Here is a 143646-nt window from a genome sequence, read left to right as displayed (position 1 = left end):
ACATAGCTTAGCAGTTCGGGCTGGACTGTACCCATTGTAGTAAGGACTCCCTTAATACGTACATACATTGTTAAGTTAGCAAAACCGCGTTAGATGTTAGAAAGCCATCTTGCTGCTTTTGCACACGACACTGCGTCTACATGTTATTGTTTAAACACACTGCTGACTCGCGCTTTGCCTCACACTAAAGCAATCTGTTGTTACCATCCCGAGCTCTGCGCAGCGACCTTGGTCTGTACATGGTGTAACAAACAGTCTGGGTTGTTAGACAATGCATGTTTTCCACTCTAGGTTGATCGACCCACTATTTAGCCATAACACACAGACAGCTGCGAATACCTGAAAGTTGGTGCTTTTAATATTGCAGACATCATGTTTAATATTCAGACCGAAGACGAGCCTTCCTGCGAGAAGACTCCTGATGCTCCTGTGATGTGATTTCACTAAGCTGATCTTTGAGGTATGGGGTCCCCTATTCAAGCCTAAGAGACCTTCTATTAGCATAATAATAATATTAGCTTCTTAGTAAAGGGAAGGTGGTAGTATCCACTGTCATTAGAACATGATCACTCCTTTTATATTCTATGGTATTGTAACGATGCTGATGGTTTTAATTATAATCATTTGTCTGCTTGTATTAGCCAAAGTACTGCATCTGAGGACACGTGGTCTATAAAAATAAACACTTTTTATTTTCACTGTGTCTCCGTTTATTTTTGTTGTGGACTGATGTGAGAATAATATACGAACAGGTATTTCCGATTCCCACCATTCCAGAGAGTACACTGAGTAGCTTGTTCTGGGTTGTCTTTTCATTGGGATCGCCGAGCCAAATCTCGGATAACGAATGGGACACTTATGCTAGCCGGATACTGGGTTCTGGGTTCTGAGGTGAGTTTCTGGTACACCACAATTCACTGAGGTCCTGGGGTTCTACGCATAGTTCTGTGTATAAGCAGAATCCCTGCAACATGGCGCACCTAACGTTTGGTCTGTGAGTTGAAACACCTTAGTAGTGCTTATATTTGTCCACGGCACCCTCATTCTTGTTTCCGGATAACAAGTCTGACGGATTTAAACCTACCTATTTCTGTTGATATAGGTTTCTTCAAGCTTGATCATTAAAAAGGTTATTGAACCCTTGTGCTACTGATTGCTTTGAGTGTAGCTTGTCCTTATGGCGGTAGATATTGCGGCGCATAGCCGTGCAGCTCTGAAACGTCATTTGACGCAGTATGGGGTGCCGGACACTGGTATGAACGTCATCTTTGTGGTAGGAGCCGATGCGGCTCATCCTTATGAGTTGTTCTACTCTTGGGTGACGATTCCGGCAGTGAGTGAGGACGATAATACCTTTCATTCTTACACTGCCACTGCCGTGCCAGCGAACTATACACCGTATAGGACAGAGGAAATACCAATATCTGCTTGGCAGCATCTTATTTGGTTTAATGGCGCCCTTCCCCATGTGGTTATACCGCCGAGAATGGGCCCATTGTCAATTGCAGGGGCCACTTGGCCGGTACTAGCCGGTTTTACGCCTCATCCCCGTTACCTCACGGTGACGGTGGCTGAATTGCGTGTACTACACACTGCCCTTATTGCAGTATATAGGGCGTTAGTGCAGTACGTGTCGCGCAATATGCCGGCGGGGGCACCTTCTGTTGCGGGACAGCCTACTGACCATCACGTGGTGGTTATTAGTCCTGTTATGGTTAATTCTGTTATGGGCAAGCGCCCCCAAACTAGGGATGATTTCCCTTTTTGGCTTGCTGAAAAGTTTGACCAAATAGAAGCGGTATACCCGAATACGTCTCCTGTGGAGAAACACAGGATCCTTACCATTAGTTTGCCTAAAGACTTGGTCCCCGACATTGATGATTGTGTAAACTGGGGCAAGGTCTTTGCAGCGACGTACTCGCAGTGCTTTGGCACTCCGTCAATGTTGATGCTGCCCTCCGTTATTAAACGTGTTCAAGATAACCACGGTGCGGAGTCTGCGATAGAATTAGGAATGCGGCTCCTCGGACAGTTTGACCTGGTGGCTACCATGATAATGGGTAACCTTAAGGGTGATGCTATGCAGTTCCAAGTTCGTAATGAACTGAAGAAAGTTGCTGATGAGGATAAGCCGCGGGAATTTGCGAAAATAATCTCGTCTGCGTACAGAGATTTGGGTCGTAGCTCTTTAGGAGTTAAGCCTGTGATCAAAACTCCCGATATTAAGCAGCAAGGTAAGGCGGAAGCCTCTGGTAAGGATGACCGTCCAAACTTTCAGAAACAGAATTGGCGGTCAAAACAACAGGGAAAGCAGCAGCAGAAACAGGGCTCTCGGCCTGCCTCTCCCGTTCAGTCAGGTAGTGAACGCACTTATGATCTGCGTGATCGTGCTACTATTAAGTCTCCTGATAGATTTCAGGTTTCTGAACAACGTTCTCCTCGTTCTTCACAGGAAACATCGGCTTCACAGTCCGGTGGCGGAGGCGGTGGCAAAGATCGGAGTGCTCCACAAACACGTGACCAGCCCCGACAGACTGAGGGTAAAGGCAAGCAGGACGAATTTGCACGACAAAGACCCCCGTTTCAGAAGAAGAAAGTGGCTGCTCTGACGGCAAGGTATGCCTCAGATAGTGCGGACACAGCTTCGGAACCGGACATGGGTGCTGACGCTACTGGACAGCGCAGCGGAAATTACCATAGTCCGTCAAGCTCTGCGTCCATTTCTGGCGGCGACAGCAACTGATATATTGGTTACTGTTGAAACAGCTGACACCAGAGTGGCTCCCCCTGACAGACTTTATGAAATAGTCTTACTAATTGAGGGTGACATACAACGTACAATAAAAGGGATTTTTTGGGATAATCTGACTACCACCTATGATATCCTCCTAGCGGAGGCAGATTGGCCCCCAGCTTTCATTTTAGAAGCTCCTAGAGGGGAGGAGGTAATCCTCCCGTCCTTTGCACACACAGTGCCTAAGGACCAGGCTGAAGTGTACGCTGAGGAGTGGGCGCTGGCGCTTGCGCCGGCGGTGTATCGTACTCAGGTGGGATGGGACCGATTGTCCCCCTGCCATGAGATTCCATTGCGGTCTATGCCCCAGCCTCAACCTCAATATCCCGTGCGTCGTGAAGCTAGACCGCACGTCGCGGCAATCCTTGAACAATTGGAATATCAGGGTGTTATTGAGACTTGTGTGTCCCCTATGAATAACCCTTTATTCACTGTAACGAAGCCTGACGGATCGTACCGTTTAGTTTTGGATTACCGGCACCTAAATTCGCATTGCCGGATCTGCGCGGTACAAAATACACACAGCTCGGCTCTTGTCGACAGTCTCGTGCGTAAGAGATTTAAAACGACACTTGACATCTCCAATGGCTTTTTTAGCCATAACCTGTCCACACTGAGTAGCCAGTGGACGGCGTTTACTTCGGGCGGCAAACAAAAACAATTTACGAGATTAGCCATGGGCTACAAAAACAGCCCTGGCGTCTTTTCCGCTCGCGTGGTCTCTCTCTTAGAGAGAATTGACCCCGACGCATACTCCTATGTTGACGATATCTACCTCACGGATGATGAGCTGATGCCACATCTGTCTCGAGTCGACAATATTATTGTGAGTTTTGCGGACTATGGCTACAAATTTAATTTTGCGAAGTCTCACATCGCGGAATATACAGTGTTGTTTTTGGGCTACGAGCTCAACAATGAGGGTAAGGGATTGGCTCCTCACTTTCTGGAGAAGTGCGCATGCTTGCGCGCTCCTACAACGCTGAAAAAATTACAATCTCTGCTGGGCTTTCTGAATTTCGGACGTACGTATATTCCTGATTATGCCCAGCGTATCAAGCCGCTTTATGCCTTGGTACAACCTTCTTTTTCGAAGTCTAGCTGGCAGCTAGAACACTCTGCTATTCTACAGTCTTTACAGGCTGATCTTCTTGCTTCACAATACTTGCTGACGCGTGATAACCGCACTAACCTGGTAATAAGAATAGTACCAGGCGCCGTGGGTTTCACGTATTTGACGTTCAATGAGGGCGATACAGTCCCCATTGCGTATAAATCACACTTGTACACCTCTGCTGAATTACGTTTTTCCACGGTCGAGAAAGTTCTGACGGCAGTACAGATGGCGATCCTTAAGGAACGCGCACTGTCGCATGGAAAACAGATTCTGGTTGTAACACCGTATCCTGCCCTAGAGGCAGTGACTAAAGCAAGTGTACCAAATTCTAAAGCTTTGCATCCACGGTGGATACAATGGGCCACGACTCTGACATCACCAGATGTCACTTATATCTTTGACGCCTCTTTACAGACTCAGGAGTACTTGCAGTATGAATTCGTTCATCCTGCTCCTCTGTCTTTGCGCCCGCTCGAAGAATACCATTGTGTCATATACACTGACGGCTCCGCACAGCCCGCGATTGGATCGAAGCATGCTTATTCTGTGGCTTGCGCAATTGTCGTGGGTACATTCGTAAATGGTGAATTCCAATCTGATGCAGTGCATACGCAGTCATTGGGTGATTGTACCGCGCAATTGGCGGAGCTTCGGGCTCTGGTGCTTGCACTGGAGTTTGCTGATCCCCGAGTCACGACTCTTATAGTAAGTGACTCCTTTTATTGTGTCCAGTCCTACAATGACAACTTACACTTCTGGTCTCAAAACGATTATCGAGATACCAAAGGTAGCACAATTAAGCATAAACTGCTTTGGGTTCGAGTGGCAGACTTTAAAGACTGTCTCCCTCTTGTGAATGTTATTCACACTCTTGGTCACCAACGACTTGGTGTCCATGCTGTCGGTAACGGCTTGGCTGACGAGGCAGCAAAAACCGCAGTGGCTACATACTTAGTGGCAGCAGTTACAAGATCCAAAAGTAAGATTGATGATGACATCTTGGCAGCTATTGCTGCTACAGAGAAGGGAAGTGATTACCCCAAGGGTTTTCCTTCTCGTTATTTTTATCACTTAAGTCCTGATAACATCCCGTTAGTGAGGATTAACGACGTTGGTGACAGAATTATTCCCAACGCGGACTGCAGACCAGCTCTGATACTAGCAGCGCACGAGGGGTTGGCGTCAGCCCACGCCGGCGTGTCCGCTACTATATCTCTGTTACAACAACGTTACTGGTGGTTTGGTTTATATAAACAAGCGCGCGCTTATGTTCTTGATTGTGACATTTGCCAACAGATTAAACCTTCCTCTGTTGCGCGCCCACCACAAACACAGTTGTACATATCTAATAAACCATTTGGTTTATCTAGATCACTGCGGTCCTTTTTCTTCTGATACTGCGTACAAGTATATCTTGGTTGCAGTGGATTCGTGCACACGTTTTCTCTGGGTGCTGACTCACGGACTGTCATCAGGGATTTGCGTGTCTTTGTGGGAACTTTTGCGTGTGGTACCTTCCATTCTGATCAGGGCCCTGCGTTCGCCTCTAAGGCTTACAAGGAGGCTATGAGAAATTTGGGGGTCCAAGTCAAATTTTCGTCCCCCTACCGACCTGAGGGTAATAGTGTGGTGGAGCGAATGAACCGTGACTTAAAGCAATCTTTGACAGCACGTGTTTTAGGCACAGGCCGGAACTGGCTAGCCCATTTGTATAACGTCCAACGTGCACTTAATAATCTCCCTAGAAGGTCTCTGGGTGGGCGGACCCCGTACATGATGCTCTTCGGAATCAGAATGTTTGTCCCAGACCTTGATGGTCTAGACATGGCGGCGTCGACCGCACCCTTTGACGTAGATGATCACTGTGCTGTTTTGCAGACCCTACAAGAAGCCAGAGACAATCTTTCGAAGGAACACTTGCCCTCCACGTCTGAAGCTGAGGTTCAGATTCCGGTAGTCGGCTGGCTACCCCGAGTTGGAGACCTGGTCCGTGAGAAGGTGGAGAACAAGAAGGAGTTCGTCCCCTCTTATCGTGCACCTATTTCCAGTGCTTGGAGTGCAGGGTACAAGAACAGTCATTTTACCTCCACTTCCTGGTCGCAAAGAAAACAGGTACATCTCTATTGACAATGTCAAACTTCAGCGAGTGGCCGATACTTCTTAGTCTTACTCCAGCAGTTTCCTGCCAGACAATGCAAAGAAATTCAGTGTTGGTTCCTGCTTCTAACACCTTGTCTGATGTTGCCATCGAGATGCAGTCAGTTACTGATCCCTTGTTAATACCGCCGGCTGGTGGTCTGCCCGAAGAGACTGAGTATGCTTATCCTACAAATGGTCACTCGCCTGTTTTACAATCTACGGCGGTTGGCCAGTCACGTTTCTCCTTTGACACTAACTCATTGCCTCATACTTCCCCTTCGAACATTGCTATTTTTGATAGCTGGTTCAAAAGACATTTTTTGATTCCCCCTTGGACATATATCTGGCTGGTGCTTATAAGTATTTTTTTGTTTATGTCCATTGGATTTGTAATAGTATTTTTCCGTCTGGTAAATGGACACTATCTTAAAGAAAGATCTACAATTAGACTTATCAATGGAACTTTGGCCCCCCACTCATCGTCCCACATCATGAGAAGAGACCAGACTTTTGTGAATATTACTGCCTGGCCCGTTTTGGATGGAATTGCGTGGGATGCTGTTAAATTCCAAATTCATGGTCCTACAGAGGTCATCAATGTACCTAATGTATTTCGTGTTTCTATGGGTGATGTGGTTAAGCAGAACATTCGTTCTGATGATTGGGATGTTCATGCCATTGAAGCACTGTTTTCTGATTTGAAATATTATGCCGCTTTTGATGCAGAAGATTTATATGAGAATGCGGCTAACTATGCAGAACAGTATTGTTTTCAGCATTATGGCAATCACTTCCTGCATAAAGCGAACACTTTTCATAATTTTGTAAATTTTACCCAATGGGAACACTGTCCCACCCCCTCTTTCGGCAGTTCACCTACATTAGTTGATAAGTATACTTATTTTACTGATTTCAGTGTTTCCGACCCGGCATCCTTTTATTTTCGAGTGCTGCCTGAGTCTGCCTCGAAGGTGAGACTGACACACACCAAATTACTCTATTCTAAGTCCTTTATGGATGAGTTGTCAATCAAAGGTTATGATCTGTGGAAGGCTACTATTGATCTTAAATCGGTTTGGGGTTCCAAACCGTGGCAGGTTCAGGGAACTGAGGCTTTACATCGTGCCTGTCTTGTACCAAATCATATGTTGTTTTTAAATTCAACCATCTTCCAGACCACCTGTTTCGGATTGGCCACTTCTAAAAAACTAAATTCCCCTTCTGTTCCAGATCTGGGCGCTTACCCAAATTGGTATAACCACACAGATCTGTCCCTTCCTGCTTTGCAGTCATTGGTTTCTAATACGTCTTTCAATATTTCGAAATTTAGTAGTGAAGGATGGTTAATTTGGCAAAGCAGTTCCGATACCTGTCAACATCGTTTTCTAGGTCTGAAACCGGGGTATACGCAGCAACGCGTAGATCCTCAGTTTGAATCCTCTCATACAGTAACTACCTACTCTGTAGGGAAATTATGTCAGTCCTGGCTGCGACATTCCACCTTGGCATCTGTCAAAGTTCATTTATCTAGATTACATGACAAAATAGATTTGAATGATTTTGGTAAAGGTCCTGTGGGTGGCAGATCCAAAAGGTGGGCGTATGCTATTTACAACGAAGTATGGAAATTGTCGCAAATTGAGGCGGCTTCCAGATTGAGGGCTATTGATCAAGCGAATATGGAAAAGGTATTAGCCGTCATAGATAATAGCATTAACACTCTTTCTTTCAGAATTTATACATTGGACAATATTGTTTCTTCAATTGTTGATATTGTACATGATGATATGTCTGTATTGTACCATGGTCAAAACCAGTTGCGTTCTGTTATGCAATTTGCATGGACTTTACAAACGTTAAAGGCAGGAAAGGTCCCCTGGGACTATCTGAATACGACATCATTATTCCTTCCCTTTAACCTTACTGTAAAGCAGCAGTTCATGTCCATGAAAGATGCTACATATTCATTGTTACACATTGAAAAGTTGGAGCCGTTACCTTTCTCTGTGGCGGAATTGAATTCAGCCGTGTGGTTAGTACATGGGTTGATCACGCTGCCTTTCGCGCTTTTTAAGTTTACGTCATGCATGAAACACTATGCCCTGGGTAGATATGAACAGTTGGGTACCGCGTTCCTGCATGAGGTTTGGTCTCTCCCTTTTACGTATAGATGTACAAGAGACGGTACAGAGGTTTACCTAAAGGGTGAGGAGTGTACCTCGACACCTGATCATTCTGTAGTGTGTAGGCACATTCAGTTACACGGTGCATGCAATGTACAAGCCCCGAATTTGGCCTGCGTCCTCAAAGGTATCCCAGTGCCAGTGATTACACCATCTTTCACGCTGCTTGCAAACGGTAGTTATTTGATTTTGAATAATGAAGCTTGCTGCGGGATGTTAGTGGGAATCCCATACATAGTAACTGTATCGCAGAGAGTAGTCTGCTGCAAAATGTTCTATTTCCTCCCCCGCATGGGCGGCTGGATGTTTCCATCTGGCCTTCGATTCCGACCTTGAAAGCAGAGTTCAACAAGATGAGCAGAATAAGAGCTCTATTGTCCCAAAAGGAGGTGCCATTGACTTCCTCCCGAGAAACATTTGTCCTTCACGTGGCAAATACGCGCACTGAGGTACAGGCGCTTTTGAATACTGACCTCCCCCTGCATTTTGGAGCTTTGATCCAAACAATTTTCAATGCCTCGTCCACAACCGGCCTGGCTCATTTTTTTAAACTTGTAGGCTCCGGCCTCGTGAACTCCTTCCAAACTATTTTTGGTGTGATTCAGGCATTTTTTCATTCTATTTTCTCGAGCGTCTTTGGAGGTGTTCCGCTGATTCTGGCGCTGGTGGCAGGCGTGCTACTTTTACTTTTCATACTGCGGAATGGCTGCGCTTTCTGTGCCTCACGACAACCTGCCCCGTCTACATCTTTTTCGTGACAGGATGCTTGAATATTATGGTGTCCTGCCATTGGCGACTTTGAGCCTGGCATATGGATTATCCTTCCGGTATTCCTACTTCACCTGCGTGCAACCTGTCTTTCACTGCCTAGATTGTCCCTTTGAATGGCCTCTGGATTTGTGCTTATCCAACACGGTGTCTACGGACCCGGATTATGATCGACTGATGAGGCCCTTAGTGTCTCACGAGTTCCCCTGTTCTGGTGTTCGGATTATGGCCTGTGGTGCGGCGCATGGAATCCTGGGTAATTGGGACATCGCAAGGGCGGCATATGACTTCTTGGATATGAGTTATTTGGAAGTACACGCTGGTTGCCCTCGGATGGTGCTAGAGGCTCCGCTGATTGAAGAACATGTATGTTCCTTTTCTTTGATTAACTGGATGGCTGAAACCTTTAGTGGCCGTGCCAACGATTTTCTGCTGGAAGCTGTTGCTACGTATGCTGCATACACGTTCATGGATTGAGTGAACTGTCATCCACTATCTTTTTTCTACCATGTCTTGAACATTGCCTGTGACTTTGGATTGCTGGCTACGGCAGCATTTTTCGTTTTTTTTTTTTCTTTTTTTCCCGTTCTTTTTTTTTGACTTTCGAACTTTCTCTAAAACAAAATTTGATTTCAATTTGCATACGCCTTGTTCTGCTCTGTCGAATTTGAACTCTGCGTTCTCTCATTTCTTCCCTACTGGTTAGTGCTTCGATCAAGGGGGCATGTAGTAAGGACTCCCTTAATACGTACATACATTGTTAAGTTAGCATAACCGCGTTAGATGTTAGAAAGCCATCTTGCTGCTTTTGCACACGACACTGCGTCTACATGTTATTGTTTAAACACACTGCTGACTCGCGCTTTGCCTCACACGAAAGCAATCTGTTGTTACCATCCCGAGCTCTGCGCAGCGACCTTGGTCTGTACATGGTGTAACAAACAGTCTGGGTTGTTAGACAATGCATGTTTTCCACTCTAGGTTGATCGACCCACTATTTAGCCATAACACACAGACAGCTGCGAATACCTGAAAGTTGGTGCTTTTAATATTGCAGACATCATGTTTAATATTCAGACCGAAGACGAGCCTTCCTGCGAGAAGACTCCTGATGCTCCTGTGATGTGATTTCACTAAGCTGATCTTTGAGGTATGGGGTCCCCTATTCAAGCCTAAGAGACCTTCTATTAGCATAATAATAATATTAGCTTCTTAGTAAAGGGAAGGTGGTAGTATCCACTGTCATTAGAACATGATCACTCCTTTTATATTCTATGGTATTGTAACGATGCTGATGGTTTTAATTATAATCATTTGTCTGCTTGTATTAGCCAAAGTACTGCATCTGAGGACACGTGGTCTATAAAAATAAACACTTTTTATTTTCACCGTGTCTCCGTTTATTTTTGTTGTGGACTGATGTGAGAATAATATACGAACAGGTATTTCCGATTCCCACCATTCCTGAGAGTACACTGAGTAGCTTGTTCTGGGTTGTCTTTTCATTGGGATCGCCGAGCCAAATCTCGGATAACGAATGGGACACTTATGCTAGCCGGATACTGGGTTCTGGGTTCTGAGGTGAGTTTCTGGTACACCACAATTCACTGAGGTCCTGGGGTTCTACGCATAGTTCTGTGTATAAGCAGAATCCCTGCAACACCATGAGGCACAGGGTGAAGACTGATTTGCATATAGCTGTGTCTGAACTAGGGTGGCAAAGTGAGGTAAAGAATGATGATGGATTCAACCCAGATCTGTGACTGGGGGTGAGGGCTTGAAAAGTTTCAGCACTCCGTCCATCATCTCCTTGTGTTTGCATTGTTCGCCCTAAGTGTGCAGGGTATGCCCAGACGTGGGTCCCTTGCTCACTTTGCCACTGGATTCAAGCTAGCCTGGCTGATGAGGGCTATTATCCAGAGACCGGTCCGAGGATGCTTGTTTCCGGTCCAGGGAACACATAGCTTGGCAGTTTGGGCTGGACTGTTCCCATGAGGCACAGGGTGAACACTGATTTGCATATAGCTGACTCTGAACAAGGGTGGCAAAGTGAGCTGAAGAATGATGATGGACTCAACCCTGATCTGTGACGGGGGGGGTATTTGAAAAGTTTCAGCACTCCGTCCATCATCTCCTTGTGTTTGCTTTGTCCACCCTAAGTTGGCAGGGTATGCCCTGAGGTGGGTCCCTTGGTTTCTTTGCCACTGGATTCAAGCTAGCCTGGCTGATGAGGGCTGTTAGCCTTAAACCGGTCCCACGATGCCTGTTTCCAGTCCAAGGAAGACATAGCTTAGCAGTTGGGGCTGGACTGTTCCCATGAGGCACAGGCTGAAGACTGCTTTGCACATAGCTGTGTCTGAACTGGAGTGGCAAAGTGCGGTAAAGAATGATGATGGATTCAACCCAGAGCTGTGACTGGGGGTGAGTGTTTGAAAAGTTTGGCCACTCCGTCCATCATCTGCTTGTGTTTGCTTTGTTCGCCCTAAGTTGGCAGGGTATGCCCAGACGTGGGTCTGTTGCTCACTTTGCCACTGGATTTAAGCTAGCCTGGCTGATGAGGGCTATTAGCCCAAAACTGGTCCCAGGATGCTTGTTTCCAGTCCAGGGAAGACATAGCTTAGCAGTTCGGGCTGGACTGTTCCCATGAGGCACAGGGTGAAGACTGGTTTGCATATAGTTGTCTCTGAACTAGGCTGGCAAAGTGCGGTAAAGAATGATGATGGATTCAATGCAGAGCTGTGACTGTGGGTGAGTGTTTGAAAAGTTTGGGCACTCCGTCCATCATCTCCTTGTGTTTGCTTTGTTCGCCCTAAGTTGGCAGGGTATGCCCAGACGTGGGTCCCTTGCTCACTTTGCCACTGGATTCAAGCTAGCCTGGCTGATGAGGGCTGTTAGCCCGAAACCTGTAACAGGATGCTTGTTTCCGGTCCAAGGAAGACATAGCTTAGCAGTTCGCGATGAACTGTTCCCATGAGGCACAGGGTGAAGACTGATTTGCATATAGCTGTGTCTGAACTAGGTTGGCAAAGTGAGGTAAAGAATGATGATGGATTCAACCCAGATCTGTGACTGTGGGTGAGGGATTGAAAAGTTGTAGCACTCCGTTATTGATCTCCTTGTCTTTGCTTTGTTCGAATAAAGTTGGCAGGGTATGCCCAGACGTGGGTCCCTTGCTCACTTTGCCACTGGATTAAAGCTAGCCTGGCTGATGAGGGCTGTTAGCCTTAAACCGGTCCCACGATGCCTGTTTCCAGTCCAAGGAACACATAGCTTAGCAGTTCGGGCTGGACTGTTCCCATGAGGCACAGGGTGAAGACTGATTTGCACATAGCTGTGTCTGAACTGGAGTGGCAAAGTGAGCTAAAGAATAATGATGGATTCAACCCAGATCTGTGACTGGGGGTGAGTGTTTGAAAAGTTTGGCCACTCCGTCCATCATCTGCTTGTGTTTGCTTTGTTCGCCCTAAGTTGGCAGGGTATGCCCAGACGTGGGTCCCTTGCTCACTTTGCCACTGGATTTAAGCTAGCCTGGCTGATGAGGGCTATTAGCCCAAAACCGGTCCCAGGATGCTTGTTTCCAGTCCAGGGAAGACATAGCTTAGCAGTTCGGGCTGGACTGTTCCCATGAGGCACAGGGTGAAGACTGATTTGCATATAGTTGTCTCTGAACTATGCTGGCAAAGTGCGGTAAAGAATGATGATGGATTCAACCCAGAGCAGTGACTGGGGGTGAGTGTTTGAAAAGTTTGGGCACACCGTCCATCATCTGCTTGTGTTTGCTTTGCTCGCACTAAGTTGGCAGGCTATGCCCAGAGGTGGGTCCCTTGCTCACTTTCCAGCTGGAGTTAAGATAGTCTGGTTGATGAGGGCTATTAGCCCGAAAGTGGTCCCAGGATGCTTGTTTCCGGTGCAAGTAAGACATAGCTTAGCAGTTCGGGCTGGACTGTTCCCATGAGGCACACGGTCAAGACTGATTTGCATATAGATGTGTCTGAATTAGGGTGGCAATTGTGAGGTAAAGAATGATGATGGATTCAACCCAGATCTGTAACTGGGGGTGAATGTTTGAAAAGGTTCAGCACTCCGTCCATCATCTGCTTGTGTTTGCTTTGCTCGCCCTCAGTTGGCAGGGAATGCCCAGAGGTGGGTCCCTTGCTCACTTTGCCATTAGATTCAAGCTAGACTGGCTGATGAGGGTTATTAGCCTGAGACCGGTCCGAGGATGCTTGTTTCTGGTCCAAGGAAGACATAGCTTGGCAGTTCGGGCTGGACTGTTCCCATGAGGCACAGGATGAAGACTCATTTGCACATAGCTGTGTCTGAACTGGGGTGGCAATGTGAGCTAAAGAATGATCATGGATTCAACCCAGATCTGTGACTGGGGATGAGTGTTTGAAAAGTTTGGGCACTTCGTCCATCATCTCCTTGTGTTTGCTTTGTTCGCCCTAAGTTGGCAGTGTATGCCCAGGCGTGGGTCACTTGCTCACTTTGCCACTGGATTTAAGCTAGCCTGGCTGATGAGGGCTGTTAGCCCAAATCCGGTCCCAGGATACTTGTTTCCGGTCCAGGGAAGACATAGTTTAGCAGTTCGGGCTGGACTTTTCCCATGAGGCACAGGGTGAAGACTGATTTGCATATAGCTGTGTCTGAACTGAGGTGGCAAAGTGAGGTAAAGAATGATGATGGATTCAACCCAGATCTGTGACTGGGGGTGAGTGTTTGAAAAGTTTGGACACTCCGTCCATCATCTGCTTGTGTTTGCTTTGTTCGCCCTAAGTAGGCAGGGTATGCCCAGACGTGGGTCCCTTGCTCACTTTGCCACTGGATTCAAGCTAGCCTGGCTGATGAGGGCTGTTAGCCGGAAACCTGTCCCAGAATACTTGTTTCCGGTCCAAGGAAGACATAGCTTAGCAGTTCGGGCTGAACTGTTCCCATGAGGCACAGGGTGAAGACTGATTTGCACACATAGCTGTGTCTGAACTGGGGTGGCAAAGTGAGCTAAAGAATGATGATGGATTCAACCCAGATCTGTGACTGGGGGTGAGTGTTTAAAACGTTTGGGCACTCCGTCCATCATCTCCTTGTGTTTGCTTCGTTCGCCCTAAGTTGGCAGGGTGTGCCCAAACATGGGTCCCTTCCTCACTTTGCCACTGGATTCAAGCTAGCCTGGCTGATGAGGGCTGTTAGCCCAAAACCGGTCCCAGGATGCTTGTTTCCGGTCCAGGGAAGACATAACTTAGCAGTTCGGGCTGGACTGTTCCCAAGAGGCAGAGTGTCAAGACTGATTTGCATATAGCTGTGTCTGAACTGGGGTGGCAAAGTGAGCTAAAGAATGATGATTGATTTAACCCAGATCTGTGACTGGGGGTGAGTGTTTGAAAAGTTTGGCCACTCCGTCCATCATCTGCTTGTGTTTGCTTTGTTCGCCCTAAGTTGGCAGGGTATGCCCAGACGTGGGTACCTTGCTCACTTTGCCACTGGATTTAAACTAGCCTGGCTGATGAGGGCTATTAGCCCAAAACCGGTCCCAGGATGCTTGTTTCCAGTCCAGGGAAGACATAGCTTAGCAGTTCGGGCTAGACTGTTTCCATGAGGCATAGGGTGAAGACTGATTTGCATATAGTTGTCTCTGAACTAGGGTGGCAAAGTGAGCTAAAGAATGATGATGGATTCAGCCCAGATCTGTGACTGGGGGTGAGTATTTGAAAAGTTTGGGCACTCCGTCCATCATCTCATTGTGTTTTCTTCGTTCGCCCTAAGTTGGCAGGGTATGCCCAGACGTGGGTCCCTTGCTCACTTTGCCACTGGATTCAAGCTAGCCTGGCTGATGAGGACAATTAGCACAAAACCAGTCCCAGGATGCTTGTTTCCGGTCCAGGGAAGACATAGCTTAGCAGTTCAGGCTGGACTGTTCCCATGAGGCACAGGGTGAAGACTGATTTGCATACAGCTGTCTCTGAAATAGGGTGGCAAAGTGTGCTAAAGAATGATGATGGATTTAACCCAGATCTGTGACTGCGGGTGATTGTTTGAAAAGTTTCAGCACTCCGTTATTCATCTCCTTGTCTTTGCTTTGTTCGAATAAAGTTGACAGGGTATGCCCAGACGTGGGTCCCTTGCTCACTTTGCCACTGGATTGAAGTTAGCCTGGCTGATGAGGGCTGTTAGCCCAAAACCGGTCCCAGAATGCTTGTTTCCTGTCCAGGGAATACATAGCTTAGCAGTTCGGGCTGGACTGTTCCCATGAGGCACAGGGTGAAGACCTATTTGCATATAGCTGTGTCTGAACTGGGGTGGCAAAGTGAGCTAAAGAATGATGATGGATTCAACCCAGATCTGTGACTGGGGGTGAGAGCTTGAAAAGTTTCAGCCGGCCGTCCATCATCTCCTTGTGTTTGCTTTGTTCGCCCTAAGTTGGCAGGGTATGCCCAGACGTGGGTCCCTTGCTCACTTTGCCACTGGATTCAAGCTAGCCTGGCCGTTGAGGGCTATTAGCCCAAAACCGGTCCCAGGATGCTTGTTTCTGTTCCAGGGAAGACATAGCTTAGCAGTTTGGGCTGGACTGTTCCCATGAGGCACAGGGTGAAGAATGATTTGCATATAGTTGTCTCTGAACTAGGGTGGCAAAGTGCGGTAAAGAATGATGATGGATTCAACCCAGATCTGTTACTGGGGGTGAGTGTTTGAAAAGTTTGGGCACTTTGTCCATCATCTCCTTGTGTTTGCTTTGTTCGCCCTAAGTTGGCAAGGTATGCTCAGACGTAGGTCCCTTGCTCACTTTGCCACTGGATTCAAGCTAGCCTGGCTGATGAGGGCTGTTAGCCCGAAACCTGTACCAGGATGCTTGTTTCCAGTCCAGGGAAGACATAGCTTAGCAGTTCGGGCTGGACTGTTCCCATGAGGCACAGGGTGAAGACTGATTTGCACATAGCTGTGTCTGAACTGGGGTGGCAAAGTGAGCTAAAGAATGATGATGGATTCAACCCAGATCTGTGACTGCGGGTGATTGTTTGAAAAGTTTTAGCACTCCGTTTTTCATCTCCTTGTCTTTGCTTTGTTCCAATGAAGTTGGCAGGGTATGCCCAGACGTGGGTCCCTTGCTCACTTTGTCACTGGATTCAAGCTAGCCTGGTTGATGAGGGCTATTAGCCCAAAAGTGGTCCTAGGATGCTTGTTTCCGGTGCAGGGAAGACATAGCTTAGCAGTTCGGGCTGGACTGTTCCCATGAGGCACAGGGTGAAGACTGATTTGCATATAGCTGTGTCTGAACTAGGGTGGCAAAGTGGGGTAAAGAATGATGATGGATTCAACCCAGATCTGTGACTGGGGGTGAGGGCTTGAAAAGTTTCAGCACTCCGTCCATCATCTCCTTGTGTTTGCATTGTTCGCCCTAAGTTGGCAGGGTATGCCCAGACGTGGGTCCCTTGCCACTGGATTCAAGCTAGCCTGGCTGATGAGGGCTATTAGCCAGAGACCGGTCCGAGGATGTTTGTTTCCGGTCCAGGGAACACATAGCTTGGCAGTTTGGGCTGGACTGTTCCCATGAGGAACAGGGTGAACACTGATTTGCATATAGCTGTCTCTGAACAAGGGTGGCAAAGTGAGCTGAAGAATGATGATGGACTCAACCCTGATCTGTGACGGGGGGTGTTTGAAAAGTTTCAGCACTCCGTCCATCTTCTCCTTGTGTTTGCTTTGTCCACCCTAAGTTGGCAGGGTATGCCCTGAGGTGGGTCCCTTGGTTTCTTTGCTACTGGATTAAAGCTAGCCTGGCTGATGAGGGCTGTTAGCCTTAAACCGGTCCCACGATGCCTGTTTCCAGTCCAAGGAACACATAGCTTAGCAGTTCGGGCTGGACTGTTCCCATGAGGCACAGGGTGAAGACTGATTTGCACATAGCTGTGTCTGAACTGGAGTGGCAAAGTGAGCTAAAGAATAATGATGGATTCAACCCAGATCTGTGACTGGGGGTGAGTGTTTGAAAAGTTTGGCCACTCCGTCCATCATCTGCTTGTGTTTGCTTTGTTCGCCCTAAGTTGGCAGGGTATGCCCAGACGTGGGTCCCTTGCTCACTTTGCCACTGGATTTAAGCTAGCCTGGCTGATGAGGGCTATTAGCCCAAAACCGGTCCCAGGATGCTTGTTTCCAGTCCAGGGAAGACATAGCTTAGCAGTTCGGGCTGGACTGATCCCATGAGGCACAGGGTGAAGACTGATTTGCATATAGTTGTCTCTGAACTATGTTGGCAAAGTGCGGTAAAGAATGATGATGGATTCAACCCAGAGCAGTGACTGGGGGTGAGTGTTTGAAAAGTTTGGGCACACCGTCCATCATCTGCTTGTGTTTGCTTTGCTCGCACTAAGTTGGCAAAGTATGCCCAGAGGTGGGTCCCTTGCTCACTTTCCCACTGGATTTAAGATAGCCTGGTTGATGAGGGCTATTAGCCCGAAAGTGGTCCCAGGATGCTTGTTTCCGGTGCAAGGAAGACATAGCTTAGCAGTTCGGGCTGGACTGTTCCCATGAGGCACACGGTCAAGACTGATTTGCATATAGATGTGTCTGAATTAGGGTGGCAATTGTGAGGTAAAGAATGATGATGAATTCAACCCAGATCTGTGACTGGGGGTGAGGAGTTGAAAAGTTTTAGCACTCCGTACATCATCTCTTTGTGTTTGCTTTGTTCGCCCTAAGTTGGCAGGGTATGGACAGAGGTGGGTCCCTTGATCACTTTGCCACTGGATTCAAGCTAGCCTTGCTGATTAGGGCAATTAGTCTGAAAGCGGTCCCAGTATGCTTGTTTTCGGTCCAGGGAAGACATAGCTTTGCAGTTCGGGCTGGACTGTTCCCATGAGGCAAACGGTCATGACTAATTTGCATATAGCTGTGTCTGAACTAGGGTGGCAAAGTGAGGTAAAGAATGATGATGGATTCAACACAGATCTGTGACTGGGGTGAGTGTTTGAAAAGTTTCAGCACTCCGTCCATCATCTCCTTGTGTTTGCTTTGTTCGCCCTAAGTTGGCAGGGTGTGCCCAGACGTGGGTCCCTTGTTCACTTTGCCACTGGATTCAAGCTAGCCTAGCTGATGAGGGCTGTTAGCATAAAAATTGGTCCCAGGATGCTTGTTTCCCGTCCAGGGAAGACATAGCTTAGCAGTTCGGGTTGGACTGTTCCCATGAGGCACAGGGTGAAGACTGATTTGCATATAGCTGTGTATGAAATGGGGAGGGAAAGTGAGCTAAAGAATGATGATGGATTCAACCCAGATCTGTGACGGGGAGAGTGTTTGAAAAGTTTGGGCACTCCGTCCATCCTCTGCTTGTGTTTGTTTTGCTCGCCCTAAGTTGGCAGGGTATGCCCAGACGTGGGTCCCTTGCTCACTTTGCCACTGGATTCAAGCTAGCCTGGCTGATGAGGGCTATTAGCCCGAGACCGGTCCGATGATGCTTGTTTCCGTTCCAGGGAATACATAGCTTGGCAGTTCGGGCTGGACTGTTCCCATGAGGCACAGGGTGAAGACTGATTTGCACATAGCTGTGTCTGAACTGGGGTGGCAAAGTGAGCTAAAAAATGATGATGGATTTAACCCAGATCCGTGACTGCGGGTGAGTGTTTGAAAAGTTTCAGCACTCCGTTATTCATCTCCTTGTCTTTGCTTTGTTCGAATAAAGTGGGCAGGGTATGCCCAGACGTGGGTCCCTGGCTCACTTTGCCACTGGATTCAAGCTAGCCTGGCTGATGAGGGCTGTTAGCCCGAAACCTGTCCCATTATGCTTTTTTCCGGTCCAAGGAAGACATAGCTTAGCAGTTCGGGTTGGACTGTTCCCATGAGGCACAGGGTCCAGACTGATTTCCATAAAGCTGTGTCTGAACTGGGGTGGCAAAGTGAGGTAAAGAATGATGATGGATTCAACCCAAATCTGTGACTGGGTGTGAGTGTTTGACAAGTTTTAGCACTCCGTCCATCATCTCCTTGTTTTTGCTTTGCTTGCCCTATGTTGGCAGGGTATGCCCAGAGGTAGGTCCCTTGCTCACATTGCCACTGGATTCAATTTAGCCTGGCTGATGAGGGCTGTTAGCCCGAAACCGGTCCAAGGATGCTTGTTTCCGGTACAGGGAAGACATAGCTTAGCAGTTCGGGCTGGACTATTCCCATGAGGCACAGGGTGAATACTGATTTGCATATAGCTGTGTCTGAACTGGGGAGGCAAAGTGAGCTAAAGAAGGATGATGGATTCATCCCAGATCTGTGACTGGGGGTGAGTGTTTGAAAAGTTTCAGCACTCCGTCCATCATCTCCTTGTGTTTGCAAATTTCGCCCTAAGTTGGCAAGGTATGCTCAGACGTAGGTCCCTTGCTCACTTTGCCACTGGATTCAAGCTAGCCTGGCTGATGAGGGCTGTTAGCCCGAAACCTGTCCCAGGATGCTTGTTTCCGGTCCAAGGAAGACATAGCTTAGCAGTTCGGGTTGGACTGTTCCCATGAGGCACAGGGTGAAGACTGATTTGCACATAGCTGTGTCTGAACTGGGGTGGCAAAGTGAGCTAAAGAATGATGATGGATTCAACCCAGATCTGTGACTGCGGGTGATTGTTTGAAAAGTTTTACAACTCCGTTTTTCATCTCCTTGTCTTTGCTTTGTTCCAATGAAGGTGGCAGGGTATGCCCAGACGTGGGTCCCTTGCTCACTTTGTCACTGGATTCAAGCTAGCCTGGTTGATGAGGGCTATTAGCCCAAAAGTGGTCCTAGGATGCTTGTTTCCGGTGCAGGGAAGACATAGCTTAGCAGTTCGGGCTGGACTGTTCCCATGAGGCACAGGGTGAAGACTGATTTGCATATAGCTGTGTCTGAACTAGGGTGGCAAAGTGGGGTAAAGAATGATGATGGATTCAACCCAGATCTGTGACTGTGGGTGAGGGCTTGAAAAGTTTCAGCACTCCGTCCATCATCTCCTTGTGTTTGCATTGTTCGCCCTAAGTTGGCAGGGTATGCCCAGACGTGGGTCCCTTGCTCACTTTGCCACTGGATTCAAGCTAGCCTGGCTGATGAGGGCTATTAGCCAGAGACCGGTCCGAGGATGTTTGTTTCCGGTCCAGGGAACACATAGCTTGGCAGTTTGGGCTGGACTGTTCCCATGAGGAACAGGGTGAACACTGATTTGCATATAGCTGTCTCTGAACAAGGGTGGCAAAGTGAGCTGAAGAATGATGATGGACTCAACCCTGATCTGTGACGGGGGTGTTTGAAAAGTTTCAGCACTCCGTCCATCTTCTCCTTGTGTTTGCTTTGTCCACCCTAAGTTGGCAGGGTATGCCCTGAGGTGGGTCCCTTGGTTTCTTTGCTACTGGATTAAAGCTAGCCTGGCTGATGAGGGCTGTTAGCCTTAAACCGGTCCCACGATGCCTGTTTCCAGTCCAAGGAACACAAAGCTTAGCAGTTCGGGCTGGACTGTTCCCATGAGGCACAGGGTGAAGACTGATTTGCACATAGCTGTGTCTGAACTGGAGTGGCAAAGTGAGCTAAAGAATAATGATGGATTCAACCCAGATCTGTGACTGGGGGTGAGTGTTTGAAAAGTTTGGCCACTCCGTCCATCATCTGCTTGTGTTTGCTTTGTTCGCCCTAAGTTGGCAGGGTATGCCCAGACGTGGGTCCCTTGCTCACTTTGCCACTGGATTTAAGCTAGCCTGGCTGATGAGGGCTATTAGCCCAAAACCGGTCCCAGGATGCTTGTTTCCAGTCCAGGGAAGACATAGCTTAGCAGTTCGGGCTGGACTGTTCCCATGAGGCACAGGGTGAAGACTGATTTGCTTATAGTTGTCTCTGAACTATGCTGGCAAAGTGCGGTAAAGAATGATGATGGATTCAACCCAGAGCAGTGACTGGGGGTGAGTGTTTGAAAAGTTTGGGCACACCGTCCATCATCTGCTTGTGTTTGCTTTGCTCGCACTAAGTTGGCAAAGTATGCCCAGAGGTGGGTCCCTTGCTCACTTTCCCACTGGATTTAAGATAGCCTGGTTGATGAGGGCTATTAGCCCGAAAGTGGTCCAAGGATGCTTGTTTCCGGTGCAAGGAAGACATAGCTTAGCAGTTCGGGCTGGACTGTTCCCATGAGGCACACGGTCAAGACTGATTTGCATATAGATGTGTCTGAATTAGGGTGGCAATTGTGAGGTAAAGAATGATGATGGATTCAACCCAGATCTGTGACTGGGGGTGAGGAGTTGAAAAGTTTTAGCACTCCGTACATCATCTCTTTGTGTTTGCTTTGTTCGCCCTAAGTTGGAAAGGGTATGGACAGAGGTGGGTCCCTTGTTTACTTTGCCACTGGATTCAAGCTAGCCTTGCTGATTAGGGCAATTAGTCTGAAAGCGGTCCCAGTATGCTTGTTTTCGGTCCAGGGAAGACATAGCTTTGCAGTTCGGGCTGGACTGTTCCCATGAGGCAAACGGTCATGACTGATTTGCATATAGCTGTGTCTGAACTAGGGTGGCAAAGTGTGGTAAAGAATGATGATGGATTCAACACAGATCTGTGACTGGGGTGAGTGTTTGAAAAGTTTCAGAACTCCGTCCATCATCTCCTTGTGTTTGCTTTGTTCGCCCTAAGTTGGCAGGGTGTGCCCAGACGTGGGTCCCTTGCTCACTTTGCCACTGGATTCAAGCTAGCCTAGCTGATGAGGGCTGTTAGCATAAAAATTGGTCCCAGGATGCTTGTTTCCCGTCCAGGGAAGACATAGCTTAGCAGTTCGGGTTGGACTGTTCCCATGAGGCACAGGGTGAAGACTGATTTGCATATAGCTGTGTATGAAATGGGGTGGGAAAGTGAGCTAAAGAATGATGATGGATTCAACCCAGATCTGTGATGGGGAGAGTGTTTGAAAAGTTTGGGCACTCCGTCCATCCTCTGCTTGTGTTTGCTTTGCTCGCCCTAAGTTGGCAGGGTATGCCCAGACGTGGGTCCCTTGCTCACTTTGCCACTGGATACAAGCTAGCCTGGCTGATGAGGGCTGTTAGCCCGAGACCGGTCCGATGATGCTTGTTTCCGTTCCAGGGAATACATAGCTTGGCAGTTCGGGCTGGACTGTTCCCATGAGGCACAGGGTGAAGACGGACTTGCACATAGCTGTGTCTGAACTGGGGTGGAGAAGTGAGCTAAAGTATTATGAGGGATTCAACTCAGATAACTGGGGGTGAATGTTTGAAAAGTTTCAGCACTCCGTCCATCATGCCATTGTGTTTGCTTTGTTCACCCTAAGTTGGCAGGGTATGCCCAGACGTGGGTCACTTGCTCACTTTGCCACTGGATTCAAGCTAACCTGGCTGATGGGGGCTATTAGCCCGAAACTGGTCCCAGGATGCTTGTTTCTGATCATGGGAAGACATAGCTTAGCAGTTCGGACTGGACTGTTCCCATGAGTCACAGGGTCAAGAATGATTTGCATATAGTTGTGTCTGAACTGGGGTGGCAAAGTAAGCTAAAGAATGATGAGGGATTCAACCCAGATCTGTGCCTGGGTTTGAGAGCTTGAAAAGTTTCAGCACTCCGTCCATCATCTCCTTGTGTTTGCTTTGTTCGGCCTAAGTTAGCAGGGTATGACCAGAAGTGGGTCCCTAGCTCACTTTGCCACTGGATTCAAGCTGGCCTGGCTGATGAGGGCTGTTAACCCGAAACCGGTCCCAGGTTGCTTGTTTCCGGTCCAGGGAAGTCTAAGCTTAGCAGTTTGGGCTGGACTGTTCCCATGAGGCACAGGGTCAAGACTGATTTGCATATAGCTGTGTCTGAACTGGGGTGGCAAAGTGAGCTAAAGAATGATGAGGAATTCAACCCAGATGACTGGGGCTGAGTGTTTGAAAAGTTTCAGCACTCCGTCCATCTTCCCCTTGTTTTGCTTTGTTCGCCCTAAGTTGGCAGGGTATGCCCAGACGTGGGTCACTTGCTCACTTTGCCACTGGATTCAAGCTAACCTGGCTGATGAGGGCTGTCAGCCCGAAACAAGTCCCAGGATGCTTGTTTCCGGTCATGGGAAGACATAGCTATGCAGTTTGGGCTGGACTGTTCCCATGAGGCACAGCGTGAAGACTGATTTGCATATAGTTGTGTCTGAACTGGGGTGGCAAAGTGAGCTAAAGAATGATGATGGATTCCACCCAGATCTGTGACTGGGGGTGAGTGTTTGAAAAGTTTCAGCCCTCCGTCAATCATCTCCTTGTGATTGCTTTGTTTGCCCTAAGTTGGCAGGGTATGCCCAGACATGGGTCCGTTGCTCATTTTGCCACTGGATACAAACTAGCCTGACTGATGAGGGCTGTTAGCCCGAAACCGGTCCCAGGATGCTTGTTTTCAGTCCAAGGAAGACATAGCTTAGCAGTTCAGCTGTACTGTTCCCATGAGGCACAGGATCAAGACTGATTTGCATATAGCTGTGTCTGAACTGGGGTGGCAAAGTGAGCTAAAGAATGATGATGGATTCATCCCAGATCTGTCACAGGTGGTGAATGTTTCAAAAGTTTCAGCATTCCGCCCATCATCTACTTGTTTTTGCTTTGTTTGCCCTAAGTTGGCAGGGTATGCCCAGAAGTGAGTCCTTGCTCACTTTGCCACTGGATTCAAGCTAGCCTGGCGGATGAGGGCTGTTTGCCGAAACCGGTCCCAGGATGCTGGTTTCTGGTCCAGGGAAGACATAGCTTAGCAGTTCGGGCTGGACTGTTCCCATGAAGCACAGGGTGAAGACAAATTCGCAAATAGCTGTGTCTGAACTAGGGTGGCAAGGTGAGCTAAAGAATGATGTTGGATTCAACCCAAATCTGTGATGGCGGTGAGTGTTTGAAAAGTTTCAGCACTCCGTCCATTATCTCCTTGTGTTTGCTTTGATCGCCATAAGTTGGCAGGGAATGCCCAGACGTGGGTCCCTTGTTCACTTTGCCACTGGATTCAAGCTAGCCTGGCTGATGAGGGATGTTAGCCCGAAATCGGTCCCAGGATGTTTGTTTGCGGTCCAGGGAAGACGTAGCTTAGCAGTTCGGGCTGGACAGTTCCCATGAGACACAGGGTCAAGACTGATTTGCATATATCTGTGTCTGAACTGGGGTGGTAAAGTGAGCTAAAGAATGATGAGGGATTCAACCCTGATCTGTGACTGGGGTTGAGAGTTTGAAAAGTTTCAGCACTTCGTCCATCATCTCCCTGTGTTTGCTTTGTTCGCCCTAAGTTGGCAGGGTATGACCAGACGTGGGTCCCTAGCTCACTTTGCCACTGGATTCAAGCTAGCCTGGCTGATGAGGGCTGTTAGCCCGAAACCGGTCCGAGGTTGCTTGTTTCTGGTCCAGGGAAGACATAGCTTACCAGTTCGGGCTGAACTGTTCCCATGAGGCACAGGGTCAAGACTGATTTGCATATAGCTGTGTCTGAACTGGGGTGGCAAAGTGAGCTAAGGAATGATGAGGAATTCAACCCAGATGACTGGGGGTGAGTGTTTGAAAAGTTTCAGCACTCCGTCCATCATCCCCTTGTGTTTGCTTTGTTCGCCCTAAGTTGGCAGGGTATGCCCAGACGTGGGTCACTTGCTCACTTTGCCACTGGATTCAAGCTAACATGGCTGACGTGGGCTGTTAGCCCGAAACCGGTCCCAGGATGCTTGTTTCCGGTCATGGGAAGACATAGCTTTACAGTTCGGGCTGGACTGTTCCCATGAGGCATAGTGTGAAGACAGATTTGCATATAGCTGTGTCTGAACTGGGGTGGCAAAGTGAGCTAAAGAATGATGATGGATTCAACCCAGATCTGTGACTGGGGATGAGTGTTTGAAAAGTTTCAGACCTCCGTCAATCATCTCCTTGTGATTGCTTTGTTCGCCCTAAGTTGGCAGGGAATGCCCAGACTTGGGTTCCGTTGCTCACTTTGCCACTGGATTCAAGATAGCCTGACTGATGAGGAATGCTTGTTTCCGGTCCAGGGAAGACATAGATTAGCAGTTCGGGCTGGACTGTTCCCATGAGGCACAGGATCAAGACTGATTTCCATATGGCTGTGTCTGAACTGGGGTGGCAAAGTGAGCTAAAGAATGATGATGGATTCAACCCAGATCTGTGACGGGGGTGAGTGTTTGAAAAGTTTCAGCACTCCGTCCATCATCTCCTTGTGTTTGCTTTGTTCGCCCTAAGTTGGCAGGGTATGACCAGAAGTGGGCCTCTAACTCACTTTGCCACTGGATTCAAGCTAACCTGGCAGATGAGGGCAGTTAGCCTGAAACCGGTCCCAGGTTGCTTGTTTCCGGTCCAGGGAAGACTTAGCTTAGCAGTTCGGGCTGGACTGTTCCCATGAGGCACAGCTTCAAGACTGATTTGCGCATAGCTGTGTCTGAACTGGGGTGGCAAAGTGAGCTAAAGAATGATGAGGGATTCAACCCAGATGACTGGGGGTGAGTGATTGAAAAGTTTCAGCACTCCGTCCATCATTCCCTTATGTTTGCTTTGTTCGCCCTAAGTTGGCAGGGTATGCCCAGACATGGGTCACTTGCTCACTTTGCCACTGGATTCAAGCTAACCTGGCAGATGAGGGCTGTTAGCCCAAAACAAGTCCCAGGATGCTTGTTTCCGGTCCAGGGAAGACATAGCTTTGCAGTTCGGGCTGGACAGTTCCCATGAGGCACAGTGTGAAGACTGATTTGCATATAGCTGTGTCTGAACTGGGGTGGCAAAGTGAGCTATAGAATGATGATGGATTCAACCCAGATCTGTGACTGGGGGTGAGTGTTTGAAAAGTTTCAGCCCTCCGTCAATCATCTCCTTGTGATTGCTTTGTTCGCCTTAAGTTGGCAGGGTATGCCCAGAGGTGGGTCCCTTGCTCACTTTGTCACTGGATTCAAGCTAACCTGGCTGATCAGGGATGCTAGCCCAAAGCCGGTGCCAGGATGCTTGTTTCAGGTCCAGGGAAGACATAGCTTAGCAGTTCGGGCTGGACTGTTCCCATGAGGCACAGGGTGAAGACTGATTTGCATATAGCTGTGTCTGAACTGGGGTGGCAAAGTGAGGTAAAGAATGATGATGGATTCAACCCAGATCTGTGACTGGGGGTGAGTGTTTGAAAAGATTCAGCACTCTGTTCATCATCTCTTTGTGTTTGCTTTGTTCGCCCCAAGTTGGCAGGATATACCTAGACGTGGGTCCCTTTCTCACTTTGGCACTGGATTCAAGCTAGCCTGGCTGATGAGGGCTGTTAGCCCGAAACTGGTCCCAGGATGCTTGTTTCCGGTCCAGGGAAGACATAGCTTAGCAGTTCGGGCTGGACTGTTCCCATGAGGCACAGGGTGAAGACTGATTTGCATATAGCTGTGTCTGAACTGTGGTGGCAAAGTGAGGTAAAGAATGATGATGGATTCAACCCAGATCTGTGACTGGGGATGAGTGTTTGAAAAGTTTCAGCACTCTGTTCATTATGTCTTCGTGTTTGCTCTGTTCACCCTAAGTTGGCAGGGTATACCCAGACGTAGGTCCCTTGCTCACTTTGCCACTGGACTCAAGCTGGCCTGGCTGATGAGGGCTGTTAGCCCGAAACTGGTCCCAGGATGCTTGTTTCCAGTCCAGGGAAGACATAGCGTTGCAGTTTGGGCTGGACTGTTCCCATGTGGCACAGGGTGAAGACTGATTTGCATATAGCTGTGTCTGAACTGGGGTGGCAATGTGAGCTAAAGAATGATGATGGATTCAACCCAGATGTGTGACTGGGGGTGTGTGGCTGAAAAGTTTCAGCACTCTGTCCATCATCTTGTGTTTGCTTTGTTCGCCCTAAGTTGACAGGGTATGCCCAGGCGTGGGTCCCTTTCTCACTCTGCCACTGGATTCAAGCTAGCCTGACTGATGAGGACTGTTAGCCTGAAACTGGTCCCAGGATGCTTGTTTCCGGTCTAGAGAAGACAAAGCTTAGCAGTTTGGGCTGGACTGTTCCCATGAGGCACAGGGTGAAGACTGATTTGCATATAGCTGTGTCTGAACTGGGGTGGGAAAGTGAGCTAAAGAATGATGATGGATTCAACCCAGATCTGTGACTGGGGGTCAGTGTTTGAATAGTTTCAGCCCTCTGTCCATCATCTCCTTGTGTTTGCTTTGTTTGTCCTAAGTTGGCAGGGTATGCCCAGACGTGGGTCCCTAACTCACTTTGCCACTGGATTCAAGCTAGCCTGGCTGATGAGGGCTGTTAGCCAGAAATCGGTCCAGGATGCTTGTATTTGGTCCAGAGAAGAAATTGCTTAGCAGTTCAAGATGGACTGTTCCCATGAGGCACAGGGTCAAAACTGATTTGCATACAGCTGTGTCTGAACTGGGGTGGCAATGTGAGCTAAAGAATGACGAGGGATTCAACTCAGATCTGTGAGTGGGGTGAGTGTTTGAAAAGTTTCAGTACTCCGTCCATCATCTACTTGTGTTTGGTTGTTCGCCCTTAGTTGGCAGGGTATGCCCAGACGTGGGTCCCTTGCTCACTTTGCCACTGGATTCAAGCTAGCCTGGCTGATGAGGGCTGTTAGCCCGAAACCAGTCATAGGATGTTTGTTTCTGGTCCTGGGAAGACATAGCTTAGGAGTTCAGGCTGGACTGTTCCCACGAGGCACAGGGTCAAGACTGATTTGCATATAACTGTGTCTGAACTGGGGTGTCAAAGTGAGCTATAGAATGATGATGGATTCAACCCAGATCTGTGACTGGGGGTGAGTGTTTGAAAAGTTTCAGCCTTCCGTCAATCATCTCCTTGTGATTGCTTTGTTCACCCTAAGTTGGCAGGGTATGCCCAGAGGTGGGTCCCTTGCTCACTTTGTCACTGGATTCAAGCTAACCTGGCTGAGCAGGGATGCTAGCCCAAAGCCGGTGCCAGGATGCTTGTTTCAGGTCCAGGGAAGACATAGCTTAGCAGTTTGGGCTGGACTGTTCCCATGAGGCACAGGGTGAAGACTGATTTGCATATAGCTGTGTCTGAACTGGGGTGGCAAAGTGAGGTAAAGAATGATGATGGATTCAACCCAGATCTGTGACTGGGGGTGAGTGTTTGAAAAGTTTCAGCACTCTGTTCATTATCTCTTTGTGTTTGCTTTGTTCGCCCCAAGTTGGCAGGATATACCTAGACGTGGGTCCCTTTCTCACTTTGCCACTGGATTCAAGCTAGCCTGGCTGATGAGGGCTGTTAGCCCGAAACTGGTCCCAGGATGCTTGTTTCCGGTCCAGGGAAGACATAGCTTAGCAGTTCGGGCTGGACTGTTCCCATGAGGCACAGGGTGAAGACTGATTTGCATATAGCTGTGTCTGAACTGGGGTGGGAAAGTGAGCTAAAGAATGATGATGGATTCAACCCAGATCTGTGACTGGGGGTCAGTGTTTGAAAAGTTTCAGCACTCTGTTCATTATGTCTTCGTGTTTGCTCTGTTCACCCTAAGTTGGCAGGGTATACCCAGACGTAGGTCCCTTGCTCACTTTGCCACTGGACTCAAGCTGGCCTGGCTGATGAGGGCTGTTAGCCCGAAACCGGTCCCAGGATGCTTGTTTCCAGTCCAGGGAAGACATAGCGTAGCAGTTTGGGCTGGACTGTTCCCATGAGGCACAGGGTGAAGACTGATTTGCATATAGCTGTGTCTGAACTGGGGTGGCAATGTGAGCTAAAGACTGATGATGGATTCAACCCAGATGTGTGACTGGGGGTGAGTGGTTGAAAAGTTTCAGCACTCTGTCCATCATCTTGTGTTTGCTTTGTTTGCCCTAAGTTGACAGGGTATGCCCAGGCGTGGGTCCCTTTCTCACTCTGCCACTGGATTCAAGCTAGCCTGACTGATGAGGACTGTTAGCCTGAAACTGGTCCCAGGATGCTTGTTTCCGGTCCAGAGAAGACAAAGCTTAGCAGTTTGGGCTGGACTGTTCCCATGAGGCACAGGGTGAAGACTGATTTGCATATAGCTGTGTCTCAACTGGGGAGGCAAAGTGAGATAAAGAATGATGATGGATTCAACCCAGATCTGTGACTGGGGGTCAGTGTTTGAAAAGTTTCAGCCCTCTGTCCATCATCTCCTTGTGTTTGCTTTGTTTGCCCTAAGTTGGCAGGGTATGCCCAGACGTGGGTCCCTAACTCACTTTGTCACTGGATTCAAGCTAGCCTGGCTGATGAGGGCTGTTAGCCAGAAATCGGTCCAGGATGCTTGTTTTCGGTCCAGAGAAAAAATTGCTTAGCAGTTCAAGATGGACTGTTCCCATGAGACACAGGGTCAAAACTGATTTGCATACAGCTGTGTCTGAACTGGGGTGGCAATGTGAGCTAAAGAATGACGAGGGATTCAACTCAGATCTGTGACTGGGGTGAGTGTTTGAAAAGTTTCAGTACTCCGTCCATCATCTACTTGTGTTTGCTTTGTTCGCCCTAAGTTGGCAGGGTATGCCCAGATGTGGGTCCCTTGCTCACTTTGCCACTGGATTCAAGCTAGCCTGGCTGATGAGGGCAGTTCCCCGAAACCGGTCCCAGGATGTTTGTTTCCGGTCCTGGGAAGACATAGCTTAGGAGTTCAGGCTGGACTGTTCCCACAAGGCACAGGGTCAAGACTGTTTTGCATATAGTCGTGTCTGAACTGGGTGGCAAAGTGAGCTAAAGAATGATGATGGATTCAACCCAGATCTGTGACTGAGGTTGATTGATTGAAAAGTTTTAGCACTCCATCCATCATCCCCTTGTGTTTGCTTTGTTCACCCTAAGTTGGCAGGGTATGACCAGACGTGGGTCTTTAACTCACTTTGCCACTGGATTAAAACTAGCCTGGCTGATTAGGTCTGCTAGCCAGAAACTGGTCCCAGCATGGTCGTTTTCGGTCCAGGGAAGACATAGCTTAGCAGTTCGGGCTGGACTGTTCCCATGAGGCACAGGTTCAAGACTGATTTGCGTATAGCTGTGTCTGAACTGGGGTGGCAAACTGAGCTAAAGAATGTTGAGGGATTCAACCCAGATGACTGGGGGTGAGTGTTTGAAAAGTTTCAGCACTCCGTCCATCATTCCCTTATGTTTGCTTTGTTCGCCCTAAGTTGGCAGGGTATGCCCAGACATGGGTCACTTGCTCACTTTGCCACTGGATTCAAGCTAACCTGGCAGATGAGGGCTGTTACCCCGAAACAAGTCCCAGGATGCTTGTTTCCGGTCCAGGGAAGACATAGCTTTGCAGTTCGGGCTGGACAGTTCCCATGAGGCAAAGTGTGAAGACTGATTTGCATATAGCTGTGTCTGAACTGGGGTGTCAAAGTGAGCTATAGAATGATGATGGATTCAACCCAGATCTGTGACTGGGGGTGAGTGTTTGAAAAGTTTCAGCCCTCCGTCCATCATCTCCTTGTGATTGCTTTGTTCGCCCTAAGTTGGCAGGGTATGCCCAGAGGTGGGTCCCTTGCTCACTTTGTCACTGGATTCAAGCTAACCAGGCTGATCAGGGATGCTAGCCCAAAGCCGGTGCCAGGATGCTTGTTTCAGGTCCAGGGAACACATAGCTTAGCAGTTTGGGCTGGACTGTTCCCATGAGGCACAGGGTGAAGACTGATTTGCATATAGCTGTGTCTGAACTGGGGTGGCAAAGTGAGGTAAAGAATGATGATGGATTCAACTCAGATCTGTGACTAGGGGTGAGTGTTTGAAAAGTTTCAGCACTCTGTTCATCATCTCTTTGTGTTTGCTTTGTTCGCCCTAAGTTGGCAGGGTATGCCCAGACGTGGGTCTCTAACTCACTTTGCCACTGGATTCAAGCTAGCCTGGCTGCTGAGGGCTGTTAGCCAGAAGCCAGTCCCAGGATGCTTGTTATTGGTCCAGGGAAGACATAGCTTAGCAGTTCGGACTGAACTGTTCCCATGAGGCACAGCGTGAAGACTGATTTGCATATAGTTGTGTCTGAACTGGGGTGGCAAAGTGAGCTAAAGAATGATGATGGATTCAACCCAGATCTGTGACTGAGGTTGAGTGATTGAAAAGTTTTAGCACTCCATCCATCATCCGCTTGTGTTTGCTTTGTTCACCCTAAGTTGGCAGGGTATGACCAGACGTGGGTCCTTAACTCACTTTGCCACTGGATTAAAACTAGCCTGGCTGATTCGGTCTGCTAGCCAGAAACTGGTCCCAGCTTGGTCATTTTCGTTCCAGGGAAGACATAGCTTAGCAGTTCGGGCTGGACTGTTCCCATGAGGCACAGGGTCAAGACTGATTTGCATATAGCTGTGTCTGAACTGGGGTGGCAAAGTGAGCTAAAGAATGACGAGGTATTCAACCCGGATGTCTGACTGGGGGTGATTGTTTGAAAAGTTTCAGCACTCTGTCCATCATCTACTTGTGTTTGGTTGTTCGCCCTAAGTTGGCAGGGTATGCCCAGACGTGGGTCCCTTGCTCACTTTGCCACTGGATTCAAGCTAGCCTGGCTGATGAGGGCTGTTAGCCCGAAACCGGTCACAGGATGCTTGTTTCTGGTCCAGGGCAGACATAGCTTAGCAGTTTGGGCTGGACTGTTCCCATGAGGTACAGGGTGTAGACTGATATCCATATAGCTGTGTCTGAACTGGGGTGGAAAAGTGAGGTAAAGAATGATGATGGATTCAACTCAGATCTGTGACTAGGGGTGAGTGTTTGAAAAGTTTCAGCACTCCGTCCATCATCTCCTTGTGTTTGCTTTGTTCGCCCTAAGTTGGCAGGGTATGCCCAGACGTGGGTCTCTAACTCACTTTGCCACTAGATTAAAGCTAGCCTGGCTGATGAGGGCTGTTAGCCCGAGACCGGTCCCAGGTTGCTTTTTCCGGTCCAGGGAAGACATAGCTTAGCAGTTCGGGCTGGACTGTTCCCATGAGGCACAAGGTCAAGACTGATTTGAATGCAGCTGTGTCTGATCTGGGGTGGCAAAGTGAGCTAAAGTATTATGAGGGATTCAACTCAGATGACTGGGGGTGAGTGTTTGAAAAGTTTCAGCACTCCGTCCATCATGCCATTGTGTTTGCTTTGTTCACCCTAAGTTGGCAGGGTATGCCCAGACGTGGGTCACTTGCTCACTTTGCCACTGGATTCAAGCTAACCTGGCTGATGGGGGCTATTAGCCCGAAACCGGTCCCAGGATGCTTGTTTCTGGTCATGGGAAGACATAGCTTAGCAGTTCCGACTGGACTGTTCCCATGAGTCACAGGGTCAAGACTTATTTGCAAATAGTTGTGTCTGAACTGGGGTGGCAAAGTAAGCTAAAGAATGATGAGGGATTCAACCCAGATCTGTGACTGGGTTTGAGAGTGCGAAAAGTTTCAGCACTCCGTCCATCATCTCCTTGTGTTTGCTTTGTTCGGCCTAAGTTAGCAGGGTATGACCAGAAGTGGGTCCCTAGCTCACTTTGCCACTGGATTCAAGCTGGCCTGGCTGATGAAGGCTGTTAACCCGAAACCGGTCCCAGGTTGCTTGTTTACGGTCCAGGGAAGTCTTAGCTTATCAGTTTGGGCTGGACTGTTCCCATGAGGCACAGGGTCAAGACTGATTTGCATATAGCTGTGTCTGAACTGGGGTGGCAAAGTGAGCTAAAGAATGATGAGGAATTCAACCCAGATGACTGGGGCTGAGTGTTTGAAAAGTTTCAGCACTCCGTCCATCTTCCCCTTGTGTTTGCTTTGTTCGCCCTAAGTTGGCAGGGTATGCCCAGACGTGGGTCACCTGCTCACTTTGCCACTGGATTCAAGCTAACCTGGCTGATGAGGGCTGTCAGCCCGAAACAAGTCCCAGGATGCTTCTTTCCGGTCATGGGAAGACATAGCTATGCAGTTTGGACTGGACTGTTCCCATGAGGCACAGCGCGAAGACTGATTTGCATATAGTTGTGTCTGAACTTGGGTGGCAAAGTGAGCTAAAGAATGATGATGGATTCCACCCAGATCTGTGACTGGGGGTGAGTGTTTGAAAAGTTTCAGCCCTCCGTCAATCATCTCCTTGTGATTGCTTTGTTTGCCCTAACTTGGCAGGGAATGCCCAGACGTGGGTCCGTCGCTCATTTTGCCACTGCATTCAAACTAGCCTGACTGATGAGGGTTGTTAGCCCGAAACCGGTCCCAGGATGCTTGTTTTCAGTCCAAGGAAGACATAGCTTAGCAGTTCAGCTGTACTGTTCCCATGAGGCACAGGATCAAGACTGATTTGCATGTAGCTGTGTCTGAACTGGGGTGGCAAAGTGAGCTAAAGAATGATGATGGATTCATCCCAGATCTGTCACAGGTGGTGAATGTTTCAAAAGTTTCAGCATTCCGCCCATCATCTACTTGTGTTTGCTTTGTTTGCCCTAAGTTGGCAGGGTATGCCCAGAAGTGGGTCCTTGCTCACTTTGCCACTGGATTCAAGCTAGCCTGGCGGATGAGGGCTGTTTGCCTGAAACCGGTCCCAGGATGCTTGTTTCTGGTCCAGGGAAGACATAGCTTAGCAGTTCGGGCTGGACTGTTCCCATGAGGCACAGGGTGAAGACTGATTCGCAAATAGCTGTGTCTGAACTGGGGTGGCAAGGTGAGCTAAAGAATGATGTTGGATTCAACCCAAATCTGTGATGGGGTTGAGTGTTTGAAAAGTTTCAGCACTCCGTCCATTATCTCCTTGTGTTTGCTTTGATCGCCATAAGCTGGCAGGGAATGCCCAGACGTGGGTCCCTTGTTTATTTTGCCACTGGATTCAAGCTAAACCTGGCTGATGAGGGGTGTTAGCCCGAAACCGGTCCCAGGAAGCTTGTTTCCGATCCAGGGAAGAAATAGCTTAGCAGTTCGGGCTCGACTGTTCCCATGAGGCACAGGGTGAACACTGATTTCCATATAGCTGTGTCTGAACTGGGGTGGGAAAGTGAGGTAAAGAATGGTGATGGATTCAACCGAGATCTGTGACTTGGGGTGAGTGTTTGAAAAGTTCCAGCACTCCGTCCATCACCTCCTTGTGTTTGCTTTGTTTGCCCTAAGTTGGCAGGGTATGCTCAGACGTGGATCCCTGGCTCACTTTGCCACTGGATGCAAGCTAGCCTGGCTGACGAGGGATGTTAGCCCGAAATCTGTCCCAGGATGTTTGTTTTTGGTCCAGGGAAGACGTAGCTTAGCAGTTCGGGCTGGACTGTTCCCATGAGGCACAGGGTCAAGACTGATTTGCATATATCTGTGTCTGAACTGGGGTGGTAAAGTGAGCTAAAGAATGATGAGGGATTCAACCCTGATCTGTGACTGGGGTTGAGAGTTTGAAAAGTTTCAGCACTCCATCCATCATCTCCTTGTGTTTGCTTTGTTTGCCCTAAGTTGGCAGGGTATGACCAGACGTGGGTCCCTAGCTCACTTTGGCACTGGATTCAAGCTAGCCTGGCTGATGAGGGCTGTTAGCCCGAAACTGGTGCGAGGTTGCTTGTTTCTGGTCCAGGGAAGACATAGCTTACCAGTTCGGGCTGGACTGTTCCCATGAGGCACAGGGTCAAGACTGATTTGCATATAGCTGTGTCTGAACTGGGGTGGCAAAGTGAGCTAAGGAATGATGAGGAATTCAACCCAGATGACTGGGGGTGAGTGTTTGAAAAGTTTCAGCACTCCGTCCATCATCCTCTTGTGATGGCTTTGTTCGCCCTAAGTTGGCAGAGTATGCCCAGACGTGGGTCACTTGCTCACTTTGCCACTGGATTCAAGCTAACCTGGCTGACGTAGGCTGTTAGCCCGAAACCGGTCCCAGGATGCTTGTTTCCTGTCATGGAAAGACATAGCTTTACAGTTCGGGCTGGACTGTTCCCATGAGGCATAGTGTGAAGACAGATTTGCATATAGCTGTGTCTGAACTGGGGGGGCAAAGTGAGCTAAAGAATGATGATGGATTCAACCCAGATCTGTGACTGGGGATGAGTGTTTGAAAAGTTTCAGACCTCCGTCAATCATCTCCTTGTGATTGCTTTACTCGCCCTAAGTTGCCAGGGAATGCCCAGACTTGGGTTCCGTTGCGCACTTTGCCACTGGAGTCAAGATAGCTTGACTGATGAGGAATGCTTGTTTCCGGTCCAGGGAAGACATAGATTAGCAGTTCGGGCTGGACTGTTCCCATGAGGCACAGGATCAAGACTGATTTCCATATGGCTGTGTCTGAACTGGGGTGGCAAAGTGAGCTAAAGAATGATGATGGATTCAACCCAGATCTTTGACGGGGGTGAGTGTTTGAAAAGTTTCAGCACTCCGTCCCTCATCTCCTTGTGTTTGCTTTGTTCGCCCTAAGTTGGCAGGGTATGACCAGACGTGGGCCTCTAACTCACTTTGCCACTGGATTCAAGCTAACCTGGCAGATGAGGGCTGTTAGCCCGAAACCGGTCCCAGGTTGCTTGTTTCCGGTTCAGGGAAGACTTAGCTTAGCAGTTCGAGCTGGACTGTTCCCATGAGGCACAGGTTCAAGACTGATTTGCGCATAGCTGTGTCTGAATTGGGGTGGCAAAGTGAGCTAAAGAATGTTGAGGGATTCAACCCAGATGACTGGGGGTGAGTGTTTGAAAAGTTTCAGCACTCCGTCCATCATTCCCTTATGTTTGCTTTGTTCGCCCTAAGTTGGCAGGGTATGCCCAGACATGGGTCACTTACTCACTTTGCCACTGGATTCAAGCTAACCTGGCAGATGAGGGCTGTTACCCCAAAACAAGTCCCAGGATGCTTGTTTCCGGTCCAGGGAAGACATAGCTTTGCAGTTCGGGCTGGACAGTTCCCATGAGGCAAAGTGTGAAGACTGATTTGCATATAGATCTGTCTGAACTGGGGTGTCAAAGTGAGCTATAGAATGATGATGGATTCAACCCAGATCTGTGACTGGGGGTGAGTGTTTGAAAAGTTTCAGCCCTCCGTCCATCATCTACTTGTGATTGCTTTGTTCGCCCTAAGTTGGCAGGGTATGCCCAGAGGTGGGTCCCTTGCTCACTTTGTCACTGGATTCAAGCTAACCAGGCTGATCAGGGATGCTAGCCCAAAGCCGGTGCCAGGATGCTTGTTTCAGGTCCAGGGAACACATAGCTTAGCAGTTTGGGCTGGACTGTTCCCATGAGGCACAGGGTGAAGACTGATTTGCATATAGCTGTGTCTGAACTGGGGTGGCAAAGTGAGGTAAAGAATGATGATGGATTCAACCCAGATCTGTGACTGGGGGTGAGTGTTTGAAAAGTTTCAGCACTCTGTTCATCATCTCTTTGTGTTTGCTTTGTTCGCCCCAAGTTGGCAGGGTATACCTAGACGGGTCCCTTGCTCACTTTGCCACTGGATTCAAGCTAGCCTGGCTGATGAGGGCTGTTAGCCCGAAACCGGTCACAGGATGCTTGTTTCTGGTCCAGGGAAGACATAGCTTAGCAGTTTGGGCTAAGGGCCCTCATCAGCCAGGCTAGCTTGAATCCAGTGGAAAAGTGAGCAAGGGACCCACCCACGTCTGGGCATACCCTGCCAACTTAGGGCAAACAAAGCAGACACAAGTAGATGATGGGCGGAATGCTGAAACTTTTGAAACATTCACCCCCTGTGACAGATCTGGGATGAATCCATCATCATTCTTTAGCTTACTTTGCCACCCCAGTTCAGACACAGCTATATGCAAATCAGTCTTGATCCTGTGCCTCATGGGAACAGTACAGCTGAACTGCTAAGCTATGTCTTCCTTGGACTGAAAACAAGCATCCTGGGACCGGTTTCAGGCTAACAGCCCTCATCAGTCAGGCTAGTTTGAATTCAGTGGCAAAATGAGCAACGGACCAACTTCTGGGCATACCCTGCCAACTTAGGGCAAACAAAGCAATCACAAGGAGATGATTGACGGAGGGCTGATACTTTTCAAACACTCACCCCCAGTCACAGATCTGGGTGGAATCCATCATCGTTCTTTAGCTCACCTTGCCACCCCAGTTCAGAAACAGCTATTTGCGAATCTGTCTTCACCCTGTGCCTCATGGGAACAGTCCAGCCCGAACTGCTAAGCTATGTCTTCCCTGGACCAGAAACACGCATCCTGGGACCGGATTTGGGCTAAGGGCCCTCATCAGCCAGGCTAGCTTGAATCCAGTGGCAAAGTGAGCAAGGACCCACTTCTGGGCATACCCTGCCAACTTAGGGCAAACAAAGCAAACACAAGTAGATGATGGGCGGAATGCTGAAACTTTTGAAACATTCACCCCCTGTGACAGATCTGGGATGAATCCATCATCATTCTTTAGCTTACTTTGCCACCCCAGTTCAGACACAGCTATATGCAAATCAGTCTTGTTCCTGTGCCTCATGGGAACAGTACAGCTGAACTGCTAAGCTATGTCTTCCTTGGACTGAAAACAAGCATCCTGGGACCGGTTTCCGGCTAACAGCCCTCATCAGTCAGGCTAGTTTGAATTCAGTGGCAAAATGAGCAACGGACCAACTTCTGGGCATACCCTGCCAACTTAGGGCAAACAAAGCAATCACAAGGAGATGATTGACGGAGGGCTGATACTTTTCAAACACTCACCCCCAGTCACAGAAAAATTTCAGCACTCCGTCCATCATTCCCTTCTGTTTGCTTTGTTCGCCCTAAGTTGGCAGGGTATGCCCAGACATGGGTCACTTGCTCACTTTGCCAGTGGATTCAAGCTAACCTGGCAGATGAGTGCTGTTAGCCCGAAACAAGTCCCAGGATGCTTGTTTTTGGTCCAGGGAAGACATAGCTTTGCAGTTCGGGCTGGACAGTTCCCATGAGGCACAGTGTGAAGACTGATTTGCATATAGCTGTGTCTGAACTGGGGTGTCAAAGTGAGCTATAGAATGATGATGGATTCCACCCAGATCTGTGACTGGGGGTGAGTGTTTGAAAAGTATCAGCCCTCCGTCAATCATCTCCTTGTGATTGCTTTGTTTGCCCTAAGTTGGCAGGGTATGCCCAGAAGTTGGTCCGTTGCTCATTTTGCCACTGAATTCAAACTAGCCTGACTGATGAGGGCTGTTAGCCGGAAACCGGTCCCAGGATGCTTGTTTTCAGTCCAAGGAAGACATAGCTTAGCAGTTCAGCTGTACTGTTCCCATGAGGCACAGGAACAAGACTGATTTGCATATAGCTGTGTCTGAACTGGGGTGGCAAAGTAAGCTAAAGAATGATGATGGATTCATCCCAGATCTGTCACAGGGGGTGAATGTTTCAAAAGTTTCAGCATTCCGCCCATCATCTACTTGTGTTTGCTTTGTTTGCCCTAAGTTGGCAGGGTATGCCCAGAAGTGGGTCCTTGCTCACTTTGCCACTGGATTCAAGCTAGCCTGGCTGATGAGGGCCCTTAGCCCAAATCCGGTCCCAGGATGCGTGTTTCTGGTCCAGGGAAGACATAGCTTAGCAGTTCGGGCTGGACTGTTCCCATGAGGCACAGGGTGAAGACAGATTCGCAAATAGCTGTTTCTGAACTGGGGTGGCAAGGTGAGCTAAAGAACGATGATGGATTCCACCCAGATCTGTGACTGGGGGTGAGTGTTTGAAAAGTATCAGCCCTCCGTCAATCATCTCCTTGTGATTGCTTTGTTTGCCCTAAGTTGGCAGGGTATGCCCAGAAGTTGGTCCGTTGCTCATTTTGCCACTGAATTCAAACTAGCCTGACTGATGAGGGCTGTTAGCCTGAAACCGGTCCCAGGATGCTTGTTTTCAGTCCAAGGAAGACATAGCTTAGCAGTTCAGCTGTACTGTTCCCATGAGGCACAGGATCAAGACTGATTTGCATATAGCTGTGTCTGAACTGGGGTGGCAAAGTAAGCTAAAGAATGATGATGGATTCATCCCAGATCTGTCACAGGGGGTGAATGTTTCAAAAGTTTCAGCATTCCGCCCATCATCTACTTGTGTCTGCTTTGTTTGCCCTAAGTTGGCAGGGTATGCCCAGACGTGGGTGGGTCCCTTGCTCACTTTTCCACTGGATTCAAGCTAGCCTGGCTGATGAGGGCCCTTAGCCCAAATCCGGTCCCAGGATGCTTGTTTCTGGTCCAGGGAAGACATAGCTTAGCAGTTCGGGCTGGACTGTTCCCATGAGGCACAGGGTGAAGACTGATTCGCAAATAGCTGTTTCTGAACTGGGGTGGCAAGGTGAGCTAAAGAATGATGATGGATTCAACCCAGATCTGTGATGGGGTGAGTGTTTGAAAAGTTTCAGTACTCCGTCCATCACCTCCTTGTGTTTGCTTTGTTCGCCCTAAGTTGGCAGGGTATGCTCAGACGTGGATCCCTGGCTCACTTTGCCACTGGATTCAAGCTAGCCTGGCTGATGAGGGATGTTAGCCCGAAATCAGTCCCAAGATGTTTGTTTCCGGTCCAGGGAAGACATAGCTTAGCAGTTCGGGCTGGACTGTTCCCATTGGGCACAGGGTCAAGACTGATTTGCATATATCTGTGTCTGTACTGGGGTGGCAAAGTGAGCTAAAGAATGATGAGGGATTCAACCCTGATCTGTGACTGGGGTTGAGAGTTTGAAAAGTTTCAACACTCCGTCTATCATCTCCTTGTGTTTGCTTTGTTCGCCCTAAGTTGGCAGGGTATGACCAGACGTGGGTCCCTAGCTCACTTTGCCACTGGATTCAAGGTAGCCTGGCTGATGAGGGCTGTTGGCCCGAAACCGGTCCGAGGTTGCTTGTTTCTGGTCCAGGGAAGACATAGCTTACCAGTTCGGGCTGGACTGTTCCCATGAGGCACAGGGTCAAGACTGATTTGCAAATAGCTGTGTCTGAACAGGGGTGGCAAAGAGAGCTAACAATGGAGAGGAATTCAACCCAGATGACTGGGGGTGAGTGTTTGAAAAGTTTCAGCACTCCGTCCATCATCCCCTTGTGTTTGCTTTGTTCGCCCTAAGTTGACAGGGTATGCCCAGACGTGGGTCACTTGCTCACTTTGCCACTGGATTCAAGCTAACCTGGCTGACGTGGGCTGTTAGCCCGAAACCGGTCCCAGGATGCTTGTTTCCAGTCATGGGAAGACATAGCTTTACAGTTCGGGCTGGACTGTTCCCATGAGGCATAGTGTGAAGACAGATTTGCATATAGCTGTGTCTGAACTGGAGTGGCAAAGTGAGCTAAAGAATGATGATGGATTCAACCCAGATCTGTGACTGGGGATGAGTGTTTGAAAAGTTTCAGACCTCCGTCAATCATCTCCTTGTGATTGCTTTGTTCGCCCTAAGTTGGCAGGGAATGCCCAGACTTGGGTTCCGTTGCTCACTTTGCCACTGGATTCAAATAGCCTGACTGATGAGGAATGCTTGTTTCCGGTCCAGGGAAGACATTGATTAGCAGTTCGGGCTGGACTGTTCCCATGAGGCACAGGATCAAGACTGATTTGCATCTAGCTATGTCTGAACTGGGGTGGCAAAGTGAGCTAAAGAATGATGATGGATTCAACCCAGATCTGTGACGGGGGTGAGTGTTTAAAAAGTTTCAGCACTCCGTCCATCATCTCATTGTGTTTGCTTTGTTCGCCCTAAGTTGGCAGGGTATGACCAGACGTGGGCCTCTAACTCACTTTGCCACTGGATTCAAGCTAGCCTGGCTGATGAGGGCTGTTAGCCCGAAACCGGTCACAGGTTGCTTGTTTCCGGTCCAGGGAAGACTTAGCTTAGCAGTTCGGGCTGGACTGTTCCATGAGGCACAGGTTCAAGACTGATTTGCGCATAGCTGTGTCTGAACTGGGGTGGCAAAGTGAGCTAAAGAATGATGAGGGATTCAACCCAGATGACTGGGGGTGAGTGTTTGAAAAATTTCAGCACTCCGTCCATCATTCCCTTCTGTTTGCTTTGTTCGCCCTAAGTTGGCAGGGTATGCCCAGACATGGGTCACTTGCTCACTTTGCCAGTGGATTCAAGCTAACCTGGCAGATGAGTGCTGTTAGCCCGAAACAAGTCCCAGGATGCTTGTTTTTGGTCCAGGGAAGACATAGCTTTGCAGTTCGGGCTGGACAGTTCCCATGAGGCACAGTGTGAAGACTGATTTGCATATAGCTGTGTCTGAACTGGGGTGTCAAAGTGAGCTATAGAATGATGATGGATTCAACCCAGATCTGTGACTGGGGGTGAGTGTTTGAAAAGTTTCAGCACTCTGTTCATCATCTCTTTGTGTTTGCTTTGTTCGCCCCAAGTTGGCAGGGTATACCTAGACGTGGGTCCCTTTCTCACTTTGCCACTGGATTCAAGCTAGCCTGGCTGATGAGGGCTGTTAGCCCGAAACTGGTCCCAGGATGCTTGTTTCCGGTCCAGGGAAGACATAGCTTAGCAGTTCGGGCTGGATTGTTCCCATGAGGCACAGGGTGAAGACTGATTTGCATATAGCTGTGTCTGAACTGTGGTGGCAAAGTGAGGTAAATAATGATGATGGATTCAACCCAGATCTGTGACTGGGGATGAGTGTTTGAAAAGTTTCAGCACTCTGTTCATTATGTCTTCGTGTTTGCTCTGTTCACCCTAAGTTGGCAGGGTATACCCAGACGTAGGTCCCTTGCTCACTTTGCCACTGGACTCAAGCTGGCCTGGCCGATGAGGGCTGTTAGCCCGAAGCCGGTCCCAGGACGCTTGTTTCCAGTCCAGGGAAGACATAGCGTAGCAGTTTGGGCTGGGCTGTTCCCATGAGGCACAGGGTGAAGACTGATTTGCATATAGCTGTGTCTGAACTGGGGTGGCAATGTGAGCTAAAGAATGATGAGAGATTCAACCCAGATGTGTGACTGGGGGTGAGGGGTTGAAAAGTTTCAGCACTCTGTCCATCATTTTGTGTTTGCTTTGTTCGCCCTAAGTTGACAGGGTATGCCCAGGCATGGGTCCCTTTCTCACTCTGCCACTGGATTCAAGCTAGCCTGACTGATGAGGGCTGTTAGCCTGAAACTGGTCCCAGGATGCTTGTTTCCGGTCCAGAGAAGACAAAGCTTAGCAGTTTGGGCTGGACTGTTTCCATGAGGCACAGGGTGAAGACTGATTTGCATATAGCTGTGTCTGAACTGGGGAGGCAAAGTGAGCTAAAGAATGATGATGGATTCAACCCAGATCTGTGACTGGGGGTCAGTGTTTGAAAAGTTTCAGCCCTCCATCCATCATCTCCTTGTGTTTGCTTTGTTTGCCCTAAGTTGGCAGGGTATGCCCAGACGTGGGTCCCTAACTCAGTTTGCCACTGGATTCAAACTAGCCTGGCTGATGAGGGCTGTTAGCCAGAAATCGGTACCATGATGCTTGTTTTCGATCCAGAGAAGAAATTGCTTAGCAGTTCAAGATGGACTGTTCCCATGAGGCACAGGGTCAAAACTGATTTGCATACAGCTGTGTCTGAACTGGGGTGGCAATGTGAGCTAAAGAATGACGAGGGATTCAACTCAGATCTGTGACTGGGGTGAGTGTTTGAAAAGTTTCAGTACTCCGTCCATCATCTACTTGTGTTTGCTTTGTTCGCCCTAAGTTGGCAGGGTATGCCCAGACGTGGGTCCCTTTCTCACTTTGCCACTGGATTCAAGCTAGCCTGGCTGATGAGGGCAGTTCCCCGAAACCGGTCCCAGGATGTTTGTTTCCGGTCCTGGGAAGACATAGCTTAGGAGTTCAGGCTGGACTGTTCCCACGAGGCACAGGGTCAACACTGTTTTGCATATAGTCGTGTCTGAACTGGGGTGGCAAAGTAAGCTAAAGAATGATGATGGATTCAACCCAGATCTGTGACTGGGGGTGAGTGTTTGAAAAGTTTGGGCACTCTGTCCATCATCTTCTTGTGTTTGCTTTGCTCGCGCTTAGTTGGCAAGGTATGTCTAGAGGTGGGTCCCTTGCTCAGTTTGGCACTGGATTCAAGCTAACCTGGCTGATGAGGGCTGTTAGCCCGAAACCGGTCCCAGGACACTTGTCAGTCCAGGGAAGACATAGCTTAGCAGTTCGGGCTGGACTGTTTCCATGAGGCACAGGATCAAGACTGATTTGTATATAGCTGTCTCTGAACTGGGGTGGCAAAGTGAGCTAAAGAATGATGAGGGATTCAACCCAGATATGTGACTGGGGGTGAGTGTTTGAAAAGTTTGGGCACTCTGTCCATCATCTGCTTGAGTTTGCTTTGCTTGCCCTAAGTTGGCAGGGTATGCCCAGAGGTGGGTGCCTTGCTCACCTTGCCACTGGATTGAAGCTAGCCTGGCTGATGAGGGCTGTTAGCCCAAAACCAGTCCCAGGATGCTTGTTTCTCGTCCAGGGAAGACATAGCTTAACAGTTCGGGCTGGACTGTTCCCATGAGGCACAGGGTGAAGACTGATTTGCACATAGCTGTGTCTGAACAGGGGTGACAAAGTGAGGTAAAGAATGATAATGGATTCAAATCAGATTTGTGACTGGGGGTGAGCGTTTGGAAAGTTTCAGCACTCCGTCCATCATTTCCTTGTTTGATTTGTCCACCCTAAGTTGGCAGGGTATGCCCAGACGTGGGTCCCTTGCTCACTTTGCCACTGGATTCAAGCTAGCCCGGCTGATGAGGGCTGTTAGCCAGAAGCCAGTCCCAGGATGCTTGTTTTTGGTCCAGGGAAGACATAGCTTAGCAGTTCGGACTGGACGGTTCCCATGAGGCACAGGGTCAAGGCTGATTTGCATATAGCTGTGTCTGATCTGGGGTGGCGATGTGAGCTAAAGAATAACGAGGGATTCAACCCAGATCTGTGACTGGGGGTCAGTGTTTGAAAAGTTTAAGCACTTCGTCCATCATCCCCTTGTGTTTGCTTTGTTCGCCCTAAGTTTCCAGGGTATGCCCAGACGTGGGTCCCTAACTCACTTTGCCACTGGATTCAAGATAACCTGGCTGATGAGGACTGTTAGCCAGAAACCAGTCCCAGGATGCTTGTTTTCGGTCCAGGGAAGACATAGCTTAGCATTTAGGGCTGGACTGTTCCCATGAGGCACAGGGTCGAGACTGATTTGCATTTAGCTGTGTCTGAACTGGGGTGGGAAAGTGAGGTAATGAATGATGATGGATTCAACCCAGATCTGTGACTTGGGGTGAGTGTTTGAAAAGTTTCAGCACTCCGCACATCATCTCCTTGTGTTTGCTTTGTTCGCACTAAGTTGGCAGGGTTGGCCCAGACGTGGTACTCTTGCTCAGTTTGCCACTGGATTCCAGCTAGCCTGGCTGATGAGGGCTGTTTGCCCAAAACCGGTCCCAGGATGCTTGTTTCCGGTCCAGGGAAGACATAGATTAGCAGTTCGGGCTGGACTGTTCCCATGAGGCACAGGATCAAGACTGATTTGCATATAGCTGTGTCTGAACTGGGTTGGCAAAGTGAGCTAAAGAATGATGATGGATTCAACCCAGATGACTGGGGGTGAGTGTTTTGCTTTGTTCGCCCTTAGTTGACAGGGTATGCCCAGAGGTGGGTCCCTTGATCACTTTGCGACTGGATTCAAGCTAGGCTGGCTGATGAGGTCTGTTAGCCCGAAATTGGTCCCAGGATGCTTGTTTCCGGTCCAGGGAAGACATAGCTTAGCAGTTCGGGCTGGACTGTTCCCATGAGGCACAGGGTGAAGACTGATTTGCATATGGCTGTGTCTGAACTGGGGTAGCAAAGTGAGCTAAAGAATGATGATAGATTCAACCCAGATCTGTGACTTGGGGTGAGTGTTTGAAAAGCTTCAGCACTGCGTCCATCATCTCCTTGTGTTTCCTTTGTTCGCCCTAAGCTGGCAGGGTATGCCCAGACGTGGGTCCCTTGCTCACTTTGCAACTGGATTCAAGATAGCCTGGCTGATGAGGGCTATTAGCCAGAAACCAGTCCCAGGATGCTTGTTTCTGGTCCAGGGAAGACATAGCTTGGCAGTTCGGGCTGGACTGCTCCCATGAGGCACAGGGTGAAGACTGATTTGCATATAGCTGTCTCTGAACTGGGGTGGCAAAGTAAGCTAAAGAATGATGATTGATTCAACCCAGATCTGTGACTGGGGGTGAGTGTTTGAAAGGTTTGGGCACTCTGTTCATCATCTTCTTGTGTTTGCTTTGCTCGCGCTAAGTTGGCAAGGTATGTCCAGAGGTGAGTCCCTTGCTCACTTTGGCACTGGATTCAAGCTAACCTGGCTGATGAGGGCTGTTAGCCCGAAACCGGTCCCAGGATGCTTGTCAGTCCAGGGAAGACTTAGCTTAGCAGTTCGGGCTGGACTGTTCCCATGAGGCACAGGATCAAGACTGATTTGCATATAGCTGTCTCTGAACTGGGGTGGCAAAGTGAGCTAAAGAATGATGAGGGATTCAACCCAGATCTGTGACTGGGGGTGAGTGTTTGAAAAGTTTGGGCACTCTGTTCATCATCTGCTTGTGTTTGCTTTGCTTGCCCTAAGTTGGCAGGGTATGCCCAGAGGTGGGTGCCTTGCTCACCTTGCCACTGGATTGAAGCTAGCCTGGCTGATGAGGGCTGATAGCCCAAAACCAGTCCCAGGATGCTTGTTTCTCGTCAAGGGAAGACATAGCTTAACAGTTCGGGCTGGACTGTTCCCATGAGGCACAGGGTGAAGACTGATTTGCACATAGCTGTGTCTGAACAGGGGTGACAAAGTGAGGTAAAAAATGATAATGGATTCAAATCAGATTTGTGACTGGGGTGAGCGTTTGGAAAGTTTCAGCACTCCGTCCATCATTTCCTTGTGTTTGATTTGTCCACCCTAAGTTGGCAGGGTATGCCCAGACGTGGGTCCCTTGCTCACTTTTGCCACTGGATTCAACCTAGCCTGGCTCATGAGGGCTGTTAGTCCGAAACCGGTCCCAGGATGCTTGTTTCCGGCCCAGGGAAGATATAGCTTAGCAGTTTGGGCTGGACTGTTCCCATGAGGCACAGGGTGAAGATTGATTTCCATATAGCTGTGTCGGAACTGGGATGGGAAAGTGAGGAAAAGAATGATGATGGATTCAACCCAGATCTGTGACTGGGGGTGAGTGTTTGAAATGTTTCAGCACTCCGTCCATCTTCTCCTTGTGTTTGCTTTGTTCACCCTAAGTTGGCAGGGTATACCCAGACGTTGGTCACTTGCTCACTTTGCCACTGGATTCAGGCTAGCCTGGTTGATGAGGGCTAATAGCCCTAAACCGGTCCCAGGATGCTAGTTTCCGGTCCAGAGAAGAAAGAGCTTAGCTGTTCGGGCTGGACTGTTCCCATGAGGTACAGGGTGAAGACTGATTTGCACATAGCTGTGTCTTAACTATGGTGGCAAAGTGAGCTAAAGAATGATGATGGATTCAACCCAGATCTGTGACTGGGGGTGAGTGTTTGAAAAGTTTCAGCACTCCGTCCATCATCTCCTTGTGTTTGCTTTGCTTGCTCTAAGTTGACAGGGTATGCCCAGACGTGGGTCTCTTGCTCACTTTGCCACTCGATTCAAGCTAGCCTGGCTGATGAGGGCTATGAGCCCTAAACCCGTCCCTGGATGCTTGTTTCCGGTCCAGGGAAAACATAGCTTAGCTGTGCGGGCTGGACTGTTCCCGTGAGGCACAGGGTGAATACTGATTTGCTCATAGCTGTGTCTGAACTGGGGTGGCAATGTGAGGTAAAGAATGATGATGGATTCAACCCAGATCTGTGACTGGGGCTGAGCGTTTGAAAAGTTTCAGCACTTCGTCAATCATCTTTTTGTGTTTGATTTGTTCACCCTAAGTTGGCAGGGTATGCCCACACATGGGTCCCTAACACACTTTGCCACTGGATTCAAGCGAGCCTGGCTGATGAGGGCTGTTAACCAGAAACCGGTCCCAGGATGCTTGTTTTCGGACCAAGGAAGACATAGCTTAGCAGTTTGGACTGGACTGTTCCCATGAGGCACAGGGTCAAGACTGATTTGCATACGCTGTGTCTGAACTGGGGTGGCAAAGTGAGCTAAAGAATGACGAGGGATTCAACCCAGATCTGTGACTGGGGGTGAGTGTTTGAAAAGTTTCAGCACTCCGTCCATCATCTCCTTGTGTTTGCTTTGCTCACTCTTAGTTGGCAGGGTATGCCCAGACGTGGGTGCCTCGTTCACTTTGCCACTGGATTCAAGCTAGCCTAGCTGATGAGGGCTGTGAGCCCTAAATCGGTCCCAGGATGCTTGTTTCCGGTCCAGGGAAGACATAGCTTAGCAGTTCGGGCTGCATTGTTCCCATGAGGCACAGGGTGAAGACTGATTTGCATATAGCTGTGTCTGAACAAGGGTGGCAAAGTGAGCTAAAGAATGATGATGGATTCATCCCAGATCTGTGACTGGGGGTGTGTGTTTGAAAAGTTTCAGCACTCCGTCCATCATCTCCTTGTGTTTGCTTTGCTTGCTCTAAGTTGACAGGTTATGCCCGACGTGGGTCCCTTGCTCACTTTGCCACTAGATTCAAGCTAGCCTGGCTGATGAGGGCTATGAGCCCTGGATGCTTGTTTCCAGTCCAGGGAAAACATAGCTTAGCTGTTCGGGCTGGACTGTTCCCATGAGGCACAGGGTAAATACTGATTTGCTCATAGCTGTGTCTGAACTGGTGTGGCAAAGTGAGGTAAAGAATGATGATGGATTCAACCCAGATCTGTGACTGGGGCTGAGCGTTTGAAAAGTTTCAGTACTTCGTCCATCATCTTCTTGTGTTTGAATTGTTCACCCTAAGTTGGCAGGGTATGCCCACACATGGGTCCCTAACACACTTTGCCACTGGATTCAAGTTAGCCAGGCTGATGAGGGCTGTTAACCAGAAACCGGTCCCAGGATGCTTGTTTTAGGACCAGGGAAGACATAGCTTAGCACTTTGGACTGGACTGTTCCCATGAGGCACAGGGTCAAGACTGATTTGCATACGCTGTGTCTGAACTGGGGTGGCAAAGTGAGCTACAGAATGACGAGGGATTCAACCCAGATCTGTGACTGGGGGTGAGTGTTTGAAAAGTTTCAGCACTCCGTCCATCATCTCCTTGTGTTTGCTTTGCTTGCTCTAAGTTGAAAGGGTATGCCCGACGTGGGTCCCTTGCTCACTTTGCCACTGGATTCAAGCTAGCCTGGCTGATAAGAGCTGTTAGCCCTAAACGGGTCCCAGGATGCTTGTTTCCGGTCCAGGGAAGACATAGCTTAGCTGTTCAGGCTGGACTGTTCCCATTAGGCACAGGGTGAAGACTGAATTGCACATAGCTGTGTCTGAAGTGGGGTGGTAAGGTAATGTAAAGAATGATGATGGATACAACCCAGATCTGTGACTGGGGGTGAGTGTTTGAAAAGTTTCAGCACTCCGTCCATCATCTCCTTTTGTTTGATTTGTTCGCCCTAAGTTGGCAGGCTATGCCCAGACGTGGGTCCCTTGCTCACTTTGCCACTGGATTCAAGCTAGCCTCGCTGATGAGGGCTGTTAGCCTGAAACCGGTCCCAGGATGCTTGTTTCCGGTCTACGGAAGACATAGCTTAGCAGTTTGGACTGGACTGTTCCCATTAGGCACAGGGTCAAGACTGATTTGCATATAGCTGTGTCTGAACTGGGGTAGCAGTGAGCTAAAGAATGATGAGGGATTCAACTCAGATGACTGGGGGTAGTGTTTGAAAAGTTTCAGCACTCCGTCCATCATCTCCTTGTGTTTGCTTTGCTTGCTCTAAGTTGACAAGTTATGCCCGACATGGGTCCCTTGCTCACTTTGCCACTAGATTCAAGCTAGCCTGGCTGATGAGGGCTATGAGCCCTGGATGCTTGTTTCCAGTCCAGGGAAAACATAGCTTAGCTGTTCGGGCTGGACTGTTCCCATGAGGCAAAGGGTGAATACTGATTTGCTCATAGCTGTGTCTGAACTGGCGTGGCAAAGTGAGGTAAAGAATGATGATGGATTCAACCCAGATCTGTGACTGGGGCTGAGCGTTTGAAAAGTTTCAGTACTTCGTCAATCATCTTCTTGTGTTTGAATTGTTCACCCTAAGTTGGCAGGGTATGCCCACACATGGGTCCCTAACACACTTTGCCACTGGATTCAAGTTAGCCAGGCTGATGAGGGCTGTTAACCAGAAACTGGTCCCAGGATGCTTGTTTTCGGACCAGGGAAGACATAGCTTAGCAGTTTGGACTGGACTGTTCCCATGAGGCACAGGGTCAAGACTGATTTGCATATGCTGTGTCTGAACTGGGGTGGCAAAGTGAGCTAAAGAATGATGAGGGATTCAACCCAGATCTGTGACTGGGGGTGAGTGTTTGAAAGGTTTCAGCACTCCGTCCATCGTCTGCTTGTGTTTGCTTTGCTTGCTCTAAGGTGACAGGGTATGCCCGACATGGGTCCCTTGCTCACTTTGCCACTGGATTCAAGCTAGCCTGGCTGATAAGAGCTGTTAGCCCTAAACGGGTCCCAGGATGCTTGTTTCCGGTCCAGGGAAGACATAGCTTAGCTGTTCAGGCTGGACTGTTCCCATTAGGCACAGGGTGAAGACTGAATTGCACATAGCTGTGTCTGAAGTGGGGTGGTAAGGTGATGTAAAGAATGATGATGGATTCAACCCAGATCTGTGACTGGGGGTGAGCGTTTGAAAAGTTTCAGCACTCCGTCCATCATCTCCTTTTGTTTGATTTGTTCGCCCTAAGTTGGCAGGGTATGCCCAGACGTGGGTCCCTTTCTCACTTTGCCACTGGATTCAAGCTAGCCTGGCTGATGAGTGCTGTTAGCCCGAAACGGGTCACAGAATGCTTTTTTCCGGTCCAGGGAAGACATAGCTTAGCAGTTTGGGCTGGACTGTATACATGAGGCACAGGGTGAAGACTGATTTGCACATAGCTGTGTCTGAATTGGGGTGGTAAAGTGAGCTAAAGAATGATGATTGATTCAACCCAGAACTGTGATGGGATGAGTGTTTGAAAAGTTACAGCACTCCGTCCATCATCTCCTTGTGTTTGCTTTGTTTGCCCTAAGTTGGCAGGGTATGCCCAGACGTGGGTCCCTTGCTCACTTTGCCACTGGATTCAAGCTAGCCTGGCTGATGAGGGCTGTTAGCCCGAAACCGGTCCCAGGATGTTTGTTTCCGGTCCAGGGAAGACATAGCTTAGCAGTTCAGGCTGCATTGTTCCCATGAGGCACAGGGTGAAGACTAATTTGCATATAGCTGTGTCTGAACTATGGTGGCAAAGTGAGCTAAAGAATGATGATGGATTCAACCCAGATCTGTGACTGGGGGTGAGTGTTTGAAAAGTTTCAGCACTCCGTCCATCATCTCCTTGTGTTTGCTTTGCTTGCTCTAAGTTGACAAGTTATGCCCGACATGGGTCCCTTGCTCACTTTGCCACTAGATTCAAGCTAGCGTGGCTGATGAGGGCTATGAGCCCTGGATGCTTGTTTCCAGTCAAGGGAAAACATAGCTTAGCTGTTTGGGCTGGACTGTTCCCATGAGGCACAGGGTGAATACTGATTTGCTCATAGCTGTGTCTGAACTGGCGTGGCAAAGTGAGGTAAAGAATGATGATGGATTCAACCCAGATCTGTGACTGGGGCTGAGCGTTTGAAAAGTTTCAGTACTTCGTCAATCATCTTCTTGTGTTTGAATTGTTCACCCTAAGTTGGCAGGGTATGCCCACACATGGGTCCCTAACACACTTTGCCACTGGATTCAAGTTAGCCAGGCTGATGAGGGCTGTTAACCAGAAACCAGTCCCAGGATGCTTGTTTTCGGACCAGGGAAGACATAGCTTAGCAGTTTGGACTGGACTGTTCCCATGAGGCACAGGGTCAAGACTGATTTGCATACGCTGTGTCTGAACTGGGGTGGCAAAGTGAGCTAAAGAATGATGAGGGATTCAACCCAGATCTGTGACTGGGGGTGAGTGTTTGAAAGGTTTCAGCACTCCGTCCATCGTCTGCTTGTGTTTGCTTTGCTTGCTCTAAGGTGACAGGGTATGCCCGACGTGGGTCCCTTGCTCACTTTGCCACTGGATTCAAGCTAGCCTGGCTGATAAGAGCTGTTAGCCCTAAACGGGTCCCAGGATGCTTGTTTCCGGTCCAGGGAAGACATAGCTTAGCTGTTCAGGCTGGACTGTTCCCATTAGGCACAGGGTGAAGACTGAATTGCACATAGCTGTGTCTGAAGTGGGGTGGTAAGGTGATGTAAAGAATGATGATGGATTCAACCCAGATCTGTGACTGGGGGTGAGCGTTTGAAAAGTTTCAGCACTCCGTCCATCATTTCCTTTTGTTTGATTTGTTCGCCTTAAGTTGGCAGGGTATGCCCAGACGTGGGTCCCTTGCTCACTTTGCCACTGGATTCAAGCTAGCCTCGCTGATGAGGGCTGTTAGCCTGAAACCTGTCCCAGGATGCTTGTTTCCGGTCTAGGGAAGACATAGCTTAGCAGTTTGGACTGGACTGTTCCCATTAGGCACAGGGTCAAGACTGATTTGCATATAGCTGTGTCTGAACTGGGGTAGCAGTGAGCTAAAGAATGATGAGGGATTCAACTCAGATGACTGGGGGGAGTGTTTGAAAAGTTTCAGCACTCCGTCCATCATCTCCTTGTGTTTGCTTTGTTTGACCTAAGTTTGCAGGGCATGCCCAGACTTGGGTCCCTTGCTCACTTTGCCACTGGATTCAAGCTAGCCTGGCTGATGAGGGCTTTTAGGCTGAAACCGGTCCCAGGAGGCTTATTTCCGGTCCAGGGAAGGCATAGCTTTGCAGTTCGGGCTGGACTGTTTCCATGAGGCACAGGGTCAAGACTGATTTGCATATAGCTGTGTCTGAACTGGGGTGGCAAAGTGAGGTAAAGAATGATGATGGATTCAACCCAGATCTGTGACTAGGGGTGAGTGTTTCAAAAGTTTCAGCACTCCGTCCATCATCTTCTTGTTTTTGATTTATAACCCTAAGTTGGCAGGGTATGCCCAGATGTGGATCCCTTTCTCACTTTGCCACTGGATTCAAGCTAGCCTGGCTGATGAGTGCTGTTAGCTCGAAACGGGTCACCGAATGCTTTTTTCCAGTCTAGGGAAGACATAGCTTAGCAGTTCGGGTTGGACTGTATACATGAGGCACAGGGAGAAGACTGATTTGCACATAGCTGTGTCTGAATTGGGGTGGTAAAGTGAGCTAAAGAATGATGATGGATTCAACCCAGAACTGTGATGGGGTGAGTGTTTGAAAAGTTTCAGCACTCCGTCCATCATCTACTTGTGTTTGCTTTGTTCGCCCTAAGTTGGCAGGGTATGCCCAGACGTGGGTCCCTTGTTCACTTTGCCATTGGTTTCAAGCTAGCCCGGCTGATGAGAGCTGTTAGCCCTAAACCGGTCCCCAGGGTGCTTGTTTCCGGTCCATGGAAGACATAGCTTAGCAGTTCGGGCTGGACTGTTCCCATGAGGCACAGGGTAAAGACTAATTTGCATATAGCTGTGTCTGAACTGGGGTGGCAAAGTGAGGCTAAGAATTATGAGGGATTCAACGAAGATGACTGGGGGGGAGAGTTCGAAAAGATTCAGCACTCCGTCCATCATATCTTTGTGTTTGCTTTGCTTGCCCTAAGTTTGCAGGGTATGCCCAGACGTGGGTCTCTTGCTCACTTTGCCACTGGATTGAAGCTAGCCTAGCTGATTAGTGCTGTTAGCCCGAAACCGGTCCCAGGATGCTTGTTTCCGGGCAGGGAAGGCACAGCTTTGCAGTTCGGGCTGGACTGTTCCCATGAGGCACAGAGTGAAGATTGATTTGCATATAGCTGTGTCGGAACTGGGATGGGAAAGTGAGGTAAAGAATGATGATGGATTCAACCCAGATCTGTGACTGGGGCTGAGCGTTTGAAAAGTTTCAGTACTTCGTCAATCATCTTCTTGTGTTTGAATTGTTCACCCTAAGTTGGCAGGGTATGCCCACACATGGGTCCCTAACACACTTTGCCACTGGATTCAAGTTAGCCAGGCTGATGAGGGCTGTTAACCAGAAACCAGTCCCAGGATGCTTGTTTTCGGACCAGGGAAGACATAGCTTAGCAGTTTGGACTGGACTGTTCCCATGAGGCACAGGGTCAAGACTGATTTGCATACGCTGTGTCTGAACTGGGGTGGCAAAGTGAGCTAAAGAATGATGAGGGATTCAACCCAGATCTGTGACTGGGGGTGAGTGTTTGAAAGGTTTCAGCACTCCGTCCATCGTCTGCTTGTGTTTGCTTTGCTTGCTCTAAGGTGACAGGGTATGCCCGACGTGGGTCCCTTGCTCACTTTGCCACTGGATTCAAGCTAGCCTGGCTGATAAGAGCTGTTAGCCCTAAACGGGTCCCAGGATGCTTGTTTCCGGTCCAGGGAAGACATAGCTTAGCTGTTCAGGCTGGACTGTTCCCATTAGGCACAGGGTGAAGACTGAATTGCACATAGCTGTGTCTGAAGTGGGGTGGTAAGGTGATGTAAAGAATGATGATGGATTCAACCCAGATCTGTGACTGGGGGTGAGCGTTTGAAAAGTTTCAGCACTCCGTCCATCATTTCCTTTTGTTTGATTTGTTCGCCTTAAGTTGGCAGGGTATGCCCAGACGTGGGTCCCTTGCTCACTTTGCCACTGGATTCAAGCTAGCCTCGCTGATGAGGGCTGTTAGCCTGAAACCTGTCCCAGGATGCTTGTTTCCGGTCTAGGGAAGACATAGCTTAGCAGTTTGGACTGGACTGTTCCCATTAGGCACAGGGTCAAGACTGATTTGCATATAGCTGTGTCTGAACTGGGGTAGCAGTGAGCTAAAGAATGATGAGGGATTCAACTCAGATGACTGGGGGGAGTGTTTGAAAAGTTTCAGCACTCCGTCCATCATCTCCTTGTGTTTGCTTTGTTTGACCTAAGTTTGCAGGGCATGCCCAGACTTGGGTCCCTTGCTCACTTTGCCACTGGATTCAAGCTAGCCTGGCTGATGAGGGCTTTTAGGCTGAAACCGGTCCCAGGAGGCTTATTTCCGGTCCAGGGAAGGCATAGCTTTGCAGTTCGGGCTGGACTGTTTCCATGAGGCACAGGGTCAAGACTGATTTGCATATAGCTGTGTCTGAACTGGGGTGGCAAAGTGAGGTAAAGAATGATGATGGATTCAACCCAGATCTGTGACTAGGGGTGAGTGTTTCAAAAGTTTCAGCACTCCGTCCATCATCTTCTTGTTTTTGATTTATAACCCTAAGTTGGCAGGGTATGCCCAGATGTGGATCCCTTTCTCACTTTGCCACTGGATTCAAGCTAGCCTGGCTGATGAGTGCTGTTAGCTCGAAACGGGTCACCGAATGCTTTTTTCCAGTCTAGGGAAGACATAGCTTAGCAGTTCGGGTTGGACTGTATACATGAGGCACAGGGAGAAGACTGATTTGCACATAGCTGTGTCTGAATTGGGGTGGTAAAGTGAGCTAAAGAATGATGATGGATTCAACCCAGAACTGTGATGGGGTGAGTGTTTGAAAAGTTTCAGCACTCCGTCCATCATCTCCTTGTGTTTGCTTTGTTCGCCAAAAGTTGGCAGGGTATGCCCAGACGTGGGTCCCTTGTTCACTTTGCCATTGGTTTCAAGCTAGCCCGGCTGATGAGAGCTGTTAGCCCTAAACCGGTCCCCAGGGTGCTTGTTTCCGGTCCATGGAAGACATAGCTTAGCAGTTCGGGCTGGACTGTTCCCATGAGGCACAGGGTAAAGACTAATTTGCATATAGCTGTGTCTGAACTGGGGTGGCAAAGTGAGGCTAAGAATTATGAGGGATTCAACGAAGATGACTGGGGGGGAGAGTTCGAAAAGATTCAGCACTCCGTCCATCATATCTTTGTGTTTGCTTTGCTTGCCCTAAGTTTGCAGGGTATGCCCAGACGTGGGTCTCTTGCTCACTTTGCCACTGGATTGAAGCTAGCCTAGCTGATTAGTGCTGTTAGCCCGAAACCGGTCCCAGGATGCTTGTTTCCGGGCAGGGAAGGCACAGCTTTGCAGTTCGGGCTGGACTGTTCCCATGAGGCACAGAGTGAAGATTGATTTGCATATAGCTGTGTCGGAACTGGGATGGGAAAGTGAGGTAAAGAATGATGATGGATTCAACCCAGATCTGTGACTGGGGGTGAGTGTTTGAAATGTTTCAGCACTCCGTCCATCATCTCCTTGTGTTTGCTTTGTTCGCCCTAAGTTGGCAGGGTATACCCAGACGTGGGTCCCTTGCTCACTTTGCCACTGGATTCAGGCTAGCCTGGTTGATGAGGGCTAATAGCCCTAAACCGGTCCCAGGATGCTAGTTTCCGGTCCAGAGAAGAAAGAGCTTAGCTGTTCGGGCTGGACTGTTCCCATGAGGCACAGGGTGAAGACTGATTTGCACATAGCTGTGTCTGAACTATGGTGGTAAAGTGAGCTAAAGAATGATGATGGATTCAACCCAGATCTGTGACTGGGGGTGAGTGTTTGAAAAGTTTCAGCACTCCGTCCATCATCTCCTTGTGTTTTCTTTGCTTGCTCTAAGTTGACAGGGTATGCCCGACGTGGGTCTCTCGCTCACTTTTCCACTAGATTCAAGCTAGCCTGGCTGATGAGGGCTATGAGGCCTAAACCCGTCCCTGGATGCTTGTTTCCAGTCCAGGGAAAACATAGCTTAGCTGTTCGGGCTGGACTGTTCCCATGAGGCACAGGGTGCATACTGATTTGCTCATAGCTGTGTCTGAACTGGGGTGGCAAGGTGAGGTAAAGAATGATGATGGATTCAACCCAGATCTGTGACTGGGGCTGAGCTTTTGAAAAGTTTCAGCACTTCGTCCATCATCTTCTTGTGTATGATTTGTTCACCCTAAGTTGGCAGGGTAGGCCCACACATGGGTCCCTAACACACTTTGCCACTGGATTCAAGCTAGCCTGGCTGATGAGGGCTGTTAACCAGAAACCCATCCCAGGATGCTTGTTTTCGGACCAAGGAAGACATAGCTTAGCAGTTTGGACTGGACTGTTCCCGTGAGGCACAGGGTCAAGACTGATTTGCATACGCTGTGTCTGAACTGGGGTGGCAAAGTGAGCTAAAGAATGACGAGGGATTCAACCCAGATCTGTGACTGGGGGTGAGTGTTTGAAAAGTTTCAGCACTCCGTCCATCATCTCCTTGTGTTTGCTTTGCTTGCTCTAAGTTGAAAGGGTATGCCCGACGTGGGTCCCTTGCTCACTTTGCCACTGGATTCAAGCTAGCCTGGCTGATAAGAGCTGTTAGCCCTAAACGGGTCCCAGGATGCTTGTTTCCGGTCCAGGGAAGACATAGCTTAGCTGTTCAGGCTGGACTGTTCCCATTAGGCACAGGGTGAAGACTGAATTGCACATAGCTGTGTCTGAAGTGGGGTGGTAAGGTAATGTAAAGAATGATGATGGATACAACCCAGATCTGTGACTGGGGGTGAGTGTTTGAAAAGTTTCAGCACTCCGTCCATCATCTCCTTTTGTTTGATTTGTTCGCCCTAAGTTGGCAGGCTATGCCCAGACGTGGGTCCCTTGCTCACTTTGCCACTGGATTCAAGCTAGCCTCGCTGATGAGGGCTGTTAGCCTGAAACCGGTCCCAGGATGCTTGTTTCCGGTCTAGGGAAGACATAGCTTAGCAGTTTGGACTGGACTGTTCCCATTAGGCACAGGGTCAAGACTGATTTGCATATAGCTGTGTCTGAACTGGGGTAGCAGTGAGCTAAAGAATGATGAGGGATTCAACTCAGATGACTGGGGGTAGTGTTTGAAAAGTTTCAGCACTCCGTCCATCATCTCCTTGTGTTTGCTTTGCTTGCTCTAAGTTGACAAGTTATGCCCGACATGGGTCCCTTGCTCACTTTGCCACTAGATTCAAGCTAGCCTGGCTGATGAGGGCTATGAGCCCTGGATGCTTGTTTCCAGTCCAGGGAAAACATAGCTTAGCTGTTCGGGCTGGACTGTTCCCATGAGGCAAAGGGTGAATACTGATTTGCTCATAGCTGTGTCTGAACTGGCGTGGCAAAGTGAGGTAAAGAATGATGATGGATTCAACCCAGATCTGTGACTGGGGCTGAGCGTTTGAAAAGTTTCAGTACTTCGTCAATCATCTTCTTGTGTTTGAATTGTTCACCCTAAGTTGGCAGGGTATGCCCACACATGGGTCCCTAACACACTTTGCCACTGGATTCAAGTTAGCCAGGCTGATGAGGGCTGTTAACCAGAAACTGGTCCCAGGATGCTTGTTTTCGGACCAGGGAAGACATAGCTTAGCAGTTTGGACTGGACTGTTCCCATGAGGCACAGGGTCAAGACTGATTTGCATATGCTGTGTCTGAACTGGGGTGGCAAAGTGAGCTAAAGAATGATGAGGGATTCAACCCAGATCTGTGACTGGGGGTGAGTGTTTGAAAGGTTTCAGCACTCCGTCCATCGTCTGCTTGTGTTTGCTTTGCTTGCTCTAAGGTGACAGGGTATGCCCGACGTGGGTCCCTTGCTCACTTTGCCACTGGATTCAAGCTAGCCTGGCTGATAAGAGCTGTTAGCCCTAAACGGGTCCCAGGATTCTTGTTTCCGGTCCAGGGAAGACATAGCTTAGCTGTTCAGGCTGGACTGTTCCCATTAGGCACAGGGTGAAGACTGAATTGCACATAGCTGTGTCTGAAGTGGGGTGGTAAGGTGATGTAAAGAATGATGATGGATTCAACCCAGATCTGTGACTGGGGGTGAGCGTTTGAAAAGTTTCAGCACTCCGTCCATCATCTCCTTTTGTTTGATTTGTTCGCCCTAAGTTGGCAGGGTATGCCCAGACGTGGGTCCCTTTCTCACTTTGCCACTGGATTCAAGCTAGCCCGGCTGATGAGTGCTGTTAGCCCGAAACGGGTCACAGAATGCTTTTTTCCGGTCCAGGGAAGACATAGCTTAGCAGTTTGGGCTGGACTGTATACATGAGGCACAGGGTGAAGACTGATTTGCACATAGCTGTGTCTGAATTGGGGTGGTAAAGTGAGCTAAAGAATGATGATTGATTCAACCCAGAACTGTGATGGGATGAGTGTTTGAAAAGTTACAGCACTCCGTCCATCATCTCCTTGTGTTTGCTTTGTTTGCCCTAAGTTGGCAGGGTATGCCCAGACGTGGGTCCCTTGCTCACTTTGCCACTGGATTCAAGCTAGCCTGGCTGATGAGGGCTGTTAGCCCGAAACCGGTCCCAGGATGTTTGTTTCCGGTCCAGGGAAGACATAGCTTAGCAGTTCAGGCTGCATTGTTCCCATGAGGCACAGCGTGAAGACTAATTTGCATATAGCTGTGTCTGAACTATGGTGGCAAAGTGAGCTAAAGAATGATGATGGATTCAACCCAGATCTGTGACTGGGGGTGAGTGTTTGAAAAGTTTCAGCACTCCGTCCATCATCTCCTTGTGTTTGCTTTGCTTGCTCTAAGTTGACAAGTTATGCCCGACATGGGTCCCTTGCTCACTTTGCCACTAGATTCAAGCTAGCGTGGCTGATGAGGGCTATGAGCCCTGGATGCTTGTTTCCAGTCAAGGGAAAACATAGCTTAGCTGTTTGGGCTGGACTGTTCCCATGAGGCACAGGGTGAATACTGATTTGCTCATAGCTGTGTCTGAACTGGCGTGGCAAAGTGAGGTAAAGAATGATGATGGATTCAACCCAGATCTGTGACTGGGGCTGAGCGTTTGAAAAGTTTCAGTACTTCGTCAATCATCTTCTTGTGTTTGAATTGTTCACCCTAAGTTGGCAGGGTATGCCCACACATGGGTCCCTAACACACTTTGCCACTGGATTCAAGTTAGCCAGGCTGATGAGGGCTGTTAACCAGAAACCAGTCCCAGGATGCTTGTTTTCGGACCAGGGAAGACATAGCTTAGCAGTTTGGACTGGACTGTTCCCATGAGGCACAGGGTCAAGACTGATTTGCATACGCTGTGTCTGAACTGGGGTGGCAAAGTGAGCTAAAGAATGATGAGGGATTCAACCCAGATCTGTGACTGGGGGTGAGTGTTTGAAAGGTTTCAGCACTCCGTCCATCGTCTGCTTGTGTTTGCTTTGCTTGCTCTAAGGTGACAGGGTATGCCCGACGTGGGTCCCTTGCTCACTTTGCCACTGGATTCAAGCTAGCCTGGCTGATAAGAGCTGTTAGCCCTAAACGGGTCCCAGGATGCTTGTTTCCGGTCCAGGGAAGACATAGCATAGCTGTTCAGGCTGGACTGTTCCCATTAGGCACAGGGTGAAGACTGAATTGCACATAGCTGTGTCTGAAGTGGGGTGGTAAGGTGATGTAAAGAATGATGATGGATTCAACCCAGATCTGTGACTGGGGGTGAGCGTTTGAAAAGTTTCAGCACTCCGTCCATCATTTCCTTTTGTTTGATTTGTTCGCCTTAAGTTGGCAGGGTATGCCCAGACGTGGGTCCCTTGCTCACTTTGCCACTGGATTCAAGCTAGCCTCGCTGATGAGGGCTGTTAGCCTGAAACCTGTCCCAGGATGCTTGTTTCCGGTCTAGGGAAGACATAGCTTAGCAGTTTGGACTGGACTGTTCCCATTAGGCACAGGGTCAAGACTGATTTGCATATAGCTGTGTCTGAACTGGGGTAGCAGTGAGCTAAAGAATGATGAGGGATTCAACTCAGATGACTGGGGGGAGTGTTTGAAAAGTTTCAGCACTCCGTCCATCATCTCCTTGTGTTTGCTTTGTTTGACCTAAGTTTGCAGGGCATGCCCAGACTTGGGTCCCTTGCTCACTTTGCCACTGGATTCAAGCTAGCCTGGCTGATGAGGGCTTTTAGGCTGAAACCGGTCCCAGGAGGCTTATTTCCGGTCCAGGGAAGGCATAGCTTTGCAGTTCGGGCTGGACTGTTTCCATGAGGCACAGGGTCAAGACTGATTTGCATATAGCTGTGTCTGAACTGGGGTGGCAAAGTGAGGTAAAGAATGATGATGGATTCAACCCAGATCTGTGACTAGGGGTGAGTGTTTCAAAAGTTTCAGCACTCCGTCCATCATCTTCTTGTTTTTGATTTATAACCCTAAGTTGGCAGGGTATGCCCAGATGTGGATCCCTTTCTCACTTTGCCACTGGATTCAAGCTAGCCTGGCTGATGAGTGCTGTTAGCCCGAAACGGGTCACAGAATGCTTTTTTCCAGTCTAGGGAAGACATAGCTTAGCAGTTCGGGTTGGACTGTATACATGAGGCACAGGGAGAAGACTGATTTGCACATAGCTGTGTCTGAATTGGGGTGGTAAAGTGAGCTAAAGAATGATGATGGATTCAACCCAGAACTGTGATGGGGTGAGTGTTTGAAAAGTTTCAGCACTCCGTCCATCATCTCCTTGTGTTTGCTTTGTTCGCCCTAAGTTGGCAGGGTATGCCCAGACGTGGGTCCCTTGTTCACTTTGCCATTGGTTTCAAGCTAGCCCGGCTGATGAGAGCTGTTAGCCCTAAACCGGTCCCCAGGGTGCTTGTTTCCGGTCCATGGAAGACATAGCTTAGCAGTTCGGGCTGGACTGTTCCCATGAGGCACAGGGTAAAGACTAATTTGCATATAGCTGTGTCTGAACTGGGGTGGCAAAGTGAGGCTAAGAATTATGAGGGATTCAACGAAGATGACTGGGGGGGAGAGTTCGAAAAGATTCAGCACTCCGTCCATCATATCTTTGTGTTTGCTTTGCTTGCCCTAAGTTTGCAGGGTATGCCCAGACGTGGGTCTCTTGCTCACTTTGCCACTGGATTGAAGCTAGCCTAGCTGATTAGTGCTGTTAGCCCGAAACCGGTCCCAGGATGCTTGTTTCCGGGCAGGGAAGGCACAGCTTTGCAGTTCGGGCTGGACTGTTCCCATGAGGCACAGAGTGAAGATTGATTTGCATATAGCTGTGTCGGAACTGGGATGGGAAAGTGAGGTAAAGAATGATGATGGATTCAACCCAGATCTGTGACTGGGGGTGAGTGTTCGAAATGTTTCAGCACTCCGTCCATCATCTCCTTGTGTTTGCTTTGTTCGCCCTAAGTTGGCAGGGTATACCCAGACGTGGGTCCCTTGCTCACTTTGCCACTGGATTCAGGCTAGCCTGGTTGATGAGGGCTAATAGCCCTAAACCGGTCCCAGGATGCTAGTTTCCGGTCCAGAGAAGAAAGAGCTTAGCTGTTCGGGCTGGACTGTTCCCATGAGGCACAGGGTGAAGACTGATTTGCACATAGCTGTGTCTGAACTATGGTGGTAAAGTGAGCTAAAGAATGATGATGGATTCAACCCAGATCTGTGACTGGGGGTGAGTGTTTGAAAAGTTTCAGCACTCCGTCCATCATCTCCTTGTGTTTTCTTTGCTTGCTCTAAGTTGACAGGGTATGCCCGACGTGGGTCTCTCGCTCACTTTTCCACTAGATTCAAGCTAGCCTGGCTGATGAGGGCTATGAGGCCTAAACCCGTCCCTGGATGCTTGTTTCCAGTCCAGGGAAAACATAGCTTAGCTGTTCGGGCTGGACTGTTCCCATGAGGCACAGGGTGCATACTGATTTGCTCATAGCTGTGTCTGAACTGGGGTGGCAAGGTGAGGTAAAGAATGATGATGGATTCAACCCAGATCTGTGACTGGGGCTGAGCTTTTGAAAAGTTTCAGCACTTCGTCCATCATCTTCTTGTGTATGATTTGTTCACCCTAAGTTGGCAGGGTAGGCCCACACATGGGTCCCTAACACACTTTGCCACTGGATTCAAGCTAGCCTGGCTGATGAGGGCTGTTAACCAGAAACCCATCCCAGGATGCTTGTTTTCGGACCAAGGAAGACATAGCTTAGCAGTTTGGACTGGACTGTTCCCGTGAGGCACAGGGTCAAGACTGATTTGCATACGCTGTGTCTGAACTGGGGTGGCAAAGTGAGCTAAAGAATGACGAGGGATTCAACCCAGATCTGTGACTGGGGGTGAGTGTTTGAAAAGTTTCAGCACTCCGTCCATCATCTCTTTGTGTTTGCTTTGCTCGCTCTAAGTTGGCATGGTATGCCCAGACGTGGGTACCTTGCTCACTTTGCCATTAGATTCAAGCTAGCCTGGCTGATGAGGGCTATGAGCCCCATCCCGGTCCCTGGATGCTTGTTACCGGTCCAGGGAAAACATAGCTTAGCTGTTCAGGTTGGAGTGTTCCCATGAGGCACCGGGTGAATACTGATGTGCTCATAGCTGTGTCTGAACTGGGGTGGCAAGGTGAGGTAAAGAATGATGATGGATTCAACCCAGATCTGTGACAGGGGGTTGAGCGTTTGAAAAGTTTCAGCACTCCGTCCATCATCTTCTTGTGTTTGATTTGTTCACCCTAAGTTGGCAGGGTATGCCCACACATGGGTCCCTAACACACTTTGCCACTGGATTCAAGCTAGGCTGGCTGATGAGGGCTGTTAACCAGAAACTGGTCCCAGGATGCTTCTTTTGGGTCCAGGGAAGACATAGCTTAGCAGTTTGGACTGGACTGTTCCTATGAGGCACAGGGTCAAGACTGATTTGCATATGCTGTGTCTGAACTGGGGTGGCAAATTGAGCTAAAGAATGACGAGGGATTCAACCCAGATCTGTGACTGGGGGTGACTGTTTGAAAAGTTTCAGCACTCCGTCCATCATCTCCTTGTGTTTGCTTTGTTCGCCCTAAGTTGGCAGGGTATGCCCACACGTGGGTCCCTTTCTCACTTTGCCACTGGATTCAAGCTAGCCTGGCTGATGAGTGCTGTTAGCCCGAAACGGGTCACAGAATGCTTTTTTCCGGTCTAGGGAAGACATAGCTTAGCAGTTCGGGCTGGACTGTATACATGAGGCACAGGGAGAAGACTGATTTGCACATAGCTGTGTCTGAATTGGGGTGGTAAAGTGAGCTAAAGAATGATGATGGATTCAACCCAGAACTGTGATGGGGTGAGTGTTTGAAAAGTTTCAGCACTCCGTCCATCATCTCCTTGTGTTTGCTTTGTTCGCCCTAAGTTGGCAGGGTATGCCCAGACGTGGGTCCCTTGTTCACTTTGCCATTGGTTTCAAGCTAGCCCGGCTGATGAGAGCTGTTAGCCCTAAACCGGTCCCCAGGGTGCTTGTTTCCGGTCCATGGAAGACATAGCTTAGCAGTTCGGGCTGGACTGTTCCCATGAGGCACAGGGTAAAGACTAATTTGCATATAGCTGTGTCTGAACTGGGGTGGCAAAGTGAGGCAAAGAATTATGAGGGATTCAACGAAGATGACTGGGGGGGAGAGTTCGAAAAGATTCAGCACTCCGTCCATCATATCTTTGTGTTTGCTTTGCTTGCCCTAAGTTTGCAGGGTATGCCCAGACGTGGGTCTCTTGCTCACTTTGCCACTGGATTGAAGCTAGCCTAGCTGATTAGTGCTGTTAGCCCGAAACCGGTCCCAGGATGCTTGTTTCCGGGCAGGGAAGGCACAGCTTTGCAGTTCAGGCTGGACTGTTCCCATGAGGCACAGAGTGAAGATTGATTTGCATATAGCTGTGTCGGAACTGGGATGGGAAAGTGAGGTAAAGAATGATGATGGATTCAACCCAGATCTGTGACTGGGGGTGAGTGTTTGAAATGTTTCAGCACTCCGTCCATCATCTCCTTGTGTTTGCTTTGTTCGCCCTAAGTTGGCAGGGTATACCCAGACGTGGGTCCCTTGCTCACTTTGCCACTGGATTCAAGCTAGCCTGGTTGATGAGGGCTAATAGCCCTAAACCGGTCCCAGGATGCTAGTTTCCGGTCCAGAGAAGAAAGAGCTTAGCTGTTCGGGCTGGACTGTTCCCATGAGGCACAGGGTGAAGACTGATTTGCACATAGCTGTGTCTGAACTATGGTGGTAAAGTGAGCTAAAGAATGATGATGGATTCAACCCAGATCTGTGACTGGGGGTGAGTGTTTGAAAAGTTTCAGCACTCCGTCCATCATCTCCTTGTGTTTTCTTTGCTTGCTCTAAGTTAACAGGGTATGCCCGACGTGGGTCTCTCGCCCACTTTTCCACTAGATTCAAGCTAGCCTGGCTGATGAGGGCTATGAGGCCTAAACCCGTCCCTGGATGCTTGTTTCCAGTCCAGGGAAAACATAGCTTAGCTGTTCGGGCTGGACTGTTCCCATGAGGCACAGGGTGAATACTGATTTGCTCATAGCTGTGTCTGAACTGGGGTGGCAAGGTGAGGTAAAGAATGATGATGGATTCAACCCAGATCTGTGACTGGGGCTAAGCTTTTGAAAAGTTTCAGCACTTCGTCCATCATCTTCTTGTGTATGATTTGTTCACCCTAAGTTGGCAGGGTAGGCCCACACATGGGTCCCTAACACACTTTGCCACTGGATTCAAGCTAGCCTGGCTGATGAGGGCTGTTAACCAGAAACCCATCCCAGGATGCTTGTTTTCGGACCAAGGAAGACATAGCTTAGCAGTTTGGACTGGACTGTTCCCGTGAGGCACAGGGTCAAGACTGATTTGCATACGCTGTGTCTGAACTGGGGTGGCAAAGTGAGCTAAAGGATGACGAGGGATTCAACCCAGATCTGTGACTGGGGGTGAGTGTTTGAAAAGTTTCAGCACTCCGTCCATCATCTCTTTGTGTTTGCTTTGCTCGCTCTAAGTTGGCATGGTATGCCCAGACGTGGGTACCTTGCTCACTTTGCCATTAGATTCAAGCTAGCCTGGCTGATGAGGGCTATGAGCCCTAACCCGGTCCCTGGATGCTTGTTACCGGTCCAGGGAAAACATAGCTTAGCTGTTCAGGTTGGAGTGTTCCCATGAGGCACCGGGTGAATACTGATGTGCTCATAGCTGTGTCTGAACTGGGGTGGCAAGGTGAGGTAAAGAATGATGATGGATTCAACCCAGATCTGTGACAGGGGGTTGAGCGTTTGAAAAGTTTCAGCACTCCGTCCATCATCTTCTTGTGTTTGATTTGTTCACCCTAAGTTGGCAGGGTATGCCCACACATGGGTCCCTAACACACTTTGCCACTGGATTCAAGCTAGGCTGGCTGATGAGGGCTGTTAACCAGAAACTGGTCCCAGGATGCTTCTTTTGGGTCCAGGGAAGACATAGCTTAGCAGTTTGGAATGGACTGTTCCTATGAGGCACAGGGTCAAGACTGATTTGCATATGCTGTGTCTGAACTGGGGTGGCAAATTGAGCTAAAGAATGACGAGGGATTCAACCCAGATCTGTGACTGGGGGTGACTGTTTGAAAAGTTTCAGCACTCCGTCCATCATCTCCTTGTGTTTGCTTTGTTCGCCCTAAGTTGGCAGGGTATGCCCACACGTGGGTCCCTTGCTCACTTTGCCACTGGATTCAAGCTAGCCTGGCTGATGAGGGCTGTTAGCCCGAAACCGGTCCCAGGATGTTTGTTTCCGGTCCAGGGAAGACATAGCTTAGCAGTTCAGGCTGCATTGTTCCCATGAGGCACAGGGTGAAGACTGATTTGCACATAGCTGTGTCTGAACTATGGTGGCAAAGTGAGCTAAAGAATGATGATGGATTCAACCCAGATCTGTGACTGGGGGTGAGTGTTTGAAAAGTTTCAGCACTCCGTCCATCATCTCCTTGTGTTTGCTTTGCTTGCTCTAAGTTGGCAGGGTATGCCCGACGTGGGTCCCTTGCTCACTTTGCCACTACATTCAAGCTAGCCTGGCTGATGAGGGCTATGAGCCCTAAACCCATCCCTGGATGCTTGTTTCCTGTCCAGGGAAGACATATCTTAGCAGTTCGGGCTGGACTGTTCCCATGATGCTCAGTGGGAAGATTGATTTGCATATAGCTGTGTCTGAACTGGGGTGGCAAAGTGAACTAAAGAATGATGATGGATTCAACCCAGATCTGTGACGTGGTGAGTGTTTGAAAAGTTTCAGCACTCCGTCCATTATCTCCTTGTGTTTGCTTTGCTTGCTCTAAGTTGACAGGGTATGCCCGACGTGGGTCCCTTGCTCACTTTGCCACTGGATTCAAGATAGCCTGGCTGATGAGGGCTGTTATCCCAAAACTGGTCCCAGGATGCTTGTTTCCTGTCCGGGGAAGACATAGCTTAGCAGTTCGGGCTGGACTGTTCCCATGATGCTCAGGGGGAAGACTGATTTGCATATAGCTGTGTCTGAACTGGGGTGGCAAAGTGAACTAAAGAATGATGATGGATTCAACCCAGATCTGTGACGGGGTGAGTGTTTGTAAAGTTTCAGCACTCCGTCCATCATCTCCTTGTGTTTGCTTTGCTGGACCTAAGTTGGAAGGGTATGCCCAGACATGGGTCCCTTGCTCACTTTGCCACTGGATTGAAGCTAGCCTGGCTGATGAGGGCCCTTAGCCCGAATTCAGTCCCAGGATGCTTGTTTCCGGTCCAGGGAAGACATAGCTTAGCAGCTTGGGCTGGACTGTTCCCATGAGGCACAGGGTGAATACTGATTTGCTCATAGCTGTGTCTGAACTGGGGTGGCAAGGTGATGTAAAGAATGATGATGGATTCAACCCAGATCTGTGACTGGGGGTGAGCATTTGAAAAGTTTCAGCACTCCGTCCATCATCTCCTTTTGTTTGATTTGTTCGCCCTAAGTTGGCAGGGTATGCCCAGACGTGGGTCCCTTGCTCACTTTGCCACTGGATTCAAGCTAGCCTGGCTGATGAGGGCTGTTTGCCCGAAGCCGGTCCCAGGATACTTGTTTCCGGTCCAGGGACGACATAACTTAGCAGTTCGGGCTGGACTGTTTCCGTGAGGCGCAGGGTGAAGACTGAATTGCATATAGCTGTGTCTGAATTGGGGTGTTAAAGTGAGCTAAATAATGATGATGGATTCAACCCAGATCTGTGACTGGGGGTGAGTTTTTGAAATGTTTAGGCACTCTTCCCATCATCTGCTTGTGTTTGCTTTGCTCGCCCTAAGTTGGCAGGGTATGCCCAGAGGTGGGTCCCTTGCTCACTTTGCCACTGGATTGAAGCTAGCCTAGCTGATGAGGACTGTTAGTCCAAAACCAGTCCCAGGATACTTGTTTCTGGTCCAGGAAAGACATAGCTTAGCAGTTCGGGCCGGACTGTTCCCATGAGGCACAGGGTGAAGACTGATTTGCATTTAGCTGTGTCTGAACTGGGGTGGCAAAGCGAGGTAAAAAACTGATGATGGATACAACCCAGATCTGTGACTGGGGGTGAATGTTTCAAAAGTTTCAACACTCCGTCCATCATCTCCTTGTTTTTGCTTTATCGCACTAAGTTGGCAGGGTATGCCCAGACGTTGATCTCTTGCTCACTTTGCCACTGGATTCAAGCTAGCACGGCTGATGAGGGCAGTTAGCCCGAAACGGGTCCCAGAATGCTTACTTCCGGTCCAGGGAAGACATAGCTTAGCAGTTCAAGCTGGACTGTTCCCATGAGGCACAGGGTCAAGACTGATTTGCATATACCTGTGTCTGAACTGGGGTGTCAAAGTGAGCTAAAGAATGATGATGGATTCAACCCAGATCTGTCACTGGGGGTGAATGTTTGAAAAGGTTCAGCACTCCGTCCATCATCTACTTGTGTTTGCTTTGTTCGCCCTAAGTTGGCAGGGTATGCCCAGACGTGGGTCCCTTGCTCACTTTGCCAGTGGATTCAAGCTAGCCTGGCTGATGAGGGCCCTTAGCCCAAATCCGGTCCCAGGATACTTGTTTCCGGTCCAGGGAAGTGTGGTAAATAATTTAATTACCGGGACTTAATTTGATACGGAAACATAATAAAAATAGCTCAGTAAATAAGAGGCAGGATCCGTGGTATTAGAGGTTCTAAATGGGCTTTATTCCAATGGTCGATTATAATCGGTTGCTCCAGGTTCCATCACCACGAAGGTTCAGGAAGTGAAGTACATACGTTATTGACAATCAATTACTTTTATACAATAGGCATTACAGTGAGGCCAATACAAGAGGCGTAACAATTGATAGTGGTGATAATATATTCATATGTAGCAAAAATGGGCGTAACTGGGAGTGATGAAAGAACGTCATCAGATGTGATGTCATAAGAGGGTGGTTACATGAAAGAATTTCGCAATGTCAGCAGAAATATTTGGCAGATATGCGCGCGCAGCAGTATGACGTGTGATTGACGTGCAACTAGGGGGTGAAGGGGACTTGATATTTAGCTCTACATGTGGCGACAGAAGTCTGGAGGGTCAAGTCAACCTAATCCCAAATCATATCTAACATCCTATGTTTAAAGAACTATGTTATCCAAAAGAGAGGTCTCTTAGAGTAGAATCTAATTCTATACTGACTATACTGACGGTTAGTGCGTGTACAAGCGTCTAAGTGTCTACACTAGATGCGAGGGCGGAATCTTCCATAGTAACAGGGCTATGAATTACTTGTATGAAGACAGAGAAGTCGGGCCTTTGCTTGGTAGCTGGAAGAATGTTTACTTAAGCTACTAGACAGGAATGCATTGGGCAGGGAGCGGAGCAGATAATTTTCGAAGGTGAAATACAGTTCTTGGCAGGCAGCAAGCTGATGTCAGGCTTCGTGAGCCGCGCAGAGAATGAGACAAAGTTCATGGTCACAGATGCAGGCTCGGACTGGAGCTTCAAAGACAGAAAGCAAGAAGAGTTCGATGACAGAATCAGGGCCTACTTGCCTGGACTGTAAAAATGGCATAAGTGAACCATATAAAGGCAGTGGCCTTTCGTACTTAGGAATGGAATATCCGGCCCATTCATGGCGGATCAACAGAGGACATGTTAACGGTGGACGCACATGTATTTGCGTCTTCATAACTGGAACTGGAGGGAACATACATGTACTTGTAACATGCACATAGAACCGTTGGGGTCCAAGATAGGGGACATAACTGACCAGAAAAATCCATATTTCCACATTCCCTCCTTGTCCCCTACTTGCCCGTCAAGAGATATCAATCTTCATTAATCCATTGATCTGTTCATATAGCATCATTTGTTCTTCTTTCTTCTTCCGGGATCTTGAATGAAAATCTTGATGTGGAATGCACGATGTGGCACACAGACCACAAATCGCTGGTCCACATTGCAGGCATAAGCAGCAACTGAATAATATGAGAAGGCCAATACCTAGGAAGGATAGAACTCTCCATCCCCAGGCTGATATCACGCTCCAAAACCAACCGGACCAAGTCCAGGTGCCTGGATTCTGGTGTATCTGGCTTACAATCTTATGAAGGCGGGTTATGGCCTTATATACAGATGGCGAATTTTCTGGTATGAATATGCAACAGCTTGATCCGATGACCCTACAAGCTCCGCCCCTATCGGCCAGGATGACGTCAAGGACAAGACGATTTTGAAGCACAACAATCCGCATAGCAGACTGCTCTTCTGTTAAATTGCCTAAGGCGGAAATAGTTTCGTTCACTACTGCTTCAAGGGTTCTAGTCAATCTACGTATCAGCATACTATTAGTAACGGTACCTATATAGGGAAAGAGACCTTTATTGAAATCTGTGTATTTTTCCCATGCCGTTTCAGTGTAATCGACTATTGGGAGATCTCTCCTTTCTCTATTGTGTACTAAATGAGTATTTCTGTGATAATCAGGAGGAGCTAGGAAAACAGGTGGCAAAAGGAATCCAATGTAGCAGGTACCATCCCAATCTAGAGGCAAACGTACATATGCCGTCTGACCACATATAAAATAGGAATGGCGGGAAGCTCTAAATGTAGACTTGCCTTGATCACTAAATTCTACTACAGTGGTGCATCTACTATGGCCCATATGTATGGAACCATTCTTTCTTACACATAATTCACCTTTTACTGGAAATATTGACATAGCGGGCAAAATTGGAGTAGCTTCGGATTCGACATTTAGGATCATAAGATTAAGCGTAAAATTACCTAATCCATATACTTCATTTTCTAGATCAGTTCCTGTTCTTTTGGGAAGTCCCTCCTTGTTAGGATAGCAGACCTTAAGTAAAACTAAATTCAAATGTCCCCATACCCAGTTATCTTGATAAACTGCAGAATTCGAATCCAGAGAATTAATTAGGCTAAACCATGCTCCACAGGAGCCGTTGTGTGTGAACGGGTATGGAAAAAGAGGTAGAATTCCTTTATAGTTCTGATGGGGAGGGAGTCGGCCACATATCCAACAATTTGTAGCATTGCTAACCTGATGGGAATGATGTAACATACTAATAAAAGTGTTATTGCGCAGCGCAAATCTGTATGACAATTCAAGCGGAGGTAATTCACTAAAAGAATGTTCAGCAGTAACATTGTAAACATGTCTAGAAATAGGATAATATATGTGCAACAATATACTTGCAGTAATTATTAAAAGACTTGAGAAAAACAAAATTAATAACGTCACTATGCAATGACTACGCAGTGATTTACAGTACGCCTGTCGTTTCAACATTTTTCGGGTGCTTTCTCTATTCAGGTCCAAGGGATACATGTCAGAGACAATTCAACCGCTTCACCTTGGAGAGGACTTAAACAATCAAATTGCTCGACTGATTGGGCCTGAGCTTTAATTTATAAAGTTCGGAGTCACTTTTTTCCACAAAAGGAAGTTTTGAGTCAATGGGTGAAGACACACAAGGTGTACTATTCACATCTGATTTCAATCCATGAAATTTCTTGATATGACTTGAATGAATCCATCCTTTTCTGCCTTCGATCTTCACGGCTGTTCTTGTTGTGAGCAACACCAGCTGAGGTGACCTCCACCTAGGTTCCAGCTGCGTCTTTCGATCAAAGTTCCTCACGAGGACTAAGTCTCCCGGAACCACGTCATGGGGTTTCACCTCAGTGTTGTCAGGAAAAGCTGCAGCTACCTGTGAACGACAAGATTGTAGTGCAGACATCAAGGAAGCCAAGTAATCTGTCAGCATGTTACAGTCAATATCAGTTATTTTGCGTGGTATAGGCGTCCCCCACATATTTGGTGGTCTGCCGAAGATCACTTCATACGGGGATAGCCCTGTTCGAGAGTGTGCTACCATTCTTGTGTAAAAGAGTGCAACTGGTAATGCTACTACCCAGTCGACACCTTTTTCTCTGCATATTTTGGATAATCTTATTTTCAGAGTCTGATTATGTCTTTCTACGAGACCCGCTGCTTCGGGGTGTCGGACACAGTGGAATTTCCACTGATAGCCTAACAAAAGTGAAACGTGTTTCATTAATTCGGATGAGAACGGCTGGCCGTTATCTGAGTGAACAACACGTGGTAAACCGTATCGTGGGAAGAATTCTCGAACCAACTGTTTGGCAGTAGTCGGGGCAGTGTAATCTGAAACCGGGTATGCCTCCGTCCAACGGGAAAGAGCACACACAACTACGAGAACATATTTGAATCCTCTGCATCGTTCCATCTGGATATAATCCATCTGGAGGACTTCAAAAGGGTGATCAGGAGGCTGAAATCCACCCTGTTCTACGGGAACGCTTTTTCCTGGGTTGAACTGGCAACAGATCAGACAGGTACGAACCTTTTGTTTGGCTGCAGCTCGTAAATGCTTGTTGAACCAAATATGTTGAATGCTGTCTAGCATAGCTTTCTCTCCTAGATGCGCTGGACTATGGATAGTGTTAATAATGACTTGGACCATTGAATCAGGAAGGAACCACACAGACTTTTCCTTCATCAACCATCCTTGATCCGTTTGGATCCCTCCTAATTCCGTCCATTTCTTTATTTCTTCTGGTGTAGCATGTGTCTGTATATCAATTACGTCAAGAGTAGGATCTTTAACCGTCATACAATGTGTTGGCGTCGGGACTATTGTCTTTGTCATATCGGATGTTTGAGTTTGAGCAGTCTGTTTAGCTGTTCTATCAGCTAGATCATTGCCTTGAGAAATGATATCAGTAACTTTCGTATGTGCTTTGCATTTCATAATCGATATTGCAATGGGTAAATGTATTGCATCTAATAAGGCATGAATGAGGGGTCCGTGCTGAATGTGGGCACCGTGAGAAGTTAAATAACCTCTCTCTCGCCACAGCACGCCGAAGTCATGTACGACTCCGAATGCATAACGTGAATCAGTGTATATGTTGACTTTTTTATTTGTGGCTCGAATACAGGCTTGTGTCAGAGCGACGAGCTCTGCTGCTTGAGCGGACAAGGTATTTATGCAATTTGTTTCAATGATTTCAGTATCTGTTGTGACTGCGTAAGCGGCCACTAACTCTCCTGTACTTGTTCTCATACATGAACCATCTACATACAACGTCAGGTCTGGGTCTGACAATGGGACATCTGTCAAGTCTTGTCTGGGTTTCGTTGTGATTGTAATAACATCAATACAGTCATGGGCTAGTGGGTCTGTTCCATTTACAGGTAAAAGTGTGGCAGGATTCAATGTGTTACAACGTCTGATTTCTATATGTGGCTGAAACAGTGTTAGTTCATACCCTGTAAGTCTTGCTATAGTCAAATGTTGTGTTTGCGTTCGATTCACAAGAACCTCCACTGCATGTGGTACTTGTACTGTCAATGGATGTCCTAACACTATGGCATCGCTTTGTCTGATTGCTAAAGCTGTCGCTGCCACTGATTTTAGGCACGCAGGCAGAGCCTGAGCTACGGGATCTAATGTACTAGAAAAATAAGCACATGGTTTGTGTGATCCTGCTTGTTCCTGTGTGAGTACTGACAAGGCAGTACCTTCGCGTTCTGTAATAAAGAGTGTAAACTGTTTACTGTAACATGGTGTTGCTAAAACAGGTGCTTGGCATAGAGCTTTCTTTAAGCTTTCAAAAACTTGTGTATGTTCCTGAGTCCAAGGGAGAACAGTCGATGTGGCTGCCTCCTGTGTTGTCAACTGAATGAGTGGTTTTGCTAGAAATGCATACTGAGGGATCCACTGTCTACAATATGAAGTGAGGCCTATAAAAGCCCGCACCTCCTTTTGTGTCTTGGGTATTGGCATGTTAGCTATTAACTGAATGCGGTCTGGTGTAAGCTGCCTTCCCTCCTTGGACAGCGAGTGACCAAGGTAAATAACTCGCTGGACACAGAATTGCAGCTTAGAAGGGGACACCTTGTGCCCCTTTTCGGCTAGAAATTGTAAAACTGTCAGTGATGCTTTTTCACATTCAGGTTCGCTTCGGGCGGTGATCAGCAGATCATCGACATATTGAAGCAAGGCAGTGTTAACTGGCATGTGGATGCTGTCGAGTTCTCGTTTCAGTGCTTGGCTATAGATGCTGGGGCTTTCTGTAAATCCTTGAGGTGCGCGTGAGAATTTGAAGCTACGTCCATTTAAACTAAATCCGAACAAATATTGGCTTTCCGGATCTATTGGGACGCTGAAAAAGGCATTTTTGAGATCAATTACAGTAAAGAATGTTGCTTCGGAATCAATAGCTGTCAGTAATGATGAGATATCGGGGACCACAGGGAATTGTGGCACAATACACTTATTTAATTCGCGCAGATCAACAACCAATCGATATACTGGCGGGGCCTTCGGATCTGTTCGTTTGAGAATCGGAATTATCGGTGAATTACATATATTGGAGTCGGTTTCTACAACCACTCCTTGGGCAATGAGTTCGTCAATGATTTGCAGTAAAGCCACTACAGCATCTGGTGGTAACTTGTATTGTCGCATTCGTGGTAGTACCACTCCTGCCTTTAGTGTGACTCGATATGGTGTAATATTCATACAACCAACATCAGTAGGGCCTTGTGCCCATAAATGTGTAGGTAAAGTCTGCAATCGGGGATCCATGTCTCTAGACACATAATGACCTTTAAAATCACGTAAAAACAATCTTACTCCTTCCGGAGAACAACATATTATAGCTCCTAGAGCCTTCAGTGTTTTTATTCCTAACAGGTTTTCTGGACATGATTTAGTAAGCAATAAATCTGTAGTTCGGGTCAAAGGTCCTATCGTAAGTGGAAGAGGTTGTGACACTTCATTAACAATAGGTTTTCCTGAAAAACCAAGGGAAATATTCTGTGAGCCTGAGAGGGGTGCCCCTGGAACTTCACTACGTTTTATGGTTGTTCGACTTGCCCCTGTATCGAGTAAAAATTTCCTGTCTTGGCCTAATAATTCACTATGTACATAAGGTCCTTCTTGATCTACAGGGATCTCGATAAGGGGTAAGTCAACTTCCCTCTCTAGGCTGGTTCATGCGTATCGTTGATAATCAGGATAGTCATACTGTGCGGTCTGGTACAGTTGTCGTGTCGTGGTTTGCGTGGCAGCAACAGGCAGCGCTGGTGCAGCTGGCACAAACTGTATAGTCTGTTGTGGAGCTGGCATGGACTGTGCATGCTGCAAGGCTCCTTGTTCATTCTGATCCTGTCTAAGTGGCCGTGGTCTTTCTTTTGTAATGCCCGTGGCGATATTACGCTTCAGGACTGGACAATCGTGTACATGATGACCTAGTTGTTTACAATAGTTGCATGTCCCTTTTACAGGTCCCGCTAAATCGCCAGAATGTGTCGTACCCTTTTTATGTCCTTCAACTGGAACTGTCTGGGAGACTAGCATTTTCATTTTCGTGTCTTTCATGCGTCTTTGTTCATGATCTTGTTCCTCTCTAATTCTATTGTGATGATACTGTAACATTTGTAACATTTGTGATGGAGTGTTACCTTGCCAGGTACTCTCGAATTTTAATACTCTGTTCTTCACTTGGGGCAAGGAATTTTCAACTAATTTTGTCACAAACAGATGTGGGTATGATTCGCTACTTGCTTTTATACCACTATTTATACCAAAACATTTTTCAAATCGTGCATAGAAATCACTAGTGTCTTCATCTTGCTTTTGTTTACAGGCTGAGATTGCACCCCAGTCTTCCTTTTTCGTGGTTAATAAACGTGGCAGTACCTGTACTAGTAGACCTGGTAGTGCTTTAGTTTTGTCCCCAAGCCCCGAACCTGGACCTCGGGCCTTTTCTTCTGCTTCTAATGCTGTCCAATCTATCTTTTGGTCTCCTACCTCCCACTCTTTTTCCTTGAGTTTTTCATAAATGCCAGCAGGCATCAATACCTTTAATATTGTCATAATGTCGGGATAGGTATACTCTCCCATGAGTAACATGTCTTTAATTTCTCGGTGGAAACCCGCTGGGTCTTTGTCATGACTGGGTACCACTTTCTTCATTTCCAACAATTCTATTTTCGATATGGGCGTATATACATATACACGTTTAAACTCATTGTCCTCGCCCTTTATTGGGTGCACTTCTCGTAAGGGATTCTGTCTGTCCATGTAATACGTGGTTCTTTCCTTGATGGGCAGTGAGACATGTTCTGGGCATATAAAAAGAATGTACTGCTTTCTTGATTCTAGTATTTCTTTAATTAGCTTAGTACCTGAACCTCTCCATCTATTCGTGAGTAATTCGGTCAATATATCAGGTAAGGGACCAGGATCTGAATGTTGGCTTTTATATAGTATAAGAAGTTGTTGAATCATATAAATCCCAGCTAAACGCTGTTCATCTGGGGTGAGATTCAAAAATGTGTGTGCTACTGTGTCATCACTATACTTCCCGGGACTGTCAACCCAATGGACAGCTGACCTGGCTAATTCTTGTTCATCCATAGAATCGAGAAAATGATAACCCCTTCGTTCTCGGAGTAATTTATCTGCTGCTTGGAATGAATGCTCGTTAGACCTTATATTTATTATTGGTGTTTGAAATTTCCTGTTATTTTCTAGACACATCGGACGTATCGGGTCAGTAAGACATCTAGTACTATTACAAGATCTTCTTCTACCTACATAGGCTATAGTTTCTGACTGTCCTGTGGGCAGTCCTGATGCTTCTTCCTCGCTTTGTTCGAACTGGTCTACCGCTAATCTTTCTTCGTGTAGGCGTTCTATTTCTTTACGGATCTTTCGGCACATGGCTATTATACAGTTTTGCTTATCATGTCTCCCTTCTGATATATTCTGGCTCCATCTGGTAAGAATCTGCATTGCTTCCGGGTCTACCCCCGGTCGGTCTTGATTTCTGATCACACAATTTATGAGGAAACGCAACAGTTCCCCCTGTATTTCCACTTTCTGGTATTCCATAGCTCTGTTAATACACTCAGAATCTCGCCCGGTTTGGACAAAATGATATATATTATCTAGATGTGCAGTCATTCCTGGTAATTTCCCTAAATACACTGCGGCTCGTCTGATACGTAATGATGCTAGGGTCATTTCGTCCTCTTTTCCGGGCACAGGGTCATATCTACAATCTATAAGAAGTTCCTTAAGCGTACGGGCATTTATGAGTTTGGGGGTACGTGAATGTGCTGACTCTTGAAAAGTAAGTTTATTTATTCTAGGTGGCGTAGAAAAGATATTGGTAGCACCTCCGGTAGCCCCATCTGGGGTATCGGGTGTGAAAGGATTCGTTGAACGTGATACAGCAACTATAGGCGTGGATACAGCTATAGAAGTAGCTGTAGGAACAGATGCAGAAACAGATGTGCTTGCCGGAACTTGTGTCAGAACTTGTTGCTGTAGCGATACGGGTACTGGATCTTGGCGTTGAACCTCCCTGGCAGGCGGTCTATGTGGGGCGGGATGAGCATACTCGGGAGCTGCGTCATCTAAATATGAGGAAAGAAAAACATCTTCTGCGGTTCTAGGATGCCCCTTAGGATGTACCTTTATTGGAAATAATAGGGTTGGCAAGTCTTTTGGTATCCCTGGGGTAGCCTTAGGTAATCCTTCGGCCAGAAGGGGATACATACCATTCATAAGGGCATTTCTTTGTCTGTCTACTTGTTCTGATTTCACTCGTGCACCTTCTTCAATTAACAGATTTTCTCGGACTTCATTGGAATTCTCTTTACTCTTCTCTTCCTGTCTACGTGCTTTTTCTGTACGTCTATATGATTCTTTACGCCATAATTCAATGGCGTCTTTCTGTGATTGTCTAGCTTTCTTTTTCCATAATTCTTCCTCTACTTTCACGATGCACTCTGCATCCCAGGTCCCCGCTGCGGGCCACCTCTGACTTTCTGGTAATTCCTTAGTGTAGTCTACCCATAGATCAAGAAATAATATGGCGTCTAGGCCATGTTTATGATACATGAAGTACCCTGGAGTGTCCCTAGGAGGAATAGGAACAGCTTCTTCGAGTACCCCTTTTCTAGTTGTGATCTGTCTTAATTTCGAAAAGAGTGGCATATTGAGAACTGATCTGATACTTGATCTTGAACAAACTTAATACAGTAATCACAATAATGAACAGTCATTCATACCACAATATGCAGAACGTACTAAAAACATTTAACATTTAACATTTAACTGAGCAACAATAATGATGACGATCTAAAGAAAACTTAATCACTAAACATAATACTCGACTTGAACTGAAATATTCTGAATTTATATACTTGATATACTAGATATACTGCTAAACAGTACAGATACACTGCTGAAACAGTGCAGACCGGGTTTGTGTACCCAAACCCGTCTGGACCGGCACAACTTATGTGCACGCCAGAACGCCTCCCCAGTAATGGTACTCACCGGGTAGCTCGGAACGGAAGGCCTCGGAACGGATCTGAACTGAACTTGAACCGGACTGGACTCGATTTGAACACTTCGGAAACCGGACTTGACTTGGGACTTCGGAAACTGGTGGGCCTCTGTATACCTCGGATCTTGCTCTTTCAGCTAGGCTCTGGTCGGGATACTTCGCACTTCTCACCGCCTCGTCTGGGTGTTGATCGCAGCCTCAGTCGCCCCCGCTTGACCGGAGGGAGACACAGGAAATCCTGCTGGTACGCGTTATTGTCCGTCCAGCTGTGGCAGGAGACCGGGCCTGCAACGCACCGCCGGCGCGTGAGATGAGAAAGTGTCCCTGTTCGGGCGCCATTCATGTGGTAAATAATTTAATTACCGGGACTTAATTTGATACGGAAACATAATAAAAATAGCTCAGTAAATAAGAGGCAGGATCCGTGGTATTAGAGGTTCTAAATGGGCTTTATTCCAATGGTCGATTATAATCGGTTGCTCCAGGTTCCATCACCACGAAGGTTCAGGAAGTGAAGTACATACGTTATTGACAATCAATTACTTTTATACAATAGGCATTACAGTGAGGCCAATACAAGAGGCGTAACAATTGATAGTGGTGATAATATATTCATATGTAGCAAAAATAGGCGTAACTGGGAGTGATGAAAGAACGTCATCAGATGTGATGTCATAAGAGGGTGGTTACATGAAAGAATTTCGCAATGTCAGCAGAAATATTTGGCAGATATGCGCGCGCAGCAGTATGACGTGTGATTGACGTGCAACTAGGGGGTGAAGGGGACTTGATATTTAGCTCTACATGTGGCGACAGAAGTCTGGAGGGTCAAGTCAACCTAATCCCAAATCATATCTAACATCCTATGTTTAAAGAACTATGTTATCCAAAAGAGAGGTCTCTTAGAGTAGAATCTTATTCTATACTGACTATACTGACGGTTAGTGCGTGTACAAGCGTCTAAGTGTCTACACTAGATGCGAGGGCGGAATCTTCCATAGTAACAGGGCTATGAATTACTTGTATGAAGACAGAGAAGTCGGGCCTTTGCTTGGTAGCTGGAAGAATGTTTACTTAAGCTACTAGACAGGAATGCATTGGGCAGGGAGCGGAGCAGATAATTTTCGAAGGTGAAATACAGTTCTTGGCAGGCAGCAAGCTGATGTCAGGCTTCGTGAGCCGCGCAGAGAATGAGACAAAGTTCATGGTCACAGATGCAGGCTCGGACTGGAGCTTCAAAGACAGAAAGCAAGAAGAGTTCGATGACAGAATCAGGGCCTACTTGCCTGGACTGTAAAAATGGCATAAGTGAACCATATAAAGGCAGTGGCCTTTCGTACTTAGGAATGGAATATCCGGCCCATTCATGGCGGATCAACAGAGGACATGTTAACGGTGGACGCACATGTATTTGCGTCTTCATAACTGGAACTGGAGGGAACATACATGTACTTGTAACATGCACATAGAACCGTTGGGGTCCAAGATAGGGGACATAACTGACCAGAAAAATCCATATTTCCACAGAAGACATATCTTAGCAGTTCGGGCTGGACTGTTCCCATGAGGCACAGGGTGAAGACTGATTTGCATATAGCTGTGTCTGAATTGGGGTGGTAAAGTGAGCTAAAGAATGATGATGGACTCAACCCAGATCTGTGACTGGGGTGAGTGTTTGAAAAGTTTGGGCACTCCGACCATCATCTGCTTGTGCTTGCTTAGCTTGCCCTAAGTTGTCAGGGTATGCCCATTAGTGGGTCCCTTGCTCATTTTGCCAATGGATTCAAGCTAGCCTGGCTGATGAGGGCTATTAGCCCAAAACCTGTCCCAGGATGCTTGTTTTCGGTCCAGGGAAGACATAGCTTAGCAGTTCGGGCTGGACTGTTCCCATGAGGCACAGGGTGAAGACTGATTTGCAAATAGCTGTGTCTAAACTGGGGTGGCAAAGTGAGCTACAGAATGATGATGGATTCAACCCATGTCTGTGACTGGGGGTGAGTGTTTGAAAAGTTTCAGCACTCCGTCCATCATCTACTTGTGTTTGCTTTGTTCGATCTAAGTTGGCAGGGTATGCCCAGACGTGGGTCCCTTGCTCACTTTGTCATGAGGCACAGGGTCAAGACTGATTTGCATACGCTGTGTCTGAACTGGGGTGGCAAAGTGAGATAAAGAATGACGAGGGATTCAACCCAGATCTGTGACTGGGGGTGACTGTTTGAATAGTTTCATCACACTGTCCATTATCTTCTTGTGTTTGCTTTGTTCGCCCTAAGTTGGCAGAGTATGCCCAGACGCGGCTCAATTTGCCACTGGATTCAAGCTAGACTCGCTGATGAGGGCTGCTAGCCCGAAACCGGCCCCAGGATGCTTGTTTCCGGTCCAAGGAAGACATACCTTAGCTGTTCGGGCTGGACTGTTCCCATGAGGTACAGGGTGAAGACTGATTTGCATATAGCTGTGTCTGAAGTGGGGTAGCAAAGTGAGGTAAAGAATGATGATGGATTCAACCCAGATCTGTGACTGGGTGTGTGTGTTTGAAAAGTTTGGGAACTCCGTCATTCATCTGCTTCTGTATGCTTTGCTCGCCCTAAGTTGGCAAGGTATGCCCAGAGGTGGGTCCCTTACTCACTTTACCACTGGATTCAAACAATCCTGGCTGATGAGGGCTGTTAGCCGGAAACCGGTCCCAGGATGCTTGTTTCAGGTCCAAGGAAGACATAGATTTCCAGTTTGGGCTGGGCTGTACCCATGAGGCACAGAGTGAAGACTGATTTGCATATAGCTGTGTCTGAACTGGGGTGGCAAAGTGAGCTAAAGAATGATTATGGATTCAACCCAGATCTGTGACTGGGGGTGAGTGTTTGAAAAGTTTCAGCCCTCCGTCCATCATCTCCTTGTGTTTGCTTTGTTCGCCCTAAGTTGGAATGGTATGCCCAGATGTGGGTCCCTTGCTTACTTTGCAACTGGATTCAAGTTAGCCTGACTGATGAGAGCTGTTAGCCCGAATCCGGTCCCATGACGCTTGTTTTCAGTCCAGTGAAGACATAGATTTCCAGTTTAGGCTGTACTGTTCCCATGAGGTACAGGGTCAAGACTGATTTGCATATAGCTGTCTCTGAACTGGGGTGGCAAAGTGAGCCAAAGAATGATGAGGGATTCAACCCAGATGACTTGGGGGGGAGAGTTTGAAAAGTTTCAGCACTCTGTCCATCATCTCCTTGTGTTTGCTTTTGTCGCCCTAAGTTGGCTTGGTATGCCCAGACGTTGGTCCCCAGCTCACTTTGCCAATGGATTCATGCTAGACTGGCTGATGAGGGCTGATAGCCCGAAACCCGTCCCAGGATGCTTGTTTCCGGTCCTGGGTAGACATAGCTTAGCAGTTCGGGCTGGACTGTTCCCATGAGGCACAAGGTCAAGACTGATTTGCATATAGCTGTGTCTGAACTGGGGTGGCAAAGTGAGCCAAAGAATGATGAGGGATTCAACGCAGATGACCTGGGGGGAGAGTTTGAAAGGTTTACAGCACTTCGTCCATCATCTCCTTGTGTTTGCTTTGTTTGCCCTAAGTTTGCAGGGTATGCCCAGACGTGGGTCCCTTGCTCACTTTGCCACTGGATTCAAGCTAGCCTGGCTGATGAGGGCTGTTTGCCAGAAACCGGTCCCAGGATGCTTATTTCCGGTCCAGGGAAGGCACAGCTTTGCAGTTCGGGCTGGACTGTTCCCATGAGGCACAGGGTCAAGACTGATTTGCATATAGCTGTGTCTGAGCTGGGGTGGCAAAGTGAGGTAAAGAATGATGATGGATACAACCCAGATCTGTGACTGGGGGTGACTGTTTGAAAAGTTTCAGCACTTCGTCCATCATCTCCTGGTGTTTGCTTTGTTCGCCCTAAGTTGGCAGGGTATGCCCAGACGTGGGTCAATTGCTCACTTTGCCACTGGATTCAAGCTAGCCTGGCTGATGAGGGCTGTTTGCCCGAAAGCCGGTCCCATATTGTCTGTTTCCGGTCCAGGGAAGACATAGCTTAGCAGTTCTGGCTGCATTGTTCCCATGAGGCACAGGGTGAAGACTGATTTGCATATAGCTGTGTCTGAACTAGGGTGGCAAAGCGAGCTAAAGAATGATGATGGATTCAACCCAGATCTCTGACTGGTGGTGAGTGTTTAAAAAGTTTCAACACTCTGTCCATCATCTCCTTGTGTTTGCTTTGCTCACTCTAAGTTGGCAGGGTATGCCCAGATGTGGGTCCTTGATCACTTTGCCACTGGATTCAAGATAGCCTGGCTGATGAAGGCTGTTAGCCCGAAACGGGTCCCAGAATGCTTACTTCCGGTCCAGGGAAGACATAGCTTAGCAATTCAAGCTGGACTGTTCCCATGAGGCACAGGGTCAAGACTGATTTGCATATACCTGTGTCTGAACTGGGGTGTCAAAGTGAGCTAAAGAATGATGATGGATTCAACCCAGATCTGTCACTGGGGGTGAATGTTTGAAAAGGTTCAGCACTCCATCCATCATCTACTTGTGTTTGCTTTGTTCGCCCTAAGTTGGCAGGGCATGCCCAGACGTGGGTCCCTTGCTCACTTTGCCACTGGATTCAAGCTAGCCTGGCTGATGAGGGCCCTTAGCCCAAATCCGGTCCCAGGATGCTTGTTTCCGGTCCAGGGAAGACATATCTTAGCAGTTTGGGCTGGACTGTTCCCATGAGACACAGGGTGAAGACTGATTTGCATACAGCTGTGTCTGAATTTGGGTGGTAAAGTGAGCTAAAGAATGATGATGGACTCAACCCAGATCTGTGACTGGGGTGAGTGTTTGAAAAGTTTGGGCACTCCGACCATCATCTGCTTCTGCTTGCTTAGCTTGCCCTATGTTGGCAGGGTATGCCCATTAGTGTGTCCCTTGCTCATTTTGCCAATGGATTCAAGCTAGCCTGGCCGATGAGGGCTATTAGCCCAAAACCTGTCCCAGGATGCTTGTTTTCGGTCCAGGGAAGACATAGCTTAGCAGTTCGGCCTGGACTGTTCCCATGAGGCACAAGGTCAAGACTGATTTGCATATAGCTGTGTCTGAACTGGGGTGGCAAAGTGAGCTACAGAATGATGATGGATACAACCCAGATCTGTGACTGGGGGTGAATGTTTGAAAAGTTTCAGCACTTCGTCCATCATCTCCTTGTGTTTGCTTTGTTCGCCCTAAGTTGGCAGCGTATGCCCAGACGTGGGTCCATTGCTCACTTTGCCACTGGATTCAAGCTAGCCTGGCTGATGAGGGCTGTTTGCCCGAAAAGCCGGTCCCATATTGTCTGTTTCCGGTCCAGGGAAGACATAGCTTAGCAGTTCTGGCTGCATTGTTCCCATGAGGCACAGGGTGAAGACCGATTTGCATATAGCTGTGTCTGAACTAGGGTGGCAAAGCGAGCTAAAGAATGATGATGGATTCATCCCAGATCTCTGACTGGTGGTGAGTGTTTAAAAAGTTTCAGCACTCCGTCCATCATCTCCTTGTGTTTGCTTTGCTCACTCTAAGTTGGCAGGGTATGCCCAGATGTGGGTCCTTGATCACTTTGCCACTGGATTCAAGATAGCCTGGCTGATGAAGGCTGTTAGCCCTAAACCGGTCCCAGGATGCTTGTTTCCGGTCCAGGGAAGACATACCTTAGCTGTTCGGGCTGGACTGTTCCCATGAGGCACAGGGTCAAGACTGATTTGCATATGCTGTGTCTGAACTGGGGTGGCAAAGTGAGATAAAGAATGACGAGGGATTCAACCCAGATCTGTGACTGGGGGTGACTGTTTGAATAGTTTCATCACTCCGTCCATTATCTTCTTGTGTTTGCTTTGTTCGCCCTAAGTTGGCAGGGTATGCCCAGATGTGGGTCCCTTGCTCAATTTGCCACTGGATTCAAGCTAGCCTCGCTGATGAGGGCTGCTAGCCCGAAACCGGCCCCAGGATGCTTGTTTCCGGTCCAGGGAAGACATAGCTTAGCAGTTTGGGCTGGACTGTTCCCTTGAGGTACAGGTTGAAGACTGATTTGCATATAGCTGTGTCTGAAGTGGGGTGGCAAAGTGAGGTAAAGAATGATGATGGATTCAACCCAGATCTGTGACTGGGTGTGTGTGTTTGAAAAGTTGGGGAACTCCGTCATTCATCTGCTTCTGTATGCTTTGCTCACCCTAAGTTGGCAGGGTATGCCCAGAGGTGGATCCCTTACTCACTTAACCACTGGATTCAAGCTATCCTGGCTGATGAGGGCTGTTAGCCAGAAACCGGTCCCAGGATGCTTGTTTGCGGTCCAGGGAAGACATAGATTAGCAGTTCAGGCTGGACTGCTCCCATGAGGCACAGGGTGAAGATTGATCTGCATATAGCTGTGTCTGAACTGGGGTGGCAAAGTGAGCTAAAGAATGATGATAGATTCAACCCAGATCTGTCACTGGGGGTGAATGTTTGAAAAGTTTCAGCTATCCGTCCATCATCTCCTTGTGTTTGCTTTGCTTGACCTAAGTTGGAAGGGTATGCCCAGACGTGGGTCCCATGCTCACTTTGCCACTGGATTCAAGCTACCCTGGCTGATGAGGCCTGCTACCCCGAAACCAGCCCCAGGAGGCTTGTTTCCGGTCCAGGGAAGACATAGCTTAGCAGTTCGGGCTGGACTGCTCCCATGAGGCACAGGGTGATGACTGATTTGCATATAGCTGTGTCTGAACTGGGGTGGCAAAGTGAGCTAAAGAATGATGATGGACTCAACCCAGATCTGTGACTGGGGGTGAGTGTTTGAAAAGTTTGGGCACTCCGACCATCATCTGCTTGTGCTTGCTTAGCTTGCCCTAAGTTGGCAGGGTATGCCCAGACGTGGGTCCCTTGCTCACTTTGCCACTGGATTCAAGCTAGCCTGGCTGATGAGGGCCCTTAGCCTGAATCCGGTCCCAGGATGCTTGTTTCCGGTCCAGGGAAGACATATCTTAGCAGTTCAGGCTGGACTGTTCCCATGAGGCACAGGGTGAAGACTGATTTGCATATAGCTGTGTCTGAATTGGGTTTGTAATGTGAGCTAAAGAATGATGATGGACTCAACCCAGATCTGTGACTGGGGTGAGTGTTTGAAAAGTTTTTAGCACTCCGACCATCATCTGCTTGTGCTTGCTTAGCTTGCCCTAAGTTGGCAGGGAATGCCCATTAGTGGGTCCCTTGCTCACTTTGCCAATGGATTCAAGCTAACCTGGCTGATTAGGGCTATTAGCCCAAAACCTGTCCCAGGATTCTTGTTTTCGGTCCAGGGAAGACATAGCTTAGCAGTTCGGGCTGGACTGTTCCCATGAGGCACAGGGTGAAGACTGATTTGCAAATAGCTGTGTCTGAACTAGGGTGGCAAAGCGAGCTAAAGAATGATGATGGATTCAACCCAGATCTCTGACTGGTGGTGAGTGTTGAAAAAGTTTCAGCACTCCGTCCATCATCTCCTTGTGTTTGCTTTGCTCACTTTAAGTTGGCAGGGTATGCCCAGATGTGGGTCCTTGATCACTTTGCCACTGGATTCAAGATAGCCTTGCTGATGAAGGCTGTTAGCCCTAAACCGGTCCCAGGATGCTTGTTTCCGGTCCAGGGAAGACATACCTTAGCTGTTCGGGCTGGACTGTTCCCATGAGGCACAGGGTCAAGACTGATTTGCATACGCTGTGTCTGAACTGGGGTGGCAAAGTGAGATAAAGAATGACGAGGGATTCAACCCAGATCTGTGACTGGGGGTGAGTGTTTGAAAAGTTTCAGCACTCCGTCCATCATCTCCTTGTGTTTGCTTTGTTCGATCTAAGTTGGCAGGGTATGCCCAGACATGGGTCCCTTGCTCACTTTGCCACTGGATTCAAGCTAGCCTGGCTGATGAGGGCTGTTAGCCCGAAAGCCGGTCCGATATTGTATGTTTCCGGTCCAGGGAAGACATAGCTTAGCAGTTCTGGCTGCATTGTTCCCATGAGGCACAGGGTGAAGACTGATTTGCATATAGCTGTGTCTGAACTAGGGTGGCAAAGCGAGCTAAAGAATGATGATGGATTCAACCCAGATCTCTGACTGGTGGTGAGTGTTGAAAAACTTTCAGCACTCCGTACATCATCTCCTTGTGTTTGCTTTGCTCACTTTAAGTTGGCAGGGTATGCCCAGATGTGGGTCCTTGATCACTTTGCCACTGGATTCAAGATAGCCTGGCTGATGAAGGCTGTTAGCCCTAAACCGGTCCCAGGATGCTTGTTTCCGGTCCAGGGAAGACATACCTTAGCTGTTCGGGCTGGACTGTTCCCATGAGGCACAGGGTCAAGACTGATTTGCATACGCTGTGTCTGAACTGGGGTGGCAAAGTGAGATAAAGAATGACGAGGGCTTCAACCCAGATCTCTGACTGGGGGTGACTGTTTGAATAGTTTCATCACTCCGTCCATTATCTTCTTGTGTTTGCTTTGTTCGCCCTAAGTTGGCAGGGTATGCCCAGACACGGTCCCTTGCTCAATTTGCCACTGGATTCAAGCTAGCCTCGCTGATGAGGGCTGCTAGCCCGAAACCGGCCCCAGGATGCTTGTTTCCGGTCCAGGGAAGACATAGCTTAGCAGTTTGGGCTGGACTGTTCCCATGAGGTACAGGTTGAAGACTGATTTGCATATAGCTGTGTCTGAAGTGGGGTGGCAAAGTGAGGTAAAGAATGATGATGGATTCAACCCAGATCTGTGACTGGGTGTGTGTGTTTGAAAAGTTTGGGAACTCCGTCATTCATCTGCTTCTGTATGCTTTGCTCGCCCTAAGTTGGCAGGGTATGCCCAGAGGTGGGTCCCTTACTCACTTAACCACTGGATTCAAGCTATCCTGGCTGATGAGGGCTGTTAGTCGGAAACCGGTCCCAGGATGCTTGTTTCAGGTCGAAGGAAGGCATAGATTTCCAGTTTGGGCTGGGCTGTACCCATGAGGCACAGAGTGAAGACTGATTTGCATATAGCTGTGTCTGAACTGGGGTGGCAAAGTGAGCTAAAATATGATTATGGATTCACCCCAGATCTGTGACTGGGGGTGAGTGTTTGAAAAGTTTCAGCCCTCCGTCCTTCATCTCCTTGTGTTTGCTTTGTTCGCCCTAAGTTGGATGGGTATGCCCAGATGTGGGTCCCTTGCTTACTTTGCAACTGGATTCAAGCTAGCCTGACTGATGAGGGCTGTTAGCCCGAATCCGGTCCCATGACGCTTGTTTTCAGTCCAGGGAAGAAAGACATAGCTTAGCAGTTCGGGCTGGACTGTTCCCATGAGGCACAAGGTCAAGACTGATTTGCATATAGCTGTGTCTGAACTGGGGTGGCAAAGTGAGCCAAAGAATGATGAGGGATTCAACGCAGATGACTGGGGGGGAGAGTTTGAAAGGTTTACAGCACTCCGTCCATCATCTCCTTGTGTTTGCTTTGTTTGCCCTAAGTTTGCAGGGTATGCCCAGACGTGCGTCCCTTGCTCACTTTGCCACTGGATTCAAGCTAGCCTGGCTGATGAGGACTGTTTGCCCGAAACCGGTCCCAGGATGCTTATTTCCAGTCCAGGGAAGGCACAGCTTTGCAGTTCGGGCTGGACTGTTCCCATGAGGCACAGGGTCAAGACTGATTTGCATATAGCTGTGTCTGAGCTGGGGTGGCAAAGTGAGCGAAATAATGATGAGGGATTCAACGCAGATGACTGGGGGGGAGAGTTTGAAAGGTTTACAGCACTCCGTCCATCATCTCCTTGTGTTTGCTTTGTTTGCCCTAAGTTTGCAGGGTATTCCCAGACGTGGGTCCCTTGCTCACTTTGCCACTGGATTCAAGCTAGCCTGGCTGATGAGGGCTGTTTGCCCAAAACCGGTCCCAGGATGCTTATTTCCGGTCCAGGGAAGGCACAGCTTTGCAATTCGGGCTGGACTGTTCCCATGAGGCACAGGGTCAAGACTCATTTGCTTATAGCTGTGTCTGAGCTGGGGTGGCAATGTGAGGTAAAGAATGATGATGGATACAACCCAGATCTGTGACTGGGGGTGAATGTTTGAAAAGTTTCAGCACTTCGTCCATCATCTCCTTGTGTTTGCTTTGTTCTCCCTAAGTTGGCAGGGTATGCCCAGACATGGGTCCCTTGCACACTTTGCCACTGGATTCAAGCTAGCCTGGCTGATGAGGGCTGTTAGCCCGAAACTGGTCCCAGGATGCTTGTTTCCTGTCCAGGGAAGACATAGCTTAGCAGCTCGGGCTGGACTGTTCCCATGATGCACAGGGGGAAGACTGATTTGCATATAGCTGTGTCTGAACTGGGGTGGCAAAGTGAGCTAAAGAATGATGATGGATTCAACACAGATCTGTGACGGGGGTGAGTATTTGTAAAGTTTCAGCACTCTGTCCATCATCTCCTTGTATTTGCTTTGCTTGACCTAAGTTGGAAGGGTATGCCCAGACGTAGGTCCCATGCTCACTTTTTCACTGGATTCAAGCTACCCTGGCTGATGAGTACTGCTAGCCCGAAACCAGTCCCAGGATGCTTGTTTCCGGTCCAGGGAAGACATAGCTTAGCAGTTCGGGCTGGGCTGTTCCCATTGGGCACAGAGTGAAGACTGATTTGCATATAGCTGTGTCTGAACTGGGGTGGCAAAATGAACTAAAGAATGATGATGGATTCAACCCAGATCTGTGACTGGGGGTGTGTGTTTGAAAAGTTTGGGCACTCCGTCCATCATCTGCTTGTGTATGCTTTGCTCGCACTAAGTTGGCAGGGTATGCCCAGAGGTGGGTCCTTTGCTCACTTTACCACTGGATTCAAGCTATCCTGGCTGATGAGGGCTGTTAGCCGGAAACCAGTCCCAGGATGCTTGTTTCAGGTCCAAGGAAGACATAGATTTCCAGTTCGGGCTGGACTGTTTCCATGAGGCACAGGGTCAATACTGATTTGCATATAGTTGTGTCTGAACTGGGGTGGCAAAGTGAGCTAAATAATGATGATGGATTCAACCCAGATCTGTGACTGGGGGTGAGTGTTTGAAAAGTTTCAGCCCTCCGTCCTTCATCTCCTTGTGTTTGCTTTGTTCGTCCTAAGTTGGATGGGTATGCCCAGATGTGGGTCCCTTGCTTACTTTGCAACTGGATTCAAGCTAGCCTGACTGATGAGGGCTGTTAGCCCGAATCCGGTCCCATGACGCTTGTTTTCAGTCCAGGGAAGAAAGACATAGCTTAGCAGTTTAGGCTGTACTGTTCCCATGAGGTACAGGGTCAAGACTGATTTGCATATAGCTGTCTCTGAACTGGGGTGGCAAAGTGAGCCAAAGAATGATGAGGGATTCAACCCAGATGACTTGGGGGGGAGAGTTTGAAAAGTTTCAGCACTCTGTCCATCATCTCCTTGTGTTTGCTTTGGTCGCCCTAAGTTGCCTTGGTATGCCCAGACGTGGGTCCCCAGCTCACTTTGCCAATGGATTCATGCTAGCCTGGTTGATGAGGGCTGTTAGCCCGAAACCCGTCCCAGGATGCTTGTTTCCGGTCCCGGGAAGACATAACTTAGCAGTTCGGGCTGGACTGTTCCCATGAGGCACAAGGTCAAGACTGATTTGCATATAGCTGTGTCTGAACTGGGGTGGCAAAGTGAGCCAAAGAATGATGAGGGATTCAACGCAGATGACTGGGGGGGAGAGTTTGAAAGGTTTACAGCACTCCGTCCATCATCTCCTTGTGTTTGCTTTGTTTGCCCTAAGTTTGCAGGGTATGCCCAGACGTGCGTCCCTTGCTCACTTTGCCACTGGATTCAAGCTAGCCTGGCTGATGAGGACTGTTTGCCCGAAACCGGTCCCAGGATGCTTATTTCCAGTCCAGGGAAGGCACAGCTTTGCAGTTCGGGCTGGACTGTTCCCATGAGGCACAGGGTCAAGACTGATTTGCATATAGCTGTGTCTGAGCTGGGGTGGCAAAGTGAGCGAAAGAATGATGAGGGATTCAACGCAGATGACTGGGGGGGAGAGTTTGAAAGGTTTACAGCACTCCGTCCATCATCTCCTTGTGTTTGCTTTGTTTGCCCTAAGTTTGCAGGGTATTCCCAGACGTGGGTCCCTTGCTCACTTTGCCACTGGATTCAAGCTAGCCTGGCTGATGAGGGCTGTTTGCCCAAAACCGGTCCCAGGATGCTTATTTCCGGTCCAGGGAAGGCACAGCTTTGCAATTCGGGCTGGACTGTTCCCATGAGGCACAGGGTCAAGACTCATTTGCTTATAGCTGTGTCTGAGCTGGGGTGGCAATGTGAGGTAAAGAATGATGATGGATACAACCCAGATCTGTGACTGGGGGTGAATGTTTGAAAAGTTTCAGCACTTCGTCCATCATCTCCTTGTGTTTGCTTTGTTCTCCCTAAGTTGGCAGGGTATGCCCAGACATGGGTCCCTTGCACACTTTGCCACTGGATTCAAGCTAGCCTGGCTGATGAGGGCTGTTAGCCCGAAACTGGTCCCAGGATGCTTGTTTCCTGTCCAGGGAAGACATAGCTTAGCAGCTCGGGCTGGACTGTTCCCATGATGCACAGGGGGAAGACTGATTTGCATATAGCTGTGTCTGAACTGGGGTGGCAAAGTGAGCTAAAGAATGATGATGGATTCAACACAGATCTGTGACGGGGGTGAGTGTTTGTAAAGTTTCAGCACTCTGTCCATCATCTCCTTGTCTTTGCTTTGCTTGACCTAAGTTGGAAGGGTATGCCCAGACGTAGGTCCCATGCTCACTTTTTCACTGGATTCAAGCTACCCTGGCTGATGAGTACTGCTAGCCCGAAACCAGTCCCAGGATGCTTGTTTCCGGTCCAGGGAAGACATAGCTTAGCAGTTCGGGCTGGGCTGTTCCCATGGGGCACAGAGTGAAGACTGATTTGCATATAGCTGTGTCTGAACTGGGGTGGCAAAATGAACTAAAGAATGATGATGGATTCAACCCAGATCTGTGACTGGGGGTGTGTGTTTGAAAAGTTTGGGCACTCCGTCCATCATCTGTTTGTGTATGCTTTGCTCGCACTAAGTTGGCAGGGTATGCCCAGAGGTGGGTCCTTTGCTCACTTTACCACTGGATTCAAGCTATCCTGGCTGATGAGGGCTGTTAGCCGGAAACCAGTCCCAGGATGCTTGTTTCAGGTCCAAGGAAGACATAGATTTCCAGTTCGGGCTGGACTGTTTCCATGAGGCACAGGGTCAATACTGATTTGCATATAGTTGTGTCTGAACTGGGGTGGCAAAGTGAGCTAAAGAATGATGATGGATTCAACCCAGATCTGTGACTGGGGGTGAGTGTTTGAAAAGTTTCAGCCCTCCGTCCTTCATCTCCTTGTGTTTGCTTTGTTCACCCTAAGTTGGCAGTGTATGCCTAGATGTGGGTCCCTTGCTTACTTTGCAACTGGATTCAAGCTAGCCTGACTGATGAAGGCTGTTAGCCCGAATCCGGTCCCATGACGCTTGTTTTCAGTCCAGGGAAGAAAGACATAGCTTAGCAGTTTAGGCTGTACTGTTCCCATGAGGTACAGGGTCAAGACTGATTTGCATATAGCTGTCTCTGAACTGGGGTGGCAAAGTGAGCCAAAGAATGATGAGGGATTCAATCCAGATGACTTGGGGGGGGGGGAGTTTGAAAAGTTTCAGCACTCTGTCCATCATCTCCTTGTGTTTGCTGTGGTCGCCCTAAGTTGGCTTGGTATGCCCAGACGTGGGTCCCCAGCTCACTTTGCCAATGGATTCATGCTAGCCTGGCTGATGAGGGCTGTTAGCCCGAAACCGATCCCAGGATGCTTGTTTCCAGTCCAGTGAAGACATAGCTTAGCAGTTCGGGCTGGACTGTTCCCATGAGGCACAGGGTCAGACTGATTTGCATATTCCCATGTCTGAACTGGGGTGGCAGAGTGGGCTAAAGAACGGTGATGGATTAAACCCAGATCAGTTGACTGGGGGTGAGTGCTTGCAATATTCAACACTCCGTCCATCATTTCCTTTGGTTTTTGCTTTGTTCGCCATAAGTTGGCAGGGTATGCTCAGACGTGAGTCCCTTGCTCATTTTGCCACTGGATTCAAGCAAGCCTGGGTGAAGACGGCTGAAATGCCAGAAACCGGTCCTAGGAAGCTTGATTCCGGTCCAGGGAAGACATGGCTTGGCAGTTCGGGCTGGACTGTTCCCATGAGGCACAGGGTCAGACTGATTTGCATATGACCATGTCTGAACTGGGGTGGCAGAGTGGGCTAAAGAACGGTGATGGATTAAACCCAGATCAGTTGACTGGGGGTGAGTGCTTGCAATGTTCAACACTCCGTCCATCATTTCCTTTGGTTTTTGCCTGTTAGCCATAATCCGGTCCCATGATGCTTGTTTCCGGTCCAGGGAAGACATAGCTTAGCTGTTTGGCCTGGACAGTTCCCATAAGGAACAGGGTGAAGACTGATTTGCATATAGCTGTGTCTGAACTGCGGTTGCAAAGTGAGCTAAAGATTTGTGATGGGGGTGAGTGTTTGAAAAGTTTCAGCACTCCGTCCATCATCTCCTTGTGTTTGATTTGTTCACCCTAAGTTGCCAGGGTATGCCCAGACGTGGGTCCCTTGCTCATTTTGCCACTGGATTCAAGCTAGCCTGGCTGATGAGGGTCGTTAGCCCGAAGCCGGTCCCAGGATGCTTATTTCCGGTCCTGGGAAGGCACAGCTTTGCAATTCGGGCTGGACTGTTCCCATGAGGCACAGGGTCAAGACTGATTTGCATATAGCTATGTCTGAACTGCAGTGGCAAAGTGAGCCAAAGAATGATTAGGGATTCAACGCAGATGACTGGGGGGGAGAGTTTGAAAGGTTTCAGCACTCCGTCCATCATCTCCTTGTGTTTGTTTTGTTTGCCCTAAGTTTGCAGGGTATGCCCAGATGTGGGTCCCTTGCTCACTTTGCCACGGGATTCAAGCTAGCCTGGCTGATGAGGGCTGTTAGCCGGAAACCGGTCCCAGGATGCTTGTTTCAGGTCCAAGGAAGACATAGATTTCCAGTTTGGGCTGGGCTGTACCCATGAGGCACAGAGTGAAGACTGATTTGCATATAGCTGTGTCTGAACTGGGGTGGCAAAGTGAGCTAAAGAATGATGATGGATTCAACCCAGGTCTGTGACGGGGGTGAGTGTTTGAAAAGTTTCAGCCGTCCGTCCATCATCTCCTTGTTTTTGCTTTGTTCACCCTAAGTTGGCAGGGTATGCTCAGACGTGGATCCCTGGCTCACTTTGCCACTGGATTCAAGCTAGCCTGGCTGATGAGGGCAATTAGCCCAAAACCGGTCCCAGGATGCTTGTTTTCGGTCCAGAGAAGACATAGCTTAGCAGTTCGGGCTGGACTGTTCCCATGAGGCACAAGGTCAAGACTGATTTGCATATAGCTGTGTCTGAACTGGGGTGGCAAAGTGAGCCAAAGAATGATGAGGGATTCAACGCAGATGACTGGGGGGAGAGTTTGAAAGGTTTACAGCACTCCGTCCATCATCTCCTTGTGTTTGCTTTTTTGCCCTACATTTGCAGGGTATGCCCAGACGTGGGTCCCTTGCTCACTTTGCCACTGGATTCAAGCTAGCCTGGCTGATGAGGGCTGTTTGCCCGAAACCGGTCCCAGGATGCTTATTTCCGGTCCAGGGAAGGCACAGCTTTGCAATTCGGGCTGGATTGTTCCCATGAGGCACAGGGTCAAGACTGATTTGCATATAGCTGTGTCTGAGCTGGGGTGGCAAAGTGAGGTAAAGAATGATGATGGATACAACCCAGATCTGTGACTGGGGGTGAATGTTTGAAAAGTTTCAGCACTTCGTCCATCATCTCCTTGTGTTTGCTTTGTTCTCCCTAAGTTGGCAGGGTATGCCCAGACGTGGGTCCCTTGCACACTTTGCCACTGGATTCAAGCTAGCCTGGCTGATGAGGGCTGTTAGCCCAAAACTGGTCCCAGGATGCTTGTTTCCTGTCCAGGGAAGACATAGCTTAGCAGTTCGGGCTGGACTGTTCCCATGAGGCACAGGGTCAGACTGATTTGCATATGACCATGTCTGAACTGGGGTGGCAGAGTGGGCTAAAGAACGGTGATGGATTAAACCCAGATCAGTTGACTGGGGGTGAGTGCTTGCAATGTTCAACACTCCGTCCATCATTTCCTTTGGTTTTTGCCTGTTAGCCATAATCCGGTCCCATGATGCTTGTTTCCGGTCCAGGGAAGACATAGCTTAGCTGTTTGGCCTGGACAGTTCCCATAAGGAACAGGGTGAAGACTGATTTGCATATAGCTGTGTCTGAACTGCGGTTGCAAAGTGAGCTAAAGATTTGTGATGGGGGTGAGTGTTTGAAAAGTTTCAGCACTCCGTCCATCATCTCCTTGTGTTTGATTTGTTCACCCTAAGTTGCCAGGGTATGCCCAGACGTGGGTCCCTTGCTCATTTTGCCACTGGATTCAAGCTAGCCTGGCTGATGAGGGTCGTTAGCCCGAAGCCGGTCCCAGGATGCTTATTTCCGGTCCTGGGAAGGCACAGCTTTGCAATTCGGGCTGGACTGTTCCCATGAGGCACAGGGTCAAGACTGATTTGCATATAGCTATGTCTGAACTGCAGTGGCAAAGTGAGCCAAAGAATGATTAGGGATTCAACGCAGATGACTGGGGGGGAGAGTTTGAAAGGTTTCAGCACTCCGTCCATCATCTCCTTGTGTTTGTTTTGTTTGCCCTAAGTTTGCAGGGTATGCCCGGATGTGGGTCCCTTGCTCACTTTGCCACGGGATTCAAGCAAGCCTGGCTGATGAGGGCTGTTAGCCGGAAACCGGTCCCAGGATGCTTGTTTCAGGTCCAAGGAAGACATAGATTTCCAGTTTGGGCTGGGCTGTACCCATGAGGCACAGAGTGAAGACTGATTTGCATATAGCTGTGTCTGAACTGGGGTGGCAAAGTGAGCTAAAGAATGATGATGGATTCAACCCAGGTCTGTGACGGGGGTGAGTGTTTGAAAAGTTTCAGCCGTCCGTCCATCATCTCCTTGTTTTTGCTTTGTTCACCCTAAGTTGGCAGGGTATGCTCAGACGTGGATCCCTGGCTCACTTTGCCACTGGATTCAAGCTAGCCTGGCTGATGAGGGCAATTAGCCCAAAACCGGTCCCAGGATGCTTGTTTTCGGTCCAGAGAAGACATAGCTTAGCAGTTCGGGCTGGACTATTCCCATGAGGCACAAGGTCAAGACTGATTTGCATATAGCTGTGTCTGAACTGGGGTGGCAAAGTGAGCCAAAGAATGATGAGGGATTCAACGCAGATGACTGGGGGGAGAGTTTGAAAGGTTTACAGCACTCCGTCCATCATCTCCTTGTGTTTGCTTTTTTGCCCTACATTTGCAGGGTATGCCCAGACGTGGGTCCCTTGCTCACTTTGCCACTGGATTCAAGCTAGCCTGGCTGATGAGGGCTGTTTGCCCGAAACCGGTCCCAGGATGCTTATTTCCGGTCCAGGGAAGGCACAGCTTTGCAATTCGGGCTGGACTGTTCCCATGAGGCACAGGGTCAAGACTGATTTGCATATACCTGTGTCTGAGCTGGGGTGGCAAAGTGAGGTAAAGAATGATGATGGATACAACCCAGATCTGTGACTGGGGGTGAATGTTTGAAAAGTTTCAGCACTTCGTCCATCATCTCCTTGTGTTTGCTTTGTTCTCCCTAAGTTGGCAGGGTATGCCCAGACGTGGGTCCCTTGCACACTTTGCCACTGGATTCAAGCTAGCCTGGCTGATGAGGGCTGTTAGCCCAAAACTGGTCCCAGGATGCTTGTTTCCTGTCCAGGGAAGACATAGCTTAGCAGTTCGGGCTGGACTGTTCCCATGATGCACAGGGGGAAGACTGATTTGCATATAGCTGTGTCTGAACTGGGGTGGCAAAGTGAGCTAAAGAATGATGATGGATTCAACACAGATCTGTGACGGGGGTGAGTGTTTGTAAAGTTTCAGCACTCTGTCCATCATCTCCTTGTATTTGCTTTGCTTGACCTAAGTTGGAAGGGTATGCCCAGACGTAGGTCCCATGCTCACTTTGCCACTGGATTCAAGCTACCCTGGCTGATGAGGACTGCTAGCCCAAAACCAGTCCCAGGATGCTTGTTTCCGGTCCAGGGAAGACATAGCTTAGCAGTTCGGGCTGGGCTGTTCCCATGAGGCACAGAGTGAAGACTTATTTGCATATAGCTGTGTCTGAACTGGGGTGGCAAAGGGAACTAAAGAATGATGATGGATTCAACCCAGATCTGTGCCTGGGGGTGTGTGTTTGAAAAGTTTGGGCACTCCGTCCATCATCTGCTTGTGTATTCTTTGCTTGCCCTAAGTTGGCAGGGTATGCCCAGAGGTGGGTCCTTTGCTCACTTTACCATTGGATTCAAGCTATCCTGGCTGATGAGGGCTGTTAGCCGGAAACCGGTCCCAGGATGCTTGTTTCAGGTCCAAGGAAGACATAGATTTCCAGTTCGGGCTGGACTGTTTCCATGAGGCACAGGGTCAAGACTGATTTGCATATAGTTGTGTCTGAACTGGGGTGGCAAAGTGAGCTAAAGAATGATGATGGATTCAACCCAGATCTGTGACTGGGGGTGAGTGTTTGAAAAGTTTCAGCCCTCCGTCCTTCATCTCCTTGTGTTTGCTTTGTTCGCCCTAAGTTGGCAGGGTATGCCCAGATGTGGGTCTCTTGCTTACTTTGACACTGGATTCAAGCTAGCCTGACTGATGAGGGCTGTTAGCCCGAAACCGGTCCCAGGATGCTTATTTCCGGTCCAGGGAAGGCACAGCTCTGCAGTTCGGGCTGGACTGTTCCCATGAGGCACAGGGTTAAGACTGATTTGCATATAGCTGTGTCTAAACTGGGGTGGCAAAGTGAGGTAAAGAATGATGATGGATACAACCCAGATCTGTGACTGGGGGTGAATGTTTGAAAAGTTTCAGCACTCCGTCCATCATCTCCTTGTGTTTGCTTTGTTCGCCCTAAGTTGGCAGGGTATGCCCAGACGTGGCTCCCTTGCACACTTTGCCACTGGATTCAAGCTAGCCTGGCTGATGAGGGCTGTTAGCCCGAAACTGGTCCCAGGATGCTTGTTTCCTGTCCAGGGAAGACATAGCTTAGCAGTTCGGGCTGGACTGTTCCCATGATGCACAGGGGGAAGACTGATTTGCATATAGCTGTGTCTGAACTGCGGTGGCAAAGTGAGCCAAAGAATGATGAGGGATTCAACGCAGATGACTGGGGGGGAGGGTTTGAAAGGTTTCAGCACTCCATCCATCATCTCCTTGTGTTTGCTTTGTTTGCCCTAAGTTTGCAGGGTATACCCAGACGTGGGTCCCTTGCTCACTTTGCCAAGGGATTCAAGCTAGCGTGGCTGATGAGGGCTGTTAGCCGGAAACCGGTCCCAGGATGCTTATTTCCGGTCCAGGGAAAGCACAGCTTTGCAGTTCGGGCTGGACTGTTCCCATGATGCACAGGGGCAAGACTGATTTGGATATAGCTGTGTCTGAACTGGGGTGGCAAAGTGAGCTAAAGAATGATGATGGATTTAACCCAGATCTGTGACTGGGGGTGAGTGTTTGTAAAGTTTCAGCACTCTGTCTATCATCTCCTTGTGTTTGCATTGCTTGACCTAAGTTGGAAGGGTATGCCCAGACGTAGGTCCCATGCTCACTTTGCCACTGGATTCAAGCTACCCTGGCTGATGAGGACTGCTAGCCCGAAACCAGTCCCAGGATGCTTGTTTCCGGTCCAGGGAAGACATAGCTTAGCAGTTCGGGCTGGGCTGTTCCCATGAGGCACAGAGTGAAGACTGATTTGCATATAGCTGTGTCTGAACTGGGGTGGCAAAGTGAACTAAAGAATGATGCTGGATTTAACCCAGATCTGTGACTGGGGGTGTGTGTTTGAAAAGTTTGGGAACTCCGTCATTCATCTGCTTCTGTATGCTTTGCTCGCCCTAAGTTGGCAGGGTATGCCCAGAGGTGGGTCCCTTTCTCACTTTACCACTGGATTCAAGCTATCCTGGCTGATGAGGGCTGTTAGCCGGAAACCGGTCCCAGGATGGTCGTTTCTGCTCCAAGGAAGACATAGATTTCCAGTTTGGGCTGGGCTGTACCCATGAGGCACAGAGTGAAGACTGATTTGCATATAGCTGTGTCTGAACTGGGGTGGCAAAGTGAGCTAAAGAATGATTATGGATTCAACCCAGATCTGTGACTGTGGGTGAGTGTTTGAAAAGTTTCAGCCCTCCGTCCTTCATCTCCTTGTGTTTGCTTTGGTCGCCCTAAGTTGGCAGGGTATGCCCAGATGTGGGTCCCTTGCTTACTTTGCAACTGGATTCAAGCTAGCCTGACTGATGAGGGCTGTTAGCCCGAATCCGGTCCCATGAGGCTTGTTTTCAGTCCAGGGAAGAAAGGCATAGCTTAGCAGTTTAGGCTGTACTGTTCCCATGAGGTACAGGGTCAAGACTGATTTGCATATAGCTGTCTCTGAACTGGGGTGGCAAAGTGAGCCAAAGAATGATGAGGGATTCAACCCAGATGACTTGGGGGGGAGAGTTTGAAAAGTTTCAGCACTCTGTCCATCATCTCCTTGTGTTTGCTGTGGTCTCCCTAAGTTGGCTTGGTATGCCCAGACGTGGGTCCCCAGCTCACTTTGCCAATGGATACATGCTAGCCTGGCTGATGAGGGCTGTTAGCCCGAAACCGATCCCAGGATGCTTGTTTCCGGTCCAGTGAAGACATAGCTTAGCAGTTCGGGCTGGACTGTTCCCATGAGGCACAAGGTCAAGACTGATTTGCATATAGCTGTGTCTGAACTGGGGTGGCAAAGTAAGCCATAGAATGATGAGGGATTCAACGCAGATGACTGGGGGAGAGTTTGAAAGGTTTACAGCACTCTGTCCATCATCTCCTTGTGTTTGCTTTGTTTGCCCTACATTTGCAGGGTATGCCCAGACGTGGGTCCCTTGCTCACTTTGCCACTGGATTCAAGCTAGCCTGGCTGATGAGGGCTGTTTGCCCGAAACCGGTCCCAGGATGCTTATTTCCGGTCTAGGGAAGGCACAGCTTTGCAGTTCGGGCTGGACTGTTCCCATGAGGCACAGGGTCAAGACTGATTTGCTATAGCTGTGTCTGAACTGGGGTGGCAAAGTGAGGTAAAGAATGATGATGGATACAACCCAGGTCTGTGACTGGGGGTGAATGTTTGAAAAGTTTCAGCACTTCGTCCATCATCTCCTTGTGTTTGCTTTGTTCTCCCTAAGTTGGCAGGGTATGCCCTGACGTGGGTCCCTTGCACACTTTGCCACTGGATTCAAGCTAGCCTGGCTGATGAGGGCTGTTAGCCCGAAACTGGTCCCAGGATGCTTGTTTCCTGTCCAGGGAAGACATAGCTTAGCAGTTCGCGCTGGACTGTTCCCATGATGCACAGGGGGAAGACTGATTTGCATATAGCTGTGTCTGAACTGGGGTGGCAAAGTGAGCTAAAGAATGATGATGGATTCAACACCGATCTGTGACGGGGGTGAGTGTTTGTAAAGTTTCAGCACTCTGTCCATCATCTCCTTGTATTTGCTTTGCTTGACCTAAGTTGGAAGGGTATGCCCAGACGTAGGTCCCATGCTCACTTTGCCACTGGATTCAAGCTACCCTGGCTGATGAGGACTGCTAGCCCGAAACCAGTCCCAGGATGCTTGTTTCCGGTCCAGGGAAGACATAGCTTAGCAGTTCGGGCTGGGCTGTTCCCATGAGGCACAGAGTGAAGACTGATTTGCATATAGCTGTGTCTGGACTGGGGTGGCAAAGTGAACTAAAGAATGATGATGGATTCAACCCAGATCTGTGACTGGGGGTGTGTTTGAAAAGTTTGGGCACTCCGTCCATCATCTGCTTGTGTATGCTTTGCTCGCCCTAAGTTGGCAGGATATGCCCAGAGGTGGGTTCTTTGCTCACTTTACCACTGGATTCAAGCTATCCTGGCTGATGAGGGCTGTTAGCCGGAAACCGGTCCCAGGATGCTTGTTTCAGGTCCAAGGAAGACATAGATTTCCAGTTTGGGCTGGACTGTTTCCATGAGGCACAGGGTCAAGACTGATTTGCATATAGTTGTGTCTGAACTGGGGTGGCAAAGTGAGGTAAAGAATGATGATGGATACAACCCAGATCTGTGACTGGGGGTGAATGTTTGAAAACTTTCAGCACTTCGTCCATCATCTCCTTGTGTTTGCTTTGTTCGCCCTAAGTTGGCAGGGTATGCCCAGACGTGGGTCCCTTGCACACTTTGCAACTGGATTCACGCTAGCCTGGCTGATGAGGGCTGTTAGCCCGAAACTGGTCCCAGGATGACTGTTTCCTGTCCAGGGAAGACATAGCTTAGGAGTTCGGGCTGGACTGTTCCCATGATGCACAGGGGGAAGACTGATTTGCATATAGCTGTGTTTGAACTGCGGTGGCAAAGTGAGCCAAAGAATGATGAGGGATTCAACGCAGATGACTGGGGGGGAGAGTTTGAAAGGTTTCAGCACTCCGTCCATCATCTCCTTGTGTTTGCTTTGTTTGCCCTAAGTTTACAGGGTATGCCCAGACGTGGGTCCCTTGCTCACTTTGCCACGGGATTCAAGCTAGCCTGGCTGATGAGGGCTGTTAGCCCAAAACCGGTCCCAGGATGCTTATTTCCGGTCCAGGGAAAGCACAGCTTTGCAGTTCGGGCTGGACTGTTCCCATGATGCACAGGGGCAAGACTGATTTGCATATAGCTGTGTCTGAACTGGGGTGGCAAAGTGAGCTAAAGAATGATGATGGATTTAACCCAGATCTGTGACTGGGGGTGAGTGTTTGTAAAGTTTCAGCACTCTGTCTATCATCTCCTTGTGTTTGCATTGCTTGACCTAAGTTGGAAGGGTATGCCCAGACGTAGGTCCCATGCTCACTTTGCCACTGGATTCAAGCTACCCTGGCTGATGAGGACTGCTAGCCCGAAACCAGTCCCAGGATGCTTGTTTGCGGTCCAGGGAAGACATAGCTTAGCAGTTCGGGCTGGGCTGTTCCCATGAGGCACAGAGTGAAGACTGATTTGCATATAGCTGTGTCTGAACTGGGGTGGCAAAGTGAACTAAAGAATGATGCTGGATTTAACCCAGATCTGTGACTGGGGGTGTGTGTTTGAAAAGTTTGGGAACTCCGTCATTCATCTGCTTCTGTATGCTTTGCTCGCCCTAAGTTGGCAGGGTATGCCCAGAGGTGGGTCCCTTTCTCACTTTACCACTGGATTCAAGCTATCCTGGCTGATGAGGGCTGTTAGCCGGAAACCGGTCCCAGGATGGTTGTTTCAGGTCCAAGGAAGACATAGATTTCCAGTTTGGGCTGGGCTGTACCCATGAGGCACAGAGTGAAGACTGATTTGCATATAGCTGTGTCTGAACTGGGGTGGCAAAGTGAGCTAAAGAATGATTATGGATTCAACCCAGATCTGTGACTGTGGGTGAGTGTTTGAAAAGTTTCAGCCCTCCGTCCTTCATCTCCTTGTGTTTGCTTTGGTCGCCCTAAGTTGGCAGGGTATGCCCAGATGTGGGTCCCTTGCTTACTTTGCAACTGGATTCAAGCTAGCCTGACTGATGAGGGCTGTTAGCCCGAATCCGGTCCCATGAGGCTTGTTTTCAGTCCAGGGAAGAAAGGCATAGCTTAGCAGTTTAGGCTGTACTGTTCCCATGAGGTACAGGGTCAAGACTGATTTGCATATAGCTGTCTCTGAACTGGGGTGGCAAACTGAGCCAAAGAATGATGAGGGATTCAACCCAGATGACTTGGGGGGGAGAGTTTGAAAAGTTTCAGCACTCTGTCCATCATCTCCTTGTGTTTGCTGTGGTCTCCCTAAGTTGGCTTGGTATGCCCAGACGTGGGTCCCCAGCTCACTTTGCCAATGGATTCATGCTATCCTGGCTGATGAGGGCTGTTAGCCCGAAACCGATCCCAGGATGCTTGTTTCCGGTCCAGTGAAGACATAGCTTAGCAGTTCGGGCTGGACTGTTCCCATGAGGCACAAGGTCAAGACGGATTTGCATATAGCTGTGTCTGAACTGGGGTGGCAAAGTAAGCCATAGAATGATGAGGGATTCAACGCAGATGACTGGGGGAGAGTTTGAAAGGTTTACAGCACTCTGTCCATCATCTCCTTGTGTTTGCTTTGTTTGCCCTACATTTGCAGGGTATGCCCAGACGTGGGTCCCTTGCTCACTTTGCCACTGGATTCAAGCTAGCCTGGCTGATGAGGGCTGTTTGCCCGAAACCGGTCCCAGGATGCTTATTTCCGGTCTAGGGAAGGCACAGCTTTGCAGTTCGGGCTGGACTGTTCCCATGAGGCACAGGGTCAAGACTGATTTGCTATAGCTGTGTCTGAACTGGGGTGGCAAAGTGAGGTAAAGAATGATGATGGATACAACCCAGGTCTGTGACTGGGGGTGAATGTTTGAAAAGTTTCAGCACTTCGTCCATCATCTCCTTGTGTTTGCTTTGTTCTCCCTAAGTTGGCAGGGTATGCCCTGACGTGGGTCCCTTGCACACTTTGCCACTGGATTCAAGCTAGCCTGGCTGATGAGGGCTGTTAGCCCGAAACTGGTCCCAGGATGCTTGTTTCCTGTCCAGGGAAGACATAGCTTAGCAGTTCGGGCTGGACTGTTCCCATGATGCACAGGGGGAAGACTAATTTGCATATAGCTGTGTCTGAACTGGGGTGGCAAAGTGAGCTAAAGAATGATGATGGATTCAACACCGATCTGTGACGGGGGTGAGTGTTTGTAAAGTTTCAGCACTCTGTCCATCATCTCCTTGTGTTTGCTTTGTTCTCCCTAAGTTGGCAGGGTATGCCCAGATGAGGGTCTCTTGCTTACTTTGACACTGGATTCAAGCTAGCCTGACTGATGAGGGCTGTTAGCCCGAAACCGGTCCCAGGATGCTTATTTCCGGTCCAGGGAAGGCACAGCTCTGCAGTTCGGGCTGGACTGTTCGCATGAGGCACAGGGTTAAGACTGATTTGCATATAGCTGTGTCTAAACTGGGGTGGCAAAGTGAGGTAAAGAATGATGATGGATACAACCCAGATCTGTGACTGGGGGTGAATGTTTGAAAAGTTTCAGCACTCCGTCCATCATCTCCTTGTGTTTGCTTTGTTCGCCCTAAGTTGGCAGGGTATGCCCAGACGTGGCTCCCTTGCACACTTTGCCACTGGATTCAAGCTAGCCTGGCTGATGAGGGCTGTTAGCCCAAAACCGGTCCCAGGATGCTTATTTCCGGTCCAGGGAAAGCACAGCTTTGCAGTTCGGGCTGGACTGTTCCCATGAGGCACAGGGTCAAGACTGATTTGCATATAGCTGTGTCTGAACTGGGGTGGCAAAGTGAGCTAAAGAATGATGATGGATTCAACCCAGATCTGTGACTGGGGGTGAGTGTTTGTAAAGTTTCAGCACTCTATCATCTCCTTGTGTTTGCATTGCTTGACCTAAGTTGGAAGGGTATGCCCATACATAGGTCCCATGCTCACTTTGCCACTGGATTCAAGCTACCCTGGCTGATGAGGACTGCTATCCCGAAACCAGTCCCAGGATGCTTGTTTCCGGTCCAGGGAAGACATAGCTTAGCAGTTCGGGCTGGGCTGTTCCCATGAGGCACAGAGTGAATACTGATTTGCATATAGCTGTGTCTGAACTGGGGTGGCAAAGTGAACTAAAGAATGATGATGGATTTAACCCAGATCTGTGACTGGGGGTGTGTGTTTGAAAAGTTTGGGAACGCCGTCATTCATCTGCTTCTGTATGCTTTGCTCGTCCTAAGTTGGCAGGGTATGCCCAGAGGTGGGTCCCTTACTCACTTTACCACTGGATTCAAGATATCCTGGCTGATGAGGGCTGTTAGCCGGAAACCGGTCCCAGGATGCTTGTTTCAGGTCCAAGGAAGACATAGATTTCCAGTTTGGGCTGGGCTGTACCCATGAGGCACAGAGTGAAGACTGATTTGCATATATCTGTGTCTGAACTGGGGTGGCAAAGTGAGCTAAAGAATGATGATGGATTCAACCCAGATCTGTGACTGGGGGTGAGTGTTTGAAAAGTTTCAGCCCTCCGTCCTTCATCTCCTTGTGTTGGCTTTGTTCGCCCTAAGTTGGCAATGTATGCCTAGATGTGGGTCCCTTGCTTACTTTGCCACTGGATTCAAGCTAGCCTGACTGATGAGGGCTGTTAGCCCGAATCCGGTCCCATGATGTTTGTTTTCAGTCCAGGGAAGAAAGACATAGCTTAGCAGTTTAGGCTGTACTGTTCCCATGAGGTACTGGGTCAGGACTGATTTGCATATAGCTGTCTCTGAACTGGGGTGGCAAAGTGAGCCAAAGAATGATGAGGGATTCAACCCAGATGACTTGGGGGGGGAGAGTTTGAAAAGTTTCAGCTCTCTGTCCATCATCTCCTTGTGTTTGCTTTGTTCGCCCTAAGTTGGCTTGGTATGCCTAGACGTGGGTCCCCAGCTCACTTTGCCAATGGATTCATGCTAGCCTGGCTGATGAGGGCTGTTAGCCCGAAACCGGTCCCAGGATGCTTGTTTCCGGTCCAGGGAATACATAGCTTAGCAGTTCGGGCTGGACTGTTCCCATGAGGCACAGGGTCAAGACTGATTTGCATATAGCTGTGTCTGAACTGGGGTGGCAAAGTGAACCAAAGAATCATGAGGGATTCAACGCAGATGACTGGGGGGGGGGTTTGAAAGGTTTCAGCACTCCGTCCTTCATATCCTTGTGTTTGCTTTGTTCGCCCTAAGTTGGCAGGGTATGCCCAGATGTGGGTCCCTTGCTTACTTTGCAACTGGATTCAAGCTAGCCTGACTGATGAGGGCTATTAGCCTGAATCCGGTCCCATGACGCTTGTTTTCAGTCCAGGGAAGAAAGACATAGCTTAGCAGTTTAGGCTGTACTGTTCCCATGAGGTACAGGGTCAAGACTGATTTGCATATAGCTGTCTCTGAACTGGGGTGGCAAAGTGAGCCAAAGAATGATGAGGGATTCAACCCAGATGACTTGGGGGGGAGAGTTTGAAAAGTTTCAGCACTCTGTCCATCATCTCCTTGTGTTTGCTGTGGTCGCCCTAAGTTGGCTTGGTATGCCCAGACGTGGGTCCCCAGCTCACTTTGCCAATGGATTCATGCCAGCCAGGCTGATGAGGGCTGTTAGCCCGAAACCGGTCCTAGGATGCTTGTTTCCGGTCCAGTGAATACATAGCTTAGCAGTTCGGGCTGGACTGTTCCCATGAGGCACAAGGTCAAGACTGATTTGCATATAGCTGTGTCTGAACTGGGGTGGCAAAGTGAGCCAAAGAATGATGAGGGATTCAACGCAGATGACTGGGGGGAGAGTTTGAAAGGTTTACAGCACTCTGTCCATCATCTCCTTGTGTTTGCTTTGTTTGCCCTAGATTTGCAGGGTATGCCCAGACGTGGGTTCCTTGCTCACTTTGCCACTGGATTCAAGCTAGCCTGGCTGATGAGGGCTGTTTGCCCGAAACCGGTCCCAGGATGCTTATTTCCGGTCAAGGGAAGGCACAGCTTTGCAATTCGGGCTGGACTGTTCCCATGAGGCACAGGGTCAAGACTGATTTGAATATAGCTGTGTCTGAGCTGGGGTGGCAAAGTGAGGTAAAGAATGATGATGGATACAACCCAGATCTGTGACTGGGGGTGAATGTTTGAAAAGTTTCAGCACTTCGACCATCATCTCCTTGTGTTTGCTTCGTTCTCCCTAAGTTGGCAGGGTATGCCCAGACGTGGGTCCCTTGCACAGTTTGCCACTGGATTCAAGCTAGCCTGGCTGATGAGGGCTGTTAGCCCAAAACTGGTCCCAGAATGCTTGTTTCCTGTCCAGGGAAGACATAGCTTAGCATTCCTGGCTGGACTGTTCCCATGATGCACAGGGGGAAGACTGATTTGCATATAGCTGTGTCTGAACTGGGGTGGCAAAGTGAGCTAAAGAATGATGATGGATTCAACACAGATCCGTGACGGGGTGAGTGTTTGTAAAGTTTCAGCACTCTGTCCATCATCTCCTTGTATTTGCTTTGCTTGACCTAACTTGGAAGGGTATGCCCAGACGTAGGTCCCATGCTCACTTTGCCACTGGATTCAAGCTACCCTGGCTGATGAGGACTGCTAGCCCGAAACCAGTCCCAGGATGCTTGTTTCCGGTCCAGGGAAGACATAGCTTAGCAGTTCGGGCTGGGCTGTTCCCATGAGGCACAGAGTGAAGACTGATTTGCATATAGCTGTGTCTGAACTGGGGTGGCAAAGTGAACTAAAGAATGATGATGGATACAACCCAGATCTGTGACTGGGGGTGAATGTCTGAAAAGTTTCAGCACTTCGTCCATCATCTGCTTGTGAATGCTTTGCTCGCCCTAAGTTGGCAGGATATTCCCAGAGGTGGGTCCTTTGCTCACTTTACCACTGGATTCAAGCTATCCTGGCTGATGAGGGTTGTTAGCCGGAAACCGGTCCAAGGATGCTTGTTTCAGGTCCAAGGAAGACATAGATTTCCAGTTCGGGCTGGACTGTTTCCATGAGGCACAGGGTCAAGATTGATTTGCATATAGTTGTGTCTGAACTGGGGCGGCAAAGTGAGCTAAAGAATGATGATGGATTCAACCCAGATCTGTGACTGGGGGTGAGTGTTTGAAACGTTTCAGCCCTCCGTCCTTCGTCTCCTTGTGTTTGCTTTGTTCGCCCTAAGTTGGCAGGGTATGCCCAGATGTGGGTCCCTTGCTTACTTTGACACTGGATTCAAGCTAGCCCGACTGATGAGGGCTGTTAGCCCGAAACCGGTCCCAGGATGCTTATTTCCAGTCCAGGGAAGGCACAGCTTTGCAGTTCGGGCTGGACTGTTCCCATGAGGCACAGGGTTAAGACTGATTTGCATATAGCTGTGTCTAAACTGGGGTGGCAAAGTGAGGTAAAGAATGATGATGGATACAACCCAGATCTGTGACTGGGGGTGAATGTTTGATAAGTTTCAGCACTCCATCCATCATCTCCTTGTGTTTGCTTTGTTCGCCCTAAGTTGGCAGGGTATGCCCAGACGTGGGTCCCTTGCACACTTTGCAACTGGATTCAAGCTAGCCTGGCTGATGAGGGCTGTTAGCCCGAAACCGGTCCCAGAATGCTTATTTCCGGTCCAGGGAAGGCACAGCTTTGCAGTTCGGGCTGGGCTGTTCCCCTGAGGCACAGAGTGAAGACTGATTTGCATATAGCTGTGTCTGAACTGGGGTGGCAAAGTGAACTAAAGAATGATGATGGATTTAACCCAGATCTGTGACTGGGGGTGTGTGTTTGAAAAGTTTGGGAACTCCGTCATTCATCTGCTTCTGTATGCTTTGCTCGCCCTAAGTTGGCAGGGTATGCCCAGACGTGGGTCCCTTGCACACTTTGCAACTGGATTCAAGCTAGCCTGGCTGATGAGGGTTGTTAGCCCGAAACTGGTCCCAGGATGCTTGTTTCCTGTCCAGGGAAGACATAGCTTAGCAGTTCGGGCTGGACTGTTCCCATGATGCACAGGGGGAAGACTGATTTGCATATAGCTGTGTCTGAACTGCGGTGGCAAAGTGAGCCAAAGAATGATGAGGGATTCAACGCAGATGACTGGGGGGGAGAGTTTGAAAGGTTTCAGCACTCCGTCCATCATCTCCTTGTGTTTGCTTTGTTTGCCCTAAGTTTGCAGGGTATGCCCAGACGTGGGTCCCTTGCTCACTTTGCCACGGGATTCAAGCTAGCCTGGCTGATGAGGGCTGTTAGCCCGAAACCGGTCCCAGGATGCTTATTTCCGGTCCAGAGAAAGCACAGCTTTGCAGTTCGGGCTGGACAGTTCCCATGAGGCACATGGTCAAGACTGATTTGCATATAGCTGTGTCTGAACTGGGGTGGCAAAGTGAGCTAAAGAATGATGATGGATTCAACCAAGATCTGTGACTGGGGGTGAGTGTTTGTAAAGTTTCAGCACTCTGTCTATCATCTCCTTGTGTTTGCATTGCTTGACCTAAGTTGGAAGGGTATGCCCAGACGTAGGTCCCATGCTCACTTTGCCACTGGATTCAAGCTACCCTGGCTGATGAGGACTGCTATCCCGAAACCAGTCCCAGGATGCTTTTTTCCGGTCCAGGGAAGACATAGCTTAGCAGTTCGGGCTGGGCTGTTCCCATGAGGCACAGAGTGAAGACTGATTTGCATATAGCTGTGTCTGAACTGGGGTGGCAATGTGAACTAAAGAATGATGATGGATTTAGCGCAGATCTGTGACTGGGGGTGTGTGTTTGAAAAGTTTGGGAACTCCGTCATTCATCTGCTTCTATATGCTTTGCTCGCCCTAAGTTGGCAGGGTATGCCCAGACGTGGGTCCCTTACTCACTTTACCACTGGATTCAAGCTATCCTGGCTGATGAGGGCTTTTAGCCGGAAACCGGTCCCAGGATGCTTGTTTCAGGTCCAAGGAAGACATAGATTTCCAGTTTGGGCTGGGCTGTACCCATGAGGCACAGAGTGAAGACTGATTTCCATATAGCTGTGTCTGAACTGGGGTGGCAAAGTGAGCTAAAGAATGATTATGGATTCAACCCAGATCTGTGACTGTGGGTGAGTGTTTGAAAAGTTTCAGCCCTCCGTCCTTCATCTCCTTGTGTTTGCTTTGTTCGCCCTAAGTTGGCAGTGTATGCCTAGATGTGGGATCCTTGCTTACTTTGCAACTGGATTCAAGCTAGCCTGACTGATGAGGGCTGTTAGCCCGAATCCGGTCCCATGACGCTTGTTTTCAGTCCAGGGAAGAAAGACATAGCTTAGCAGTTTAGGCTGTACTGTTCCCATGAGGTACAGGGTCAAGACTGATTTGCATATAGCTGTCTTTGAACTCTGGTGGCAAAGTGAGCCAAAGAATGATGAGGGATTCAACCCAGATGACTTGGGGGGGGAGAGTTTGAAAAGTTTCAGCACTCTGTCCATCATCTCCTTGTGTTTGCTGTGGTCGCCCTAAGTTGGCTTGGTATGCCCAGACGTGGGTCCCCAGCTCACTTTGCCAATGGATTCATGCTAGCCTGGCTGATGAGGGCTGTTAGCCCGAAACCGATCCCAGGATGCTTGTTTCCGGTCCAGTGAAGACATAGCTTAGCAGTTCGGGCTGAACTGTTCCCATGAGGCACAAGGTCAAGACTGATTTGCATATAGCTGTGTCTGAACTGGGGTGGCAAAGTGAGCCAAAGAATGATGAGGGATTCAACGCAGATGACTGGGGGGAGAGTTTGAAAGGTTTACAGCACTCCGTCCATCATCTCCTTGTGTTTGCTTTTTTGCCCTACATTTGCAGGGTATGCCCAGTCGTGGGTCCCTTGCTCACTTTGCCACTGGATTCAAGCTAGCCTGGCTGATGAGGGCTGTTTGCCCGAAACCGGTCCCAGGATGCTTATTTCCGGTCCAGGGAAGACATAGCTTAGCAGTTCGGGCTGGACTGTTCCCATGATGCACAGGGGGAAGACTGATTTGCATATAGCTGTGTCTGAACTGGGGTGGCAAAGTGAGCTAAAGAATGATGATGGATTCAACACAGATCTGTGATGGGGCGAGTGTTTGTAAAGTTTCAGCACTCTGTCCATCATCTCCTTGTATTTGCTTTGCTTGACCTAAGTTGGAAGGGTATGCCCAGACGTAGGTCCCATGCTCACTTTGCCACTGGATTCAAGCTATCCTGGCTGATGAGGGCTGTTAGCTGGAAACCGGTCCCAGGATGCTTGTTTCAGGTCCAAGGAAGACATAGATTTCCAGTTCGGGCTGGACTGTTCCCATGAGGCACAGGGTCAAGACTGATTTGCATATAGTTGTGTCTGAACTGGGGTGGCAAAGTGAGCTAAAGAATGATGATGGATTCAACCCAGATCTGTGGCTGGGGGTGAGTGTTTGAAAAGTTTCAGCCCTCCGTCCTTCATCTCCTTGTGTTTGCTTTGTTTGCCCTAAGTTGGCAGGGTATGCCCAGATGTGGGTCCCTTGCTTACTTTGACACTGGATTCAAGCTAGCCTGACTGATGAGGGCTGTTAGCCCGAAACCGGTCCCAGGATGCTTATTTCCGGTCCAGGGAAGGCACAGCTTTGCAGTTCGGGCTGGACTGTTCCCATGAGGCACATGGTTAAGACTGATTTGCATATAGGTGTGTCTGAACTGCGGTGGGAAAGTGAGCCAAAGAATGATGAGGGATTCAACGCAGATGACTGGGGGGGAGAGTTTGAAAGGTTTCAGCACTTCGTCCATCATCTCCTTGTGTTTGCTTTGTTTGCCCTATGTTTCCAGGGTATGCCCAGACGTGGGTCCCTTGCTCACTTTGCCACGGGATTCAAGCTAGCCTGGCTGATGAGGGCTGTTAGCCCGAAACCGGTCCCAGGATGCTTATTTCCGGTCCAGGGAAAGCACAGCTTTGCAGTTCGGGCTGGACAGTTCCCATGAGGCACAGGGTCAAGACTGATTTGCATATAGCTGTGTCTGAACTGGGGTGGAAAGTGAGCTAAAGAATGATGATGGATTCAACCCAGATCTGTGACTGGGGGTGAGTGTTTGTAAAGTTTCAGCATTCTGTCTATCATCTCCTTGTGTTTGCATTGCTTGACCTAAGTTGGAAGGGTATGCCCAGACGTAGGTCCCATGCTCACGTTGCCACTGGATTCAAGCTACCCTGGCTGATGAGGACTGCTATCCCGAAACCAGTCCCAGGATGCTTGTTTCCGGTCCAGGGAAGACATAGCTTAGCAGTTCGGGCTGGGCTGTTCCCATGAGGCACAGAGTGAAGATTGATTTGCATATAGCTGTGTCTGAACTGGGGTGGCAAAGTGAACTAAAGAATGATGATGGATTTAACGCAGATCTGTGACTGGGGGTGTGTGTTTGAAAAGTTTGGGAACTCCGTCATTCATCTGCTTCTGTATGCTTTGCTCGCCCTAAGTTGGCAGGGTATGCCCAGACGTGGGTCCCTTACTCACTTTACCACTGGATTCAAGCTATCCTGGCTGATGAGGGCTGTTAGCCGGAAACCGGTCCCAGGATGCTTGTTTCAGGTCCAAGGAAGACAAAGATTTCCAGTTTGGGCTGGGCTGTACCCATGAGGCACAGAGTGAAGACTGATTTGCATATAGCTGTGTCTGAACTGGGGTGGCAAAGTGAGCTAAAGAATGATTATGGATTCAACCCAGATCTGTGACTGTGGGTGAGTGTTTGAAAAGTTTCAGCCCTCCGTCCTTCATCTCCTTGTGTTTGCTTTGTTCGCCCTAAGTTGGCAGTGTATGCCTAGATGTGGGTTCCTTGCTTACTTTGCAACTGGATTCAAGCTAGCCTGACTGATGAGGGCTGTTAGCCCGAATCCGGTCCCATGACGCTTGTTTTCAGTCCAGGGAAGAAAGACATAGCTTAGCAGTTTAGGCTTTACTGTTCCCATGAGGTACAGGGTCAAGACTGATTTGCATATAGCTGTCTCTGAACTCTGGTGGCAAAGTGAGCCAAATAATGATGAGGGATTCAACCCAGATGACTTGGGGGGGAGAGTTTGAAAAGTTTCAGCACTCTGTCCATCATCTCCTTGTGTTTGCTGTGGTCGCCCTTAGTTGGCTTGGGATGCCCAGACGTAGGTCCCCAGCTCACTTTGCCAATGGATTCATGCTAGCCTGGCTGATGAGGGCTGTTAGCCCGAAACCGATCCCAGGATGCTTGTTTCTGGTCCAGTGAAGACATAGCTTAGCAGTTCGGGATGGACTGTTCCCATGAGGCACAAGGTCAAGACTGATTTGTATATAGCTGTGTCTGAACTGGGGTGGCAAAGTGAGCCAAAGAATGATGAGGGATTCAACGCAGATGACTGGGGGAGAGTTTGAAAGGTTTACAGCACTCCGTCCATCATCTCCTTGTGTTTGCTTTTTTGCCCTACATTTGCAGGGTATGCCCAGTCGTGGGTCCCTTGCTCACTTTGCCACTGGATTCAAGCTAGCCTGGCTGATGAGGGCTGTTTGCCCGAAACCGGTCCGAGGATGCTTATTTCCGGTCCAGGGAAGGCATAGCTTAGCAATTCGGGCTGGACTGTTCCCATGAGGCACAGGGTCAAGACTGATTTGCATATAGTTGTGTCTGAGCTGGGGTGGCAAAGTGAGGTAAAGAATGATGATGGATACAACCCAGATCTGTGACTGGGGGTGAATGTTTGAAAAGTTTCAGCACTTCGTCCATCATCTCCTTGTGTTTGCTTTGTTCTCCCTAAGTTGGCAGGGTATGCCCAGACGTGGATCCTTTGCACACTTTGCACCTGGATTCAAGCTAGCCTGGCTGTTGAGGGCTGTTAGCCCGAAACTGGTCCCAGGATGCTTGTTTCCTGTCCAGGGAAGACATAGCTTAGCAGTTCGGGCTGGACTGTTCCCATGATGCACAGGGGGAAGACTGATTTGCATGTAGCTGTGTCTGAACTGGGGTGGCAAAGTGAGCTAAAGAATGATGATGGATTCAACACAGATCTGTGACGGGGGTGAGTGTTTGTAAAGTTTCAGCACTCTGTCGATCATCTCCTTGTATTTGCTTTGCTTGACCTAAGTTGGAAGGGTATGCACAGACGTAGGTCCCCTGCTCACTTTGCCACTGGATTCAAGCTACCCTGGCTGATGAGGACTGCTAGCCCGAAACCAGTCCCAGGATGCTTGTTTCCGGTCCAGGGAAGACATAGCTTAGCAGTTCGGGCTGGGCTGTTCCCATGAGGCACAGAGTGAAGACTGATTTGCATATAGCTGTGTCTGAACTGGGGTGGCAAAGTGAACTAAAGAATGATGATAGATTCAACCCAGATCTGTGACTGGGGGTGTGTGTTTGAAAAGTTTGGGCACTCCGTCCATCATCTGCTTGTGTATTCTTTGCTCGCCCTAAGTTGGCAGGGTATGCCCAGAGGTGGGTCCTTTGCTCACTTTACCACTGGATTCAAGCTATCCTGGCTGATGAGGGCTGTTAGCCGGAAACCGGTCCCAGGATGCTTGTTTCAGGTCCAAGGAAGACATAGATTTCCAGTTCGGGCTGGACTGTTTCCATGAGGCACAGGGTAAGACTGATTTGCATATAGTTGTGTCTGAACTGGGGTTGCAAAGTGAGCTAAAGAATGATGATGGATTCAACCCAGATCTGTGACTGGGGGTGAGTGTTTGAAAAGTTTCAGCCCTCCGTCCTTCATCTCCTTGTGTTTGTTTTGTTCGCCCTAAGTTGGCAGGGTATGCGCAGATGTGGGTCTCTTGCTTACTTTGACACTGGATTCAAGCTAGCCTGACTGATGAGGGCTGTTAGCCCGAACCGGTCCCAGGATGCTTATTTCCGGTCCAGGGAAGGCACAGCTTTGCAGTTCGGGCTGGACTGTTCCCATGAGGCACAGGGTTAAGACTGATTTGCATATAGCTGTGTCTAAACTGGGGTGGCAAAGTCAGGTAAAGAATGATGATGGATACAACCCAGATCTGTGACTGGGGGTGAATGTTTGAAAAGTTTCAGCACTCCGTCCATCATCTCCTTGTGTTTGCTTTGTTCGCCCTAAGTTGGCAGGGTATGCCCAGACATGGGTCCCTTGCACACTTTGCCACTGGATTCAAGCTAGCCTGGCTGATGAGGGCTGTTAGCCCGAAACTGGTCCCAGGATGCTTGTTTCCTGTCCAGGCAAGACATAGCTTAGCAGTTCGGGCTGGACTGTTCCCATGATGCACAGGGGGAAGACTGATTTGCATATAGCTGTGTCTGAACTGCGGTGGCAAAGTGAGCCAAAGAAAGATGAGGGATTCAACGCAGATGACTGGGGGGGAGAGTTTGAAAGGTTTCAGCACTCCGTCCATCATCTCCTTGTGGTTGCTTTGTTTGCCCTAAGTTGGCAGGGTATGCCCAGATGTGGGTCCCTTGCTTACTTTGCAACTGGATTCAAGCTAGCCTGACTGATGAGGGCTGTTAGCCCGAACCGGTCCCAGGATGTTTATTTCCGGTCCAGGGAAAGCACAGCTTTGCAGTTCGGGCTGGACTGTTCCCGTGAGGCACAGGGTCAAGACTGATTTGCCTATAACTGTGTCTGAACTGAGGTGGCAAAGTGAGCTAAAGAATGATGATGGATTCAACCCAGATCTGTGACTGGGGGTGAGTGTTTGTAAAGTTTCAGCACTCTGTCTATCATCTCCTTGTGTTTGCATTGCTTGACCTAAGTTGGTAGGGTATGCCCAGACGTAGGTCCCATGCTCACTTTGCCACTGGATTCTAGCTATCCTGGCTGATGAGGACTGCTAGCCCGAAACCAGTCCTAGGATGCTTGTTTCCGGTCCAGGGAAGACATAGCTTAGCAGTTCGGGCTGGGCTGTTCCCATGAGGCACAGAGTGAAGACTGATTTGCATATATCTGTGTCTGAACTGGGGTGGCAAAGTTAATTAAAGAAAGATGATGGATTTAACCCAGATCTGTGACTGGGGGTGTGTGTTTGAAAAGTTTGGGAACTCCGTCATTCATCTGCTTCTGTATGCTTTGCTCGCCCTAAGTCGAAAGGGTATGCCCAGAGGTGGGTCCTTTACTCACTTTACCACTGGATTCAAGCTATCCTGGCTGATGAGGGCTGTTAGCCAGAAACCGGTCCCAGGATGCTTGTTTCAGGTCCAAGGAAGACATAGATTTCCAGTTTGGGCTGGGCTGTACCCATGAGGCACAGAGTGAAGACTGATTTGCATATAGCTGTGTCTGAACTGGGGTGGCAAAGTGAGCTAAAGAATGATTATGGATTCAACCCAGATCTGTGACTGTGGGTGAGTGTTTGAAAAGTTTCAGCCCTCCGTCCTTCATCTCCTTGTGTTTGCTTTGGTCGCCCTGAGTTGGCAGGGTATGCCCAGATGTGGGTCCCTTGCTTACTTTGCAACTGGATTCAAGCTAGCCTGACTGATGAGGGCTGTTAGCCCGAATCCGGTCCCATGACGCTTGTTTTCAGTCCAGGGAAGAAAGACATAGCTTAGCAGTTTAGGCTGTACTGTTCCCATGAGGTACAGGGTCAAGACTGATTTGCATATAGCTGTCTCTGAACTGGGGTGGCAAAGTGAGCCAAAGAATGATGAGGGATTCAACCCAGATGACTTGGGGGGGAGAGTTTGAAAAGTTTCAGCACTCTGTCCATCATCTCCTTGTGTTTGCTGTGGTCTCCCTAAGTTGGCTTGGTATGCCCAGACGTGGGTCCCCAGCTCACTTTGCCAATGGATTCATGCTAGCCTGGCTGATGAGGGCTGTTAGCCCGAAACCGGTCCCAGGATGCTTGTTTCCGGTCCAGTGAAGACATAGCTTAGCAGTTCGGTCTGGACTGTTCCCATGAGGCACAAGGTCAAGACTGATTTGCATATAGCTGTGTCTGAACTGGGGTGGCAAAGTGAGCCATAGAATGATGAGGGATTCAACGCAGATGACTGGGGGGAGAGTTTGAAAGGTTTACAGCACTCCGTCCATCATCTCCTTGTGTGTGCTTTGTTTGCCCTACATTTGCAGAGTATGCCCAGACGTGGGTCCCTTGCTCACTTTGCCACTGGATTCAAGCTAGCCTGGCTGATGAGGGCTGTTTGCCCGAAACTGGTCCCAGGATGCTTATTTCCGGTCAAGGGAAGGCACAGCTTTGCAGTTCGGGCTGAACTGTTCCCATGAGGCACAGAGTCAAGACTGATTTGCATATAGCTGTGTCTGAACTGGGGTGGAAAGTGAGCTAAAGAATGATGATGGATTCAACCCAGATCTGTGACTGGGGGTGAGTGTTTGTAAAGTTTCAGCACTCTGTCTATCATCTCCTTGTGTTTGCTTTTTTGCCCTACATTTGCAGGGTATGCCCAGTCGTGGGTCCCTTGCTCACTTTGCCACTGGATTCAAGCTAGCCTGGCTGATGAGGGCTGTTTGCCCGAAACCGGTCCCAGGATGCTTATTTACGGTCCAGGGAAGGCACAGCTTAGCAATTCGGGCTGGACTGTTCCCATGAGGCACAGGGTCAAGACTGATTTGCATATAGTTGTGTCTGAGCTGGGGTGGCAAAGTGAGGTAAAGAATGATGATGGATACAACCCAGATCTGTGACTGGGGGTGAATGTTTGAAAAGTTTCAGCACTTCGTCCATCATCTCCTTGTGTTTGCTTTGTTCTCCCTAAGTTGGCAGGGTATGCCCAGACGTGGATCCCTTGCACACTTTGCACCTGGATTCAAGCTAGCCTGGCTGTTGAGGGCTGTTAGCCCGAAACTGGTCCCAGGATGCTTGTTTCCTGTCCAGGGAAGACATAGCTTAGCAGTTCGAGCTGGACTGTTCCCATGATGCACAGGGGGAAGACTGATTTGCATATAGCTGTGTTTGAACTGGGGTGGCAAAGTGAGCTAAAGAATGAAGATGGATTCAACACAGATCTGTGACGGGGGTGAGTGTTTGTAAAGTTTCAGCACTCTGTCGATCATCTCCTTGTATTTGCTTTGCTTGACCTAAGTTGGAAGGGTATGCCCAGACGTAGGTCCCATGCTCACTTTGCCACTGGATTCAAGCTACCCTGGCTGATGAGGACTGCTAGCCCGAAACCAGTCCCAGGATGCTTGTTTCCGGTCCAGGGAAGACATAGCTTAGCAGTTCGGGCTGGGCTGTTCCCATGAGGCACAGAGTGAAGACTGATTTGCATATAGCTGTGTCTGAACTGGGGTGGCAAAGTGAACTAAAGAATGATGATAGATTCAACCCAGATCTGTGACTGGGGGTGTGTGTTTGAAAAGTTTGGGCACTCCGTCCATCATCTGCTTGTGTATTCTTTGCTCGCCCTAAGTTGGCAGGGTATGCCCAGAGGTGGGTCCTTTGCTCACTTTACCACTGGATTCAAGCTATCCTGGCTGATGAGGGCTGTTAGCCGGAAACCGGTCCCAGGATGCTTGTTTCAGGTCCAAGGAAGACATAGATTTCCAGTTCGGGCTGGACTGTTTCCATGAGGCACAGGGTCAAGACTGATTTGCATATAGTTGTGTCTGAACTGGGGTTGCAAAGTGAGCTAAAGAATGATGATGGATTCAACCCAGATCTGTGACTGGGGGTGAGTGTTTGAAAAGTTTCAGCCCTCCGTCCTTCATCTCCTTGTGTTTGTTTTGTTCGCCCTAAGTTGGCAGGGTATGCCCAGATGTGGGTCTCTTGCTTACTTTGACACTGGATTCAAGCTAGCCTGACTGATGAGGGCTGTTTGCCCGAACCGGTCCCAGGATGCTTATTTCCGGTCCAGGGAAGGCACAGCTTTGCAGTTCGGGCTGGACTGTTCCCATGAGGCACAGGGTCAAGACTGATTTGCCTATAACTGTGTCTGAACTGAGGTGGCAAAGTGAGCTAAAGAATGATGATGGATTCAACCCAGATCTGTGACTGGGGGTGAGTGTTTGTAAAGTTTCAGCACTCTGTCTATCATCTCCTTGTGTTTGCATTGCTTGACCTAAGTTGGTAGGGTATGCCCAGACGTAGGTCCCATGCTCACTTTGCCACTGGATTCAAGCTATCCTGGCTGATGAGGACTGCTAGCCCGAAACCAGTCCTAGGATGCTTGTTTCCGGTCCAGGGAAGACATAGCTTAGCAGTTCGGGCTGGGCTGTTCCCATGAGGCACAGAGTGAAGACTGATTTGCATATATCTGTGTCTGAACTGGGGTGGCAAAGTTAATTAAAGAAAGATGATGGATTTAACCCAGATCTGTGACTGGGGGTGTGTGTTTGAAAAGTTTGGGAACTCCGTCATTCATCTGCTTCTGTATGCTTTGCTCGCCCTAAGTCGAAAGGGTATGCCCAGAGGTGGGTCCTTTACTCACTTTACCACTGGATTCAAGCTATCCTGGCTGATGAGGGCTGTTAGCCGGAAACCGGTCCCAGGATGCTTGTTTCAGGTCCAAGGAAGACATAGATTTCCAGTTTGGGCTGGGCTGTACCCATGAGGCACAGAGTGAAGACTGATTTGCATATAGCTGTGTCTGAACTGGGGTGGCAAAGTGAGCTAAAGAATGATTATGGATTCAACCCAGATCTGTGACTGTGGGTGAGTGTTTGAAAAGTTTCAGCCCTCCGTCCTTCATCTCCTTGTGTTTGCTTTGGTCGCCCTGAGTTGGCAGGGTATGCCCAGATGTGGGTCCCTTGCTTACTTTGCAACTGGATTCAAGCTAGCCTGACTGATGAGGGCTGTTAGCCCGAATCCGGTCCCATGACGCTTGTTTTCAGTCCAGGGAAGAAAGACATAGCTTAGCAGTTTAGGCTGTACTGTTCCCATGAGGTACAGGGTCAAGACTGATTTGCATATAGCTGTCTCTGAACTGGGGTGGCAAAGTGAGCCAAAGAATGATGAGGGATTCAACCCAGATGACTTGGGGGGGAGAGTTTGAAAAGTTTCAGCACTCTGTCCATCATCTCCTTGTGTTTGCTGTGGTCTCCCTAAGTTGGCTTGGTATGCCCAGACGTGGGTCCCCAGCTCACTTTGCCAATGGATTCATGCTAGCCTGGCTGATGAGGGCTGTTAGCCCGAAACCGGTCCCAGGATGCTTGTTTCCGGTCCAGTGAAGACATAGCTTAGCAGTTCGGTCTGGACTGTTCCCATGAGGCACAAGGTCAAGACTGATTTGCATAAATCTGTGTCTGAACTGGGGTGGCAAAGTGAGCCATAGAATGATGAGGGATTCAACGCAGATGACTGGGGGGAGAGTTTGAAAGGTTTACAGCACTCCGTCCATCATCTCCTTGTGTGTGCTTTGTTCGCCCTAAGTTGGCAGGGTATGCCCAGATGTGGGTCTCTTGCTTACTTTGACACTGGATTCAAGCTAGCCTGACTGATGAGGGCTGTTAGCCCGAACCGGTCCCAGGATGCTTATTTCCGGTCCAGAGAAGGCACAGCTTTGCAGTTCGGGCTGGACTGTTCCCATGAGGCACAGGGTTAAGACTGATTTGCATATAGCTGTGTCTAAACTGGGGTGGCAAAGTGAGGTAAAGAATGATGATGGATACAACCCAGATCTGTGACTGGGGGTGAATGTTTGAAAAGTTTCAGCACTCCGTCCATCATCTCCTTGTGTTTGCTTTGTTCGCCCTAAGTTGGCAGGGTATGCCCAGACGTGGGTCCCTTGCACACTTTGCCACTGGATTCAAGCTAGCCTGGCTGATGAGGGCTGTTAGCCCGAAACTGGTCCCAGGATGCTTGTTTCCTGTCCAGGCAAGACATAGCTTAGCAGTTCGGGCTGGACTGTTCCCATGATGCACAGGGGGAAGACTGATTTGCATATAGCTGTGTCTGAACTGCGGTGGCAAAGTGAGCCAAAGAATGATGAGGGATTCAACGCAGATGACTGGGGGGGGAGAGTTTGAAAGGTTTCAGCACTCCGTCCATCATCTCCTTGTGGTTGCTTTGTTTGCCCTAAGTTGGCATGGTATGCCCAGATGTGGGTCTCTTGCTTACTTTGACACTGGATTCAAGCTAGCCTGACTGATGAGGGCTGTTAGCCCGAAACGGTCCCAGGATGCTTATTTCCGGTCCAGGGAAAGCACAGCTTTGCAGTTCGGGCTGGACTGTTCCCGTGAGGCACAGGGTCAAGACTGATTTGCCTATAGCTGTGTCTGAACTGAGGTGGCAAAGTGAGCTAAAGAATGATGATGGATTCAACCCAGATCTGTGACTGGGGGTGAGTGTTTGTAAAGTTTCAGCACTCTGTCTATCATCTCCTTGTGTTTGCATTGCTTGACCTAAGTTGGTAGGGTATGCCCAGACGTAGGTCCCATGCTCACTTTGCCACTGGATTCAAGCTACCCTGGCTGATGAGGACTGCTAGCCCGAAACCAGTCCTAGGATGCTTGTTTCCGGTCCAGGGAAGACATAGCTTAGCAGTTCGGGCTGGGCTGTTCCCATGAGGCACAGAGTGAAGACTGATTTGCATACAGCTGTGTCTGAACTGGGGTGGCAAAGTTAATTAAAGAAAGATGATGGATTTAACCCAGATCTGTGACTGGGGGTGTGTGTTTGAAAAGTTTGGGAACTCCGTCATTCATCTGCTTCTGTATGCTTTGCTCGCCCTAAGTCGAAAGGGTATGCCCAGAGGTGGGTCCCTTACTCTCTTTACCACTGGATTCAAGCTATCCTGGCTGATGAGGGCTGTTAGCCGGAAACCGGTCCCAGGATGCTTGTTTCAGGTCCAAGGAAGACATAGATTTCCAGTTTGGGCTGGGCTGTACCCATGAGGTACAGGGTCAAGACTGATTTGCATATAGCTGTCTCTGAACTGGGGTGGCAAAGTGAGCCAAAGAATGATGAGGGATTCAACCCAGATGACTTGGGGGGGAGAGTTTGAAAAGTTTCAGCACTCTGTCCATCATCTCCTTGTGTTTGCTGTGGTCTCCCTAAGTTGGCTTGGTATGCCCAGACGTGGGTCCCCAGCTCACTTTGCCAATGGATTCATGCTAGCCTGGCTGATGAGGGCTGTTAGCCCGAAACCGGTTCCAGGATGCTTGTTTCCGGTCCAGTGAAGACATAGCTTAGCAGTTCGGTCTGGACTGTTCCCATGAGGCACAAGGTCAAGACTGATTTGCATATAGCTGTGTCTGAACTGGGGTGGCAAAGTGAGCCATAGAATGATGAGGGATTCAACGCAGATGACTGGGGGGAGAGTTTGAAAGGTTTACAGCACTCCGTCCATCATCTCCTTGTGTTTGCTTTGTTTGCCCTACATTTGCAGAGTATGCCCAGACGTGGGTCCCTTGCTCACTTTGCCACTGGATTCAAGCTAGCCTGGCTGATGAGGGCTGTTTGCCCGAAACCGGTCCCAGGATGCTTATTTCCGGTCCAGGGAAGGCACAGCTTTGCAGTTCGGGCTGGACTGTTCCCATGAGGCACAGAGTCAAGACTGATTTGCATATAGCTGTGTCTGAACTGGGGTGGAAAGTGAGATAAAGAATGATGATGGATTCAACCCAGATCTGTGACTGGGGGTGAGTGTTTGTAAAGTTTCAGCACTCTGTCTATCATCTCCTTGTGTTTGCTTTTTTTACCTACATTTGCAGGGTATGCCCCGTCGTGGGTCCCTTGCTCACTTTGCCACTGGATTCAAGCTAGCCTGGCTGATGAGGGCTGTTTGCCCGAAACCGGTCCCAGGATGCTTATTTCCGGTCCAGGGAAGGCACAGCTTTGCAGTTCGGGCTGGACTGTTCCCATGAGGCACAGGGTCAAGACTGATTTGCAGATAGCTGTGTCTGAACTGGGGTGTCAAAGTGAGGTAAAGAATGATGATGGATACAACCCAGATCTGTGACTGGGGGTAAATGTTTGAAAAGTTTCAGCACTTCGTCCATCATCTCCTTGTGTTTGCTTTGTTCTCCCTAAGTTGGCAGGGTATGCCCAGACGTGGGTCCCTTGCACACTTTGCCACTGGATTCAAGCTAGCCTGGCTGATGAGGGCTGTTAGCCCGAAACTGGTCCCAGGATGCTTGTTTACTGTCCAGGGAAGACATAGCTTAGCAGTTCGGGCTGGACTGTTCCCATGATGCACAGGGGGAAGACTGATTTGCATATATCTGTGTCTGAACTGGGGTGGCAAAGTGAACTAAAGAATGATGATGGATTTAACCCAGATCTGTGACTGGGGGTGTGTGTTTGAAAAGTTTGGGAATTCCGTCATTCATCTGCTTCTGTATGCTTTGCTCGCCCTAAGTTGGCAGGGTATGCCCAGACGTGGGTCCCTTACTCACTTTACCACTGGATTCAAGCTATCCTGGCTGATGAGGGCTGTTAGCCGGAAACCGGTCCCAGGATGCTTGTTTCAGGTCCAAGGAAGACATAGATTTCCAGTTTGGGCTGGGCTGTACCCATGAGGCACAGAGTGAAGACTGATTTGCATATAGCTGTGTTTGAACTGGGGTGGCAAAGTGAGCTAAAGAATGATTATGAATTCAACTCAGATCTGTGACTGTGGGTGAGTGTTTGAAAAGTTTCAGCCCTCCGTCCTTCATCTCCTTGTGTTTGCTTTGTTCGCCCTAAGTTGGCAGTGTATGCCTAGATGTGGGTCCCTTGCTTACTTTGCAACTGGATTCAAGCTATCCTGGCTGATGAGGGCTGTTAGCCAGAAACCGGTCCCAGGATGCTTGTTTCGGGTCCAAGGAAGACATAGATTTCCAGTTCGGGCTGGACTGTTTCCATGAGGCACAGGGTCAAGACTGATTTGCACATAGTTGTGTCTGAACTGGGGTGGCAAAGTGAACTAAAGAATGATGATGGATTTAACCCAGATCTGTGACTGGGGGTGAGTGTTTGAAAAGTTTCAGCCCTCCGTCCTTCATCTCCTTGTGTTTGCTTTGTTCGCGCTAAGTTGGCAGGGTATGCCCAGATGTGGGTCTCTTGCTTACTTTGACACTGGATTCAAGCTAGCCTGACTGATGAGGGCTGTTAGCCTGAAACCGGTCCCAGGATGCTTATTTCCGGTCCAGGGAAGGCACAGCTTTGCAGTTCGGGCTGGACTGTTCCCATGAGGCACAGGGTTAAGACTGATTTGCATATAGCTGTGTCTAAACTGGGGTGGCAAAGTCAGGTAAAGAATGATGATGGATACAACCCAGATCTGTGACTGGGGGTGAAGTTTGAAAAGTTTCAGCACTCCGTCCATCATCTCCTTGTGTTTGCTTTGTTCGCCCTAAGTTGGCAGGGAATGCCCAGACGTGGGTCCCTTGCACACTTTGCCACTGGATTCAAGCTAGCCTGGCTGTTGAGGGCTGTTAGCCCGAAACTGGTCCCAGGATGCTTGTTTCCTGTCCAGGGAAGACATAGCTTAGCAGTTCGGGCTGGACTGTTCCCATGATGCACAGGGGGAAGACTGATTTGCATATAGCTGTGTTTGAACTGGGGTGGCAAAATGAGCTAAAGAATGATGATGGATTCAACACAGATCTGTGACGGGGGTGAGTGTTTGTAAAGTTTCAGCACTCTGTCGATCATCTCCTTGTATTTGCTTTGCTTGACCTAAGTTGGAAGGGTATGCCCAGACGTAGGTCCCATGCTCACTTTGCCACTGGATTCAAGCTACCCTGGCTGATGAGGACTGCTAGCCCGAAACCAGTCCCAGGATGCTTGTTTCCCGTCCAGGGAAGACATAGCTTAGCAGTTCGGGCTGGGCTGTTCCCATGAGGCACAGAGTGAAGACTGATTTGCATATAGCTGTGTCTGAACTGGGGTGGCAAAGTGAACTAAAGAATGATGATAGATTCAACCCAGATCTGTGACTGGGGGTGTGTGTTTGAAAAGTTTGGGCACTCCGTCCATCATCTGCTTGTGTATTCTTTGCTCGCCCTAAGTTGGCAGGGTATGCCCAGAGGTGGGTCCTTTGCTCACTTTACCACTGGATTCAAGCTATCCTGGCTGATGAGGGCTGTTAGCCGGAAACCGGTCCCAGGATGCTTGTTTCAGGTCCAAGGAAGACATAGATTTCCAGTTCGGGCTGGACTGTTTACATGAGGCACAGGGTCAAGACTGATTTGCATATAGTTGTGTCTGAACTGGGGTTGCAAAGTGAGCTAAAGAATGATGATGGATTCAACCCAGATCTGTGACTGGGGGTGAGTGTTTGAAAAGTTTCAGCCCTCCGTCCTTCATCTCCTTGTGTTTGTTTTGTTCGCCCTAAGTTGGCAGGGTATGCCCAGATGTGGGTCTCTTGCTTACTTTGACACTGGATTCAAGCTAGCCTGACTGATGAGGGCTGTTAGCCCGAACCGGTCCCAGGATGCTTATTTCCGGTCCAGGGAAGGCACAGCTTTGCAGTTCGGGCTGGACTGTTCCCATGAGGCACAGGGTTAAGACTGATTTGCATATAGCTGTGTCTAAACTGGGGTGGCAAAGTGAGGTAAAGAATGATGATGGATACAACCCAGATCTGTGACTGGGGGTAAATGTTTGAAAAGTTTCAGCACTCCGTCCATCATCTCCTTGTGTTTGCTTTGTTCGCCCTAAGTTGGCAGGGTATGCCCAGACGTGGGTCCCTTGCACACTTTGCCACTGGATTCAAGCTAGCCTGGCTGATGAGGGCTGTTAGCCCGAAACTGGTCCCAGGATGCTTGTTTCCTGTCCAGGCAAGACATAGCTTAGCAGTTCGGGCTGGACTGTTCCCATGATGCACAGGGGGAAGACTGATTTGCATATAGCTGTGTCTGAACTGCGGTGGCAAAGTGAGCCAAAGAATGATGAGGGATTCAACGCAGATGACTGGGGGGGAGAGTTTGAAAGGTTTCAGCACTCCGTCCATCATCTCCTTGTGGTTGCTTTGTTTGCCCTAAGTTGGCATGGTATGCCCAGATGTGGGTCTCTTGCTTACTTTGACACTGGATTCAAGCTAGCCTGACTGATGAGGGCTGTTAGCCCGAACCGGTCCCAGGATGCTTATTTCCGGTCCAGGGAAGGCACAGCTTTGCAGTTCGGGCTGGACTGTTTCCATGAGGCACAGGGTCAAGACTGATTTGCATATAGTTGTGTCTGAACTGGGGTGGCAAAGTGAGCTAAAGAATGATTATGAATTCAACCCAGATCTGTGACTGTGGGTGAGTGTTTGAAAAGTTTCAGCCCTCCGTCCTTCATCTCCTTGTGTTTGCTTTGTTCGCCCTAAGTTGGCAGTGTATGCCTAGATGTGGGTCCCTCGCTTACTTTGCAACTGGATTCAAGCTATCCTGGCTGATGAGGGCTGTTAGCCGGAAACCGGTCCCAGGATGCTTGTTTCAGGTCCAAGGAAGACATAGATTTCCAGTTCGGGCTGGACTGTTTCCATGAGGCACAGGGTCAAGACTGATTTGCATATAGTTGTGTCTGAACTGGGGTGGCAAAGTGAGCTAAAGAATGATGATGGATTCAACCCAGATCTGTGACTGGGGGTGAGTGTTTGAAAAGTTTCAGCCCTCCGTCCTTCATCTCCTTGTGTTTGCTTTGTTCGCGCTAAGTTGGCAGGGTATGCCCAGATGTGGGTCTCTTGCTTACTTTGACACTGGATTCAAGCTAGCCTGACTGATGAGGGCTGTTAGCCAGAAACCGGTCCCAGGATGCTTATTTCCGGTCCAGGGAAAGCACAGCTTTGCAGTTCGGGCTGGACTGTTCCCATGAGGCACAGGGTTAAGACTGATTTGCACATAGCTGTGTCTAAACTGGGGTGGCAAAGTGAGGTAAAGAATGATGATGGATACAACCCAGATCTGTGACTGGGGGTGAATGTTTGAAAAGTTTCAGCACTCCGTCCATCATCTCCTTGTGTTTGCTTTGTTCGCCCTAAGTTGGCAGGGTATGCCCAGACGTGGGTCCCTTGCACACTTTGCCACTGGATTCAAGCTAGCCTGGCTGATGAGGGCTGTTAGCCCGAAACTGGTCCCAGGATGCTTGTTTCCTGTCCAGGGAAGACATATCTTAGCAGTTCTGGCTGGACTGTTCTCATGATGCACAGGGGGAAGACTGATTTGCATATAGCTGTGTCTGAACTGCGGTGGTAAAGTGAGCCAAAGAATGATGAGGGATTCAACGCAGATGAAAGGGGGGGAGAGTTTGAAAGGTTTCAGCACTCCGTCCATCATCTCCTTGTGTTTGCTTTGTTTGCCCTAAGTTTGCAGGGTATGCCCAGACGTGGGTCCCTTGCTCACTTTGCCACGGTATTCAGGCTAGCCTGGCTGATGAGGGCTGTTAGCCCGAAACCGGTCCCAGGATACTTATTTCCGGTCCAGGGAAAGCACAGCTTTGCAGTTCGGGCTGGACTGTTCCCATGAGGCACAGGGTCAAGACTGATTTGCCTATAGCTGTGTCTGAACTGGGGTGGCAAAGTGAGCTAAAGAATGATGATGGATTTAACCCAGATCTGTGACTGGGGGTGAGTGTTTGTAAAGTTTCAGCACTCTGTCTATCATCTCCTTGTGTTTGCATTGCTTGACCTAAGTTGGAAGGGTATGCCCAGACGTAGGTCCCATGCTCACTTTGCTACTGGATTCAAGCTACCCTGGCTGATGAGGACTGCTAGCCCGAAACCAGTCCCAGGATGCTTGTTTCTGGTCCAGGGAAGACATAGCTTAGCAGTTCGGGCTGGGCTGTTCCCATGAGGCACAGAGTGAAGACTGATTTGCATATAGGTGTGTCTGAACTGGGGTGGCAAAGTGAATTAAAGAATGATGATGGATTTAACCCAGATCTGTGACTGGGAGGGTGTGTTTGAAAAGTTTGGGAACTCCGTCATTCATCTGCTTCTGTATGCTTTGCTCGACCTAAGTTGACAGGGTATGCCCAGAGGTGGGTCCCTTACTCACTTTACCACTGGATTCAAGCTATCCTGGCTGATGAGGGCTGTTAGCCAGAAACCGGTCCCAGTATGCTTGTTTCAGGTACAAGGAAGACATAGATTTCCAGTTTGGGCTGGGCTGTACCCATGAGGCACAGAGTGAAGACTGATTTGCATATAGCTGTGTCTGAACTGGGGTGGCAAAGTGAGCTAAAGAATGATTATGGATTCAACCCAGATCTGTGACTGTGGGTGAGTGTTTGAAAAGTTTCAGCCCTCCGTCCTTCATCTCCTTGTGTTTGCTTTGGTCGCCCTAAGTTGGCAGGGTATGCCCAGATGTGGGTCCCTTGCTTACTTTGCAACTGGATTCAAGCTAGCCTGACTGATGAGGGCTGTTAGCCCGAATCCGGTCCCATGACGCTTGTTTTCAGTCCAGGGAAGAAAGACATAGCTTAGCAGTTTAGGCTGTACTGTTCCCATGAGGTACAGGGTCAAGACTGATTTGCATATAGCTGTCTCTGAACTGGGTTGGCAAAGTGTGCCAAAGAATGATGAGGGATTCAACCCAGATGACTTGGGGGGAGAGTTTGAAAAGTTTCAGCACTCTGTCCATCATCTCCTTGTGTTTGCTGTGGTCTCCCTAAGTTTGCTTGGTATGCCCAGAAGTGGGTCCCCAGCTCACTTTGCCAATGGATTCATGCTAGCCTGGCTGATGAGGGCTGTCAGCCCGAAACCGGTCCCAGGATGCTTGTTTCCGGTCCAGTGAAGACATAGCTTAGCAGTTCGGGCTGGACTGTTCCCATGAGGCACAAGGTCAAGACTGATTTGCATATAGCTGTGTCTGAACTGGGGTGGCAAAGTGATCCATAGAATGATGAGGGATTCAATGCAGATGACTGGGGGGAGAGTTTGAAAGGTTTACAGCACTCCGTCCATCATCTCCTTGTGTTTGCTTTGTTTGCCCTACATTTGCAGGGTATGCCCAGACATGGGTCCCTTGCTCACTTTGCCACTGGATTCAAGCTAGCCTGGCTGATGAGGGCTGTTTGCCCGAAAACGGTCCCAGGATGCTTATTTACGGTCCAGGGAAGGCACAGCTTTGCAGTTCGGGCTGGACTGTTCCCATGAGGCACAGGGTCAAGACTGATTTGCAGATAGCTGTGTCTGAACTGGGGTGTCAAAGTGAGGTAAAGAATGATGATGGATACAACCCAGATCTGTGACTGGGGGTAAATGTTTGAAAAGTTTCAGCACTTCGTCCATCATCTGCTTGTGTTTGCTTTGTTCTCCCTAAGTTGGCAGGGTATGCCCAGACGTGGGTCCCTTGCACACTTTGCCACTGGATTCAAGCTAGCCTGGCTGATGAGGGCTGTTAGCCCGAAACTGGTCACAGGATGCTTGTTTACTGTCCAGGGAAGACATAGCTTAGCAGTTCGGGCTGGACTGTTCCCATGATGCACAGGGGGAAGACTGATTTGCATATATCTGTGTCTGAACTGGGGTGGCAAAGTGAACTAAAGAATGATGATGGATTTAACCCAGATCTGTGACTGGGGGTGTGTGTTTGAAAAGTTTGGGAACTCCGTCATTCATCTGCTTCTGTATGCTTTGCTCGCCCTAAGTTGGCAGGGTATGCCCAGACGTGGGTCCCTTACTCACTTTACCACTGGATTCAAGCTATCCTGGCTGATGAGGGCTGTTAGCCGGAAACCGGTCCCAGGATGCTTGTTTCAGGTCCAAGGAAGACATAGATTTCCAGTTTGGGCTGGGCTGTACCCATGAGGCACAGAGTGAAGACTGATTTGCATATAGCTGTGTTTGAACTGGGGTGGCAAAGTGAGCTAAAGAATGATTATGAATTCAACCCAGATCTGTGACTGTGGGTGAGTGTTTGAAAAGTTTCAGCCCTCCGTCCTTCATCTCCTTGTGTTTGCTTTGTTCGCCCTAAGTTGGCAGTGTATGCCTAGATGTGGGTCCCTTGCTTACTTTGCAACTGGATTCAAGCTATCCTGGCTGATGAGGGCTGTTAGCCAGAAACCGGTCCCAGGATGCTTGTTTCGGGTCCAAGGAAGACATAGATTTCCAGTTCGGGCTGGAATGTTTCCATGAGGCACAGGGTCAAGACTGATTTGCACATAGTTGTGTCTGAACTGGGGTGGCAAAGTGAACTAAAGAATGATGATGGATTTAACCCAGATCTGTGACTGGGGGTGAGTGTTTGAAAAGTTTGGGAACTCCGTCATTCATCTGCTTCTGTATGCTTTGCTCGCCATAAGTTGGCAGGGTATGCCCAGACGTGGGTCCCTTACTCACTTTACCACTGGATTCAAGCTATCCTGGCTGATGAGGGCTGTTAGCCGGAAACCGGTCCCAGGATGCTTGTTTCAGGTCCAAGGAAGACATAGATTTCCAGTTCGGGCTGGACTGTTTCCATGAGGCACAGGGTCAAGACTGATTTTCATATAGTTGTGTCTGAACTGGGGTGGCAAAGTGAGCTAAAGAATGATGATGGATTCAACCCAGATCTGTGACTGGGGGTGAGTGTTTGAAAAGTTTCAGCCCTCCGTCCTTCATCTCCTTGTGTTTGCTTTGTTCGCGCTAAGTTGGCAGGGTATGCCCAGATGTGGGTCTCTTGCTTACTTTGACACTGGATTCAAGCTAGCCTGACTGATGAGGGCTGTTAGCCTGAAACCGGTCCCAGGATGCTTATTTCCGGTCCAGGGAAGGCACAGCTTTGCAGTTCGGGCTGGACTGTTCCCATGAGGCACAGGGTTAAGACTGATTTGCATATAGCTGTGTCTAAACTGGGGTGGCAAAGTCAGGTAAAGAATGATGATGGATACAACCCAGATCTGTGACTGGGGGTGAAGTTTGAAAAGTTTCAGCACTCCGTCCATCATCTCCTTGTGTTTGCTTTGTTCGCCCTAAGTTGGCAGGGAATGCCCAGACGTGGGTCCCTTGCACACTTTGCCACTGGATTCAAGCTAGCCTGGCTGATGAGGGCTGTTAGCCCGAAACTGGTCCCAGGATACTTATTTCCGGTCCAGGGAAAGCACAGCTTTGCAGTTCGGACTGGACTGTTCCCATGAGGCAGAGGGTCAAGACTGATTTGCCTATAGCTGTGTCTGAACTGGGGTGGCAAAGTGAGCCACAGAATGATGAGGGATTCAACGCAGATGACTGGGGGGAGAGTTTGAAAGGTTTACAGCACTCCGTCCATCATCTCCTTGTGTTTGCTTTGTTTGCCCTACATTTGCAGGGTATGCCCAGACGTGGGTCCCTTGCTCACTTTGCCACTGGAATCAAGCTAGCCTGGCTGATGAGGGCTGTTTGCCCGAAACCCGTCCCAGGATGCTTATTTCCGGTCCAGGGAAGGCACAGCTTTGCACTTCGGGCTGGACTGTTCCCATGAGGCACAGGGTCAAGACTGATTTGCATATAGCTGTGTCTGTACTGGGGTGTCAAAGTGAGGTAAAGAATGATGATGGATACAACCCAGATCTGTGACTGGGGGTAAATGTTTGAAAAGTTTCAGCACTTCGTCCATTATCGCCTTGTGTTTGCTTTGTTCTCCCTAAGTTGGCAGGGTATGCCCAGACGTGGGTCCCTTGCACACTTTGCCACTGGATTCAAGCTAGCCTGGCTGATGAGGGCTGTTAGCCCGAAACTGGTCCCAGGATGCTTGTTTACTGTCCAGGGAAGACATAGCTTAGCAGTTCGGGCTGGACTGTTCCCATGATGCACAGGCGGAAGACTGATTTGCATATAGCTGTGTCTGAACTGGGGTGGCAAAGTGAACTAAAGAATGATGATGGATTTATCCCAGATCTGTGACTGGGGGTGAGTGTTTGAAAAGTTTCAGCCCTCCGTCCTTCATCTCCTTGTGTTTGCTTTGTTCGCGCTAAGTTGGCAGGGTATGCCCAGATGTGGGTCTCTTGCTTACTTTGACACTGGATTCAAGCTAGCCTGACTGATGAGGGCTGTTAGCCCGAAACCGGTCCCAGGATGCTTATTTCCGGTCCAGGAAAGGCACAGCTTTGCAGTTCGGGCTGGACTGTTCCCATGAGGCACAGGGTTAAGACTGATTTGCATATAGCTGTGTCTAAACTGGGGTGGCAAAGTGAGGTAAAGAATGATGATGGATACAACCCAGATCTGTGACTGGGGGTGAATGTTTGAAAAGTTTCAGCACTCCGTCCATCATCTCCTTGTGTTTGCTTTGTTCGCCCTAAGTTGGCAGGGTATGACCAGACGTGGGTCCCTTGCACACTTTGCCACTGGATTCAAGCTAGCCTGGCTGATGAGGGCTGTTAGCCCGAAACCGGTCCCAGGATGCTTGTTTCCTATCCAGGGAAGACATAGCTTAGCAGTTCGGGCTGGACTGTTCCCATGATGCACAGGGGGAAGACTGATTTGCATATAGCTGTGTCTGAACTGCGGTGGCAAAGTGAGCCAAAGAATGATGAGGGATTCAACGCAGATAACTGGGGAGGAGAGTTTGAAAGGTATCATCACTCCGTCCATCATCTCCTTGTGTTTGCTTTGTTTGCCCTAAGTTTGCAGGGTATGCCCAGACGTGGGTCCCTTGCTCACTTTGCCACGGGATTCAAGCTAGCCTGGCTGATGAGGGCTGTTAGCCCAAAACCGGTCCCAGGATGCTTATTTCCGGTCCAGGGAAAGCACAGCTTTGCAGTTCGGGCTGGACTGTTCCCATGAGGCACAGGGTCAAGACTGATTTGCATATAGCTGTGTCTGAACTGGGGTGGCAAAGTGAGCTAAAGAATGATGATGGATTCAACCCAGATCTGTGATGGGGGTGAGTGTTTGAAAAGTTTCAGCACTCCCTCCATCATCTCCTTGTGTTTGCTTTGCTTGACCTAAGTTGGAAGGGTATGCCCAGACGTGGGTCCCATGCTCTCTTTGCCACTGGATTCAAGCTACCCTGGCTGATGAGGGCTGCAAGCCCGAAACCAGCCCCAGGATGCTTGTTTCCGGTCCAGGGAAGACATAGTTTAGCAGTTTGGGCTGGGCTGTACCCGTGAGGCACAGAGTGAAGACTGATTTGCATATAGCTGTGTCTGAACTGGGGTGGCAAAGTGAGCTAAAGAATGATTATGGATTCAACCCATATCTGTGACTGGGGGTGAGTGTTTGAAAAGATTCAGTCCTTCATCTCCTTGTGTTTGCTTTGTTCGCCCTAAGTTGGCAGGGTATGCCCAGATATCGGTGTCTTGCTTACTTTGCCACTGGATTCAAGCTAGCCTGACTGATGAGGGCTGTTAGCCCGAATCCGGTCCCATGATGCTTGTTTTCAGTCCAGGGAAGAAAGACATAGCTTAGCAGTTTAGGCTGTACTGTTCCCATGAGGCACAGGGTCAAGACTGATTTGCATATAGCTGTGTCTGAACTAGGGTGGTAAAGTGAGCCAAAGAATGATGAGGGATTCAACGCAGATGACTGGGGGGAGAGTTTGAAAGGTTTCAGCACTCCGTCCATCATCTCCTTGTGTTTGCTTTGTGTACCCTAAGTTTGCAGGGTATGCCCAGACGTGGGTCCCTTCCTCACTTTGCCACTGGATTCAAGCTAGCCTGGCTGATGAGGGCTGTTTTGCCCAAAACCGGTCCCAGGATGCTTATTTCCGGTCCAGGGAAGGCACAGCTTTGCAGTTCGGGCTGGACTGTTCCCATGAGGCACAGGGTCAAGACTGATTTGCATATAGCTGTGTCTGAACTGTGGTGGCAAAGTGAGGTAAATAATGATGATGGATTCAACCCAGATCTGTGACTGGGGATGAGTGTTTGAAAAGTTTCAGCACTCTGTTCATTATGTCTTCGTGTTTGCTCTGTTCACCCTAAGTTGGCAGGGTATACCCAGACGTAGGTCCCTTGCTCACTTTGCCACTGGACTCAAGCTGGCCTGGCCGATGAGGGCTGTTAGCCCGAAGCCGGTCCCAGGACGCTTGTTTCCAGTCCAGGGAAGACATAGCGTAGCAGTTTGGGCTGGGCTGTTCCCATGAGGCACAGGGTGAAGACTGATTTGCATATAGCTGTGTCTGAACTGGGGTGGCAATGTGAGCTAAAGAATGATGAGAGATTCAACCCAGATGTGTGACTGGGGGTGAGGGGTTGAAAAGTTTCAGCACTCTGTCCATCATCTTGTGTTTGCTTTATTCACCCTAAGTTGACAGGGTATGCCCAGGCATGGGTCCCTTTCTCACTCTGCCACTGGATTCAAGCTAGCCTGACTGAAGAGGGCTGTTAGCCTGAAACTGGTCCCAGGATGCTTGTTTCCGGTCCAGAGAAGACAAAGCTTAGCAGTTTGGGCTGGACTGTTTCCATGAGGCACAGGGTGAAGACTGATTTGCATATAGCTGTGTCTGAACTGGGGAGGCAAAGTGAGCTAAAGAATGATGATGGATTCAACCCAGATCTGTGACTGGGGGTCAGTGTTTGAAAAGTTTCAGCCCTCCATCCATCATCTCCTTGTGTTTGCTTTGTTTGCCCTAAGTTGGCAGGGTATGCCCAGACGTGGGTCCCTAACTCACTTTGCCACTGGATTCAAACTAGCCTGGCTGATGAGGGCTGTTAGCCAGAAATCGGTACCATGATGCTTGTTTTCGATCCAGAGAAGAAATTGCTTAGCAGTTCAAGATGGACTGTTCCCATGAGGCACAGGGTCAAAACTGATTTGCATACAGCTGTGTCTGAACTGGGGTGGCAATGTGAGCTAAAGAATGACGAGGGATTCAACTCAGATCTGTGACTGGGGTGAGTGTTTGAAAAGTTTCAGTACTCCGTCCATCATCTACTTGTGTTTGCTTTGTTCGCCCTAAGTTGGCAGGGTATGCCCAGACGTGGGTCCCTTTCTCACTTTGCCACTGGATTCAAGCTAGCCTGGCTGATGAGGGCAGTTCCCCGAAACCGGTCCCAGGATGTTTGTTTCCGGTCCTGGGAAGACATAGCTTAGGAGTTCAGGCTGGACTGTTCCCACGAGGCACAGGGTCAACACTGTTTTGCATATAGTCGTGTCTGAACTGGGGTGGCAAAGTAAGCTAAAGAATGATGATGGATTCAACCCAGATCTGTGACTGGGGGTGAGTGTTTGAAAAGTTTGGGCACTCTGTCCATCATCTTCTTGTGTTTGCTTTGCTCGCGCTTAGTTGGCAAGGTATGTCTAGAGGTGGGTCCCTTGCTCACTTTGGCACTGGATTCAAGCTAACCTGGCTGATGAGGGCTGTTAGCCCGAAACCGGTCCCAGGACACTTGTCAGTCCAGGGAAGACATAGCTTAGCAGTTCGGGCTGGACTGTTCCCATGAGGCACAGGATCAAGACTGATTTGCATATAGCTGTCTCTGAACTGGGGTGGCAAAGTGAGCTAAAGAATGATGAGGGATTCAACCCAGATATGTGACTGGGGGTGAGTGTTTGAAAAGTTTGGGCACTCTGTCCATCATCTGCTTGAGTTTGCTTTGCTTGCCCTAAGTTGGCAGGGTATGCCCAGAGGTGGGTGCCTTGCTCACCTTGCCACTGGATTGAAGCTAGCCTGGCTGATGAGGGCTGTTAGCCCAAAACCAGTCCCAGGATGCTTGTTTCTCGTCCAGGGAAGACATAGCTTAACAGTTCGGGCTGGACTGTTCCCATGAGGCACAGGGTGAAGACTGATTTGCACATAGCTGTGTCTGAACAGGGGTGACAAAGTGAGGTAAAGAATGATAATGGATTCAAATCAGATTTGTGACTGGGGGTGAGCGTTTGGAAAGTTTCAGCACTCCGTCCATCATTTCCTTGTGTTTGATTTGTCCACCCTAAGTTGGCAGGGTATGCCCAGACGTGGGTCCCTTGCTCACTTTGCCACTGGATTCAAGCTAGCCCGGCTGATGAGGGCTGTTAGCCAGAAGCCAGTCCCAGGATGCTTGTTTTTGGTCCAGGGAAGACATAGCTTAGCAGTTCGGACTGGACGGTTCCCATGAGGCACAGGGTCAAGGCTGATTTGCATATAGCTGTGTCTGAACTGGGGTGGCGATGTGAGCTAAAGAATAATGAGGGATTCAACCCAGATCTGTGACTGGGGGTCAGTGTTTGAAAAGTTTAAGCACTTCGTCCATCATCCCCTTGTGTTTGCTTTGTTCGCCCTAAGTTTCCAGGGTATGCCCAGACGTGGGTCCCTAACTCACTTTGCCACTGGATTCAAGATAACCTGGCTGATGAGGACTGTTAGCCAGAAACCAGTCCCAGGATGCTTGTTTTCGGTCCAGGGAAGACATAGCTTAGCAGTTAGGGCTGGACTGTTTCCATGAGGCACAGGGTCGAGACTGATTTGCATTTAGCTGTGTCTGAACTGGGGTGGGAAAGTGAGGTAATGAATGATGATGGATTCAACCCAGATCTGTGAATTGGGGTGAGTGTTTGAAAAGTTTCAGCACTCCGCACATCATCTCCTTGTGTTTGCTTTGTTCGCACTAAGTTGGCAGGGTAGGCCCAGACGTGGTACTCTTGCTCAGTTTGCCACTGGATTCCAGCTAGCCTGGCTGATGAGGGCTGTTTGCCCAAAACCGGTCCCAGGATGCTTGTTTCCGGTCCAGGGAAGACATAGATTAGCAGTTCGGGCTGGACTGTTCCCATGAGGCACAGGATCAAGACTGATTTGCATATAGCTGTGTCTGAACTGGGTTGGCAAAGTGAGCTAAAGAATGATGATGGATTCAACCCAGATGACTGGGGGTGAGTGTTTTGCTTTGTTCGCCCTTAGTTGACAGGGTATGCCCAGAGGTGGGTCCCTTGATCACTTTGCGACTGGATTCAAGCTAGGCTGGCTGATGAGGTCTGTTAGCCCGAAATTGGTCCCAGGATGCTTGTTTCCGGTCCAGGGAAGACATAGCTTAGCAGTTCGGGCTGGACTGTTCCCATGAGGCACAGGGTGAAGACTGATTTGCATATGGCTGTGTCTGAACTGGGGTAGCAAAGTGAGCTAAAGAATGATGATAGATTCAACCCAGATCTGTGACTTGGGGTGAGTGTTTGAAAAGCTTCAGCACTGCGTCCATCATCTCCTTGTGTTTCCTTTGTTCGCCCTAAGCTGGCAGGGTATGCCCAGACGTGGGTCCCTTGCTCACTTTGCAACTGGATTCAAGATAGCCTGGCTGATGAGAGCTATTAGCCAGAAACCAGTCCCAGGATGCTTGTTTCTGGTCCAGGGAAGACATAGCTTGGCAGTTCGGGCTGGACTGCTCCCATGAGGCACAGGGTGAAGACTGATTTGCATATAGCTGTCTCTGAACTGGGGTGGCAAAGTAAGCTAAAGAATGATGATGGATTCAACCCAGATCTGTGACTGGGGGTGAGTGTTTGAAAAGTTTGGGCACTCTGTTCATCATCTTCTTGTGTTTGCTTTGCTCGCGCTAAGTTGGCAAGGTATGTCCAGAGGTGAGTCCCTTGCTCACTTTGGCACTGGATTCAAGCTAACCTGGCTGATGAGGGCTGTTAGCCCGAAACCGGTCCCAGGATGCTTGTCAGTCCAGGGAAGACTTAGCTTAGCAGTTCGGGCTGGACTGTTCCCATGAGGCATAGGATCAAGACTGATTTGCATATAGCTGTCTCTGAACTGGGGTGGCAAAGTGAGCTAAAGAATGATGAGGGATTCAACCCAGATCTGTGACTGGGGGTGAGTGTTTGAAAAGTTTGGGCACTCTGTTCATCATCTGCTTGTGTTTGCTTTGCTTGCCCTAAGTTGGCAGGGTATGCCCAGAGGTGGGTGCCTTGCTCACCTTGCCACTGGATTGAAGCTAGCCTGGCTGATGAGGGCTGATAGCCCAAAACCAGTCCCAGGATGCTTGTTTCTCGTCCAGGGAAGACATAGCTTAACAGTTCGGGCTGGACTGTTCCCATGAGGCACAGGGTGAAGACTGATTTGCACATAGCTGTGTCTGAACAGGGGTGACAAAGTGAGGTAAAAAATGATAATGGGTTCAAATCAGATTTGTGACTGGGGTGAGCGTTTGGAAAGTTTCAGCACTCCGTCCATCATTTCCTTGTGTTTGATTTGTCCACCCTAAGTTGGCAGGGTATGCCCAGACGTGGGTCCCTTGCTCACTTTTGCCACTGGATTCAACCTAGCCTGGCTCATGAGGGCTGTTAGTCCGAAACCGGTCCCAGGATGCTTGTTTCCGGTCCAGGGAAGATATAGCTTAGCAGTTTGGGCTGGACTGTTCCCATGAGGCACAGGGTGAAGATTGATTTCCATATAGCTGTGTCGGAACTGGGATGGGAAAGTGAGGAAAAGAATGATGATGGATTCAACCCAGATCTGTGACTGGGGGTGAGTGTTTGAAATGTTTCAGCACTCCGTCCATCTTCTCCTTGTGTTTGCTTTGTTCACCCTAAGTTGGCAGGGTATACCCAGACGTTGGTCCCTTGCTCACTTTGCCACTGGATTCAGGCTAGCCTGGTTGATGAGGGCTAATAGCCCTAAACCGGTCCCAGGATGCTAGTTTCCGGTCCAGAGAAGAAAGAGCTTAGCTGTTCGGGCTGGACTGTTCCCATGAGGTACAGGGTGAAGACTGATTTGCACATAGCTGTGTCTTAACTATGGTGGCAAAGTGAGCTAAAGAATGATGATGGATTCAACCCAGATCTGTGACTGGGGGTGAGTGTTTGAAAAGTTTCAGCACTCCGTCTATCATCTCCTTGTGTTTGCTTTGCTTGCTCTAAGTTGACAGGGTATGCCCAGACGTGGGTCTCTTGCTCACTTTGCCACTCGATTCAAGGTAGCCTGGCTGATGAGGGCTATGAGCCCTAAACCCGTCCCTGGATGCTTGTTTCCGGTCCAGGGAAAACATAGCTTAGCTGTGCGGGCTGGACTGTTCCCGTGAGGCACAGGGTGAATACTGATTTGCTCATAGCTGTGTCTGAACTGGGGTGGCAATGTGAGGTAAAGAATGATGATGGATTCAACCCAGATCTGTGACTGGGGCTGAGCGTTTGAAAAGTTTCAGCACTTCGTCAATCATCTTTTTGTGTTTGATTTGTTCACCCTAAGTTGGCAGGGTATGCCCACACATGGGTCCCTAACACACTTTGCCACTGGATTCAAGCGAGCCTGGCTGATGAGGGCTGTTAACCAGAAACCGGTCCCAGGATGCTTGTTTTCGGACCAAGGAAGACATAGCTTAGCAGTTTGGACTGGACTGTTCCCATGAGGCACAGGGTCAAGACTGATTTGCATACGCTGTGTCTGAACTGGGGTGGCAAAGTGAGCTAAAGAATGACGAGGGATTCAACCCAGATCTGTGACTGGGGGTGAGTGTTTGAAAAGTTTCAGCACTCCGTCCATCATCTCCTTGTGTTTGCTTTGCTCACTCTTAGTTGGCAGGGTATGCCCAGACGTGGGTGCCTCGTTCACTTTGCCACTGGATTCAAGCTAGCCTAGCTGATGAGGGCTGTGAGCCCTAAATCGGTCCCAGGATGCTTGTTTCCGGTCCAGGGAAGACATAGCTTAGCAGTTCGGGCTGCATTGTTCCCATGAGGCACAGGGTGAAGACTGATTTGCATATAGCTGTGTCTGAACAAGGGTGGCAAAGTGAGCTAAAGAATGATGATGGATTCATCCCAGATCTGTGACTGGGGGTGTGTGTTTGAAAAGTTTCAGCACTCCGTCCATCATCTCCTTGTGTTTGCTTTGCTTGCTCTAAGTTGACAGGTTATGCCCGACGTGGGTCCCTTGCTCACTTTGCCACTAGATTCAAGCTAGCCTGGCTGATGAGGGCTATGAGCCCTGGATGCTTGTTTCCAGTCCAGGGAAAACATAGCTTAGCTGTTCGGGCTGGACTGTTCCCATGAGGCACAGGGTAAATACTGATTTGCTCATAGCTGTGTCTGAACTGGTGTGGCAAAGTGAGGTAAAGAATGATGATGGATTCAACCCAGATCTGTGACTGGGGCTGAGCGTTTGAAAAGTTTCAGTACTTCGTCCATCATCTTCTTGTGTTTGAATTGTTCACCCTAAGTTGGCAGGGTATGCCCACACATGGGTCCCTAACACACTTTGCCACTGGATTCAAGTTAGCCAGGCTGATGAGGGCTGTTAACCAGAAACCGGTCCCAGGATGCTTGTTTTAGGACCAGGGAAGACATAGCTTAGCACTTTGGACTGGACTGTTCCCATGAGGCACAGGGTCAAGACTGATTTGCATACGCTGTGTCTGAACTGGGGTGGCAAAGTGAGCTACAGAATGACGAGGGATTCAACCCAGATCTGTGACTGGGGGTGAGTGTTTGAAAAGTTTCAGCACTCCGTCCATCATCTCCTTGTGTTTGCTTTGCTTGCTCTAAGTTGAAAGGGTATGCCCGACGTGGGTCCCTTGCTCACTTTGCCACTGGATTCAAGCTAGCCTGGCTGATAAGAGCTGTTAGCCCTAAACCGGTCCCAGGATGCTTGTTTCCGGTCCAGGGAAGACATAGCTTAGCTGTTCACGCTGGACTGTTCCCATTAGGCACAGGGTGAAGACTGAATTGCACATAGCTGTGTCTGAAGTGGGGTGGTAAGGTAATGTAAAGAATGATGATGGATACAACCCAGATCTGTGACTGGGGGTGAGTGTTTGAAAAGTTTCAGCACTCCGTCCATCATCTCCTTTTGTTTGATTTGTTCGCCCTAAGTTGGCAGGCTATGCCCAGACGTGGGTCCCTTGCTCACTTTGCCACTGGATTCAAGCTAGCCTCGCTGATGAGGGCTGTTAGCCTGAAACCGGTCCCAGGATGCTTGTTTCCGGTCTAGGGAAGACATAGCTTAGCAGTTTGGACTGGACTGTTCCCATTAGGCACAGGGTCAAGACTGATTTGCATATAGCTGTGTCTGAACTGGGGTAGCAGTGAGCTAAAGAATGATGAGGGATTCAACTCAGATGACTGGGGGTAGTGTTTGAAAAGTTTCAGCACTCCGTCCATCATCTCCTTGTGTTTGCTTTGCTTGCTCTAAGTTGACAAGTTATGCCCGACATGGGTCCCTTGCTCACTTTGCCACTAGATTCAAGCTAGCCTGGCTGATGAGGGCTATGAGCCCTGGATGCTTGTTTCCAGTCCAGGGAAAACATAGCTTAGCTGTTCGGGCTGGACTGTTCCCATGAGGCAAAGGGTGAATACTGATTTGCTCATAGCTGTGTCTGAACTGGCGTGGCAAAGTGAGGTAAAGAATGATGATGGATTACACCCAAATCTGTGACTGGGGCTGAGCGTTTGAAAAGTTTCAGTACTTCGTCAATCATCTTCTTGTGTTTGAATTGTTCACCCTAAGTTGGCAGGGTATGCCCACACATGGGTCCCTAACACACTTTGCCACTGGATTCAAGTTAGCCAGGCTGATGAGGGCTGTTAACCAGAAACCGGTCCCAGGATGCTTGTTTTCGGACCAGGGAAGACATAGCTTAGCAGTTTGGACTGGACTGTTCCCATGAGGCACAGGGTCAAGACTGATTTGCATACGCTGTGTCTGAACTGGGGTGGCAAAGTGAGCTAAAGAATGATGAGGGATTCAACCCAGATCTGTGACTGGGGGTGAGTGTTTGAAAGGTTTCAGCACTCCGTCCATCGTCTGCTTGTGTTTGCTTTGCTTGCTCTAAGGTGACAGGGTATGCCCGACGTGGGTCCCTTGCTCACTTTGCCACTGGATTCAAGCTAGCCTGGCTGATAAGAGCTGTTAGCCCTAAACGGGTCCCAGGATGCTTGTTTCCGGTCCAGGGAAGACATAGCTTAGCTGTTCAGGCTGGACTGTTCCCATTAGGCACAGGGTGAAGACTGAATTGCACATAGCTGTGTCTGAAGTGGGGTGGTAAGGTGATGTAAAGAATGATGATGGATTCAACCCAGATCTGTGACTGGGGGTGAGCGTTTGAAAAGTTTCAGCACTCCGTCCATCATCTCCTTTTGTTTGATTTGTTCGCCCTAAGTTGGCAGGGTATGCCCAGACGTGGGTCCCTTTCTCACTTTGCCACTGGATTCAAGCTAGCCTGGCTGATGAGTGCTGTTAGCCCGAAACGGGTCACACAATGCTTTTTTCCGGTCCAGGGAAGACATAGCTTAGCAGTTCGGGCTGGACTGTATACATGAGGCACAGGGTGAAGACTGATTTGCACATAGCTTTGTCTGAATTGGGGTGGTAAAGTGAGCTAAAGAATGATGATTGATTCAACCCAGAACTGTGATGGGATGAGTGTTTGAAAAGTTACAGCACTCCGTCCATCATCTCCTTGTGTTTGCTTTGTTTGCCCTAAGTTGGCAGGGTATGCCCAGACGTGGGTCCCTTGCTCACTTTGCCACTGGATTCAAGCTAGCCTGGCTGATGAGGGCTGTTAGCCCGAAACCGGTCCCAGGATGTTTGTTTCCGGTCCAGGGAAGTCATAGCTTAGCAGTTCAGGCTGCATTGTTCCCATGAGGCACAGGGTGAAGACTAATTTGCATATAGCTGTGTCTGAACTATGGTGGCAAAGTGAGCTAAAGAATGATGATGGATTCAACCCAGATCTGTGACTGGGGGTGAGTGTTTGAAAAGTTTCAGCACTCCGTCCATCATCTCCTTGTGTTTGCTTTGCTTGCTCTAAGTTGACAAGTTATGCCCGACATGGGTCCCTTGCTCACTTTGCCACTAGATTCAAGCTAGCGTGGCTGATGAGGGCTATGAGCCCTGGATGCTTGTTTCCAGTCAAGGGAAAACATAGCTTAGCTGTTCGGGCTGGACTGTTCCCATGAGGCACAGGGTGAATACTGATTTGCTCATAGCTGTGTCTGAACTGGCGTGGCAAAGTGAGGTAAAGAATGATGATGGATTCAACCCAGATCTGTGACTGGGGCTGAGCGTTTGAAAAGTTTCAGTACTTCGTCAATCATCTTCTTGTGTTTAAATTGTTCACCCTAAGTTGGCAGGGTATGCCCACACATGGGTCCCTAACACACTTTGCCACTGGATTCAAGTTAGCCAGGCTGATGAGGGCTGTTAACCAGAAACCAGTCCCAGGATGCTTGTTTTCGGACCAGGGAAGACATAGCTTAGCAGTTTGGACTGGACTGTTCCCATGAGGCACAGGGTCAAGACTGATTTGCATACGCTGTGTCTGAACTGGGGTGGCAAAGTGAGCTAAAGAATGATGAGGGATTCAACCCAGATCTGTGACTGGGGGTGAGTGTTTGAAAGGTTTCAGCACTCCGTCCATCGTCTGCTTGTGTTTGCTTTGCTTGCTCTAAGGTGACAGGGTATGCCCGACGTGGGTCCCTTGCTCACTTTGCCACTGGATTCATGCTAGCCTGGCTGATAAGAGCTGTTAGCCCTAAACGGGTCCCAGGATGCTTGTTTCCGGTCCAGGGAAGACATAGCTTAGCTGTTCAGGCTGGACTGTTCCCATTAGGCACAGGGTGAAGACTGAATTGCACATAGCTGTGTCTGAAGTGGGGTGGTAAGGTGATGTAAAGAATGATGATGGATTCAACCCAGATCTGTGACTGGGGGTGAGCGTTTGAAAAGTTTCAGCACTCCGTCCATCATTTCCTTTTGTTTGATTTGTTCGCCTTAAGTTGGCAGGGTATGCCCAGACGTGGGTCCCTTGCTCACTTTGCCACTTGATTCAAGCTAGCCTCGCTGATGAGGGCTGTTAGCCTGAAACCTGTCCCAGGATGCTTGTTTCCGGTCTAGGGAAGACATAGCTTAGCAGTTTGGACTGGACTGTTCCCATTAGGCACAGGGTCAAGACTGATTTGCATATAGCTGTGTCTGAACTGGGGTAGCAGTGAGCTAAAGAATGATGAGGGATTCAACTCAGATGACTGGGGGGAGTGTTTGAAAAGTTTCAGCACTCCGTCCATCATCTCCTTGTGTTTGCTTTGTTTGACCTAAGTTTGCAGGGCATGCCCAGACTTGGGTCCCTTGCTCACTTTGCCACTGGATTCAAGCTAGCCTGGCTGATGAGGGCTTTTAGGCTGAAACCGGTCCCAGGAGGCTTATTTCCGGTCCAGGGAAGGCATAGCTTTGCAGTTCGGGCTGGACTGTTTCCATGAGGCACAGGGTCAAGACTGATTTGCATATAGCTGTGTCTGAACTGGGGTGGCAAAGTGAGGTAAAGAATGATGATGGATTCAACCCAGATCTGTGACTAGGGGTGAGTGTTTCAAAAGTTTCAGCACTCCGTCCATCATCTTCTTGTTTTTGATTTATAACCCTAAGTTGGCAGGGTATGCCCAGATGTGGATCCCTTTCTCACTTTGCCACTGGATTCAAGCTAGCCTGGCTGATGAGTGCTGTTAGCCCGAAACGGGTCACAGAATGCTTTTTTTCAGTCTAGGGAAGACATAGCTTAGCAGTTCGGGTTGGACTGTATACATGAGGCACAGGGAGAAAACTGATTTGCACATAGCTGTGTCTGAATTGGGGTGGTAAAGTGAGCTAAAGAATGATGATGGATTCAACCCAGAACTGTGATGGGGTGAGTGTTTGAAAAGTTTCAGCACTCCGTCCATCATCTCCTTGTGTTTGCTTTGTTCGCCCTAAGTTGGCAGGGTATGCCCAGACGTGGGTCCCTTGTTCACTTTGCCATTGGTTTCAAGCTAGCCCGGCTGATGAGAGCTGTTAGCCCTAAACCGGTCCCCAGGGTGCTTGTTTCCGGTCCATGGAAGACATAGCTTAGCAGTTCGGGCTGGACTGTTCCCATGAGGCACAGGGTAAAGACTAATTTGCATATAGCTGTGTCTGAACTGGGGTGGCAAAGTGAGGCAAAGAATTATGAGGGATTCAACGAAGATGACTGGGGGGGAGAGTTCGAAAAGATTCAGCACTCCGTCCATCATATCTTTGTGTTTGCTTTGCTTGCCCTAAGTTTGCAGGGTATGCCCAGACGTGGGTCTCTTGCTCACTTTGCCACTGGATTGAAGCTAGCCTAGCTGATTAGTGCTGTTAGCCCGAAACCGGTCCCAGGATGCTTGTTTCCGGGCAGGGAAGGCACAGCTTTGCAGTTCGGGCTGGACTGTTCCCATGAGGCACAGAGTGAAGATTGATTTGCATATAGCTGTGTCGGAACTGGGATGGGAAAGTGAGGTAAAGAATGATGATGGATTCAACCCAGATCTGTGACTGGGGGTGAGTGTTTGAAATGTTTCAGCACTCCGTCCATCATCTCCTTGTGTTTGCTTTGTTCGCCCTAAGTTGGCAGGGTATACCCAGACGTGGGTCCCTTGCTCACTTTGCCACTGGATTCAGGCTAGCCTGGTTGATGAGGGCTAATAGCCCTAAACCGGTCCCAGGATGCTAGTTTCCGGTCCAGAGAAGAAAGAGCTTAGCTGTTCGGGCTGGACTGTTCCCATGAGGCACAGGGTGAAGACTGATTTGCACATAGCTGTGTCTGAACTATGGTGGTAAAGTGAGCTAAAGAATGATGATGGATTCAACCCAGATCTGTGACTGGGGGTGAGTGTTTGAAAAGTTTCAGCACTCCGTCCATCATCTCCTTGTGTTTTCTTTGCTTGCTCTAAGTTAACAGGGTATGCCCGACGTGGGTCTCTCGCTCACTTTTCCACTAGATTCAAGCTAGCCTGGCTGATGAGGGCTATGAGGCCTAAACCCGTCCCTGGATGCTTGTTTCCAGTCCAGGGAAAACATAGCTTAGCTGTTCGGGCTGGACTGTTCCCATGAGGCAGAGGGTGAATACTGATTTGCTCATAGCTGTGTCTGAACTGGGGTGGCAAGGTGAGGTAAAGAATGATGATGGATTCAACCCAGATCTGTGACTGGGGCTGAGCTTTTGAAAAGTTTCAGCACTTCGTCCATCATCTTCTTGTGTATGATTTGTTCACCCTAAGTTGGCAGGGTAGGCCCACACATGGGTCCCTAACACACTTTGCCACTGGATTCAAGCTAGCCTGGCTGATGAGGGCTGTTAACCAGAAACCCATCCCAGGATGCTTGTTTTCGGACCAAGGAAGACATAGCTTAGCAGTTT

The sequence above is a fragment of the Triturus cristatus genome, chromosome 1_1, assembly GCF_964204655.1.
Source record: "Triturus cristatus chromosome 1_1, aTriCri1.1, whole genome shotgun sequence".
NCBI classification, from domain to species: Eukaryota; Metazoa; Chordata; class Amphibia; order Caudata; family Salamandridae; genus Triturus; species Triturus cristatus.
The sequence above is the reverse complement of the archived record's forward strand: the minus strand, read 5'-3'. Positions refer to the sequence as shown.